This window comes from Marmota flaviventris, chromosome 8 (assembly GCF_047511675.1).
Source record: "Marmota flaviventris isolate mMarFla1 chromosome 8, mMarFla1.hap1, whole genome shotgun sequence".
In the NCBI taxonomy this organism is placed as follows: domain Eukaryota; kingdom Metazoa; phylum Chordata; class Mammalia; order Rodentia; family Sciuridae; genus Marmota; species Marmota flaviventris.
This window is the reverse complement of record NC_092505.1, coordinates 54317137-54449055: the sequence shown is the minus strand read 5'-3', so window position 1 is coordinate 54449055 and position 131919 is coordinate 54317137. Positions and strand designations below refer to the sequence as shown.

The window sequence follows — 131919 nt, the reverse complement described above, 5'->3', positions numbered from 1 at the left end:
CCAGGCAGGGAAGGGTCAGAAAGCCAGGTAGAGTTCCCATGGTGGGCAGAAGGACTCGAGTATGCAGCCATCTTTTCATCTAATCAATCAGTCAACAAATAAATAGTCGTTGAGTAAAGGCCAGGCCTTGACTCAGTCACTAGGAATGAGACTGCAAAGGTCCTCTGCTTTTAAAAAAGCAGTGACACCCCTCACACACACCCATACCCCCCCACACACACACCCCATACCCCACAACCCCACTGTGCCCCACCCAACCCAGGTTAACACTCAGAGCCTACCCTCCCTCTAACCCAGACCTTTCCCCAACCCCCTTGCCACCCCTCTCCACCGCACTTGCTTTATAAGCCTGGAGGTTGGCATCTTCCCCACATCCCTCTGGGCCTCCATTCTAGTGAGTTTTCAGTGTCACATTCTGTTTGCAGGTGCCTCGTCTGTGGGCCCCTTTTAATACCTCACCTCTGCTTTTCTCCATGTTGCACTCTGTGTCACCGATTGCCTTCTCCTGTCCCCTTTTCCTCTCCATTTACACCTTCCTTCCAACCAACTCATCTCCCGCTTTTTTTCTCCTTACCTTTTCTGGTTCTTCTCCTTAACTGACTGTTGACACAGAACTAAATTCATTTTTTCCCACTTTTGTGAAATATACCTTCACAGTCTCTGGTTTTAATTTTTAAAATCAGTTGAAGGTTTGTGCTTTTCTCTATTGTCTGAATTTCTTACTAGAGCATGCGTGACTACTTAAAACTCTGTTAGAATCTGATGTCCTTGGAAAATAGTGTGCGTGTATGTGTGAGCCATAAACGTGCCCACGTGCAGAGCCCATGAATTTCACTCCCTGGACATGCCTGTGGCCACATCTCAGACTAAACGATGCTCCACATCCCTACCCACAACTGTCCCTGCCGTACTTCTTTCAGTATAGATTTGTATTTTTCGAAAAAATACCTGGTTTTGCATTTTATGTAACAGGATGCTATCATATAGACTCCATTGTGTCTGCCCTCTGTGGTTCAGCCTTCTGACAGTGAGCTCACTCCAGCTGGTGTGTGGAGTTATACACACCCCATTCATCCTTCTTGCTAGATAGTAGCCATTGTGGGGCCAGCCTGCAAATTAGTTTCCTTCTCTGATTAAGGGGCCTGGGGGTAGTTTCCATTCCCAGCAATTACAAACTGTGTAGCTATTCACATTTGTATATATGTCTTTTGATGGTGTGTTTAATGTTATAATCCAGAAAGTTAAAAAAGAAAACTATTTCCATTTGGAAACATGTAGATAGCCAAGTGGGACCGTTCCAAAATAGCGCTGTGGAGTAGGAGACGGAGCACAGGTCTTTGTCCTGGCTTCTCTATTCTGCAGGTCTACAACTTTGGGCCAATCAGTTAACCTCAGTGAGCCTCGGTTTTCTCATCTACTAAATATGAACAGTCATGCCTGCCACTGTAGTGATTATTACTCACAGGGGACCTATGACGATCTAACGAGATGATGGATATGAGAAAAACTTGGGGGGGGGGAAGTGCTCCAAAAAGATGAAGTATTGTTATTTATCTTAGTTTAAAAAAAAAAAAGCAAAATTGTGAAGCTCTTTATGTTTTATAATTTAGGACCTATGACTTTTCATTAGACAAACATTTTTGCCAACCCTTGACCCAATGTGGACAATAAGAGAGAATCCTAAAATATCCCATCTCCAAAGGTCTACATTTCACATGAGCAAGTGGGAACATGTCGCTGGTAGCATCTTTTACGCCTTCCAAGTGGCCCTTGGCTCATACTGCGGCTCCTGGTCCAGATGAGCAAAGAAAACCCTACTGACTAAGCTATAAGGGAGCCTAGGGGAGGCCCAGGCCCTTGAGAGGAGGGATGTGTCCACAGAAGGCATGCAGAAAGCCAGGACTGGACTCGTCTTCAGATACCAGCCCAGTGCCCCATCTACCACCTTCCACTGTCACCTTCACAAGGAAGGGATCTAACCCGAGGGTGGGACAGGAAACAGGGCTATATGTCTGACTACCATCAGAGCAAGGCTAAGACTCTTCCCTCTCTGCAGCATGGAGTCATTTGTTGGCTTAGGGAAGTTCCTGCTGTTCACACACTAATGAAGACAGGCTGGGTACCTGCCACAAGCTCCCATCCAAGTTCTTCCGCCCTATCCAACCAAAACAGACCTGTACTCTGAGGCCTGTACCCTGAAGAGTTTTGGTTCCCCAGAACTTGCCAGGGTGGTTCCTACAAAGGAAGACCTTAAGCAACCAGCCCATAAATCCTTCATGAGCTCCTCGGCAATGGCAGTCCTGTGCCCTGTGCTCTGGGATGCAAAGCTGCAGGGTCCCTTTCCCCAGACACACTTTGTTGGTGGGAGGGAAGTGTGGACAGAAGGATATAAAGCCATTCAGGAAGGATCTGCAGCAAGAGGGCTCCAAGGATGAGCCACGTGTACTGGAGTGTTTTCACAGAGAGCTCTTGAGAGGCCTCCCAAGGAAATGGAGGAATGAGTGAGAACCTTGAAAACCAGATCTAAGACCAATGATTCTCAGCCCTGGCTTAACAGAAGAATTGCTGGAGTCTTTATAAAATGCCAAAGTCTGCAACCTGTCTATTAAGAATCCCTGGCTGTGGAGCCTGAGCATCAATATTCTTTGAAAGTTCCACAGATAGTTCTAATATGCAGCTATGGTTAAAATTAGCACCTTTACTTAATGCAAAAGAAAATAGAGACACCATGTAACTTTCAGCAATGCAGGGACATGATCAAAGGAGTTCCTCAGGAAACATTTATTGAGCACCTACTCTGTACCAACAGGCACTGTGCCAGGTTGTTATAAAAAGATGAGGAAGATATATATATATATATTCTACTCTTGATGAGCCAAAAGATTAGGAGAAAGGATACATCCATAAATATGTGCAATGTATTTTACATATGTATAAACCAAGTGCTTCAAAACAGTTCAGACTTGCTGGAAAGCTTTTTTTGAAGAGGTAACTTTAGAACTCTTTCCCAGAGGATGTTTAGGAGTTTCCCAGCAAAGAAAACAGAGAACATTCTAAGTGGAAGAAAGTCTTATAGAAGTGCTGAGACCTACAGGGACACAGTGTGTTCAGCATAACACAGGGAGAGCTGGGAGAGGAGGTTGGAAAGAATGGCAAGGCGAACACAAGAGCCTAATGGCTGGGTGCAGTGGCACACACCTGTAATCCCAACGGCTCAGGAGACTAAGGCGGGAGGATCGAGAGTTCAAAGCCAGCCTCAGCAACTTAGTGAGACCCTAAGCAACTCAGTGAGACCGTGTCTCTAAATAAAATATAAAAAGGACTGGAGACGTGGCTCAGTGGATAAGTGCCCCTGGGTTCAATCCCCAGTACCAAAAGAAAGAAAGAAAATGAGGCAGATGGGCCCAAAAAGAAAAAAGAGGGAAGTAAAGAGACCAGTAAGGAGATATTTGGATGTGAGATGATGAAGGCCTGGACAAGAAACAGCAGTGAGAATGAGGAAGGGAGCAACTCAAGAAAGGTTTCCAAACTAGGCAATGGAATTTGGTGGGAGAACTGGCAATGGTGATGGGGAGGGCAGTCACAAGCTGAGACAGCAAGATAACAGGAAAGCATGGTATTAGCAAAGATGGGGGTGCTGGGCAGGTTCCTTAAATCCCATGAAATGCCAAGGCATCCAGGTGGGAATGTATCCAAGATCTAGCTGGAGGGCAGAAGTTGGATAGTGGGAGGTGAAGAGTGAAAGCCTAAGGAGAGAAAGTGGAATGTTCAGGTACATGGTGAGGGAAGGAAGACAACTGGCACGGCGTCCACAAGTCCAGACACAGGTGTGTATGTGCCAGGACTGACTTGGGATGTGGGTGGCGACAGAAGGAAGAAGGGACTCAGGGGTAGCTGAAGAGCTGGGTCCATGAAGAGCAAAGGCATGGCATGTGACCAAGCAAAAGCCAGTCTTTAGAAAGGACCAGCATTTCTGAATGATGATGTCTGAGAAAACTCATTCCCAGGACCCTGGATCCTTTCGGAAGAGCACTGATCAAAATCTTCTCAGGAAACTTCTTCTATACATGGTGAGATGTAAATATTTTAGGATTTGTGGGCCATATGTGCTCTGTCACAGCAACTACTGAACTTGGCCATTGTATTTTGAGGACAGCCACGGATAATACATAAATGAATGGGCGAGTCATGTTCCACTTAAACTGCATTTTCAGAAACAGGCAGTGATTAAAATAGTTAACCCTATGTTATTTGAATTTCACATCAATTAAAGCAAAAATAGGCTGTGTGCTTGATCTGGCTTATAAGGCTGTAGTTGCCAACACCTGCTCTAGAGAGCTGGGAAGGAGGAGAAGCTGGGAACTTAGAGAAGATAAGTTCTGGGCTGGCTTCCATGGGGACCTTGAACAGTGATCTGTTCATAAAAATGATCTGAGTTCAAATCCAGCTCTAGATATATGACCTTGAGTAAACTTGAGTTGGTCCCCCACACCCACATGTTCTGACAGATCCCGCCAACTGCAGAACAAAAATATTTTAAAAATGTGTACTGAACATGTACAGACTATTTTTCTTGTCATGTTCCCCCCCCCCAAACAATATGGTATAACTATTGATGTAACATCTACATTGTATTAGGTATCGTAAGAAATCTATAGATGATTTAAATTATACAGAAGGATGTGTGTTATATATAAATGCTACACCATTTTAGGGATTCACACAGCTTCAGATTGTGGTATCCTTGGTGTGGGAGAAGTCCTGGAACCAATACCTTGCAGATAATGAGGAATGTCTGTATTTAACTTTTCTGAGCCTCAGTCTCCTCGCCTATAAAATGTGAGAAATAGGGACTAGAGATTTAGCTTGGTAGTAGAGCACTTGCCTAGCATTTTCAAGGTTCCGAGTTTGATGTACCCCCCCCACACACACACATACGCGTGTGCGCACGCGCACAGAAATAATAATACCTACTTCATCGAGTTGTTCTGAGTGTCTAGCCTAAGGCTCAATAAAGATTTTCTTATTTAATTTTAATAGCAGGATCCCAGCTATAGATAGGAGCCAAGACCAGGGAGCCCAGGCAGGATGTGGAACCCTGGTGGCCCAAAAGGTAGAACTGGAAGGAAAGGAGGAGTTGTAGGCTGGGGTAGGAGGTAAGTGGAAGGTCCCTACCCATCAATGGTAGAGAGATAAATAGACCCCACAGGTGCACAGACACAATTGCTGGTACACATGCACACGAAGGTGGTGGGGCCCAACTCCACTGTTCTTAATGGAAGAAGGGTCTGAAGAGCTTTGTCTCTGGCTCACCGAAGAGGACAATGAGGAAGTGCCTTGCTGCAGTGATGGTTCCCAGCGTGGACCAGCGTGCCTCATTAGCAGGTAGCCCACAGGCTCTGGTGTGGGACTGCTGCTTCTCATCACAGCAGATGGAGACAGGTAGTCTCAGACTCAGGGCAGCCCAGTGCCTTTCTACTTGTGTTTCTCATACTTCAGAGAATCACCGGGGTGGAAAGGGAGTGCGTAAAAATGTGTGTCCTTATGTCCCAGCCCAGAAAATCTGATTTAGAAGGTCTTGGAAGGACATCAGAATCTACATTTTAGCAAATATCCCAGGTGATTTTTTTTTTTCCATCAGTGAGCTGAGGACTACACTTTAAGAAATAAGGCTTTAGCCAGTTGTGATATAGCATACTTGTAATCCCAGTGACTTGGGAGGCCGAGGCAGGAGGATCACAAGTTCAAAGCCAGCCTCAGCAAATTAATGAGGCCCTGTCTCAAAATACAAAATGCAAAGGACTGGGGATATAGCTCAGTGGTAAAGCACCACTGAGTTCAATGCCCAGTCTCCCCCCAAAAAAGAAAAGAAACAAGGCTTTAATCCACCTCTGAATGCACCTCTTGCTATTGATGGAGCAATAGCAAGAGACCCCCAAATTCCTTCCTGAAATGGCAGCCACAGAGCAGGGTCTGTCCCTATTACTTCTGTTTCCTCCTCATTGCTTGTGAGGAAAAGACAACCTGAATTGGGCATCTTAGGGTAACTTCAGTATTCTAAAGCAGACATGCTGATTTTCTAAGGTACTGGGTTTACCCAGAAAAATAAAACATCAGTCCTGAGAAAAGTTGGTCCAATATTCTCCAGCCCATCAGAAAAATCTTATGGATAAGTACTCTTCTCAGAATATTTTGGTGGCACCATCTAAGTACAGCCAATTCCAAGCCCGGTTTCCTCTCTTCCTGGCCATCCCAGAAGTCTGTGCCCAATTCCTGCTTTTTCATCCTAGAACACTCTGCTTCCAGCACCTACAAACTGAGCCCCAGGCTACAAAGCAAGCAATTTATATCATCTAGTATCACAGTTTCTGAATCATGTGAAACAACTTTGCACATTTAGACAATTCAATCAATACTTACTGAGTGAATGACTGAATCCATGACAGGTTAGATGGGTTGACAGGGCATTTCAAAAGTACTTAAAAGTATATATTGAGATGATATCTTACTGGAGACATGCCCCTGTTACTGAAGACCTTTTGATTGGGCAAAAAAGGCCTACATGGACCATGAATAAATCACATCATATGAACCAAAATTACAAAGTCACTCACTACACAACACAGAACTTACTAAAAAGCTTATCTAAATAAATATCGTTCCTTCAAAATCAGCACCTAAGGAGACCTCACACAATTTCCCAATGACACTGCCAATTCTTGGAAGGGTGTTGTGTTGGGATCCCTGCCCTGGAATTTGCCTTAGGAAGCAGTGTCCTTTATGGTTGCTACATTTTCCATAAAAAGATGATAATTTTGCCTGATTGATGCCCTTGCTCCCAGAATTGGTTTCAAATGCTTTCTGGTGCTTCCAGAAGTCAAATGAACTCTCAAGGGATAAAAAGTTGTCATTCATTAGAATATAGAGAGGCTCTGAAGAGAGTTCTGAAAATGGAATTCCAAGCAACACTGTTGGTCTAGCATGTGATTTACCACAGACAGAGCTCTCATGGCACAATCCACTTGGGGCAGATCAGGAGACTCTCATTTGCCTTCAACAAGGAACCTAATTCATCTGTTCTTGTCCCATAGCACAATGGCAGGATGGGCCGGATGCCCACCAAACCAGTTCTTCCTCTTCCTGAGTGTCCAGCAGGCCGATCTTTCCCATCCTGTCTTTCAGTCAGAATATATGTGTCTAGCTCTAATCAACTGAATACAGGAGGAGGTGACATGAGCTCTTTCAGTCCTGATCCTAGGACCTCCCTGGGACCTTCTAGGTGTTCTGATCTCTTCTCACCTGCCAGCCAGATGCTGAGAATTCCAGAGGATGACTCTGAAGGCAGAGAAGGTGCTCTAGTTATTATATTGAGGGAGCCTAGGTCCCTGAAAGGCAATGTAGGGCAGAGATCTTCACTCCCTTCTGACCTGTATCAAATTGTAATATGGGCTAGACATAAATTTAGAGTGTCAAGCCGTTGAGCTTTGGGGATTCTTGTTATAGCAGCAAGCCCACCTTGGCCGACATAGACCCACATGGTTAGACAGAGTTGCCGCGTGAGAAACAGTTCAATTAGAAATTGACCCTGCCCCTGGAGCATCTGCCCTTATGACTTTCAGTTTGGGGCTTATATTTGAAACCAGTGTTGTTTTCTTCATCACCAGCTTCTTAATACATATGGTATATGTCACATCTCACGGATCAGCATTCACCAAGCCCTCCTGCCAGTTGCTGGGGGATGACTGCTAATCCTTTGAAATGCCACCTGCTCTCAGGGTTTCCTAAAGTGAATCTGATATATACCACATGGCCCACATTTTGAGTCAGGCTCCACATTTGGTGAGTCTAGGTTTTGAAATATGCTGCTTTCTTTAACAAAAAAAAAAAAAAAAAAAAAAAAAAAAAAAACCAAGCAGAAAAGTACACACATACACACACCACATTTTAGCAAAATAAAACAGAAAGGCTAGCTATTATTTTAGATGCCATTTGTAGAACCACTCTGCCTCTTTTAGAAGGTGGCTATGGCCCCCATTCATTGAGGTGAATGAATGGGAGTGGGGACCCACCATCCTCCACACAGCCCAGGGCATTAGAGCTAGGGAACGGGGAGAGGATGCCAGCCTTGATGCTGTGGGATGGGCTGCATTCCCAGGAACACAGTCAGCTGGGGACCCCTGATGCTCGTGGGTCTTTCTTGCCATCTGCTCTTTTACCTGAATAGGACCTTCTCCCTAAAAAGAGTATCTCATCAAGGGCCGGAGGCTTAAGCCTCAAAAAGACAAACTGGCATCTATTTCTGCTTATGAGCCTTCCTGAAGGAGTCCAGGTAGACCTCCAAGATGCAGGGTGCTGAGCAATGCTTAACGAGTAGACATCTGCAATTCCCCTGCCCACAGAGCAGCACAAACAGTGTAGAAAAGCTGCAGCATGGGCAACCGCCCAGCTGATCCTCGCCTCCTGGGTATCCCTAAGGAAGGAAGGCACAATAAGGACAGGGTGAGGGGACAAGGCACAGGAGTGTGTTGTTGGCTCTAGAGTAGGCCTTGGTTCAAAAGAACTGGAGAGTGGGGTTGATGTTTTGGTGTTTAGGAAACATTCTCCAGGCTCTGGGAGGGCAGGGCAGGGCAGGGAGAAGGCTGAGCCAAAAGTGCTATAGGGAAGTAGTCAGATGAATTTTATAGGCCAAGGGCCTGCCTTGCCGGGAGGGCAGGGGCAAGCTGGCTCTGATTTGGACATGCCGCAGATCTCCTGCTGTTGGCTAGTGAAGGTGTCCTGCTAGTCTGTGGCTCACAAGATGTATCATGGCCTCCTGGAGCAGCAGGACTCTGCTCTGCTCTGAAATGTGCCAAGAAGCGCAGCAGATTTCCTATTCTGTTTTTGTGATTTCCTCTTTCTGTGTTGCCCAAAGAGGCATGGAATAAACAGGGGTGGCTCTTAAAACACTGCCCGCTGCCCCTTCTTTATTTTCTTTAAAAAAGCAGTCTTATTTTACTTAGTACTCACAGCTCCATGCTCTGGCAGGTAGGGATAATAATTCTCATTTTACAGAGAGGAAAATCAAGGCTCAGAAAGGTTAAGAAAGCTGCCCCACTGGGCGTGGTAGCGCACGCCTGTAATCCCAGCGGCTCAGGAGGTGCAAGCAGGCAAGTTCAAAGATGGCAAGTTCAAAGCCAGCCTCAGCAATTTAGCAAGACACTAAGAAACTCAGTGAGACCCTGACTCTAAATAAAATACAAAAAAAAGGGCTGAGGATGTGGCTCAGTGGTTGAGCACCCCTTAGTTTTTCAATCCCCAATGCAAAAATAAAAGAAAGAAAGAAAGAAACTTGCCCCAGGTCACAGAGCTAGTAAGTGGAAGAGCTATTTTCTTCCCAGAATGCCATGAATTTGCAACATTAACCTTCTTCTCAAGTAAGCCCACTTAAAAGCAAGAGGTAGGAAAAAGGGTTGGTAGGCTGAGGGCGAGCCTGCGCTCTCTGGTATGGCTCCTTCTGCTTCCTTTGTCTTTGTTGGATTAATTCCCTTGGTTCCACATCTTCTAACCAAGCTGGTTCTGAACTCACTTCCTCCAGGAAGACTTCCTCACCTGTCTCCTGGGCACCTGTGAATTCATCTTGCAGAGTGCAGCTTGGCTGTGTGCTGAATGCTCTGATCTTATGCTCCCACCATTTCTTGTGTGCAGCTCCACAGTCTCCCGCCAGCTCAGCCCCCAAGGCCGGTGTGGCAGGCAGAATAGTCCTCCCTCAAAGGTGGCTGGGTCTTCATCTCCAGAACCTTCAAATATGCAACTGATATGGCAAAGGGACTGTTCAGACGTGATTAAGGATTTTGAGATGGAGAGATTGCGTTGAATTACCAGTTGGGCCCAATCTAACCACAAGGGCCCCTAAAAGCAACAGAAGAAGACAGGTGAGTCGGAAGAGGAGCTATGATGGAGGAGCAGAGGTGGTACTGAATGTGATTGCTGGCTTTGAAGATGGACAGGCCATGACCAACAAATACAGGTGGGCTCTAGAAGCTGGAAAAATCAAGGAGATGGATCCTCTCCTAGAGCCTCCAGAAGGTACACAGCCCTGCGGATGCCTTGATTTTGACTCAGTAAGAAATATTTTGGACTTTTGGCCTCCGAACTATAAGAGTATATATTGTATTGTTTTAAGGCACTGGATTTCTGATAATTTGTTACAGCAGTAATATAAAAGTAATATTTTAGGACTGTGTGTACTATTCCTGTCCTTCCTAGCTTCATATCCCTGCCCACAATCCACTGCCACAAGCTACTGGTACCGCTGGTGCTCGGCAGACAGTGGGGTTTTGAGAACTTCAAATGACTGACCCCTGACCCTCCAGAGGTTTGGGCTGCCCCTTAGCCTCTCCCACTACTGTCTTATCTCAACAGTAGAAAGTTCCCTGCTGGCCCACTTTCCACCCTCCCCAGTGTAGCAAGGAGGAGCAGAAACAGCCATGCATGTATTGGGAAAAGTACACCGGAAGCTGGACTTTGCTGGAGCCTAGATCATGAAGATTTTTTTTTTTTAATGGAGGAAGCCAATCTGGCCAGAATTTAAGCCAAATTTATAGGTGGACAGGGTCCTGAGTTGAAAGGTAATGCATGTGTGTCACCACATGATCTCTGTCCATCTGTTACTAGGTGACAAGGCAGGCTGGTCATTCTCTCTTGGTTCCAGCTCCTTATCTAAGGGATTTGGGGGAAGTGGATTCTTAGATTCAAGAGGAAGAATGTTAGACACTAGAGTCTTATTTCAACCTGCTGACTCCAATTGCCTTCTATACTAAAGCTCTTAATAAGTTTTCCTGTTATTAATACATAAACTGGAACCTTCTTTCCCATCCTTAAATACACTCCCTCAATCAGAAACCTGGACAGAAGTAAGAATAATGAAATCCTGAACCTTAAACTCCACACTGACTTAATAACAGTTTGTGCAGGATACACCAAATTGTATAGGTTACAGAACTTGTTAGCATGACTTCCAGAGACATTTGAGAAAATGACACCTGTTCTGATTCCCAGTTTTTTGCAAGGTGGGGATTTGGGCTTTGCTCACCCTGAAAGACTGAGGGTGAGGGTTAGGGAGTACATTTATACCTAAGTGGCCTGTGATCACATTTTTTACATAATAAAACTCTGAGATTGATGAGAATGTACCTGGTTCAGGTGAGGTGGTTTCAGGTACCTACTCATGAAGTTATGTATACAGTTGTTCCAGACATGAATAGATTGATCGGTGAACTGACAGATGGATGGATGAATTAATAGGTCAATGTGTGAGTGGAGGGGGAGTAAATGGGTGGATCAATGGGTGAGCGAGCAGGTAGGTAGATGGATCACTGATGGATCACTCAATAGATGACTTGGCTGGAAGGGAGACATTGATGGTCCCAGAAGAAGATCTGATACAATCCTCTCTTATTCAAATATTATTACCCACAGTAGTAGACTTCTTGGTGAAACTCTATTTTTAGTACTGGGGATTGAACCCAGAAGAAATTTGCCACTGAGCAAATTTCACTTATTTTTTATTTCGAGACAGGGTCTTTCTAAGTTGCCCAAGCTGGTTCTTAAACTTGCCATCTTCCTGCCTCAGCCACTCAGGTTCACCCAGCTTCTTGGTGAAACTTTGAGGCCAGGAGTCTGCCCCTCTGCCTCTTAGAAAACAATGCTGGTCTCACTGGCCTATAGACTGTGTTGACATTTTCTTTTTAGGCATCCTTTAGATGTATAAACCCTGTCTGCATGACCCAGTGACATGAATGCTTTGTTTTTCTGATGACCTGAACTTACTATTGACCTTTGTAAATACCAAGTCCTGTCTGCCCCACTTGTCTCTGGGGCTGAAGCTACTTGTTCCATCTCAGCTGCCACCATGACAACTCATTCTGAGTGACTTCTAGCCAGTTTCTGCTTGCTGCAGAATGGCTAGGCACTCTCATGTGTACCAATCCCAAGTGCAATCCCAATGCCCTCAGGGATAACCTTTGATTATGGAAAACAGGACCAGTAAATTGTGACCCCTTCCTAACTCTGGAAGAGGTCTTGAGACAGGTGTTCCTATAGTCTCTCAGAAGGGTCTTCAAGAGTAAGCACATGATCCTACATTGCATCATTCCCTACCTTGATTCTCTTTTTAGTCACTCTTGCTTCCCTAGATGCACTCTGCAACAAAGTGGTAGCTAATAAACATCTGTCTTCTGAGGCACTCAGGCCAAGATCAGATTAATATTACTATTTACACAATCCAGTTTCGATTATGCACAAGATGCTTGGACCTCTTTAAAGGTTTAGCCTATTGATCATTGCCCTATACACAACTAGGCTGTGAGCTATTCATTTTGGTATCCTCAACACTGAGTATCAGGTTTGAATTTTTTACCACATCCCCATTCTTCTCTTATTGTTTTTCATAAAATTAACCATGTTGGACAGGTGCTCTTCATGGGTACTTGAATCTTCTGCTGTGTGTTCAGCTTTGATAGCACCTTTTTCAAATTCTCCTGGTGTTCAAACTCAGTAGCATCTTTTTTCAGAAGGGTGACTTTTTAAGTTGGTGGTGCAGCATTCAAAAAGGCAAAGAGAAGATTCAGTAATGTCTTCTGTGGTACACTGAAAATAGTCCCCAAAGATACCCAATGTAGAGTTCTCTGGACTCTGTGAATGTTTTCTCATTTGGCAAAGATATGGTTAACTTAAAGGTCTGGAGATGAGGACTGGCCTGGATTCTTTGATGGTTCTTAATACAATCACACACATCCATATAAGACAGAGGCGAGGCAGACTTCACAAACACAGAGAAGTCAATGCAACCATGGAGCAGAGAGACATTTGAAGATGTTAGCAGTGAAGATTGGAGTGATGTGGCCACAAATTCAGGAATGCTGGCATCAACCACCAGAAGCTGGAAGGGCCAAAGAACAAATCCCCCCAGATGCCCTAGAGGCAGCTCAGCCTTGCTCAATATGTGACTTCAGCTCAGTGAGACGGATTTCAGGGAAAGAGGACCAGGAGATAAATTCTGATCACTTCCTATCTGGAAGCAGGTCTCAGGACAGGTGTTCCTACAATCTCTTCTGAGTCCTTAAGAATAAGCATTCAGATACATTCCCCAGCAAAATGGTAGCTTATAAAAATCCTTGCTGGGGAACTCAGGCCAAGACCTGATTCACATTACTATTTACACAGTCTAGTTTGATTTTAGACATCTGTCCTCTAGAGCTGCAAGAGAACACATTTCTGTTGCTTGTAGGCTACCTCATCTGTGTAATCAAAGTCTGCTTTCTTTAAATTGTTTCTAATTGTGATCAGGAATCTGACATTTTACCAAAGATATATTTTGTGAACAAAAACATAAACAAAAGCCTATCTTTCAGAGAGAAGGTTAAGATCTAGCTGGCCCCTCACCATGATCCTTCTAACCCTCACCCACTCTAAGCCCTTCCATCCAACACATCAGTGTGTTTCTTTTCCTTTTTTCCCTTCATAGGTTTTTATTGGTGCATTATAATTATACGTAATGTGAGATTCATTGTTATATATTCATACATGCATAGGACATAACAATATAATTTGGTCAATGTCATTCTCCAGTATTTCTCCTTTTCCTCTTCTCCTCCCCCTCGCCCCCCCCATCCCTTTCTTCTACTCTACTGATCTCACCTCTATTTTCATGAGATTTCTGCCCTACACACACACACACACACACACACACACACACACACCTCTTTTTCTTCTCTAGCTTCCACATATAAGAAATCCACAATCCTTGAAATTCTTAGTTTGACTTATTTCGCTTCACATAATGGTCTCTAATTCCACCCATTTTCCTGCAAATGACATAATTTTATTTTTCTTTATGGGTGATAAAACTATTGTATATTTTATCACCCATAAAGAAAAATAAATGTGTTCTCTTACAGCTCTAGAGGACAGATGTCTAAAATCAAACTAGACTGTGTAACTTTTCTTTATCCATTCATCCACTGATGGACACCTAGGCTGGTTCCGTAACTTGGCTATTGTCAACTGTGCTGCTATAAACACGGGTATGCATGTATCACTACAGTATACTGATTTTAATTCTTTAGGATGAATACCAAGGAATGATATAGCTGGGTAATATGGTTGGTCCATTCCTAATCTTTTGAGAAACCTCCATAATGAATGTCAGTGTTTTCCAAAATGTGGTCCAAAGACTGCCCACACTGAATCACCTGTAGCACTTTGTTAAAGATGTAAAGCCCATGAAACCACCCCAAATGATAAAAGGCCTAAGGTGAGGTACAGGCATCTGTTGCCTGAACAAGCAAACCAGGTAATACTTAGCACACCAATTTTTGAGAAGCTCCAATATCAAAGAACCAGAAGTGAGCCAACAGTTCTTCCCTCCGTGGCTCAGTGTTGAAACCACTGATCCTGGGCCAGGTCCGAACTTATCAGGGGAAGCCACTGCTGGGCTCCCAGAGCTAGATGCTTGTGATGAATGCCAGGCTGAGCTTTTAAAGCATCCATGAGTCCTGTCCCCTCTGCCATTCATTCCACAAAGACAATTGCATAGGCGCTCAGGGAGTCAGGGACTATAAATATTTTTGAGGACAGGAGTTGACATTAGGCAACTCATAGAAATTTAATTTTTAACTAAAAAGACCTTCATCAAACAATAATAGCTTATAAATACTCTGTGATTCTACTTTTGGGAACGTATCCTACAAATTGCTTTATGATGGTATATATGTAGAGGATTATTCACTGCAGAACTCACTGTAACAGCAAAAGATCAGGCAGAGTGAAAATGCCCATCACTGTGGAGTTGGTGAAATAAATTATGGAAAATCCACACAATGAAAAATAATGAGGAAACTGTAAGTATTGATATGGAAATGTCTCCGAGTTAGATTGTTAAGGGGAAAAAAAAGCAAGGTGCAGAACATGTGTATAATAAGATACCTTGTGTACAGAAAGGGAATGATAAAAATCTACATTCCTATTTGCTTGAATATTTATAAAGAATTGCTGGAGATGTGTATGAGAACTGCAGTTACCTCAGTGCCAGGGGATGGGAACCGAGCAGACAGGAAACAATGATGGGAGGAGAACTTTCACTCTCTATATGATTATACTTTGGGATTCAGAACCATGTGAGTGTATTAAGTATTCAAAAAATTAATACAATAAATTTAAAATATGCATTTATTGTGGCCCTGGAAACAAGCAATCTCGTTTTGTTCTCCACACTTGCTCATCTTGCTATCACCTGAAAGTCCTGGTGTCCCAGTAGAGCTCTCCAGGTTGGGTACCACACAGTGGAGGGCACTGCCATTCCTACTGTTCCTGTGGGTTAGGCTGGTACTCCAGACCAGAATGCAATCCAAAGTAGCAGCGGGAGGTCAGGCAGGCCTTGGGTCTCCTATCAGGAAGAAGCAGCTCCATGAGTTTCTCTTTGGGTCCACTGAGCCCAGCGAAGCTCTAGGAGAGGAAGGGTCCCAGCGCGGCTCCTAGTACAGAGGCATCAGCTGTTCCTGACTCATGAGGGAGGAGTGGTGGTAGCGATCTCGAGTGGCAAAGTCTGTGTTCTCCTGGGTGAGCTGAGTCATCTCCATGTCAACCCTAGCCAGGGACGGTGCCAAAATGATCTGCTCCTGGGACCGCAAGCTCCTTCAGTGAGAGACACAGAGGACAGTAAGGAGGATGGAGAAGCAGAGAGGGAATAGCAGAGACAACTCTACTCTGGACAGATGTATTTGTAAACTGAAGCAGGAGGATTGCAAGTTCAAAACCAGCCTCCAGCTGGGCACAGTGGCACAAGCCTGTAATCCCAGCAGCTTGGGAGGCTGAGACAGGAGAATCGCGAGTTCAAAGCCAGCCTCAGCAATGGCGAGGCACTAAGCAACTCAGTGAGACCCCGTCTCTAAATAAAAACACACACAAACACATACACACACACAAAATAGGGCTGATGATGTAGCTCAGTGGCCAAGTGCCTTTGAGTTCAGTCCCCAGTATATCCGCCCCGCAAAAAGATATATATATATATATATTAAACAGTCTCAGGAACTTAGAGAGGTTCTGAGCAACTCAGAAATACCCTGTCTCTAAATAAAATATAAAAAAGGGCTGGCTCACAATAGGCACTGGGGGAGGTAGCAGGGGAAGTTCACTGATTGGACCAGAGAGAGAAGTGGGAAAGGAGGGAGGATGGGAACAGGAAAGACAGTAGAATAAATCAGATATAACTTTCCCATGTTCATATATGAATTCACAACCAGTGTAACTCCACATGGCATACAACCACAAAAATGGGAAGTTACTCCCTGTATGTATGTTATGTCAAAATACATTCTACTGTCACACATAACTAAGAAGAACAAACATAAAATTAAAAAAGGTCAACTCAAAGTGGATCAAAGACTTAGAAATTAAACCAGAGACCCTGCATCTAATAGAAGAAAAAGTAGGCACTAATCTTCATTATGTCATCATGTCGAATTAGGCCCCACTTCCTTAATAAGACTCCTGTAGTGCAAGAATTAAAATCAAGAATCAATAAATGGGATGAACTCAAACTAAAAAGTTTCTTCTCAGCAAAAGAAACCATCTGGGAGGTGAATAGAGAGCCTACATCTTGGGAGCAAATTTTTATCCCTCACACATCAGATAGAGCACTAATCTCTAGGGTATATAAAGAACTCAAAAAGCTAAACACCAAAAAAAAAAAAAAAACAACAAATAACCCAATCAATAAATGAGCCAAGGACCTGAACAGACACTTCTCAGAAGAGGATATACAATCAATCAACAAATATATGAAAAAATGTTCATCATCACTAGCAATTAGAGAAATGCAAATCAAAACTAAGATATCATCTCACTCCAGTCAGAATGCAGCTATTATACATACAAACAACAATAAGTGTTGGCGAGGATATGTGGAAAAAGGTATACTCATACACTGCTGGTGGGACTGCAAATTGGTGCAGCAGCCAATATGGAAAGCAGTATGGAGATTCCTTGGAAAACCTAAAATGGAACCACCATTTGACCCAGTTATCCCTTATTTTAAGGACTTAAAAACAGCATAGTACAGGGACACAGCCACAATTCACAATAGCTAAACTGTGCAACCAACCTAGATGCCCTTCAGTAGATGAATGGATTAAAAAATGTGGCATATATACACAATGGAATATGACTCAGCAATAGAAGAGAATAAAATCATGGCATTTGCAGGTAAATGGATGGAGTTAGAGAAGATAATGCTAAGTGAAGTTAGCCAATCCCCCCCAAAAAATGCCGAATGTTTTCTCTGATATAAGGAGGCTGATTCATAGTGGGGTAGAGAGGGGGAGCATGGGAGGAATAGATGAACTCTAGATAGGGCAGAGGGGTGGGAGGAGAAGGGAGGGGGCAAGGGATTAGAAATGATGGTGGAATGTGATGGACATCATTATCAAAAGTACATGCATGAAGACACGAATTGATGTGAATATTCTTTGTATACAACCAAAAAAAAAAAAAAATAAGTGGATGATGAGTTGGAGCCCAGAAAGGTCATGTGTAAGACAGTGGCTAATACAAAGAGACTTCTTGGTACTTAAATAGACCGGGAGTTGGGGGCAGACTGTATGCTTGCATTTCTCTCACTAGTTATTTTTGTGTACAGTGGGTTAGATTCAGCAAAATAATTCAAGCTGTTATGTTAAAATCATCATGTAATTTGGATTTTGTTCATATTGAAGTTTTGTCCATATTTAATTTTTATAAGCTTGGTTTTTCTACCTAACTATAATCTGCACATATTAAATAAATTGAGTCAGTAATGGGAAAAAAAGTAAAATAAAATTTGAAAAGTGGGGGACTGGGGATGTAACTTAATGGTGAAGTACCTCCTGGGTTCAATCCTTGGTACAATAGATAGATAGATAGATAGATAGATAGATAGATAGATAAAATCGGTTGTGCTAATGTTTAGCATGTATTTAAATGTTTAAAACACAATTGTGCTCTTTTTGTTTGTTATTGTAGTGCTGGGGATTAAACCCAGGGCCTTGTGCAGGCTAGCCAAGTGCTCCCTCTGAGCTACACCCCAGCCCAAAGTATTGACAGCTATATGTACAACAGTTTGTGAACTCAAAGTATGAGAAATAGTCTACCCAAGGAGAGAGAGAGGAAGATTGATTTACCCTTCTTAAGTAGAAAAGCATAAAACCTGAAGGGAGACAACCCATAAAGAGAGTTTTCCCCTTACAAACTGTGTTGTGTTGGGCCTCTATAGCTTTTCTTTGCTCTCTTTTTTTTTTTTTTTAATCAAATGAAATAATGGAATGGAGAATTGAGAAGAGTGTGAAGAAATACCTTCTCTTTGATTTACTGGATGGAAAGTTGAATGAGGAATGATTTCCAGAGAGCTAAGGTTTACATAGCTAACAGCTAAGAGGTAAACTGCAGAAGCTTTTGACACCAAGTGCCCTCCAAACAAAGACAAGTCCAATATAGATTCCATTGTCACTACAGTCTCTGCATACCGTTACAGTTGGAATAAACCCGTAAAGAAAAAGTTAGAGATACCCAAGGAAAGTGCTAGAATCAGAAGGAAATTAAGGAAAGCCCAGACTGGCAGCCAGCACAGTTGCAGAAGGCAGATCTGGTCTCAATTCCCTCCCTAATCAGCTCAGTGGTCACAGGAAGCCTCTTTATGTCCACATACCTCCATTTTCTTACCTTTCCAGAAAGGTTGATATTGAAGTTTTGTCCATATTTAATTTTTATAAGCTTTGTTTTTCTACCTAAAATCTGCAGTTCCTACAGATCTTAAGTCTTCACTGAGAGCCAGCTACTTTACTATTAGTAAGGTTCAATTGTTTAAATCAGGAATATATTTGAAAGTTGTAAAAAGATAGAAATCTAGTGTCATCAATCTATGGAACTTAAGCAATAACTTCTACTGACTCTGTAAAATGCCCAATTATAAGAAGATCAGATCACATGACTACGGCAATATTTGTAGAGAACATATTTGAATAACATAGATTGAGAGCTCCTGAAAGCTGGATTAACATCTACAAAGGTTGAATCCTCAAAAAGTAAGATCAGTGGGTCTGGGGTTGTGGCTCAGAGGTAGAGCGCTCACCCAGCTCATGCGAAGTATGAGCACCACATAAAAATAAATAAAATAAAAGGTGCTTTGTCTACCTGCAATTTAAAAATATTTTTTAAAAAAGTAAGATTAAGAAGTGACAAAATGCCACACCAGTCATTCATCACAAGGGGTTTTGCTGATGCACTTTTTTTTTTTTTTTTTTTGGCTAACATTCTTTTAATCTTTTCTTTCTTTTACTTTTTTTAATAGATGAAGCCATTGTACTCTTTTGAGTCCATGGAAATAATATACAATACTTTGCTCTTTAGAATGGCTTAAGTATCCCCATCTGGACAGCTGCTAAGGCTTCAGGAAAGAAAGTTTTCTGGAGGCCAGGCTAACTTCACCTAGTAATGGGAGCTCTAGGTGTAACAGAGACATTACACTCAAATCCTTCTACTCGAACACTTGACTACATTATTTTTCTTCTTCTTTGACCTTGAAGGACATTTGGGGATATAGTGGGGAGGCCTCAAAACCACAAAACAGAAAACTCAGCTACCAATTTCTATTTTAAATGAGTCACCATTTCTTGGTCCTTTCCCCTCCTGAATAACCACAATATATGGCCCAGCATCTTCCATGAGCCCAGCAGCTCTGACGCTGACTTAGCTGAGGCTCACCGCCCACTTCACTAGCCCTGGCACCAAGACGGCTATGAATCCTGAGAACTGTCCTTTTCTAGATCAATCTCTTTCTAATACATCATTCTTCCTACACAGGACTACAGTGACCTTCAAGGTAAAATCCCAAGAATTTGGGGTACCACCAACCAGTGGTGACCTCCCATGGCCATCCTTAGGCTTTAAAACTGGAAATGACCTAAAATATTCTTGTAAATCAGACCACATCAAAATGTCATCACCCACACACCAACCACAGCTCAAGAACGTGTAGGCCACTTCCACACAGAATCCATTTCCACTTCTACTCTACTTGTCCTCAGGACCAGGTTGCAGAGATCAGTATGGGTATGCATGAGCTGAGTCACCCAGCCTTGTGCCTCAGACTGGATGAGAGGAAGACAGGCCGCCCACCCTTCCTGGAGCCCCACACAGGACATAGACACCCATGCAGATGACGGGGCGTCTCCTCAACACACTCCACCCTTTGTTCCTCCCTCAGTGTGTGACCCCCTCCCTGTTGGTTTCTAAAGTGCTGCTCCTTTTTCTTTATCCAAGCTCCAGCATCAAGGTTTCATTTCCTCTGCCAACGTGAACAGATCGGTAGTGTTGGCCAAGAGCTGTCCTGGGAGGGATTCTGGGAAATGAGGAGTGATGGTATAATGGGTATGTGTGTCAGTTTATGAAGATAAAAAAATTCTGGAGTTGTGTTGTGATGGTGGTTACATGACAACGTGAGTGAACTTAACACCACTGAATGGTACATTTAAAAATGGTTAAGAAGGTAAAGTCTTTCTTATGTGTATTTTACCACAATAAAAACAGGAAGTTGGGAAATTCTAAAGTTACACATCATTGGGCATGGAAGGTGGGAATCCTGGCAAATGCAAACCATATATCAAGAGCTTTCAAAAACAAACAAACTAACCCACGCCAGGTGTGGTGGCACAAACCTGTAATCCCAGCAGCTTAGGAGACTGAGGCAGGAAGATTGTGAGTTCAAAGCCAGCCTCAGTAATTTAGCAAGACCTTAAGTAACTTAGTGAGACTCTGACTCAAAATAAAACATAAAAAGGGCTGTGGATGTGGCTCAGTGGTTAAGCACTCTAGCTCAATCCCTGGTACCAAAAACCAAACCAAACCAAACCAAAAAACCACAAAATGAAACCTAGTAAACACTTGGTTGGATGGGTTCTGCCTAGATTTTCCCAGTCTGCAGCTTTGGCCCCTCACTGATATTGAAAGAGGATGGAACAGTGGGATGATTCCCCAGAATCCTGAGGTTTTAAAAGGTGAGGAAGTGTCGGCACTACAGAGTGGAGGGGAAGGAGAAAGATTAGGGCCAAGGGACAGTGCACTCTCAACCTTGTGCATGTTAGACAGCATTCTGACACTGATCTACACTGATCAGGGCCATGTGGAACCTTACCTTCTCTCTGAAGCCTTCTCATGTGTCTCAGGAAAGTTGATTCCCTTCCCTGGGTATCTCTATCTGAATGTGGAGCAATTCTCCAGGATCCCTACTTTATTTCTGAGGTTGTTTTCTGCACTGTCACCAACACAGTGACATGAGCTATCTCTGCCTGGAGAGAGAGGAATAGGAGTTCTACTTTCACATTTCCTTTGGCTTTAATCTTCTATATGCTTAGGTGCTGATGCTAATGTCCTAGACCATGAACTCACTGAGAGTAGCTCTCCTGAGTTGCCATCCCAGCAATCAGAATCTAGACAACCCTCCTGTGCATAATGACTGAGGATAAGAAGGGAAGCGGACATGAACTGGGGAAAGCTTCTGATGAGCTGAAGCTGGGGACTGGTGTGGTGCAGGGCAGTGAGGAGAAAGGTGAGCCTCCTGGAGGCTCTCAGGGATCAGGTTTCCACATTGCAGTTCAGTCCAGCCAGGAATGGGATCACTTAGCACTTCCCAGGACCCAGGGACACTCATCCATCCTGGTACCAGTCCCAAAATTGGCACAGACCTGTAGGAGGGCATCAGAAGAGATCGTATCCATCGGAAAAAACTGAAGTTGGAGGCTAATCCTGCAGGGAAGACAGACATATAAATATTTATGAAGCTTCTACATAGGCATCTAGAGTCGCATTTTAATCAGGTGAATGTGCACCTCAACACGCACACACACACACACACACACACACCATAAGCACAATTTTCCCCTCTTTGTTGTAATACTGCCTGAGGCAGCCTATTAAGGACTTTGTACCGATATGTAGCTTCCAAAATTTTTTTTCTAAATTATACTTCTGTCTTAGGAGTTCAACATTTTGTATGATGCTTTTAATATTATCCATATTATTAATTTTTAATAATATTTTTAGATTCACACCAACATGTGTTGAATGCATGCTATGAAATCTCCCCACTAGACCACACACTCTTTGAGAGTAGGGAACATGTTTCTTTCATCCTTGCAACACTCAGAGGATCTGGCCCTTGGGAAGTTTTCAGCAGGCATTAAGTGAATCACACAGCTCAACATGTAAAAATGTTAGAACTAAGGCAGGAAGTGAGACTGCTATTGATACTGGCCAAATAATTCTGATATTAAATACACTGATTTGAATAGGAGTTCTTGATTCATTTTTTTACTACTAGAACTTTATACCTCTATACTTGTACATTGTAGTTGAGTTCATCCCAAAAAAACTCATACATACATGGAAATCAATTTCAGTTCATCATCCCCCCTTTTTCCTTCCCATTCACCCCATCCCCCATTCTCCTTCCTCTATTAGACTTCCTTTTGCTTGTCTATTTATTTCTATATGGTTATCAATCTTTTTAAAAAACCCATCCTTTCTTTGGTGTAGGTTTACAAAAAATATCTCACATAATAACTTTAAATAACTTTGGAAAAACAAATAAACCATAATTTTAGAAAATGTTTTTTTAAATTATATATAGATACATAGTGGGAAATTGATTAATTAGATCATGTGCATTATAGGATCAGGAAGTTAGCATTATTTTAAGAGGCTTACATTAGAATCTTGGTTAATGTCAACAGTATGCAGTTGATAATATGTTTACTCTGTATCATTTAGTGTTCTTAAGATTAAAGGAAGCATAAATTTTATATTTATGCTAAAATCAGAAATAGCAAAGAGAAGATTCCTAATATACTTAGCAAGTCAGTACATATTGTCAGAAGTCAGAAAGTAAAAATTACCAAGGTGAAGCCCTGGACTGGCGTGGCCGATGTAGAGGTACACGATGGCAGCCACACCAACGTTAGCCAGGGTATAGACCCACTGGATCACAAACACGATGAGAAGGGACCCAATTGCCTACAGGAACAGTTGGAAGACAAGTTACCTAACAGTTTTCCATATGGTAAGCAAGTCAAGGGCTTGAGAAACATTAGTCTCTCTCATCAACTGATCACTGCCAAAGTCTGAACAACTGAAGTTCACTCATAATTCAAGAAACCTCACTTAAGTACATATTTGGGATAACAAATACCTCTGAAATTATTTAATCAAAATTATTCACAAACAGGTATCCTATCCTAGTTCCTTGTCCCATTCCTCCTCACAAGCAACATGTTTGTATGAACCCAATGTAACCCAGAGGTTATCAAGTATAATTATTTAGTAAGTAAATAATTGATTAAATAAATGATCCATTAAATGTAAATCTTGCCAAATGTAGTCTCATCTAAATTTCAATACAGAAAGCAATTAAATCACTTTGCTCCTAATTAGCCCTTTTCCTCCTCAAATCACACATCCTCCTCCTGAATTATTTTTCAAGATAATTGAGATCAAGATGAAGTTACTCACCCCTAACAGGGAGACCCAGGGGTTGCACATGCGGGTATAGAAAGTAGTTGGTCTCCTCTGGATTTCTTGTTCCTGAAGTCTGGGCTTCAGGGAGAAGTCTAATAAATAAATTAGCCAAATCCTTGATTACAAATTTGCTACCCAACATTATTATACTCTGCTGTATTTATATATAAGCAAATATGCCTAAATTCCTCTACCCCAATGTTATAACTCAGCCTGAAGACAACTCCTATCACTTGCTCTTGGAAAAGGGAATAAGAAAGGGTTAGTGGCCTCCTATCCACCAAGGATCTGATAGGAAAGGGAAGGGAGGGGCGGAGTAGAAATGGAAGCTTCCCTGAAACCCACTGCACATCCATTTAGATTTGCCATCTGGGGAAATGGAAGTTCAGATCTCCCCTGGTATTCTTAGCCCTTAGATGTGACCACCTGCACAGATGGGTTGGGTTGGCTTTTGTCTACTGCAAGAGTGTTTTTGCTATCTGCTGACTCTGAAGGTAAGCTCAGGTCAGCCTCATCTCAGGTTTAGACCAGAAGATGAAGAAGGAGAAAGAGGAAGGGAGAATGGCTCCTTTGATTCCCTCTTCTGGTGGTTGAGGGGACTGAAGGGGAAAAGGGTCTGGTCATAAATGCATGTATGGTCCCACTTCATCCTCCAAGGAGTTCAGGCACATTGGGGTTTCTCAAAAACATGCCATGTATTATGTGGTTCTGTCTTCCTCATATACCTGGTTCTAGAAATGACCAATTTAATCATGAAAATGCATATAGATTGTTTAGCAAGATGGTCTAACTACCATGAATGCTGCAATGGTGATTTCAAACAAATGGTATGTTGGATTAACTTTGCTGTATATTTATACTGTGAGAAATAGAAAGTCTAGTGGTCCATTTTCAGAATATAGTCTTCAGTCTTAATTGGGATAGAAGAGTCAATTGTAGCCATTTTAACTACAGCCCTTCCCTGTGCCCACCCCAATTTTCAAATTAGCCAATTGCATAGATTGTAGCCCTGAGCTCCTCCTATCAGAGCAAGGGGAAGTGCTGTGTTAGGGATAAAAACAGGCAGACTTCCTGCCCAAGTGTGTTTGTTTGCCAGACTTGTTTTGTAGCACACCCTCCTGCAGAAGTAAAGTTGGCCTTGCTGAGCTACTTCTGAGTATGTGTTTGATTCCTTGTGGCTCCCGGGTATTTTTAACAATACTCATTTCAACACTAAACCTTCATAGTTTGTTGCTCAGGAAATATGGTTGTCAGCTCCCTAACTCTCCATTCTCCAGTCCCAATTCCTGATGCAGCAAAAATGCTTTGAGTATGCCATCTCTTCTGCCCAGCCCCTCCCCGCTGTGTATCCTGACCCTGTCTCAAGCAGCAGTCTTCTTCTGCATCTCAGCTGCTTCTGAGGGGTTGGCCCTAGGAATCCAGCTGTGACCCATTTTGCATGGATCCCCTAACTCCCAACTTGTCTAACTCCTATTCATCCCTCAGATCTCAGCTCAATATCACTTCCTCCCAGAAATTGGTCCCCAACACAGAAATCTAAATTTGTTCCTTCATACCATTAATATTTCCTTATGATCCATTTTCTTTCCTTCATAGAACACACCATTATTTGTAGTTGTATGGTTATTTATATACTTCTAGGTCCATTGGATTACAGGGTCCGTGTCTGTCTTAAGTGCAGTCCTTGGCACGTAGCTGGCATTCATTAAGTATTCCTATTACAAATCTTCCTTCCTCTCTAGTTACTGCGACTTTCTGACCTAGCCCCCTGAAGCACATTCCGTCAGATTATTTCACTCCCTGCCCTTTATCTTCGCTGATCTTTCCCAACTTCCTGGTTACTCCCCCTTCTCTTGGTCCAGGTTTCAGCCCCTGACTCAGCATCTTTCTGTCTCTACTGTGATGGATGACAAACCAGCCCTGGATGGAAGGAACACTGCCAAGAAAACTAGTGCCTGGGAAAGGGAGAGTTCCCCTGGCCTTTAGTCAGGCCTTCTTCAGGAAACCTAATCAACCCCATAGACCACTACCTTTTGGATTATAAGTAACTACATCTAGGAATCTATTCCTCTTCAAAGTGTAAATGCCCCTGTTGAGGCTTTGTGAGAGGAGCCAGTTTCCCCTTATTGCACTGTAGCCGTGGTTCCTGCTAGAACCCCATGCGCACAGCCTTCTATGGTGTACACTAGAAATGTTCTGGCACCAGATGACCTATAAATGCTGTGAGAAACTGGAGATGGGGGCTCAGAATTTGGTGTCTGGTCTCCCCTGGGCCCACCACTGTAAAATAAAGTTTGAGTTCTCCCACATTCTGAGTGCCGTTTGCCATTTCTTGACTGGTCTGATTCCCGCAATGCTACTACATAATCATTCTGGGTGACTTCATGGTGCTCTCTACATAAACAACTTAATGCCCTGTTTTCTGAGTTCCTTCAAGTCCTCCTCTAACAATCTTTTTAAAGTTTTTATCTTGGCAGGGATCAAATTCTCATACCCACTAGGAATCTCATACCACATCCACAATCCCCCAATCCTTCACTTGTCTCAACTATCAACTCCCCTTAGCCACACTTGAGGCTCATCATCACCAGTAACTTTAGACTTCTTATACGCAGTTTTTGGTTTGTTGTACAGTTTTCCTTGAAACACAATTCTTCTGAACAGATTTACTATATCAGGGCAATTATACAATTTTATATTTCTTGTTTATTCTTGAAATATCACTCTTCAGAAAGAATATACCGAAGGACTTCCAGTTATGGTAGTGTGAAGAGGCCAGTAAATTTTCTTCCCCCCAAATAAGTACAAAATGAAACAAAGTAGTCAAACACAACCACTTCAGGGCTCTAGAAATGAAGACCAAATGAAGACATCAAACTGAAAAGCATTTATTTGTCAAAAATTGCTGAAACTAAGGGTAAGAACAGTGAGAGTCTCTGACCTTCCTGCCCAAGCGGCTCCCTTTCCTGTCCCATTTCTTTCCAGTATGGAGCTGGTCAGACACCAGCAGTTTTGCTGCCAAAGGGAATAAATAACTTGGATCAGGGGTGGGGGAAAGCTACCCTTGTAAGTTGAATAGTATAAGTACAGTAGAAAAATGGACAGGGAAAGTCCTTAGATTTGCAAGAATGAGGGTACAGACCCAGCTAGGATGATCAATAGACCAGCCAGAAATGTAATGGAGAGAGCCTGGAGGTGAAAAAGCCATGAAGGGACCAAATAACTTCCCATATTTTCCTGAATGTCAGGAAAACAATGTCCATGACTGGGAAGACCTGAGAGAGCCTGGCAAAAAGTAAAAGCCAGGGGAGACAAGAACTGGCTGAAACTTCGTGCTTCCCAGCCCACACACAGATGGACTAGTAGAGAGTGGAAGCTTTATGAATTATACAGACACAGGGGCAACCTCCTAGGAAGCTCGTTAAAATGAGAATAAAAAACTGACTAAAGACATCAGCAGCCACATACCACAGGGAGATGGATTCCACAGTTCAAATCCAGGCAATTTACAAAAACACACAAATGAAACCGATATATAAAAACTCAGAAATAAACATCAGAATCAAGAACTGCTGCAATTTACCCACACTGTCCAGTTTTCAACCAAAGATTTTATAAGACACGCGATGAAACAGGAAACTGTGACCCATTCTCAAGACCAAAAATAAAAATTAAAAATTAAAAAAAAGAAAAACATGAGATGCTGACTGTGCATTAGGCCTACATGTTAGATTTGGCACACAAAGACCTCAAAGCAGTCATTTTTAAATATGTTCAAAGAATTAAAGAAAAATACAATGTCAATGATCCAAAGCAGATATGATGACAATGACTTTAAAAATAGGGAATATCAATACACAAATGTAAACTATTAAAAATAACCAGAGGAAAAGTAAAGAGTTAAAAACCACAATATCAGAGATGAAAAATTTACTAAATGGGCTCCTCAGCTGATTTGAGAAGGAGAAAGGATCAGCAAACTTGAAAACAGAGCAATAGGAATGATCCAAAGTGAAGAACAGAGGGGAAAGTAGGAAGGAAAAGGAACAGAGCCTCAGAGACCTACAGGACAATGTGTACTAACAAATGTACAATGGGGCCCCATGGGGCAGCAGAGAAAGGGCAGGAAAAAAATATTTGAAGAAACAAATTGGCCAAAATTTCCCAAATTGAAGAGAAACTTTAATCAATAGTTCTAGGAAGAGCATATCAGTTTTTTCCAGCAAAGTGTACATATACCTGATTTCCACAGACCTACCATTTTTAATCTAAATTTTGGTAACTTAATATATATGCAATGATATCATAAAAGTGATTTGTGTTCATTTCATCAATGAACACGTGGCCTAATTCATAAGAAACACAGCAAGTGTTATAAACTTTGTACAGAAGTTAAGAGAACAGGTTTAAAGCCAGATAAATCTGGGTTCGTATTCTGTCTTGAACAAGTGCCCAACTTCTCAAAGTGTTTTATTAAAAAATAATAATAAGGGCTGGGGATGTGGCTCAAGCGGTAGCGCGCTCGCCTGGCATGCGTGCGGCCCGGGTTCGATCCTCAGCACCACATACAAACAAAGATGTTGTGTCCGCCGAAAAGTAAAAAAATAAAAATATTAAAAAAAAAAAATAATAATGCCCAACTCTGAGCTTAGGAATGAAATAATCCTTATCAAGCGCTTACTTGGTAGTAAGTCAGATAGGACATACTTGGTAAATGATGGCTATTTCTAGTTCCTAACAATATTTAGTTTGTTGAATGAACATGAATGAATCTGTGGACTGATTTTTTTTTTTTCAAATGTAAACGTGTATTCATCTCTCCTGACCCCTTTTTAGAATCTGGATTTTGACTTTCCTATGCTTTTTAAAGAATATGCTTTGGAAGTTGTGCTTTTATCAGTTGTGATTGTCAAAATAATCGTTTCCTTCTGTGACACTGTGTTATTCAAATGTTTTTTATTTCTATTTAATCAGATCCATTTTGTTTTTGATGATGTCCACAATAGTCAGAAATATCTCTCTTGCTCAGCTGTTATAAATAAGGAATCCATGCATATATAAGGTATAGTCCCAAGCTATTTTTTAATCCATTTACTCTCAAGAATGATTTATTCAACTGTGATTTGATGACATCTGGGTTGTCAAAGATTAGGTTCTTATAACAGTTTAACTCTTTTTTTAAAATATATTTTTTTAAGTTATAGCTGGACACAATACCTTTATTTTATTTATTTTTATGTGGTGCTAAGGATCAAACCCAGTGCCTCATACATGCTAGACGAGTGCTCTACCACTGAGCCACAACCCCAGCCCCAGTTTAACTCTTCCTAGTCTATTTTACTGATTGACAGTTCGATTTTTTAGCTGTATCTGTTTAGTTGCCCATCATTTACCAAGTATGTCCTGACTTACTACCAAGTAAGCCCTTGATAAGGATTATTTCATTCCTAAGTTCAGAGTTGGGCATTATTATTATTATTATTATTATTATTATTATTTTTAATAAAACACTTTGAGAAGTTGGGTACTTGTTCAAGACAGAATACAAACCCAGATTTATCTGGCTTTAAACCTGTTCTCTTAACTTCTATACAAAGTTTATGACACTTGCTGTGTTTCTTATGAATTAGGCCATGTGTTCATTGATGAAATGAATACTGGGATGAAGGCAGATGTGCAAAGACATGGTTTGTGACCAAGGGACGCTCAAGTCTAGTGGCAAAGACATTCAATAAAACTAATATTTATTGTCCTTAAGATACACAGATAATAGGCTTGCAGACAAATGTGATGTAAATGTAATGTAAAAATAGTTGATACTACTAGCAGGAATCAAATGTTACACAGTGGAGGAAATCAGAGAACATTTCTCAGAAGAGGTGAAAGTCTTAAAAAAGTTTAAAGTCAGACTTTTCCAAATTGAGAAAGAAAGAAGAGCTAAAGCAATTTGAACAGGATATGCAAAAGCAGGAAGCACAGAATGTGATGTGTTTAGGGCACTAGTTTGGGTGCAGCTGAAACTTACAGTGCATGGGTTGTCATGATAAAAGCAGCCAGGATGTTAGGGCAGGGCAGGATGTGAGAAATCATGCAAATCACAAAGGATCTAGGATTTTAGTGTAGATATTAGATTCCAGCAAAGGTTTTTTTTTTTTTTTTTGTTTTGTTTTGTACCAGGGATTGAATCCAGGGGTGCTTTACCACTGGGCTATACTGCCTGCCCTTTTTTAATTTTTAGACAGGGTCTCACTGAGTTGCTTAGGGGCTTGCTAAGTTGCTGAGGCTGGCTTTGAATCTGAGATCCTCCTGCCTCAGCCTCCCAAGCCACTGGGATTACAGGCATGCACCACTATGCCCAGCAAAAGATTTTAGGAAAGAGCAAAAGATCACTTAGTGGGCAGAGTAGAAGAGGAATGGGATGTGGGGGAAGAGCCCAGAGGCAGGAGACAAATTTTGAGACTTAGCAAAAGACCAGGTGCAAGATGATGAGGGAAAAGGTAGCAAAGAGAGAGGCAGAGAGAATGGTCAGGAAGAGCGCAAATACCAAAACCTGGGCAGCTGGGTAGTGACCATTTCATTCATTCAGTGTTGTAAACTGACAACATGTCTCTCCTGAAAAGCCACTGAGGAGACAGAAAAGGCATAAAATAGGCATAAACTTACATACAAAGGGAAAGAGAGAGGAAAGAGAAACAAGGCTTGGAAGATGGAAAGGTGACAGTGGTGACAATCTGAGCAGAGCAGAGGAGCACCAGCCCCAGGCCCTATGGAGGGTGCTTACAGGGAGCCTCCCACTCCCTGTAAGCACCCAGCAAAGTTCAGGACCAGGAAGCACCATGTCCCTTAAGCGGCCAGGTGCAGACAGCCAGTGGCCAGTCTCCATCTGTTGTACTCTAAGATCCTCCCCTCTGCCCATATAACCAAGCAACAATCCCTTCTCCTGCCCAACACCTGCCCCAGGGGGCTTTCCTCTGAAGAAACCCAGCCAGAGTGCCAGGCTTGGTGCAGCAGGCATAGCAAAGAGTGGGGAATGAATGTCCATCTCCTAAACAACAGAATCCCCCTCTCCATTATCTCACCCTGCCCCCAGAATGTAAGCAGCCATTGGCGTGTCCCCCAGGAAAGAGATGAAAGGACTCTGGAGAAATAAAAGAGCCCCAGAGAAAAACCTCTAGATATTCACATCTGGGTTCATCCAATGAAGAGGTCAGGGACTCCTATTATTCTACAGTGAGGTGCTCCAACCAATAAACCCTGCCATGAAGAGAGCTTTTGAGCACGCTCATCCATCCCTTAGTGACCATGGGGACATGGGTTTCAGGATCCCCACAGATACTGAAATCTACAGATGTTCAAGTGCCATATATAAATGGTAGAGTATTTGCAAATAACCTATATACATCCTCCCATATATTAAATCCTATCTAGATTACTTATAGTACCTAATACAATGTAAATGCTATGTAAATTCTTGTTAAGCTACATTGCTAAAGGAATAATAAGAAAAAAAAAAGAATTTGCATGTTCTTCACAGACACAACCACCACAGGCCTAACTATATAGTACATGGAAGCAACTATGAGAACTTTTTTTGTCAACTATTTTCCATCCACAGTTGATTGAACTGGGCAGATGTGGATCCCATAGTACATACGGCTACTTGCACTCTACCTGTAAGTCTAAAAAGAAATCAAAAGATCAACAGATATTTTAATAAAGCTCCAAAACAATAGAGAGCAAGAAGAAAACCAAAGAGAAAAGAGGAACAATGATAGGAACAGAAAGAGACTTTAAAAGTGGGGAGCTAAGCAATAACATCAGAGATAAGAGAAGTCCTTGCACTCTCAAAACAAGAATGGGTGATGTTCAAATTAGGGGGGAAAGATTTAGACAATAAAACAAATAAAAACAAGATAAATGTGGCATAGACTATGTGTTGCTACCCTGTTTCCCCTTCTTTCTTAAGGAAAAACAAAAAACCAAAAATATACAATTTTATATGAAGTAGCAGGATGACCAGGTAAAAAGACACTCCCCAGCCTCCCTTGAGCTCGTTACCATCATTTGACTCAATGCCAACCACTGAATCCCAGGAGCCTGGGACAGGACTACTAAGAAAGGCTTCCCCAGATGCCTCTGCTTGCAGGTTTGCTCCTTTGTGCATCTTCCCTTCCTTTTAACTATTGCTTGGAATATGAAGGTGATGCCAAGCCTCCAACAGCTACATTGTGGATCATGGAATAATGTGCTAAGAATGGTAAAGAAAAAAGACAGAAGGAGCTCGAGTCACTTAGGACCATGAAGTGGCCATGGCAGCCCTGAACTGCCCACCTCTGGCTCCTTTTGTATGAGTTAGATGAAGCCACTATTATTTTGAGATTTTGTTATTTGTGATCAAACGTAATTGTGACAGATACAACCACCAACATTAATCATTGGAAGAGTTGGGAGATAAATTCAGGGACTATTCCAGGAAGAACAAAATGACTGATAAATGAACAAGGGGAGAGAGCAAAGGGAAGAAAATTAGAGAATCACTTCAGATAATTCAAAATAGGGATAATAGAGTGGGGGCAGCAGAGAATCATCAAGGGAGAACCATGCAAAAGCCCAAATTTGGTGAATAAGCAGGAACAATAACAGAACAACAACAACAAAATCATGAGAAGCGCCAGATGCTGCTGAGACTGACCCAGCCAGGCCAGGCTGTGCCGTGGTACCCTGTGATGGGGTAACAATAAGGCAACTGATGCACATATGACCTATATAACCCTCACACTGTGGAGGGGAAAAAAAGTACAGGTGACTAAATACAAAAGAAAGCTGGACAATGTAGTGCCTAAAAAACAAGATAGCAAAAAAGAAAAAAATATAAATAGCATCAACATGATGGATGATGAGAGGAGAGAGGCCCCCAAAGATATAAAGGTCTTGTTCTTAGGGAACCAGAGGTATTAAGAAATCAAAGAAGTGCCTTTTGAACAAATGATGACGACGTGCCGTGAACTGAGTTGTGTGGTCTTGTCAACCTTCTACACCTGAGGTCAACACCAAACCCCAGGACTGAAGGACACGAGGAGCTCTAGAATGGAAGGACTTACTAAGTGGCCAGTACAATGGTTGTGAAATGAAAAGATCCTAAAAACTTGCAGAGAGGGAAAAGCAGGGTCAGGCATCATGCAAAGGCTCTAAGGTTAAGAGATCAGTGTGGCAAATTTCTCAACAGTGAAAAGAAAGTTCACTGAAAGTGGACAGACGATAAAAACAGGCCCTCCACAACGCGTGGGGGAAATTGCTTTCAATTTCAGAGTTTTATGCTCATCCAAACTGTACATCAAGTATGAAGCCAGAAAATTTTAGATCTATAAGGACTCAAAAGAATGTATTTTTCATTCATCCTTTCTTAAGAAGATACTGGAGTATGTATCTCAGCAGCCGGATACCATGGCCATACCTATGGCTAAGGCAGGAAGATTGCAAGTTCAATGCCAGCCTAGGCCACTTAGCAAAGACCTGCCTCAAAAAGAAGGTGAAGGAGGAGGAGGAGGAGGAGGAGGAGGAGGAGGAGGAGGATATCTCAGCCGGACCTACCCCTTTGGCTAAATTAATCACTATGGGATTTAACAAGTAAATATTGGGCCCTGTTGGAAGAAACGTAAAATGGTTCAGCCACTGTGGAAAACAATGTAGCAGTTCAAAAAAAAAAAAAAGTTAGAAAGTAGTATTATATTGTGATTCAGCAATTGCACTTCTGGTTATACACTGAAAAGTATTGACAGCAGGGTGTCAGAGAGATATTTATACACCGATGTTCATAGCACCATTATTCATAAGAGCCAAAGAGTAGAAGCAACCATCTGATGAATAGAGAAGCAGGATGTGGTATATTCATACAATGGGATATTTTTGAGCCTTAAAAAAGAAAGTGATTCTAACACATGCTACAACAGGGGTGAACCTTAGGGACATTATACTAGATGAAACAGACCAGTACAAAGACACATGCTGTATGATTCTACTTATATGCGAATAGAGTGGTCAAAAGCATAGAGACAGTAGGATGGTGGAGGCCAAGGGCTGGAGGGTGGGAGAAGGGGAATTATTGTTTAATGGATCCAGGAGTTTCAGTTATACAAGAGTTACCAGATAGATATGGTGATGATTGTACAACATCATAAATATATTTAATAACACTAAATTGTACTCTAAATTGGTAAATTATACATTGAGTATATTTTACTACAATTTTAAAAAAGGATATTGATCCTCAGACAATAGCTGCGCCAGGTGCGATGGAACATGCCTCTGCTCCCAGCAACCCAGGAGCCTGAGGCAGAAGGACTGCAATTTGAGACCTACCTTGAAACTTAGCAAGACCCTTAGCAATTTAACAAGGCCCTGTCTCAAAATAAAAAAAATAAAAAGGGCTGGGGATGTAGCTCAGTGGTAAAGTGGCCCTGGGTTCAATCCCCAGTACCAAAAACTTAAAAAGAGAATAGTTGGAAAGACCAGGGAGTCAGGTCAGGGCTATGTAGCCAAGGAAACTCAAAATCATATGTTACAGCCTACCGGGGGCACCACTGCTGCAAGCACCACTGACCTGGAAGTCCTGGACACTGGAGCCAGTAATGTACTTGTCCTGCAGCTACCCTCATGTTTCTAGAAAGTTCCTTAGAGTTCTCCATTTCTTCAAGTTTCTAGTTCCCAATTCTAAGTCTAGAGAGGACTCATCTGATTAGCAGAGCCTTGGTTTTGTGCCTAAACTCTGGCTGCAGGAGAAACCAGAGAACTGAGTATCTGATATTTTCAGTTTTGAGTGTGAAAGGCTTGCTTTGCTTTCCACCAAGGTTCATAACACTGGAAATTCCTCCAACACAGGTCCAATGCTGGGCAGAACAACAACAAAAGACACAAGTCCACCACAGTATTGGACCCAAGAAATTTCTTGTTCCCTGGATCTGATACAGAGGAGTGGTAAAGAGACGACTTCTAGGACAACAGTTTGGTAGCAGGCCTTAAGAACAGACTAGAGTGCGCCAGGAAAGTGGGAGCCACAGAACAGAGGGGAACAAAAGAAATGGACATGGTAGACTTCTGAAGAATGGGAGCATTGAGAGGCACTTGAAGGGATAGAAAGAACCTATCTCAACATCATAAAGGCTGTATATGAAAAACCCAAAGCCAACCTCATAGTAAATGGGGGAAAAACTGAAAACATTTCCTTTAAAATCTGGAACAAGACAAGGATGTCCACTTTCACCATTCCTATTCCTATAGTGCTTGAAATTCTAGCCAGAGCAATTAGGCAAGAGAAGGAAATAAAAGAGATAACAATAAGAAAGGAAGAAGTCAAATTATCACTGTTTGCAGATGATATGATATCATACCTAGAAGATTCAAAAAACTTCACCAAAAGATTAAAGAGCTGATAAATTTGGCAATAGCAGTTTACAAAATCAACAGAAAAATTTAATAGCTTTCGTATATGTCAACAATTAATCTGCTGAGAAAGAAATCAGAAAAACAGTTTCATTCACAATAGACTAAAAACAAACAGAACAAACAAACAAACAAACAAACCTAGGAATAAGTCTAACTAAGGAGGTGAAAGACTCTACAATGAAAACTATAGAACACAGAAGGAAAAATTTGAAGAAGACCTCAGAAGATGAAAAAAGACCTCCTGTGTTTATGGATACACAGAATTAATATTGTTAAAATGGCCCTAATACCAAAGCAGTATACACATTCAATGCAATCCTCATTAAAATATCAATGACATTCTTCAAAGAACTAGCAAAAATAGCCCTAAGATTCATTTAGAAAAATAAAATATCCAGAATAACCAAAGCAATTCTGAGCCAAAAAAGAAATGCTGGAGGCATTATAATACCTCACTTGAAATTACACTATAGAGCTATAGTAACAAAAACTGGATAGTATTGACATAAAAACAGACACACAGATCAATTTTATACAAAATAGAAGACACAGAGACAAACCCACACAGATACAGTCATCTGATCCTTGACAAAAGTGCCAAAAACATAATTAGAGAAAAGATAAGACTTTTTAAGCAAATGGTACTGGGAAAACTGGCTCTCCATACATAGAAGAATGAGACTAGACCCTTATCTCTCACCCTGCACAAAAATCAACTCAAAATGGACCAAAGACCTAGGAATCAGATGAGAAACTATGCAACTCCTAAAAGAAAACATGGGGTCAAACACTCCAGCCTACAGGCACAGGCAACAACTTTCTCAATAGGACCCTTAAAGCTTAGGAAGTCATGCCAAGAGTTCATAAATGGGATGGAGTCAAATTTAAAAACTTTTTCACAGCAGTGGAAACAAAGAGAGAGCCTACAGAATGGGAGAAAATCTTTGCTAGCTACTCATCTCACAGAGGATTGACTAGAATACATAAAGAACTCAAAAAGCTAAACACCAAAAAATCAAATGACTCAATTATTAAATGGGAAAATGAATTAAATAGACACTTCTCAAAAGAAGAAATACAAATACATGAAAAAGTGTTAAATATCATTAGCAATTAGGGAAATCAAATCAAAACTACTCTGAAATTTCATCTCACACATGTCAGGATAGCAGTCATCAAGAATACAATTAATGCAGCTGGGGTTGTAGCTCAATGGTAGAACACGCGCCTAGCACATGCAAGGCCCTGGATTCAATCCTCAGCACCACATAAAAATAAATAACTAAAATACAGGCATTATGTCCAACTACACCTAAAAGATAAATGTTTTTTTTTTTTTTTAAAGAGAGAGTGAGAGAGAGGTAGAGAGAGAGAGAGAATTTCAACATTTATTTTTTAGTATTTGGCGGACGCAACATCTTTGTATGTGGTGCTGAGAATCGAACCCGGGCCGCACGCATGCCAGGCGAGTGCGCTACCGCTTGAGCCACATCCCCAGCCCATAAATGTTTTTTTTTGTTGTTGTTGTTGTTTTTTAAAGAATACAATTAATAGGGGTTGGGGCTGTGGCTCAGTGGTACAGCGCTTGCGCTGCACAGGTGAAGCATTTAAAAAATCTACAAGAGCATTTAGAGAACAATGATGACAGAAAACCAAAATTTAAAAAGACAGATAATTATAAACCCCAGGAAACAGAAAGAGTCACATAAAAAAGGAAACGTGATCACAATACAATATATGGCTCAGAATTAAACAATATTTATTTAGTCATGATAATGTGAATGCTAGCACTTAATTTAAAATACAACTATGGTACAGCTAAATTGCAGGCATTAGATGAGAAGTCAAAGTGGCATGAAAAAGACCTTGGTTACATCACAGGAAGTCAGTCCAAAGATGATGTCTGAAATTGTCACAGGTTAAAGTAGCAATACAAATATATTATTTAGTAATAGGAAAGTTAACAGAGGAGGCCACTTTTTGGTTGAGTTCCAAGTTTTTTGGTCTGGGAGTGGGGTTTTACCCTAGTGAAGGGTAAAAGGGATGGTATGCAAGAGTGGGAACTACTATTTCTCATTACATCAATTTGTTAGTTTGTTTATTTTTGGTACTAGGGATTGAACCCAGGGACATTTATTAAATGGGAAAAAGAATTAAATAGACACTTCTCAAAAGAAGAAATACAAATACATGAAAAAGTGTTCAATATCATTAGCAATTAGGGAAATGCAAATCAAAACTACTCTGAGATTTCATCTCACACATGTCAGGATAGCATGTTTATTACTCAGTTATATCACCATCCTTTTTATTTTTTTAAATTTTGGGACAGGATCTCACTAAGTTGTTGAGGCTGGCTCCAAATTTGCAATCCTCCTGCCTCAACCCCCTGCCCTAATAGCTAGAATTATGGGCATGCATCACCATACCTGGATGATTATATTAATTTTAATATGATTTACTTATTAATCTATATACTTATTAATTTGATAAAAGTAAAATAACTTAAAAATTTTTAATAATATTCCTACCATGAAAACCTTCTCATCAATTTAGAGGTAAAGAAAGGAAATCAGGTTTATGGAAGAAGACAATGTGTTTTTAGACATATTCTTCTGTCTTTTGCCTCCTCCTCCTTGCTCACACTTGTCTAAACAGATCTCAAGAGATGGTGTACTACAGAAGGAAGAACATAAGCTTCGAACACTGGGAGTGACATTCAGTGTACAAAGAATCAGCTCTGAGACTTTTCTGTGTGAACTCACTAGGACTTACGATCTTCATTTGTAAAACAGAAAATGCTGATATCTATAATATTACATGAAACGATAGGAGTGTGTTCCTCAGTTTTCTATCACTGTAACAAATACTTGAGAAAATTCACTTATAAAGAGAAAATGTTTATTCAGCTCACAGTTTTGGAGGTTCCAATCCATGACTCGTTGGCCCAGTTGCTTTGGGCTTGTGGAGGGTAGCACATTATGGCAGGAGCACATGGTACAGTGAAACGCATGTATACTAGCCAGGGAGCAAAAGAGAACAAAGAGAGGGGACGGGTCCTACAATCACCTTCAAGAGCAAGCCTCCAGTAACCTAAAGACCTCCCATTAGCCCATCCCACTTAAAGGTTCCAACAATGCCTTGCTGGGGATCAAGCCTTTAGCACATGGACCTTTAGAGGATATTCCAGCTCCAAACCATTGCAAGACGTAAAGCACCTAGATTATGGAGGTTCTCCAACATTATGAGTTCTCTCTTACCCATGTCCTCTAAGCTTCTTGAGAATCTCTCTTGGTGTCTCAGTGCTTATAGGTCTGAGACAGCAAAGAAAAACTGTGTTCCTTTATCTGCCTTCTCCCCATCCTGTCATGTCTGGTTTGAAAGATTCATCTTCCAAAGATTCACACTGGGTCCTCGCCAGGGTATTGACTCCAACACATTTCCACTTCTCTTGAAAGGAGAAATTGGTTTCATTCACATTGGCATTATATCTCAGCTGATTTTTGAGTGAAAAGAAATTGCAATTCAATTACTAGCACTGGCTTCCAGCTCTTTACAAACAGGAGTAGATATAAATTTTTGTTTGAAACTAACTACACTATCTGAATTATAGGTAATTCAGCTGGTACCTGAATATAACATTCTAAAGTAAATATCAAACAAATCCACCAAGAGTTATAAAAACTGTGAAAGCTGGGTAGCAAGGCAATCAGTGGTCACTCTCAAATAGGAGGAGGTCCCAGTGTGATTCCAAAGCACTCACCTTCTCCACTCACCCTAGGCTGGTTGCTTGGCTCAGGGACAAATTGTTGCCCATGTGTTTCCCCAGGCAGAATCCCTTCACTCCTGGAAGTCAGCTTGTTCTGGTAGAACTCTTGGTACTCCCCAGAGACAGCAGGCAACCCATCAGAGCCCTCAGTAGGGAAGGAAGTAGGGGACTTGAGGTTCAGGAGGAAGCTATCTTGTAGGTTCTTCTTGATGACCTTCTTGCATTTCCTCTTCTGACTCTCTGGGATCCTGTCACTGTCTCCGGGCCTGGGATGGCTACTCTCCTGCCTCCTGGTTAGCTGGAGGAGCTGATCCATGTCCTTGGTGAATTGTAGTAGAGTGCCCTCAAAGAGGCTTTGGGCAGAGCCCTCAGAGCCATAGCTGGGAGCCTTCTCTAAGAGCAGGTGCTCAGAACAGGGGAGAGCTTCTGAGGTCTCCCTAAGCACAGGCTCAGGCACCTGAGGAAGGCTGCAGAGACCCATAGACAGGGAGAAGTAAGAGTAGTCCACTGCAATGTACGTCAGCATGAAGTTGATGGTGACGATGGGTGCCAGAACATTTACCTGACCCACAAGGACAAAAGCCATGGTCACCAAGCTGGTCAGGCAGATGGCTGCTATAGGTGTCCTATTTGGCCCTTTCTGCAGAAACAAAAATAACATTCAGGACTATGAAATTTCAGATAGAAAGTTTCAAACACTTCAGAATTTATGATAGAAACCAAAATCATAATGGCTCAGTTACTTCTCTCCATGTGACTGTTCATCTATGAACCTGGGATAATAATATCCAACTCATGGTGTGTTTCAGTCAGCTTTCATGCTGCTGTGACCAAAATACCTGACAATAACAACTCAGAGGAAAAGTTTATTTTGGCTCACAGTAACAGAGGTCTCAGTCCACGCACAGTTGACTCCATTGCTCTCAGCCCAAGGTGAAGCAGGACATCGTGGGAGAAGGGTGTGGCAGGGGGAAGCTGTACAACTCATGGTGGCAAGGAAGCAGAGAGAGTGGGAGAGGGGGACAGGCCCCCTGCACTGCTAGCAGTCTGGAAGGTGGGGGCAGGCCTGTAAGCGGTCTCCAGATCTGGCTTATGAGTCTCCCACACATGTTCCTCCAGCCCAGAGGCTACGGTTGAGGATGGCAGGTTACCATCTGCCAGTGTCTGAGGATCAGAGCCCCTGCTGACCTAAACTCCTTGCCCAGACCTTTAGAGTACAATTCTAAATTAATTAATTAAAAAAGTAATAAAGATATACTTTTCCTGTGTTTGAGAATTAAACTTTGGGGTATATTTGTTATAGCTGTTTAGCAGGCTCTACTAGTAAACCTACAAAAAATAAAGTAAATTCTCAGGAACTTAAAGAACTTTAAAAGGAGGGTCTTGGATAAGCTGAAGAAAATGCTAGTGTTCCAGGCCAGGACCTCGATAAGAGTGGATTCTGAATTGATTAAATAGGCCAACATGAACTTCTCTTCACCAAAAGATATTTAAAAAAGAAGAAAAAAGAAAAGAAAAGCCACAGAATGGAAAATATATGTGTAATGCATATAACTGACAAAAGGTATCTAGAACATAGAAAGATAGATGGAAAAACACAGCCCAGTAAACAAAGAAACAAGTAAAAGACTTGAACAAGTACCTTACAAAAAAATGCTCGTTAAACATAGGAAACACCGCTGGGCAAGGTGGTGTACACCCACAGTCCTCTCGCTACTGCGGGGAGAGGGCTGAGGCAGGAGGACTACAAATTGGAAGCCAACCTAGGCAATGTAGTGGGACTGTCTCAAAAAAGAAAAATAATGAAAGGGCTGGGGATGTAGTTCAGTGGCAGAGCACTCCTGGATTTAATCCCCAGTGCTATAAAGAGAGAGGGAGAGAGAAATCAAGCCCCACCTCACTAGTAATTAGAGAAATATAAATTAAAACCACAGTGAGATATCATCTAGATACCACCAGATTGGTAAAAATGTAAAAGTTTCATGATATCAAGTTCTGGCAAAACTACAGAAGAATGGGAACTCTTATCTACTGCTGATAAGGGTGTAAACTACTTCAAAAAAAAAAAAAGAGAGAGAGAGAGAGAGGTGGTATCTAATAAGTAAATATATGCACACCTTGCAATTCCACTAATGGAATACAATTTGGAGGAAGTCTACATTTACAGCTAGTACAAGAGTCTTCATGGCACTGTCCATAATACCCCCAAGTAACAACTAAGCTGCTGCTACAAGCAAACTGAGGATGACTCTCATGATCATAACAGTGAGTGAGGAAACAGCATGCCACAAAACAATACACACACATTCTCTCTCTCTCTCTCTCTCTCTCTCTCTCTCTCTCTCTCTCTCTCTCTCTCTCTCTCTCTCCATTTACAGACTGATCATCCCAAATGCAAAAATTCTATGTCTCTGAAATTTTTTGAGTGCTGTTATGATACTACAAGTGCAAAATTCCATACCATGAAATTTCATCTTGTGCATAAAATTATAACTGCCTCCAGGCTATGTGCACAGATATATATGAAACATAAATGAATTTTGTGTCTACAGGCCCACCCCAAAGCTATCTCATTACATATATGCAAATATTCCAAAGTCCAGAAAAAAAAAATCTGAAACACTTCTGGACCAAAGCATTTAAGATAAGGGACGCTCAACCTGTATTTAAAGTTCAAAAACAGGCAAATTTGTGTTTAGAGATGCATACACAGGAAACAAGACAGGGGTTGCAAACTATGACCCCGAGGCCAAATTTAGCCCTGCCTGTTGATGTATGCTATGAGCTAAGAATGGTTTTACAGTTTTAAACAGTTGGGGGGGAAAAAGTCAAAAGAAGAATAACATTGTGTGATATGCGAGAATTACATGAAATTCAAATTTAGGTCCCTAAATAAAGTATTAGGTATTATCTGTGGCTACTTTTGAGCTACAACAGCACCGCTGATTAGTGGTGACTATGACCACATGTCCTGCAGCACCTCAAGGGCTGCAGAAAAAGTTTGCTGATCCCCAAGAAAAACCCTAAAGGAAGCAAGGAAATTATTATCAACATTGGCCATAGCAGTGAGAGGGAAGGGCTGTGACGAGGGAGGGAGGAACAGTGCTGGCAGGGTTCCTGGGTGGAGGCTACAGGGTGTTCACTTCATAGTTGTTCTAGAAACAGTTTATACTGGGTTTATGCTTTTTTTTTTTTTTTTTTGTATGTTGAATATAGCTCCAAAAATGTAAATTGCTACTCTTCCTCCATTAAAAAAGAAAATAAGCTAATATGATTTAATCCTATATAAAAAAGCTTTTGCAAGGGGCTGGAGGTGTGGCTTGGTGGTACAGCTCTTGCTTAGCATGCACAAGGGCCCAAGTTTGAACCTCAGCTTTGCCAAAAATTAAAAAAAAATATATTAAAAGAAGGAGAACTAGGAGAAACATTTGTAATACATAGCACAGTTAATCTTCCTAACAAAGAAAGACCCCTTAACATTTAAGAAGAAAATGACCAATGAAACACAGAAAAAAAATACAAATAGCTTTTAAACAGAGGAAAGGATATTCAACCTCGCTCAGGTTAAAGGAATGCAAACATCAGTCTCCTAACATACCATTTCTCACTATAAGATTGGCAAAAATGCACATTTGGCAATGAGCTATGGGAAGAATCCTTGTTAAACTGTGTTTTTTGCCCAAGGCAAGAGCGCAAATGGGGTTCTATACACCCAACATCTAAATATTTACAACTCTGAGCCTCACTAACAACCTGTTAAACTAAATATGTTCTAATGTCCCTCCTAAGCAAACATGAGAAGAAAGGTCAGGTTCAAGTTCAGAATTTTTGCATTACTCAGACTTCCTCACTGAAAGATGGCCATGTGTGAACACCAGCTCAGAGCCCACCAGCTTCTCTTCTCAGACCATACCAGGGGAGCCTCACATGTATATGTGGACCCTCTGCCCACACCTTGGGCCCTAGAAAAGAAGAGGCCCTTGCGGATCCTAGAAATTGGCAGGGGGCCATCTGGGCAAGGAATTCTAGGGACACCACACCTGGACATGGTCTAGAACAGGGACATGGGATCCAGGTGGGCAGGTCCCTTTGGCCTTACAAAGAAGCAGAGACTTATAAAAGTCTTATAAAGTAGGATATTTTGGCTTGAGTCTAAGAGCGGTACTGGCTCTCACCCACTGCTGGTGGAAGTACAAAATGAGCTGGTGACACATAGCTGTGATCCCAGTGACTTGGGAGGCTGAGGCAGGAGAATCACAAGTTTGAGGCCAATCTCAGCAACTTAGAGAGACCCTGTCTTAATTTTTTTAAATTAATTAAAAAGGCTAAAGATGCATCTTAGTGATAGAGCATCCCTGGGTTCAATCTCCAGAACTGAAACAAACAAATAAACAAAAAATGCAAAATGATAAACATCCCATGGTAGGTATGTTGGCAAGATCTATTAAAATTAAAAAATGCTTTTACCCTTTGACCCAGCAATTCTACTTATGAAAATTTAACCACATATGCAAAACCACACACACACACACACACACACACACGCAAGAATTATTCATTGCAACACTGTTTACTAGAAGCCACTCAAGTATCAGTCTATAGAGAACTGATTAAACTATGGCATACCCTCATGATGGAAAAAGAAAAAAAAAGTTCTGTGTCTGTATTTTTTTTAAAAAGATTCCTAGGTACATAAAGTGAAAAAAAAAAATAAGCAAGGTACAGAACAATGTGCAAGGTACAGAACAATGTACAGAGAACACTATCTTTTGGAAAAGAAAAAAAATTCATTAAAAAAACTGAGAGGGCTGGGGATGTGGCTCAAGCGGTAGCGTGCTCGCCTTGCATGCGTGCGGCCCGGGTTCGATCCTCAGCACCACATACAAACAAAGATGTTGTGTCCGCCAAAAACTAAAAAATAAATATTAAAAAAAAATTCTCTCTCTCTCTCTCTCTCTCTCTCTTTAAAAAAAAACTGAGAAAAGAAGTTGGGCATGGTGGTTCAGGCCTGTAATACCAGCAACTTGGGAGGTTGAGGCAGAGGGTCACAAGTTCATAAACCAGTCTCAACAACTTAGTGAGGCTCTATGCAACTTAAGGAGACCTGTCTCAAAATATAAAAGGGCTGGGGATGTGGCTCAGTGGTTAGGCACTCCTGAGTTGGATCCCTGCTGCCTCTCCTCCCCCCAAAAATACAAACAATAATAAATGCTGAAGAGGATGTGGAGAAAAAAGAACACTGTTGGTGAGATTGTAAATTAGTACAATCTCTAGGGAAATCAGTATGGAATTTCCTCAAAAAACTAGGCATGGAACTACCATATAACCCAGCTATACCACTCCTTGATATTGATCTTAAAGAATTAAAATCATCATACTATAGTGATACATGTATACCCACGTTTATAGTAGACAATTCACAATAGCCAAATTATGGAACCATCCTGGGTATCCATCAATGGATGATGAATGGATAAGGAAAATGTAGTATACATACACAGTAGTTTTATTCAGCCATAAAGAAAATGAAATTGTGCATTTGCAGGAAGATGGATAGAACTAGAGATCAGTATGTTAAGTGAAATAAGCCAAACTCAGAAGGTCAAGGGTCATATACTTTCTTATGTGGAAGCTAGAAAGGAAAAAGGAAATGAAAGGGGTGGGGGGAATCTCATGAAAATCAAAAGGAGATCATTAGAATAGAGGAAAGGAACCAAGGGGTGTGAGGCAGGAAAGGAAGGGGGAAGTACTGGGGAGTCAAATTAGATTGTTACTTTGCATGCATGTATGATTGTGTAACACCAAATCCCATCATTAGGTGCAACAGCTATGGAAAGCAGTATGGAGATATCTCAGAAGATGTGGAATGGATCCACCATTGACCCAGCTATCCCACTCCTCGGTTTATATCCAAAGGACTTAAAATCAGCATACTAAGGTGACACAGCCACATCAATGTTTATAGCAGCTCAACGCACAATAGCTAAACTATGGATGCCCTTCAACAGATGAATGGATAAAGAAAATGTGGTACATACACACAATGAATATCACTCAGCCTTAAAGAAAAATGAAATCATAGCATTTGCAGGTAAATGGATGGAATTAGAGAATATCATGCTAAGTAAAATAAGCCAATCCCAAAAAAACAAAAGTCAAATTTTTCTCTGATAAGAGGATGCTGATCCATAGTGGGGCCCCAGGGGGATAGGGAAGACTGAAGGAACTTTGGTTTGTATAGAGGGGAGTGGGGGAGGGGTGGGGCTGTGGGGATGGGAAGGACTGTAGAATGAGCAGACATTATCGCCCTATATACATGTATGCTTATACTACTGGAGTGCCAGCGCACCATGTACAGCCAGAGGAATGACAAATGGGCTCCATTTGTATATAATATGTAAAAAAGCAGCCTACTTGAAAATAAATAAAAATAAATAAATAAATAGAACAAATCCCATCATTATGTACAACTATAATATACCAATAAAAAGTGTGGAAAGAGAAAATTAAAAAAAAAACTAAGAAAAGCAGTGACTATAGGATGCGGCTATGGGAAAGAGAAAAACTCAACATAGGAGCAAAAATTCTTAATGTATACTTTCGACTTTAAGTTTTAAACCCTGTGTTCATTTCACCTCATAAAAAGTAAATGAAGTGGAAGAAAAATAAAATAAAAGTCATATCACTATCACACATGGAATGTAGTAGAGACGACAGTTACCTGTCCTCCCGGCCATGCTGACAAGAAGCAGATGAAGGTCAAGGAGGAAATTACAGCTGATTTTCATGTGCCCTCCCAACACAGAGGCTGGGATATCCCCCCAAGACAAAAACAAGCTAAAACTTGCAGATCATGGGGATTCTCCATGTCTATTTTTCTTTTGTCATTCCCCTAGGTTTTAGGAACATCTCTTTTGATCATCCTAACTATGACTCAACCAAACTACTCTGTGTCAGTCAAGGTTTGGGTCATGATAGTAAAGACAGCCCAGAATCCAGAGGTGTGAGAAATTCTCTTCCCTGCTGCTAGGGCCCAAGCTACTATGACTAGTTAGTTAGCTATGTTGGAGTTAAGGAGCCATGTGGCGGTGACATTTAAGATGTTCATCTAATTGGTTCCAGCCGAAGCCAGCCAGAGGACAGAGCTGAGAGAAATGACCTCTGCACTCTCATTTGTCCTACCCTAGAGAACTTGACCAGAGGCTGTAATCAGAAAAACTTAAGCAATTTATGAGTCAACACTGGGTTAACAGAAAAATCTGTTTCTCAATAAAAAGGATCACTCACCCCTTGTCCCAGACAGGCGAGTGCAGGAATCACTTTCTCCTGGGCAATGCACTGCAGGATCCGGGGAGCTCCATAGAGTCCTCCCATACAGGAGGCCAGGGACGAGATGTATAAGCCCAGAAGGAATAGGAAGCCCACTAGGGACACCTGTGTGTGAAAGCAGTTTTGTCATTGCTATAGATATAGAAATTTTGGATACTGAAATTTCTCAAAGGTCCATGTGTTGAAGGTGCAGGACACCAGGGTGGCCCTTTGGGAAGGTAGTGGGACCTTTAAGAGTGGGACCTAGTGGAAAGTCCTTTGGTCATGGGGGCTTACCCTCAAAGGGGATTGTGAAACCCCAGTCCCCTCTTCTCTCTTTTGCTTTTTTAGCTGCAAGCAGTTTTGTTCCACCACATACTCCTTGTCCTCGCCATCTGGCATCCCTACCAGAGGCCCAAAGCAATGGATGGATCCACCAGATGGTGGACTAGAACCTCTAAAACCATATGCCAAAATAAACCTTTTCTCTTCAAAGAATTGTCTCAGATATTTTGTTACAGTAAATGAAAGCTGACTCATATAATCATTCACTGCCAGACCCTGTTTCCCCTGGCACTCGCCCACCCACACTCACCTAATTATACACTATAGATTCAGCCTTTGAGTTAAAATTCCCTTTCCTAGCCCCACTCCACCTCATTCCACTATCTCAAGTGAGTCTACCATCACATCTTATAGGGACGACATAGTGGCTCTCAAATTGAACAGGAGTCACACTTATCCACAGGGCTCATCAAAACACAGATTTCTGTCCCCACCCTTAGAGTTTCTCAATAGGTGTGAAGTGAGCTTGAGAATATGAATTTCCAGCAGGTTCCTAGGTGATACTGATGTTGGTGGACTGGGAATCACATTTTGGAGAAGCACTAGCCACTACAATGCCAGGTGGCCTCCTGACTCTAAAGATTTTCTTTCTAAATCATCCCCTAGGCCTCCACCTAGGGTTAGAGGTTAGAGTTACCTCTCTAACCTCAAATCTGATCCTAATGACCCTGCTGTAAACATATCAATGGCTTGATACACAGGCCCTGCACTGTCTGTGCCCTCTTCCTCCCTACCCTGCACATAAAATCATTGGTCAGCATGGTCCGCCTGCTGGAACCCTCTGTCCGCATCCCTTAATCTATCCAGTCTGTCTATTGAACTCCTAATTGAGCATCAAAACTCAGAACAACCTCCCCCCTTCAAGAGGCCATCCTCAAATCCCCTCACAACAGTGGTTGTTCCTCAGTGCCCCATGGCACCTCAACATAATGATAGAATAGTGTCCATCATTGTCTTCACCAACCTGCAGGCTTCCTTTAGGTAGGGCTTCTGTCTTGTTCACCCTTGTGTTCGTGGTGCCCAACACAGATACACAGATAAATGATGAATGAATGATACCCATGACCAATATGGCCCAAAGGCACCAACAGATAGAACAGGAGACGGCAGAGCTGTTCTCCTTGGCGTCAACTTGCAAAAGATCAGTGCTGCCTGCCCTGCAGCTGTGTCCCACACTATCGTGAACCTCTAACCCTCCTGAGCTGGATTCCTTCATGCCTACAGGGAGCCTCTCAGTTTTCTTAATTATTTGTGATACCCTCTCCATCCTACCTCACTGTAGGCACAGTGGTCGGAACTGTGTATTCAAGTGCCTCTTTGTCAACTGTTATGGATGGGTTAGAGACAATTTTCAGCTTTGTCACTTAGACCCCTCTTGAGGAAGGATCTCCATGCCCTACTTTTTTACTTCCTTGCTTCTGCAGTGCACCAGATCTGTGTTGTCAAATTACACTGCACATAAGCCCTTGGCTAGACTTATTTCCTGGCTCATAAATGATCACTAGAGTAATTTGACTGATGAATTCATCAGTCAGGATTTTTGATTGGAAAAAAGAACTGTAAAAAAAATGAATATATTTGTAGGGCACTGGAGGTTCATAGAATCATCAGGAGGCCAAAAGATCAACCTTGGAGAAAGGCAGGACCCAAGCTTGAAGGCACTCCAGTTCCTCCAACTCCTCACCAGGAAGAGTTTGGCCAGCATGCTACCAGCACCCCTGCCATCCTGCAGATGACCTCTCACCAAGTCTTTATCTTTCTCTCATTGGTACACTTGGAGCATCCAATGCCCAGCCTTGGTCATTTGCCCTACCAGGACTGTCAAGGGACAGGCAAGAGAAAGTCTTGTTCTTTGGGCTTTTGAATGGGGTCTCACACCCTTCAAGACCATGCATAGGTAGAATAACTCCCAAATGGTCATGGAAGTCAGAGGCTTGCCAAATACAACTAAAGTCCACTACAGAGCAACATCCTGTCTTTAATTCAGTTGGATTGCCCTTCCCTAAATGTATTATGTCATTCTTATCCCCAGTGAATCTCACCTCTCTTCTTCAATGTCATGGGTTTCTTGGGTTTTTCTCCCTCTCGTTCATTTACCATTTTATTATTACATGAAATTGATGTCATCTGATGTTTCCCATCACTTTGTGTGCTCTGATGGCATTTTGTTATTTTTTCCCCCTGCAGGATAGGTAATGAGGCTCACGGTTTGCCTTGCCAGTGCACCAGGAGCTCCTTAAGGGTAGAAATGAATCGTGTATCTTTTCCCCCTCTGCTCAGCACCTATCACAGAGTCTGGCAAACAGGGCTCAGCAGCTGAATTAATGAGGCACATGACTTATGTGATCTCTGCCCTTGATACCTTACAAAACTGTTAGATAAACTGGTCCTGTGATTAATCCTCCATCCCCTCTGAGATGTGATCATTCATCTGTGACCTTTGTTTCTGTCTTCTCTACCAAATGCATCCTGTGTTGACTGGTTAAAAAAAAAAAAAAGACTCTATGATGAAATTCTATCAAAAGCATTTTGAAAATTTAACTCAGTATTTCTCCACTCTGGCTTTACATAAGAATCACCCCAGAGGTTCTGATTTAATTAGTATTGAATGGGACATAGTTTGTTGATTTTTAAAAAGCCTTTGAGGTGATTCTGATGTGCAGCCAGTGTGAAGGACCTCTGGGCACAGTACATCATATCTATTGCTTTTGCCTTTATAGACTTTTTCCAGAGAGGCAGGCAGGGTATCTCCTTGAATAAATTTGACTGTTTCTTACCTGAAAGGCTATACAGTTCTCCCTGGTATCCATGGGGATTAGTTACACAACACCTAGGATACTAAAACTTTATGGATGGGCTGGGGTTGTAGCTCAGTGGTAGAGCACTTACCTAGCACATGTGAGGCACTGGGTTCAATCCTCAGCCCCACATAAAAAATAAATAAATAAAATAAAGGTCTTTTGTCCATCTACAACTTTAAAAATATCCATGGATTCTCCAGTGTCTTATATAAAATGGCAGGGTATTTACATAAACCTACACACATTCTCCCACCTACTTTAATAAAATGTGAAAGATTAATATGATCCAATACACTGCCTAAATGCAGTGTAAGTGCTAGGTAAATAGACGTTATCCTATATTGTTTAGAGAAATATCTGTCCATCTTCAGGACAGATGCAATGCTTTTTCTAATGTTTTTTGATCCAGGCTAGTTAATACATGGGCATGGGACCTGGGAACATAGAGGGCTGAATACATATTTATGTTATGTTATTTATTTATTTTCATTTAAAGCCTGTATATATACAGGGGATATAGCTCAGTTGGTATAGTGTTTGCCTCACACGCACAAAGCCCTAGGTTCCATCCCCAGCACCACCAAAAAAAGAAAAAAAAAAAAAAAGCCTGTCCTCTTACTTCGAATGGGAATGAGACTCCCCAGTCGGCATCCTTCTATGTTGGGTTGACCTCAGAAAGTCTCTGAGTCTCCAACTCTGCGAGTGCGTGACACTGGTGACTTCATCTTTGGCTAGTCATCCAGAGACACACCCTGGGATTCCTCCAGAACCCTTGGGGCTGGGGAAAGATGGGGGAGTGTCCAAATACATTGTGTTTTTTATGTTCAGTTTGTCAATTGTGTTTAGAATGGCCTGTTCACTGACCACTTTTAGATATAAAACTATTATTCAGTCTCTTTCCTGAAAAATACGTGAAATATTAGTCCACACACACATAGAGAAATTATTTTTTAAAAATCCATTCTATCTCTCTCCCACCAGAATCCAATTCTGCTATTCTGTCATCCATCCATTTAGGAAGAATTTTATGAGGATGGTTATATTCCTGGCATGGTGTCAGGCACAAGGACCAGGCATTAGAGCTACAGTAGTAAGTCATGCGGCTTTGCTCTCAGCCCTTGCTGAACTTAATCATTTTCTCTTCATATTGTACTGAAAGTTTGCTAAAAACGCTAGTAGAGGTTGAAGTGAAAATTTATTTGAGTAGATGTGTGTCAATAGTTTTTTTTTTAATGATGTTCTTGTGTCATATGCCTGTTTGCATTGTCAGAAAAAGCTATCTTTTCAAAATAGTACACAGGTGTGAACTACCCTAAATTCTTTGTTCAGTTAACTACTCATGAAAATAAATAATTATATCTTTCTGCTGTTGTTTTTTTTTTTTTATTTCAGGTCCCATTCTGAGTTTCAGCCACTGAAGGATTCTACCAATTCACTGCTGCTCTCTTCTCTTGGTTTAAAGTCATTTGCAAGGGACTTGTTCTGCTTCATCTTGTCCCTGGGCCCCTTGATGTTGCTGAGGGTGAGTGACATCCTGAAACCCTTACAAGCCCAAATGCATTAATAAGGCAATGTCTTAATAGCCCCTGGGTTTTCTCCCATATCATGTTCCCACAGAGTCATGAGTTTTCTGATTCTCTCCTTACTCCACAGATTAACCCAATGCTGCAACTTTCAGTCCAGTTTTATCTCTCACTTGAGAGCCATTTTTCCATTAAGAGGCAAAGTCCGCTTCACTTCCTGAGAGGCAGCACTGTGTCCATGATGAGAACAGAGGACAGTCAGGCTGAGCTGGTGGCAGATACTGAGCAGAGGACTCGGACCACTCACCATCCACCAGCTCTGTCCCAGCCCCACCTTCCCATGGGCTTTCAAGGTCCCTCTTGAGCCTGTGAAGCCATGACTGCCAAATCTAGAACGGTTAGAGTTCACTGGGGGATTCCAATCTTTACAAAGATACTTTGGGGGTATTATTCCTACTTAATTTGCTCTTATTCTGCTAGTTAGCATGTCCAAGGGTTCCTAAGATACTTAGGCTTTTTAATTTGTAATAAACATCCATTTCCTGGACTATATTTAGGTTTATTTGGAAACATTGATTATTTAATTCTAAAACTGTTCTTTATAAAATTTCTTTCTCTATCACTGAATAATATTGGTATTGACTATTTTAGCTTTTTCTATTCAATTAAACATGGTGAATTTATTGAGGAGAGAGAGGAAGTCTCCCTAAAATAAATATCTCTATCTGTAAAGATATCCCCAAAAGGAGTGTGGAGAGGAGTTAAAGTTCATAAGAAACCATGACGTTACTGAGACTTGACACCCAGGAGCAGGGAAAGAGTTCCTCTGGGGTGGGGATAAAGAGTAAAAAGACTTGGAGAAATTGGGTTTCTTTTGGGTGGGACGCCAAATAATTAGAAATAGATCCCAGCTGGGCGTGGTGGTACACGCCTGTAATCCCAGCGGCTCTGGAGGCTGAGGCAGGAGAATCACGAGTTCAGAGCCAGCCTCAACAATTTAGTGAGGTCTGAGAAACTCAGTGAGACACTGTCTCTAAATAAAACATGAAAAGGGCTTGGTGGTTAAGTGCCCCTGGGTTCAATCGCTGGTATTAAAAAAAAAAAAAAAAAAGGAAGGAAGGAAGGAAGAGGTTGGAGGAGAGATCTGAAAAGTTTTAAGAAACCCAGGAAGGATCAGATTATCTGACCAGCTGCAGATCAGTGGAAAGGAATCCAGGCAGCCTGCAGCCATTGAATAGAGGTGTTCTGGCAAAAAAACACCCAAGAGAAAGAGACAGACATGCATGGAGGAGATTCATGTGAACCAGCACCAGGGGCAGTGTGTTGAGGCTGGCAAGTGTCCATGACTGAAGGTGATACAGCACCAGACAGATGCAGTCTTCCTTCTTCAGGGCTCAGGAAAACTCAGGGATGCTGGCTCAGAACCTAGGCCATAGCTAAATGTGAACCTGAGCCGAGCAGTTATTAAAACTGCATCAGGGCACTGGGTTGTGTCTAGTAAAGCAACTACCCCTGCACCTCTGCAGGTTTCACACTCTCATCTACAGGCTCTGCCCTCCAGGGACTGTTAGTAAAGTCATCTGTGGCCCAGCTTCCTGTCGGAGTGTAGGACCTGCCACTGCAGAGCCAACGAGGGACACCGGAGAACAGGAAAGGAGAAATGTAATCCTCATGTGGAGTGGCTGGCGGAGCAGCAGAGCACCCGTGTGTGGCTGTTTGGAGTTGTCCTGGTTGTTCTATTACTGTTCACTTTCTTGCTGCATCAATCCCTGTTCATGACTGAGAAGCAAGAATAGTCACTTTTTTTCATCACAGTTTTTACAGTCACCTATTCCAGGAAATGGTCTTTCTTCCTCTCCAGGACTTAAATCTCCACTGTCCACCTCAGCTTATGCTTAATAGATACAGTCCTATGGATTATGGCAGGGCCCAGTGTAGCAGGTACTGCCAACCAGCTAAGGGGTGCCCACCTGTCTCACCCATTGGGACAGTTGACATTCCAAAGAAAGTTCCCTCAGTTCGAGTGTCTATTATAGGGTGTGGGTTTCTGCCCACAAAGGCTCTAACATGCTCTCTTTGGAGATGCTTTTGTTCTATTCCTCTCATGGCCTTCCTTGGATAGGAAGCTGCCCACCCTCACACATACATTCTGAGCTTTCCCTGCAAAGATGGGGAAGGAATGTCAAACCAGATGAAAATTCATCTCTTTCTATCCAGATCCGAGTCACTAATAGTTGAAAGGAGCTCTGTGAAGGAATCCACTAGAAAGGAACAAGCTTTAGAAGCCGGCAGGGCTAGCCAGCCACTGTCAAGTTGCAGATGAACAGCAAGCAGTTCTCCCTGGTCAAACAATCCCTCCCCTTCAGCTGTTCCCTTCAATTCCTTAATGCAGGCCATGCTTTTCATTTTACCAGTGGAGAAAAGGCCTTTGGAGGTGAAACTCCAGATGGAAGGTGCATCAGATAAACATAATTGACACAGATTCTTTCCCTCAGAGCAAATCTTGTATGCAGGGGGCCTGAGGCCTTGGGTGCTACAAGGTGGGTGTCAGCTCTTCCTCTGCCTGAACTGCTTCCCCTTTCAAAACCTGCTTTCATACTAAGGTCAAGATCCCTGAAAACAAATATCACCTTTACTTCAACGTCTACATGCTCTAAAAAGAAACCTGTGCTAAGGTGGAAACTAAGCCCAAGTGCAGTTCTAAAAAGTCAGTTCAGAGTCTCCTGGCCCTCTCTGAAGATCAGCTGCTTTGCAAAGCTTCACACCAAGAAAGGAAGGTACTCTCTTCTCAAACATAAGTGGCAACACTCAAGAGTTAACCACGAGAAAAACTCCCTGACTATACTTCTGGGAAAATGATGGGAATCTCAGGATCCATAGATCCTCCAGGAACTTGAGGAGAAGTAGGAATTTCAGGGGAATTTTCAGGAATATGTCTGGAAATCTTATTCTCGTGGGTTTTAATGATGCCAAATAAATGTCCTTGATGTCACATGAGCATCAGCATGCAAACAAGGCTATGGAACACAAGGAATTTGCTAATCTTCTCCTGGCAGAGTGTGTGCCCCAGAAACAAAGACATTGCATCCAAATCAACCCAGACTTCTGAGATTCTAGGGAAAGTCCGAAGGGTGAGGGTCCTGCCCTGCTTCCCTGTCAGGCCCTCCTAGCACTGGGCTCCTCATCTCCTCGGCCTCCCTTCTGTCCCTGTCCCTCAGCACCCACCTTGCTGCTTGTGAGCAGCTTTCTATTCATGATGGAAGGTGAAACTCTTAGCAAAAAAGAGCTCAGTGCAGCTTGCTGAGCTGGGGATTTGGAGCAACCAGATTCTTCTATTTCCGTCCTGATTTTCTTTTCTTTCTTTTTAATTTTTTTTTTTTTTTGTAGTTGCAAATGACAGAATGCCTTTATTTTACTTGTTTATTTTTATGTGGTGCTGAGGATCGAACCCAGTGCCTCATGCATACAAGGCCAGCGCTCTGCTGCTGAGCTACAGCCCCAGCCCTCTGTCCTGATTTTCAACATGAAGAAATGTCTCCGTTATCTAGCCATGTGCACTTGTGTGTCTCTCTGGGTACTATGATCTGTTTCATGGGATCTATGAGCAGAACCTGCACCTTCTCCATCATTTCCGACTCCCCAACACTTCAGCCCTGGAGTCAAGTCTACATGAATTCCCAAGATAGAATTGCAAGGGAGAGGCCACGATTTGTTGATGGGAACAAATAAATGACCCAACAGACCAAGGCCTTTGGGTAGGACTCACCCACCTTTTCAGCTATCAGGAAGTTATAGCGAAGGGCCTCTCGGGTGCAGATGGCGCCCAGCAGGAAGGTGAAGACGATGTACAGAAACCACCTGTGAAACCCGAGAGCAGAGGGGAGCTGCCATCCGACCTGCCCAGCCCCATCCCAACACCACCCCCACCCCTCACCCCTGCCAAACTGCTCAACCTTTGCTTCCTATGGGAATCTGTCTTGAAATGAAAGAGAAAGGGCAGTCACGAAGTTGGCCTGGTGGGGCCTTTTTGTGCTGTTTCTTCTCTAGCACATTTCTTATATATATATATATATATAAAAAAAGTGTCAATGTTTTGTTTCTTTCTTACATTAAAGAAGAAAAACAAAAGGGGTATTGAGGATGTAGAGGTGGGAGGCCCAGCTGGCCTCTAGGCTGCCTGAATGCAGGTCAGGGTTGACCCAAGGCCCCACACCCCGTCCTCCTGGGCAGAGGACATTGAGGTCTGCTGGTCTCTGGTCACAAATAACAGGCTGGGAAGCCAAGTGTGAAAATGCAGAACGTAGCCTGGCCCTGCCCCAAGACACCCTGTAACCCTGAATAGGTCACACAGTCCCTGAGGGTTCCTCACGCATCTGGGCACTGAGAGGACAGGCCAAAGGTTCCTCCTGGGCCTCCTAGCTGTGACCAAAACCAAGACAGCGTTCTCATGTAGAATCCTATTTCTTTTCTCCCCATCATCAACTTTCTCCCTAGTGTCATGATTATCTTCCCAATGTTGTTGCCTTATTTTGCATTATGGTCTGATACCCTGTGCCTGGCCGGTAGAAACAGTGCTACAGCAATAAGCTAAGAGCAGATTTGGTGTTTCTGAAATAGATATATAAATATTATTTAAGTATCATAGTTAAAGTAATAAAAGTGTTCTCAAGTCATGGTCATGTCTATGATCTCATTGTTTGTTTATTTGTTTGTTTTTACATCTCCCCAGTGAAGTTTCCTTCTTGGTCCTGAGAGAAAAAGGAGATTCTGGAAGATCAGAAACAGACTCAAGGTCATCCAGCCTGCTAGTGTGGGTGGCACAATGAAAACTAAAACTCCAGAAGCCCACAACCGAGCTGATCTCTGAGCTTCTACTAGGTGGCTTTCAATATGGTATCTCCTCCTCAGTTCATAAGGCACAAATTTATCATTATCCTTGTCTTATAGAAAAGGAAATGGAAGCTCAGGGAGCGAAGTGAATTGTCCAAAGTCTTACAGCAAATTGGCCACAGAAAACTGGGATACAAGCCCTAATCTGTCTGATTGTGAAGCTCTTCATGTGTATGTTCCTGCCAATGGTCTGAAAATTCAATGGTTTAAAAAAAAAAAAAAAAAAAAAAAACCCAAGTTCAAAATGAGGGTGAGGAAGGGGCAGGGGCAAGGGCGAGAAGCTGAGGAAAAAGGAATGAAAGGCTTTGTCCTGTGCTCTGCATTAATGACCCCCCTCCTCCCAGCATTCCCAGGCGGGTTGGATATGCAAGGGCAGTGTCTGAGCCCACCAGACGTGAATTTTCCAGCCCAGCGAGTATTAAAAGGAGGATCGGCATACGAAATAGATTGGTCACAGTTGGGGCACTCCCAGAACAAAAGGGGCAATCCCCCCTTTTGCCTGGGGTTTTCTCTCCCACTCTCCAGCTTAGACTGATTGCCAGGAGGGAAACTTACGAGATGCCAACAGCTGCTAGGGAGCCCAGGGGGACACTGGCAGCCGGATCCCTGAGGTCGCCTCCCATGTTGAAGCCGGCCATGACTCCTAAAAGACACCCAGACAGGGGTGGGCCCCCTGGTGATGCAGTGCATTCCACGAATCACCTTCCCCAGGGCTGCCCTTCCTCTCCTCCAGGGCCCTGTCCTGGAGGCTCCCCCACATCAAGCCTTCCCTATTTGTGCAGCTTCACAAATAGGCCTCTTCTCAATCTCCCCTGGCAACTGGGGAGGCATCTGCGTGGCCATGAAAGAGACCTTTGTGGTTGAGTGACACTCAGGAGGAAATCTCCTCCAGCTACAAAGGCATCTCATTGCCCAGTACAAAGGATTGAGGGTGAGGGAGGTGTCTTGCAAGTCACACAAAGGTCCTTGTACTGCATGCTGAGCCCTGCCTTTCCAGCTGGGACAATGCCCTGGAGTGGCTCAGCAGCAGCAAAAGGCCTGGCAGACCTCTGTCTGGCAGATTTCCTTGCCTCGGATGCCTACTGATTACACTAGGGATTCAAGCATCCTTGGGGTCAGATACCTCTAATAGTTAGGACCAGAGACCATGTTCAAAGCTCCTGAGCTACCAGAGGGCTCTAAACAAACTCCAAAAACCAATCCTGATGCTGCCAACATGGTACCATCTTTTCCTTATCACCTATAGACCCCAAGAACACTGATGAAAATGAATTGATCCATTACAGTGAAGGACCAACAGCTGAGTCGGCAGTCAAGGATGTTGTCTCTTCACCTATGTGAAAACAACAAAATGGTGTGTTCTGAACATGGAATGAGGGCCCAGGCAATAGCACTCGGAAACTCAATGAAGTGGGCCAGGAAACCTCACAGGGGTGGAGGGTGCACCTCCAGTGTGACCTAAAAAGAGGGGTTGAATGGGCTTAGGGTCAATAAGGATCCCACACTGTCATTCTGGATTTATGAACACTCCCAACCTGACAGGGCCTGTGATAAGTGCCTTACATGTATTTTTGTCTTGTGTAATCCTCAAAACAATCACTTCGGAAAGGTCAAGAATTATTTCCTCATTTTATAGAAAAGTCCTCGAATGGGGTCATTAAAAAAGACTAGGTCACGTTTACTAAGTGGCAAGAGTAGGATTCGGTCACCGTCTAACTCTGAAAATTAAGCTTTCACTTGCTTCTGCTGAAATGCTTCATGGAATCCAAGTGAAGCAGAGTGAAGTCAAAGCTTAGGGTAGAGAGTTACAGTGGAGCTATGTCAAAGAGAACCCTATATGTTGGACCAAGGCTGGGGCCTGCATATACTTTGACCCAGGATCAGTACCACTAGGATTTTATCCAAAGTAAATTAGTCGAGGATATGAGTAAAGCTTTAGTACAAAATTTATAAACACGTGTTTGGAGTGAAGATTAGAAACAACCTAACGTCTAAAAATAAAAGGTTGCCTAAATAAATGTCTCAACAAATACCAGGTCTGGAATATTGTCGGGGATATGCTGTGACATGCAAAGATATTTAAAGCTATTGTTTAGTTTTAAGAGGCATGTTAGAGAGAAAACATATGTTAGGGTCCCATTGCTGTGAAGGAACAGAGAGAAGCATAGAAGGAGCTAGAATGTGTTTCTCAATGTCAACAATGTTATTTCTGGGTGATGGAAGAAGAGATTTTTTTTTTATTGGATTGTTTATATTTTTTCTTAAATTTCTACAGTGATCTTTTTGAAGTGTGTGGAAAAGGATGCTTAAAAGGTTCATTTGTCTAAAATGGCCTGGTAAGTGCATTTTCTTTCCATTCATTCCCCTCTCGCATGATCCTATTAACAGGGTAGTGAAGGGGGACAAGGAATAAATGCCCATATGCAAAGAGAATGGCATCCATGCAGATGAAAGGCCTCCATAAACTTCTTGGACACAGAAGATGACAGAGTGAAAGGGACGGAAAAGAGTGCCTGGCAAGGCTTCTCTTGGGGCTCTCAATACACTGCCTGAAGACAACCAGGGCTGCCAGGTAGATGTCGCATCCTAGACGGGGCCTGCTCAGGAATCTGTCTTCCCCACCCCAGCAGGGAAACAGACCTAAACACCCTGTGGCAGGGGAATCCGTGCCAACCACCAAGGATGGCCAGATGTGTGATGAAAACCAGCAACCAATAAACAAATACCTGCAAAAATAGGGAAGAAACAACTTAAATCAGGATACGGAGAGAATTTTGAAGAAAACCCTGATTAATAACTCCAGATACATCCCAGGAAATATTCTACCTGTAAAATAAGATGCAATGAGGAAGCTGGGCATGGTGGGGCACATCTGTAATCCCAGCAACTCAGGAGCCTGAGGCAGGAGGATCACAGGTTGAAAGCCAGCCTCAGAAACTTTGTAAGGCCCTAAGCAACTTAGCAAGGGCCTGCCTTAAAATAAAAAATAAAAAAGGCTGGGGGTGTAGCTCAGTGGCTAAGCACCCCTGGGTTCAATCCCCAATGCTTCCTCACCAAAAAAAAAAAAAATGCTATAAAAAAAATCCCACTAGAAAAAAACATTTAGAAATTAAAAATATTAAAAAATATAAAAAATATGAAGGATAAAATTAAGTAAGATGAAGAAAGTAGAAAATTTGAGTGAATTCAGACAGAAATCTTACAGTCACAATAGCCAACTAATATGAGATTCAGAAAACAAATACAAATAACCAGGTAGGTGACAGATGTAAATGTCCCTAAACCAAAGAAGACACAAGTCTTCAGACTGAAATATCCCACTGAGCACCCTGCACAAAGAACTAAATAAAAAAAAAAAAAAAAAATCACACCTATATGTTATCACTGTGAAATTTCAGGAGAAATCCTAAAGGCTGCCAGATGTAACAACTGAACACTCATACAGTGTTATGGCTTGGATCTTAAGAATTAAAGGCTTGGTCTCCAGTTGATGTCACTAGTAAGAGTTGGTAGAACCCTTTACCATGTGGAGCTTGGTGAGAGGAAGTGAGGTCACTGGGGGTGTGTCCTTAGAGACCCTGCCTCTCATTTCCTAGCTGCCATAATGTAAGCAGCTTTGCCTCACCACACACCACCTGCCATGATGTGCTACCCACCACAGGACCACAGTGCTAGGACCAAGTGACCATGGACCAAAACCTCTGAAGCCATGAGCCAAATAAATCTTTCCTCTTTTTGTTTCTCTCAGGTGTCTTCCTACCACGACTGAAGGCTCTCTGACACACATAAAATCTAACCCTGCACTGGCATCGGACTTCTCCTCTGCAACACTGAATGCTGGAAAACACAGGAGCACCAACTTAAAAATTTTGAGGGAAATTTTTTTTTTTTGAATTTTGAATTATGGCCAGATTACCAAATAAGTGAAAGTTAAGCATATAAGAGTCCAGAAACTTTATCTCCCCCATATCTTTCCTGAAGAAGCTACAGAAGTGCATACTCGAGCAAAATGAAGACAGAAACCATGAGAAGAGAAAACACAACATTCAGAAATAGTGGTGATAACTCAGTGCTGAAGTAAAATCCCAGAATGACAGCTGGACAGCAGAAAAAGAAGCAGGGGTTGGAGCAAAATGATGGACACCTCGGGAGGGAGGCTTCCGGATAGGAAATGTACTCAACAAAAGAGGCCATCCATTAACACACTGAATGATTTTAAGGGATACACTGACTACTTGTTTTAGCAACAAGAAAAAAGAAAACTTATTAAAACCCCAGGAAGCCAGGTGCTAGAGTGCATGCCAAAACCCCAGTGATTTCAGAGGCTGAGGCAGAATGATCACAAGTTTGAGGACAGCCTTGGAAAGTTAGTGAGACCCTGTCTAAAAATATAAGGTGGGGGATAGGGATATAGTTCAGTAATAGGGCACCCATGGGTCCAATCTCCAGTACCTCAAAAAATAAAATAAAAAGAAAAAGAAATTATAGGAAAAGTGAACAAGAAAGTTAAGTCAAGGTCTAAATATAAAGCAAACTAGAACATGAGATGATCCTAACTCATAAAAGCTAACAAACATTAACCCATTTGGCCATGATATTGGAAACATTCTCCCTAAATGGCATAAGGACCACATCAAAATCACAGGGAGGAATGGAATTCTTTACCTTATTACTTTTTTTTTTTTTTTTTTGGATTAAACCCAGGGTCACTTAACTACTGAGCCACATCCCTAACCCTTTTTAAAAATATTTTATTTAGAGACAGGGTTTCACTGAGTTGCTTAGGGCCTCACTAAATTGCTGAGGCTGGCTTTGAACTTGCAATCCTCTTGCCTCAGCCTCCAGAGCCACTGAAATCACAGGTGTGTGCCACCACACCCTGCTTTCCCCACTACTTGGCTCCTCAGTGAACAGGGTCATAAAGTACGTGTTAATTGGTTTTAACTTCAGAAATTGACCTATAGACAGTATAGAGGACATGACTATAGTTATAAAGCAGAATTTGAATATTAGCTACATTGACTTTGTAAAAATCAGGATATAGTTAACTGATATTAGGAAGTGAAAAGAAGCAAATGAAGTAGAAGGAATTAAAAACAAACCTAAAATCTTTCACAGAGCAATGTGAGGGAAAATAACGCCCCATGATGGTCTCTCAGAAAGATTTAATGGCTGTTATGTCACAAACTGAAATTAATCCAATAAGAAAACCTGAAAGTGCTTCAAGCAACGCCTTGGACTAGCCATTAAATTTGTTAGGTAGACAAGGAAAACACTAACGAACATTTATATACCTGTTACAATGAATTTAAACTGAACTCTGTACTTATGATGTATCTTGTCATCATGAATTTGAGTTTCTAAGTGTTTACTAAGGAGAGCAAAGACATTTCCAATATTTCATAGTTCCAAAGACTTAACTTACAACCTTAAGACAAAATGGTTAATAGGTGGAGGGTGGGAAGTGGGTGTATAACTGTGTGTGTTCACTTAAAGTTGTAAATAACATTTTTCACAATTTTGGACCACTTACTTGAGAACAATCAAACTTGTTGTTTTCCTGATATTGCTCTAAAAGCTCAAATATGAAAAGATGATGCAGATTCCCTTAAAATGAGGACAGTAACTAAAGCATTCCTTAAATATAAAAATATTGTACAAATAAGATAAAATGACTATTATCAGTCTTAAAATACAAGACAGAATCTCTCCTTCCCAACAATAAGGAGTGGAGGAATGAAGCCTAGAATTAATAAAATAACAGAGATTTAAATATGTTATTTAAAGTTATCAGGGTAACCAACAAAATAACTAAGAACAAAGATGTAACTGTCAAAAATTGGGGAGTGGATGGGGAGCATGTAAGTAAGCTAAACTCCACACTTCCTAGTACGGGGTCAATGTACAATGTCTGGCTTTGACTAATCAATCAGGTGACAGGTATAATTGTATTGTTCTGTGATATACAATTAACTCTTTTTAAATTTTTTTAAATATTTATTTTAGTTGTAGTTAGACATAATAGGTTTATTTTATTTATTTATATGTGGTACTGAGGATCGAACCCAGGGCCTCACATGTGCTAGGCAAGTGCTCTACCACTGAGCCACAACCCCAGCCCACAATTAACCCTTAAAGTACTGAAGTGGTTGCCGCTCAACCTAGGTGCCCTTCAACAGATGAATAGATAAAGAAATTGTGGTATATATACACAATGGAATATTACCCAGCCTTAAAGAAGAATGAAATTATGCCATTTGCCAGTAAATGGATGAATTTGGAGGGAAATAAGTCAATCCCAAAGCCAAATGTTTTCTCTGATATGCAGATGCTAATTCACAATGAGGGGGTGGTGAAGAATAGAGGTACTTTGGATTAGACAGAAGGGAGTGATGGGAAGGGAGGGAATAAGGGGGTATGAATGCTAGTAGAATGAATTGGACATTATTACCCTATATACACATATAATTACATGACCAATGTAACTCTACATCATGTACAACCAGACGAATAAGTCATACCCCACTTACGTATGATGTGTCAAAATGCATTCTACTCTCATGTATAACTGATTAGAACAAATTTTTAAATTAAAAAAATTAAAATAAAAACAAACAAACAAAAATGGGTTGCCCTTATGGATGGATATTTCAGGTGTAAGAGGCAGGTATGAGGCCTGGAGTTGTAGCTCAGTGGTAGAGCAGTTGCCTAGCAAGCATGAGGCACTGGGCTCAATCCTCTGTACCACATAAAAAATAAATAAATAAAGGCATTGTGTCCGTCTACAACTAAAAAAAAAAGAGAGACAGATATGAGAATACTGTCTTGTACTATAGCTCCTATACTGAGATATATATTAATAGATAGATCGGTAGATGGATATACACACACACATATAGGGAGAGATTTTTTGGTGTGGTTTTTTTTTTTTTTTTTTTTTTTTTCAGTCATGTATAGGTTTGGATCCAAAAACAAGGAATGCTATGCCCAGGACCTGCCCTAGTCTCACCAGAGCTCTGGGGCCAGGTCCTATTGCCTATGCTCTGCTCAAGGTTAGGAGCCCCACACTTCGCTGCCAAATAAACCTGATGTCCAGGGTTTCCCAAGCTTCAGCTCCATCCACTGCCACCACCCCTTCCTGGACCTCCCAAATTCTGATACCCTGCAAGGGACCCATAGCACCAGGTTGACTGGGTGCTGTGTCTCCCCCGGCAGGCCACATTGCCTCCCACCCCTTCCAGGGACTCATCCTGCCCCCAGACCCTGGCAAATGTTTATCCATTGATCCAGCTTTGTATGATTACATACCACTCTTTATTTCTTGCCATTTTAGTACATCCTGCAGTTTTTCATGTTCTTTTGGTAATTTCTTGTTTGTTTGTGATACTAGGCATTGAACCCAGGGGCACTCTACAACAGAGCTACGTCCCAGCCATGACATGTCATTTTGTACACTTTCCTTCAGAGCGTTTGTGAAAGTTAATTCATGAAGACCATGAGGGAAAGAAAAAAAAAAAAAAAAAAGAAAGTGAACCCAGGGGCTCCTGCTGACACAGGTCAGAATGGAGGTCAGGCACCCTGCTCTCTAGAGGACCAGATGTGAAAGTGTGAGGCAAGTGCTCTGCTTCTGACATCACAGCCCTTTTTATTTTTTATTTTGAGAAAGGCTCTTGCTACATCACCCAGGCTGGCCTTGAACTTACGGTCCTCCTGCCTCAGCCTCCCTCGTAGCTGATGATTATAGGAGTGCACCACCTGGCCGGGTTATATATATATATATACACTTCTACCAAGGAAAGTGACTGATTCACCCTAATTGCTTCCTGCTTCTAAACAGGCTCTGTATTCATAACAAACGCCCTTTCCTCCTCCCCCACATCCTTCCCACAGGCCCTCCGGGCTGGCCCAAGTAGAATACTAGCTGGAATCCTGGGCAGTGGGAGGAGAAAGGACTGACACCTACACAGGAATGAGCCAACCCAAATAGGACCACAAAGTGACCGTTGAGACAAAGCAGAGAAGCCAGAAAGTAGATAATGAGAATCACAGACACAGAGACCCAGAGACAAGGAGATGGAGGCAGCTCAGACTCCAGAAGGGAAGCTTTCTGGGTGTGTCCTGGGGGGCCAAGGAGGGTAACTGTGTCTCTGCTGGCAAAGTGCACACGTGGTAGGGGGGCTTGCAACTGGCGGCTGTCACTTCCAGAATTCTACCCTTGTACTACTCCACAATTCTTGAGCAGATGTTCTCTAGTTCCAGTGAATTATAAATGTCTTGCCAGCTAGATCTAGAAAAATTATTTTGATTTAGTGTGTGTTTGCCTGTCCTTGCTAAGTGTTTCAGAGATGCTTTGCTTTCTTTCAGCTTCCGGTGCAATTTTAAAATATCATCAATGACGTTAGAACTAGATTTAGACGTGGTGCGTAGAACAAAACAGATACCCGAGCATTAGTGTCCAGATGTCTTACAAAGATTTTATTTTTTAAAAGTTTCCCAACTGCTAGGTCTGGTGGTGCTGTAATTCCAGCAACTCAGGAGGCTGAGGCAGGAGGATTGCAAGTTTGAGGCCAGCCTCAGCAACTTAGTTAAACCCTGTCAAAATAAAATTTAAAAAGACTGGGGAGGGGCTGGGATTGTGGCTTAGTGGTACAGCGCCTGCCTAGCACATGCGTGGCCCTGGGTTCGATCCTCAGCACCACATAAAAATAAATTAATTAAATAAAGGTATTAAAAAGTTAAAAAAAAAAAAAATGGACTAGGGAAGTTGCTCAGTGGTAGACTGCTTGCCTTGCATGAATGAGTTCCTGAGTTCAAGTAACAATAATCATTATTATAGGTATTTAGAATAAATACGTATAACTTAAAATTATAAGTTAATTCTATAAATAAAATTACAAAAACAAGCATTATGATAATTATGAAGCTTCCTTCCTTTCTCCAGCTCCTGCTTACAAATCCATCAGAATGAAGTGAAGCTTGCCCCATCCTCAGGTTGTCCTTTCTTGGTCTATTTCTTAAACCAGGGATCCCCATTCTGGTTCAACAGGTTCTCGTCCTCTTGCTGACAAGACATATAACTTGTGAGGAGACCCAGGGGATGGCTTGGGAGGACAGGAGTAGGGGACTACGTGGGGTCAGCACTATGGCCTGGGGGGTGGAGGGGAGTGACCTCTGGGCACCTGACCCAGAGCAAGGGGCCATGGGGCTGAGGGTGCTGCAGACAGCAATCTGAGATGCCCAGCAGAGCTTCCCAGGGTGTGTATGTGAGCAGGAGGGGAGCCAGGCTTAAAAGATCAAAGGGCATCACAGAAATCACAGGAATCTTGACAAGGAAAGGTGGCTAGGGACACTCTGGCAAAAGCTGTTGGTTTCTCATCACATTTTTGTTGTTGTTGTTGTTGGGTGTGGTCAACCACAGACCCATGTGCTTGCTGCCTGTGGCCAAAGAGGCTCTGATCCCTTCCAGTAAGAGTTTGGGATCTGGGGACAAGGGTTATGTGACTTCACACAACTGGTATTTTTCTCAGTGAATTTCCATTTCCTAGTTCCTCCATGGACCAGGTCCTGGTCCCCTGGAGTGGCTGCAGTTGTAAGGGTGTGTTTGTGAAAATCCTGTAGGGAGAGAGATGTTTGTTTTCCAGTGAAAGTTTGGTGGTGTAGCTTGGAGAAGGAAAGTGCTTTGAGAAACAAAGCAAAGGCAGTCGAGGCCAAAGTCCCACCCCTACCCCTGAAGCCACCACACAGTGTGGTAGAGCCCAGCGCAGTGAGGACAAGAGGTTGTTCTGCATCAACCCAGAGCGGCCACCAGCACCTAATCTTCAGCTGCTCTTCGGAAGTCTCCTGCCTTTGGGATAAAATGTCTGAAGTAACTTAAGTCATATGTCCTGGGGTGGCGGGGGCAGAAGTGTCTGTTCTTCAAAACCTCTCTCCCCTCTCCACTGCCTGGAGGTTCTCTTGTTCCAGAAGAGGATGGCGTTGGAGGAAGCCCCAGCCATGACTCACTCACAGCTAATCCTAGGCGAATCTATCACCATGGAAACTGCCAATCATCCATGCTTTTCATAGCTCAACCAAACATCTGCCAGGGGGAAACAAGTGGTACAAATCATCCATCCTGCCTACCATGTTTACATTGGGGTCCTGGTAAACAGAGAGAACCAGGGGAGGGCAACCCCCACAGCAGACAATAGCCCAACTCCACTCACTAATTAGCTGGTGACCTTTATCAAGTCCTCCTAAGCCGCTCTGTGCCCCTCCTTCCCCAGTTGGTAAAGGGAAGGATCAGTGATTCTCAACCTGATTGGGCTGACAGGGAATGGGAGGACAGGAAAACCCATCCCTTAAGAGGAGCGAGCTGAAGAAGACTGTGTAGTGACAGCCTATTCAGTATTATAATATTTGGAATATTACAAAATAAAACTTTCATAACTTAAACCACACACACAAAAAATAAATCTTGACTAGTATTCTTAGGTAGCAATTATTCTCAAACGCACCCATCCCTGGGGCAGAATCTTCGGTGTCTCTGAGGTTTCTGATAATGATTACCAATAAGGAATATGGGTCGGGGGGTGTGGTGGAGCACGGCCGTAATCCCAGCAACAGGGGAGGCTGAGGCAGGAGGATCACAAGTTCAAAGCCAGCCTCAGTAGCAAGGTCCTAAGCAACTTAGCAAGACTCTGTCTCAAAATATAAAATAGAAAGGGCTGGGGATGTGGCTCAATAATTAAACACCCCTGGGTTCAATCCCCAGTACAAAAAAAAAAAAAAGAAGAAGAAGGAGGAGGAGGAGTATGGGCTTAAAAGGCAATAAATTGAAGAGGCTGGAGGTGTGGTTCAGTAGTAGACAGCTTGCCTAGCATGCATGAGGTCCTGGGTTTTATCCCTGATACCACAAAAAAAAAAAAGCAAATTGAGAGTTGCTGAACTAGCTGATTTTATCTCTCCAACTCTGGATTGCTGGGGGCATCCTCAAACCTCAGGCCACTGCTAATTCCTGTCTGAAAGAAGTGTTGGAAAGGAGGTTCTACACCCTGGCCCCCAACTCACATCAGGCTTCCTCTCTTTTAACAGGACTAGGGGCCCTCAGAGGCAAAGGAGGATATGCAAACTATGGGAAAATCAGGGCTCTCCTGGGGTGCCCAAGGACACGCTGAGATGACTGCCTCTGGAGCATGATCAGCCAAGAAGTCCCCACAGTCCCAGTCCCAGGTGTAACTGTTAACCTGTATCTTGACCCAGCCTTCACCTGGAAGGGACTCCCTGCCAGACCCCAGGGAACTTCCCTAGGGGAGTCCCATGAATATGTGCTCAATTAGAGTGTGGGAGGGGAGGGGTTGGAAGGGGGCTAGAATGTGTCAGATGTGAAATTTTCTTATTCCTTCTCTTTTCTCCCTTTCCTCTTCTGTCCATTGAAGAGGAAACTGACCTAGATTCGATGGCCTTGGGGAAGATGTGCAGCAGAGAAGAATCAGAATTCATCTGCATACTGTTTTGACTTGACTCCATAGCCTGGGCCCTTAGATTTTAAAAGATTGAAGAAGTAGAAAAGAACCAGGCAAATGGCTGGGACAGCGTGGGAGACAAGAACAGGAATTTCCACATGGTATATGGGGCTCAGCCAAAACAAAAATTCCAGGATCCCTTGATAAAAAAACAAAACAAAAAACAGCACTTGCAAAGCCTTAAACATGGGGCCCAGTGTGACTGCATCAATCAATTCCCATGTAGCTGTCCCTGGGCAGACGTGTCCCTGGACAAGGAAAGAGAAGCCCAGAGGTTCTGAAGAAATGGGGACTTTGTTCCCATTCCCTGGCAGCACTGGGGGAGATTTAGCAAGACCTCAGAAAGGTCAGTCTGGGAAGTACCTAGAGGACAGGGTCCCCAAGGTCAGCAGATTTCTGGTTCCCAAAAGTGGTGCAGAGGCAGCATCAACCTGAAGGCCTGGCACACAGGACAACAGGAGGGCCTGGCTCTGTACACAGATGGGGAAGAGCCAGAGATTCCAATATCCCTTGGTACAGTGTAGGACCCCAAGACCCTGAATGGATGCAAACAAGGCAAGGCCAGGAGAAGGTGTCATGAAGGACTGACATTAGTTTTAAGTCTTCCTGGCAGGATAAAGGTTTACAGTCACTCTATCCAGCAAATGTGGGTTTGTGCACCAGGACCTGTCACTACTGAGCCTTAGTTTCAGGCTCATTTCCATGAACAAGGAATGTCAAGCAACGATCCAAGTGAGAGATGAAGCTTGGACCAGACTGGTCAGATGGCAGAGAGGAAGAGAAGAGAAAATCCATGATATTTAGGAGGTAAAATTGACAGTATTGGAGAATACTGGGAGAAAGAGGGAAGAATCACCAAGAACTCCCCTTACTCTCATGAGCAATCAACTACACAGAGACACCATTCACTGAGACCAGAAATACGGGTAAAGAGTCACTTGGAGGCAGGTGGGATGAGTTTCGTTTTGAACTTGTTGGGTCCAAGATAGCCAAAAGAAGATGTCACATATAATAAATAATGAGTAAATAATGGGAACCTGAATAAATAATGAGAACTCTCACACATAATAAACAATGAATAAATAATGGGAACCTTCAAGGACAAGTCTAGGCTAGAGATGTGAATGTGGGAGTCATCAGCGCTGGGGCTGATCACTGAATAATGGGCAGGGATGAGATTCCAAGGAAAACAGTAGAGAAAGAAAAGAATGAATCTCAGTAGCATTTAATGGGCAGGCAAAAGAGGATGAACTCACACAGGCAGTAAACAGTAGGAAATATAAGGCAAGAGAAAGGAACAGGAAGTGGATTACTCCTCAGGAGTCAAATAAAGCGAGAAATCAAGAATGTCCACTAAAGATTCTAACAGGGAATTCAGTGGTGGGAAAAGACCCATCTCTCTGGAGAGACAGACCTGGAATTCCAAAAGGAGAGAGTGAGGGAGTAGAGGAGAGGTTAGGAAAAGGGAAGCAGGCTGTAAAAAGGAGAGAAAAGGGCTTTGGAAAAGTGAAATTTAGAAAAGGTGAATAAAGTCATTTTTTTTCATTTTAACATCTTTATTGAGGAATAATTAACATGCAATAAACCGCATATGTGATTTTGTTTTGTTTGTTTGTTTTTGTGGTACTAGGGATTGAACCTAGGGGTGCTCTACCAATGAACTACATTCGCAACCCTTTTTTTTTTTTTCTTTTTGAGACAGAGCCTTGCTAAGTTGCCCTGACTGGACTAGAACTTGTGAACCTCCTGCCTCAGCCTCCTGAGTGGCTGGGATTACAAGTGTGCACCACGGTGCTTGGGTACATATGTTTTAAATTTAACAATTTGAAAAGTTTTGTTTAACTGTTAATCTATTGATGAATATTCCCATTTGGGGAGACCTGTGAAACCATCATCTAAACAGAAATGCATTTTTCATCCCCTGAAATTTCTTCCTGCCCCTTAATAATCCTTCCCTCTTGCTCCCTAAATCTCATTCCCAGGCACCTACTGATCGGCTTGCTGTTACTAGAGCTTGCATTTTCTAGAATTTGATCATCTAATTTTATCTTTTTAGGTATTTTTTGAGGGGTCTGACTTCTTTCACTCATCATAATGGTTTTGGACTCATATATTTGTTGTGTGCATAAGTAATTCATTCATTTTTATTGTTAAATAGTTTCCTGCTGTGTGGCTGTACCGAGACTTAACTGTTCATCTGTTGATGAATATTCAAGCTGCTCTCATTTGGGGACTATTACAAATTGAACTGCTTTGAACTTTCACAGACAAGTCTTCATATGAACACATGCTTTCTCAGTCCTCTGCAGTACATAAGCAGGGGTGACATGCTGGGTGTGTGTGTGTGTGTGTCTACTTGTTAAGAAACTGTCACTGTTTTCCAAAGTGGTAGCACCATTTGCATCCTATGAGTGGTGGATGAGGGTTCCAGTGTCTCCACATTTTTGACATATGTACTGCCTTTTTCATCTTAAACATTCTAGTAGCTTCTTCTTTCTATTTGGGGAGAGGGTAATGAGCAGGGATATGGCACCCGTAGGAAGGTAGAGGGAGACAGGGCAGAAGACAAGGAGAAAGCCGCAGCCACACTCCAGCTCACAACACTAGCTAGATAGGGAGTGACATGTTCCTCTGAGTCTGTGCCCTGGGGACAAGCCCAGTCCCTGAACATATCTCCTGTGGGTCACCTGTCAACGTGTTAGTTTACTGCCTTCCAGGCCAGGGATGCAAAGCACAAGACAAGCGATCTCCAGGGACCTTCAAATTAGAACGCTGCTCCATGGCTACTGAAGAGTAGGAAAGTGGGGATCGGTCCAAGTGACGAGATTCATTCACTGCCTGCGGGATCTTACACACCCAGGCCCCCTGGAAGAATCTGCAATGGGAAAGGAGGGGGTGGGAAGAGCTTCTAAACCAAGTATGCACTCCTTCCAGGTATGAGGAGGGGAGCCTGTCATGCTGAGGAATCCATCCTACTCAGCCCTAAGATAAATAGAGGCTCTCTGTTAATTTGGCCAAGAGTTATCAATATATGAGTATAAGGGCTAAGGAGGATAAAATCATGCTGAGTCCTTCAGAAATTATGAGCAAGTAAATGAATTGTTATAATAATAGATTCTTAGTCAAAGCCAATGCCATCTCTAAAGTCAGATATACATCTTAAGAGCATGTGCAGGCAGGACAGTTCTGACACTGAATTTTGGGAACCAAGAATATACGCTCCTAATGTGTGAGTGAAAAAGAATCCAAATGGTAATACCTGTAGCTGCTGGGAAGAACACCCCAAACACAGTGAAAAAGGTCTCCCCGGGACTGTAATCTGGCAGAGTGTTGTTCTGTAGTAGTTCTGGTGAGTATCCAACAAAACCATGCTCTGAAATAACACAAAGGAACACAAAATGAACCGCGTGACAAGACACATATACCCTTTGGTTACAGTAGTATTTTATATAAAGGTTAAATATTAAGTAGGGTTTTGTGTGTGAAAGAGAAAGGAGAGGAAGAAATGGGGGAATTTGGAGAAGGTCTGATAGTTCCATCTCCCTTCCTGTCACAGGGTTGGCTTTTGTGTACTTATATCTATAGATACACAGGGTGAAATGACATCCTAAGTCAGAACAGTGGTTACCTCTGGGGAGGAGGAATTTTCATCTCTTGCTTCATAGACTTCGGTATAGCTGGAATATCTTTCTTTCTTTTTTTTAAAGTATTTTTTAGCTGTCAATGAACCTTTATTTATTTTATTTATTTATATGTGGTGCTGAGAATTGAACCCAGTGCCTCACACATGCTAGGCAAGTGCTCTACCACTGAGTCACAACCAGAGCCCATAGCTGGAGTAACTTTCAATGAACGTATATTTATGAGTTTGCTTTTCACTGAAAAAAAATCACTTGATGTTTACAAGTTACCTCCCTGCTCATAAAGCTCCCGTGGGTCATTATGAGCTACACAAAGTCCACACTCCTTAAGATGAATATCAAAGTTCTCAATCACCTGGCAACAGCCCACCATATCCTCTCCATCCTCTGCCTTTTCAGTTCCCCAACAATCCATCTTCCCAGGGGCACTACTGGTACCATCCTATGCCTCTGCTCAGGCCACGTCCCCTGCCTTCCAGACCCTTCTCTGTGAACATCACTATTGTGTTCGTTCTTCAAGTGCAGCTCAGGCATTACTTTATGGCCTTGCCCTGATCAGAATGGATTCTCGCCCTCACCTGCTCTTCGCACTAAGACTATAGGTGAAAAATCCAGTCTTTGCATCCCCTTCCCCCAGAGCCCAGTGCTGTGCCAGGTGCACAGTAGGTAGGTTGCCAACAGGCAGCACATAAAAAAGAACTTTTCACTCTGAGCTCTCAGCTATGGGCCCAAGCTTTCTGTTAGACTTGCTCAGAGACTACTTTATAGCAGGAACATCTCAAATATGAATTCTTTAAAGTGTTTTAAATATGTTTGCCCAGTGACCTTAACAAAGTTTTTCAAGTGACTTCAATCCTATGGGTGCTTTGCTTCTTTGTCAAAGGAGGTCACTTTGAACAGCCTCTATGAATGCACTAGCAGGCTTTGGAATTTCAAGCTACAAGTCAAGTGATCTTGGCTCAGGAACACCCAGGATATTCAGCTCTGCCTTTGAATCTCGTCTCTGAGAATGAGACGGTTTGTTCCTATTGACTGATGCCCAGGGAAGGCAATTTCTGCTCCTTTTCCTTCAGCCCCTACAATCACAGAGGACAGGTATTCGGCCACCTGACAGCCCTGGTCACAGAACCCCCTATGAACCCGGTCCTCCACCCACTCAGAGCTTGGCTAGACCTGAGCTTCCCACCATGAGATCTCCCGCAACTCTGACCAGTCCAATGAGGTCGCCTGTGCTTCCCCCAGCTTCCAAGAGTCATAACTTCATTGGAAAAATATTTTTCAAAAAAATAATAAAATGAAAGCTCAGTGAAGCACAAGGGACTCAAGGGAGCCCAGTCAGGACTTAAAATCATTGTCAATTGCTTTCTTTTGCCTGAATACAGGATTTGCTCTGACATATTAAATCTCAAGCTCTGCACAACGTTTCTGAATGATTTGGCATCTTCGCAGCTGGCCCGCCCCTCATTAACAAAACGCAATAAGAGCTAAGTTAACTTTAGCTTATCCGCTGGCTGACCCCACCGACTAGTCTTTCTGAGGAGAAAACCAGCCCAGCCTGTCCTGGGATTCAGCTCCGTCCCAGCGCATCTGAGCAGAGCCTGTGCAGCTGGGCAGGCCGGCCAGCCTGCAGCACATAAACACTGCATCAGGCGCCACTCACCTCTGCCGTCCCACAGGGGCCCTGATGCAGGGGAATATCTGATCACAGGCCTGAGGGCTTTGCTCTGCTCTACCTGAAGGTTCAGAGGGATTTTAGACCCAGGTGTTTCTACTCCAACAAGATCCACAGGCTGAGAAAATGGGTTGGGGAGAAGGCCTGCCTCAGTTGCCCTCTCCTGCAGGGTCAACCAGGAATGCAGCTCTGACATACTCACAAGCACACACTCACAAACATACACTGACACCCGAGCATATACAGACACACACTCAGAAGGACACACCCAAACACACGCATACTGACACTCAAAAGCACGCACACTCTTACTGGCCCAGCCCTCTCTGAACTGGATCCAGGTTTAGTTCTCTGCTTACTTGGGAAATAATCTTAACTTGGAAAAGAAATCTGTGGACAAGGATCTGTGTCAGTGTTTTATTTATGATAATGTAAAATTGGGGGAGGGTCTAAATGTCTAACTATGGAAGACTGAGGTATTTTAGATATTTATAAAGAGATTTTAGTACCGAAGAGAACTATCTATGTTAAAAGAAAACTGTATACCAGTTATGGTATAAATACAAAAAAAAAAAAGTTTTAATTTATACATGTAAGAAAAGTCTCAAAGGAAACATGCTTAAATACTGTGATTATACAAATAATTGAGGGAAATTCTTTTTTTTTCGTATCTTATTTCTACAAAATTTCCACATTTTTAAAATGCTTACTTTAATTATCAAAAATAATGATCTTTTAGGAAAACAAACAAAAGAATCATTAAAAGTTGTTTCACAACTGAGAGTCTGCTGTCTCCAGGGAACCATCTGATATACAACTAGCTTTCTTTTTTTCCCCCCTTCCTTTCAATTTGTACTCTTCCTGCTTCCCAAAATAATTTGAGTGATTTATGAGAAAAACATAAGCAATAGCCAGGCACAATGATGCCCAGGGGGTCAGGAGGCTGAGGCAGGAGGAGTATGAGTTCAAAGTTAGCCTCAGCAACTTAGTGAAGCCCTAAGCAACTCCGTGAGACCTTGTCTCAAAAAATAAAAAGGGCTGGGGATGTAGCTCAGTCATTGAGCACCTCTAGGTTCAATCCTCGGTACCAAAAGAAAAAGAAAAACATAAGCAAGAAAGGACAAATAAAATTAAAAAGAAAGAAGAAAAGGAACGCACAGTCATAACTCCAAGACAGTCTGAGGCCTCTGAATAAGGATTTGAGGGGAACTCTGCAGGGAACTCTTGAGACCAGAATTTGGGATTTGTGTTTTGACTAAGCGCCCCAGGGCAAGGCATTAGACCTGATGGTCCATCTCTCCCATGGATGAGAAGGAGCCCCTGCGGCTGGCCTCCTTTCCTCTGCCCTCATCTTCTCAGGTCTTTAGGATTTTCACCCACCCCCATCACTATTCTACCTCAAGACCCCCAGTCCTGAGCTAAGCCCCATGGAGGCTTGCCCTACTGATCCCCATTCCACCTGCTGGGCCCAAGTCTGTCTCCCATACCCCAAGCCTGGTGGTCCCACCAGACCTGGAGCTCAGGCAGAGCATGTGCCCAGGCAGGGCACTTTTGCTGTTACTGGCTGGTAGTGGCCAGCGGATGGATGGTGTGAGGGCGACGGTTCACCCCCAGTGCCAGGGTGTAGGACTGAGGCACACCTCATTTGCCGTGCCCTCCCACAAGAGCTCTGAATGTCTGACTTGTTGACATCCAGACCAAAGTTCCTAATTATTTTCCTCATGGCCCCCTTTGAGAGTCTGAAAGCTGTGGCCCCTGTCTCCATCTACACTACCTTTGGCATACAGTCTGGAGAGGCCTAGATCCCTGAACCTTCTGGGTTCATCCCTGCTACTCCAGGGCCTCTCCTTCTACCTGGGACTGTCCTGACAGGCCCTCTTGGCATCTACAACTTCCCAAGCCCTGCCTGCCAATGAGCCCCACCTCAGAGTGGACAGCAGCCCAGGAGTGATGTTTCATACTATAGTCCCTGCCAGGCAATGAGGAGAGTCTTGAGCACCGAGATGGTACAGGTGATCCCAAGGACATCACAGGGCAATCTTGCTTTTGAAAATAATGCTGCCCAGCCATTTATGGAACACTTCCTGTTGGCCAGTCACTAGGCACTAAGTACTGACATCATCATCTCAATCTTCACAACTGCGCTGCAAGATTGAAAAGGTCAGAAAACCAAGGCTCAGGAAGGGGAAGACTCCTACAAGGGTACAGAGTCAGATCTGCCTGTACGTCACCCACTACCTCTCCCTGGTCTGAGGACCAGGCATTTCTCTCCAGGAGATGAACCCTAGGCCCTGGCACTCACCTCCCTCAGGGAGAGATGAATGTCAGACAGGTTCCCCTTCAGCCCCTGGAAATGCCCCCAGAGCTTAGGGCCTCTCCCTCTGTGCCATCTCGGGGGGGGGGGGGGGGGTAGGCAGAGCCCTATCCTGTAGAACACCACAAGCTCAAGAGTGGGTGATGGGCTGGGGCTTGTGCAGCTTGGAGGAGGCACAGCCTCCCCTGGACTCCAGGTCTGTCTGAATTTAAAGCTTTCCACCACCATACAGTCTGTAATTTATTGCAGAGTTGTTTCCCTGAGATTCTAAAACTTGTTCTTTTCTTTTTCTTTCTCTTTTTTTTTTTTTTCAGTACTAGGGATTGAACTCAGAGACTCATACATGATAGGCAAGCACTCTTACCACCAAGTTCCACCCCCAGCTCCTTTTTAAAAATATAATTTTGAGACAGAGTCTCATTAAATACCCCCAAACTGACCTCAAACTTGCCACTCTTCTGCCTCAGCCTCCTGAGCAGCTGGGATTACAGGCACGTGCCACTGCACCCAACCAAAGCTTGTTTCTTGACCTCAAAGTATCTCTGCCTCAGTGGGCCTTTACGTTCCTCTGCTAGAGAAACCAGGTCACTGGGCTGGGGTCCTGCAGCAGACATCCTTCAGCTCTGAAAGGCCTGGGATGCCCAGAACCTGCAGCTGCTGCATATGAATGTATCTGGGCTTAACCTGAACATCTGCTTCTGTATCCACAGAATAAAAATACCCTGGTCCCATTTGAGCTGTGTGCTTTTAGGCAGAACAAAAACAGAACAGGCAGAGAGAGAGAAAATCACCACAACACCCAGGCAGGAACAGGCAGAGGGAAAGCCTGGCAGGTCTGCACGCAGGGAGATTTGACCTCTACCTCCTAGAATTCCCGTCACTTCAGCTTCTTATGATGCTGTCAGTGGGCTGCAGTTCTTGGGGATCACCCTCGGCTCCCAGGAGCACCCCACTCTGGGCAAAAGAGATCAGCTCTGGTCACAACTGATGACAAAGAGTAGCTCTGGCAGGGCTAAGTGGGGTCCCAAGGCCTCCAAAGATCAGAGACCTGGCCACCCTGCTAAAGTGGCTACTGGGAAACTCCCTGCAGCACCTGTGGTCTGCACACCGTGTCCCCTCCCCACTGTGGGGGCGGAGAAGCTGCTGAAATTAGTAGAGACAGTGAGAAAGTCCACCCCCATTGTGGGTGTGGGGTTGCTACTATTGACTAACTTAGAAAGCAAGATTTCTAAAAATGATGCTGGCACTGTGGGCTGCGGCTGAGGGCAGGGGCTTCCGGCAGCGCTGGCTTTCTTCTGGGCTCAGCTCCCCCCACAGCCCCCATGACCACTGACCAGCCAGACAGCCCTTTCCTGGGAACAGACAATGGGAGAGGCTGGTCCAACCAGGAATAGAAAGAGTGGAGGAAGGGCCCGGAGAGAGGAAGGGAGGGAGGGGGCCTGGCCCAGACTGAAGTGAGGGTGGGGCCTGGGAGATCACAGGAAGAGCAACTATGCAAGGAAAAGGAAAGGAGAGGCCGAGGTTCTGGGAAGGGACACAGGCACCAAAACAACGCCTTAGGGGAGGGGAGCCAGGGCACTGTCAGGGCAGGGGAAGGCCACAGAGCGAGCTGCCTGCAGATCCTCAAAGGAGCAGGAAGTACAGTACAGCGTGGGCTCCTGGAACAGAGACAGGGCCTTCCACAATGGCCAGGCACTGGGCCTCACGTGGACTCCTCCTGAGGCCCCCCTCGTGGTAGAGCTGGACGGGAATCTGGGAGGGCCTGCCAGCATCTTTTACTACCTGGACCACTCTGAGATACTGCAGCATAGGAACAGAGATCTGCAGCAAATCTGAAATAGCCTGACAGAGCAGGACCAGGGTAGACGGGGAGAGAGCCATGTAAGCCACCCACAAGAGTTCTGCCCAAGCAGCTGACACTTACTCAGCTACTGCCCAACCTTAGAAGACGAAGATGAACAGAGAGGGGCAAGTGAACCTGCATACCCCGTCTGCCTAGACTCGCAGGTGGAGTTTTTCCTATGGGCTTTGGCGTTGGTTCCTGGAGGTGCAAAGTGTGAGATAGTCAGAGGTTATCAGGAAGGAGCCCAGCAGAAAGAGAGTCCATGGATTTGGGAGAAGTCTCAGTTACGCTTCTCCTCTCTGGGTATAGGGCACGGTGACCTCTACTCAGCACAAGATCCCTGAAGATCTCTGAGAAGAAGGAAAGAACCATGGCAAGACCAGAAGTTAGGACCCCTGGGTTGGGGCCCTGGTCTTACCACAGACTTACAGTGGGTGCCCTTTCCTCTTGACACTCTGCATTCCTAAGGAGCTCCCAGGTGGTGCCAGACTCATACTCTCAGTGGCAGATGTTTTTAGAATCCACTACTACTACTACTACTACTTCTTCTTCTTCTTCTTCTTCTTCTTCTTCTTCTTCTTCTTCTTCTTCTTCTTCTTCTTCTTTTGGCAGTACTAGGGATTGAACCCAGGGGCATTCTACCACTGAGCTATACCTCCAGCCCTTATTATTCTTTTTAATTTTGATATAGGGTCTCCCTAAATTACTCAGGCTAGTCTCAAATTTGCAATCGTCCTGCCTTAGTCTCTCAAATCGCTGGGATTATAGGCATATGCCCCAGTGACCAACTAGAATCCTTCTATTTCTGAGAGCTGCCTAATCAGATGCCCATTATTAAGACTCAGGACACATCATTCAAAAGCACAAACAATTTCCAATGGCAAATGTAAAAACCCAAACCAGATTCCAGACCATGTCTGCTTCCCCTCCTCTATTCTGTTAATATAATACCTGTTTCAGAACCATGAAACAAGCTTACATCCACGTTTTCATATATTAATGAAAAAAACAATTAGAGTCACTGCCATCAGGCCTTACATGTTTTCATTTTCTGGTGTTTTAGAAAATCAAAGTCTACGGAGTCTTCCATTAGTGCAGACAATGAGAGATTAAAGAGAGGGGAGGGAGCGAAGGCACCTATGGTCTAGTTTGTTGGGCCATTTTAACAACTGAGAAAACTGGAGCGCAGAGTTGGCAGTCAGTTGTTCAAAAGGCATGGGGAAGTCAAAAGTGGAAGAATGACCCCAATTTAGAGTCCAGTGTGGAGTACAGATAGTACGAAATCCAATTTGCAGGACTCTCCCCTTGAACTGGGTTATAATAATCCTGGTACAACTATAAATGATTGATAAAAGTGTTTTGAGATGGAGCTGAATCTGGTTGTATTGATTTAAACTGTACTGATCGTGGCCTGGAGAGAAGGAAGACGAAATCATGACAGGTTTGGAAGAAGCCCCCAAAGAGTCCTGGGCAGTTGGAGTTTCTACCAGACTACAATCTCCTCTCTGACTTCAGCCCTGGCGACTCTGGTCTTCCAAACAGAGGGTGGGGAGAGGATGTGAGCAGGGTTTCCAGGCCTGAACCCCCACCCAAAGAGAAAATACGCAGAGGGCTGGGCCCTCCAGCAGTGGCCAGCAGGGAAATGTGAAGTGGGGCCAGGCTGCCCAGAGGTCCTGGAAGTTCCACCCAGACCGCCCAGGGAGGAGCAGCCTGGAGCCTCGCCTGGCTCTGGGGAAGGCCTCCACCCTGTGGGAGGGTAGGCTGTCAGGAAACAGCTAGAAAAGCCCCCAGTGCTGGACAGCCAGGGTAGGGGGATGTCAGGACAGCCCCTCTGGCTTGGGAGGGAAGCGGCTGTCCAGCAAAAGAAGGGGCTCCTGCCAACCCTTCCAGCCCAGGAGGGCAGCTCTGGGGTTCTTTCTGAGCAGAGGACTTCTTGGTTGTGGAGAGGAAGGTAAGCCATTGCCTCATGGAGAATGGCTTCTAATATCCCATCAACAATTTCCTCTGCTAACATGGGCTCTATTTTGAACGCTTGATGAACCTCTCTTACCATGGCCTTGAGATCAGTAAGTTGAGATGAGGAGAGAGTTCTACCTAGAAAGGTCTACCATAGAAAGAAGTGACTTGGGAAAAAAGCCTGACTTGGGTGGGCACCCAGGGTTCACCCTGGCCCCAGGCATCTCGGAGTGAGGATAATGATGGTCACTTAGGCTGAAAAAGATTATGCCAGATATTGTCCTGAAAGCTGTCCCCAGAATCAGCACATACAAACCTCAAATCCCTACAAAACAGCTGCTTTTTTTTTTTTTTTTTTCAGGTAAAGAAACTGAGGCATGAGAGGTGACAAGGATTGGAACCTTGTGAGATCACTGCTGGTTTGGTGCTTGCCCAGGGATACAAGGAGTCTTGGGGGCAGGTGGCAGGAGCTTTGAAGCGGTGGTGGTGGTGGGGGGGGGGGTGTGCACAGGGGACTAGAGAGGCCTCACCTTGCCCAGGACCAGAGGCCCCCACAGGCCTCCTCTGCACAACTCTCAGCTCAAAGGAACCCTGAGGAAGGGAAATCTGGCCTTCTTATCTCCTAGGGGAAAGGAATGCACTCTCCCGCCAGGATAAGGGGCTGTTTTGACAGGAAGTCTCCACCCTGACTGTGGGTTCCTCCCAGCCACCACTTACTCCTTCTGGCTGTCCCTGCCTCTGGCATCCCTCTTCCCATGCTTAAACTCCTGACCCTGACACCCCCCCCAACTTGTCTCCCCCTCCCAAATTGGCTGCCCCTGCACCACTCCACACTAGCCAGGAGTTCTGACCTGGGAGCCCACTCCCCTGCCCCATCCTTGCCTGGCAGACAGCTGAGGAAGGGGCAGATGGAGGAGGCAGCATCAACACCCTCCTGCCAAGCACCCTCCTGCCAAGCACCCTTCTGGCAAGCACCCAGCTGAAAATACTCAAATGCCTCACTACCACCACTCAGTTCTACAGCCATGAGAAGCTCTCCCTCCAAACCAAGTTCTACCCAAGTGTGCTCAGGAGTTGAGGTGGAAAGCAGAAGCTGTATTGGAATCCCACGGCTGGGGCTTGAGGTATAGCTCATTGGTAGAGTAATAGCATGCACAGGGCCGACATTCCATCCCCAGCAACACACACACACACACACACACACACACACACACACACACACGTGCCGAAGAGCTATAGCTAAAGATCCAGTGCCATAGAGCCCTAGAACGTTAGCCTCAAATTCATTGTACAGATGGAAAGGTTGAGGCCCAAGAAAGGAGACCCCTACACCACAAAATTAGCAGTTGGTCATTGCAAGTGCAGAACTCAGTGAGCACAAGCCCACATCCAACATGTTCTGTGAGTCCCCACAGGCCTTCAGATGCCACTCATCTCTGTTGTAACTGCCTGGCAACTGGCCTGTTTTTCTACCAGACTATGAGCCACATGAGTGCAGGGACTTTGCTGTCTATTTCCTGGGGTGTCTCCAGTGCCTAGCCCCAAGAGATTTGCAAAAATAAAACATTTTTACTAATAAACAATGAGAAACTCATGTCCATCAATAATGAAGGAATATGCAGAAATGTGCCTCATTTAGACAATGAAATATGATTCAGCCATAAAAAGGAATGACGCTCTGACATATGCTACAACACAGATGAACTTTGAAAATATTATGCTAACTAAAGAGCCAGATGTAAAACGACAAATATTGTATAATTTTGTTTATATGAACGATCTAGAATAGACAAATTCACAGGACAGAAAGTAGAAGAGAGGTTGCAGGGCAGGGAGAGGAATGAGGAGTTATTGCTTAATACAGAGTTTTTGTAAGAGAAAGCTTTTGGAAGCCTGTGATGGTAATGGTTACACAATAGTGTGGATGTGATTAGTCCCACTGAATTGTACAGTTAGGTTAAAACGGCAAACTAGATGTTGCAGTTTTGATTACAATTAACAATAAATAAACAAGCTATTTATTTCTTTGAATAATGCTCCCTCAGGAGCCCCATCCTGCAGCCTGACTCCTCCTTGCTTCACAGATGTGGAAAGAGGGAATGGAGGCACTTCCTAGCCAAGGCCTTTGGGAAAGTGAAGGGCAGAACCACAGCCTCCAGATGCTTCTCTCCACCACAGACTGGGGCTTGCTCCTGCTCCGTGGGAGCAGCTGGAGCTACTCCAGCTCTAGGCAGGACTGTGAGCCACTTGACCAGAGGCTGCTCAGGGCAGATTAGAACAGAGGGCATGTGTGCTCAGAAGTTTAAGCAAAAGGCAAGGAAGACTCCCTTTGCTAATGTCCTTTTTTAAAAATTTTTTATTTGTTCTTTTTAGTTATACATGACAGTAGAATCTATTTTGACATATCATACAGACATAAGTATAACTTCCCATTCTTGGGGTTGTACATGATGTGGAGTTACACTGATCGTGTATTCATATATGAACATAGGAAAGTCACGTCCGATTCATTCTATTGTCTTTCCTATTCCATCCCTGCTCCCTTCCCTTTATTCCCATTTGGCTAGTCCAATGAACTTCTATTCTTCCCTCCCCTGCCCTCACACCCCGATTGTGTGTTAGCATCTGCATATCAGAGAGAAAATTCTTTGGCTTATATTCCCATGGGGTTTTATTCAGGGGTGAAGGTGAGAGGACTTGCAGGAAAGCAGTCAAGAAGCACAGATTTGGGTGTCTCTCTCTAAACCACGCCCAACTCCCACAAAAAATGTCAGCCAAGTCGCCCAGTCCCTCTTGGAGTACATGTTCCCACTTTTAAAACGTTCATGGCTATTAGGACCTGAGGCCTGAGAGCAGCATTTGACAGGGGGTTCCAGTAAGTGGGACCTGGCCTTGAAGGAGCATGCCTTTAACCTGGGCTGCCCTGGGCCAGTACTGGCCCTACTGGCTCTGATTTCACCACGCCTCTGGTTCTCAAAGGAGGAAACCAGAGATACACCTGTCTGTGCCCTGTTATTCCTTTACAAGCCTCCCTGTGGCTTTGCTGCAGGTGCTCAAGGGAGTGAGGAGATGTCTCCCATCAGATGAGGACTCTCAAGGTCAGAAACAAGTTCCCTCCTCCTCCTGGATTTCTGGATCTCCTCCTCATCCCAAAATGAGTGCCATCGCTGGGGTGCTCCAAGGGCAAGGAGACCATAAATCCTGGTGGGACCGTTCCAGCTCACACCAGTTGTCCTGGAATACTTGCTAAAATAGCAGGAAGTGTTCTGATGACCCTGCCCTGGAGAGCATCAGGAGGGGAACACGAAGGGAGAAGGAAGGAGGATGCGCCTTTCCCTGGCCTGGAACCTTCATTGTAATGCAAAGTCTGGTCCTGGGACCAGCAGCATCAGCAACACCTGAAAGCTTGCTAGATATGCAGAATCTCAGCTCTCTCCTCTCCCTCCTTTGCCCACCTGCAGAATTGGAATTTTCATTTTAACAAGATCCCAGATCTTGAAGCTTAAAACATCTTTTTTTTTTTTTTGTACCAAGGATTAAACCCAGAGGCACTTAACCATTGATCACATTCCCAGCCCTTTTTTGTATCTTATTAGAGACAAGGTCTTGCTGAGTTGCTTAGGGCCTTGCTAAGTTGCTGAGGATGGCTTTGAACTCGCCATCCTCCTACCTTACCTCTGAGCTGCTGGGATTATAGGCATGTATCACTGCACCCGGCTTGAAACACTATCTGAAAAGTATAAACCAGGGACCTCCAGAGACCTATCTTTCAGGACAAACAATGCTAACAACAACAATAATCATTTATTAAGCACTTACTTTGTGCCAGCCATGACCTTTTTTTTCTTTTACAACCTTTTTTTTTTCTTTTAGTTTAATGCTTTGACAACATAGCAAGGTAGGCATTATTACTTGCTTTTTTAGAAAAGAGGAAAGCAGGAAGAGAGGTTGATTAAGTCCAGACAAAAAAGTTGTAGCGAAGCTGGAATTTGATCCCAAGGGTCTGACTCCAAAGCCACGACTCTGACAACCATAGTAAATATGATGCAATCTTTCAAAGTAGACCAGCAGTTACAGCCACTTGCCAACTCTCTGTGGCCCACAAGTTTACCCGTAGATGCACACCCCAGGGAGGTGTTCCAGAGGCTGCCCTGTTGCCTAGCACTGGCCTGGCTGTGGGTACGTGGGCACTGTTATTAGGCTAACCCTGAGGCAATGCCTCGGTGTCTCCAGAATGCATCTCTGAAGATGAGTCTATGTGTTGCAGTCTGCAAAGAGCATGAAGGTCCACAACTAGAGTGACATATAAGTTGGATGATGAGCAGGCCTGGGGAACCCCTTCTGCCACAAGCTCAGGCATCTCTAATACTGGCCTCATCTTGGTCCTAGATTGAGGGTACAGGGGAGAAAAGTAGGCTGGTCCTTGTTACTTTATTCACCTTTCAAATGTATGACTTGGACATCATCTGCTGCCAACCCTCAGGAGGCAGCACTCTCTCACCAGCTCCACCTGTGATAAACCCCACGCCCCACCTGGCCAGCATCCCCAGGCTCCTGTGCTACAGAGCTGGCCTCAGCTGGGGTCTCTGCCCCACCCACTCATGGCCCAGGGTTGCGCCGTGGTTCCCTGGGTGTGCAGCTGGCTGCCCTCATTCCCCATTCAAATGTGAGTGATGTAAGGGCACATCTCCCCTGGCCCTGTGCCCCACAAGACCCACCAAGTATCCTAATTCGGTATGTATCCCCAAAATGCCTGAAAGTGTCACCATTTGCCCTTCCGTGGTCACCCAGGGAGCACTCTGCAAACTCTCAGACCCAGAGGACACCTTCCAGGTGCAAAGAGAGGAAGGCTGGGCAGCTGGTGGGGAGTACTGGCAGGATATGGCAGTCCATCCCTCAGGGTGTCACCCTCACCTCCCTGGGAACTCCCAGCTGCTCAGGGTTTAGCGATGTGAAACAGCCCTCCCAAGACAGTGACTTCATTCACCAGGCATCCATCCCTGGAGCACTGGCCAGGGAGCCAATCTCCTCCTGCCCACAGAGCTGGAGCAGATGCAGGGACAGAAACTGGGCAGTTCTCACTTCCTCTGCAGCCTCCTCAGCCTGTGGTTCCTATCTCTGGTCTCCAGAGCCAAATCCAGCAAATGAAAATAATCCAATGGAGACGGCCCAGTTGTGGGGTAGATGTGGGGACTTGGGGTCAGGGGTCTAAGATTCTATAGGCCATTCTTTCTTCATCAAAATCAAACTCAGGACAAGAGGGAGGCTTGAGGCACACCCACTCCTGGCTGCTTCCCCAGGCAGGGATGAGTGGAGACCCCTGCCTGCAGAAAACCTTCTAACAGGGGCCAGATCCAAAAAGCCAGGAAATTCAGGACGCTTAAAATATTTCCTCCCTTGACCAGAGAAAAATTAAATGTTCAACTCATCTAATTAAAAAAAAATAAACCAGCAACATAAAGTGTTATTCCATAGGCAGAAAAGATAGAATCATGCTTTTTTTCCTGACTCAATAAGGGGGAAGTGGATGGTGGATGGTGAGGAAGATTACAAGATGGTGAGATAGGGACAAAGAAGAAAAAGACCAGAAAGAGAGAGCCATAAAGCAGGAGAGAGAGAGGCAGAAAGAGACGAGCAGAGAAGGCAGGTTTGTTTTTGAGGAATGCAGGAGATCACCAGATCACAGTTTGTCCTTCCCTCAGAAGTTCAGGAATCCTTACCCAGACCTGAACCTTTGTTTATGATTCTTCACTGCTCTAATCTTTAAAAATTCCTCTCTTCGAATCCTTAATCTTTCCCCTTTCATGGTCAAGGATGGCTTTGAAAATCTGGCAATAGTTCTGGAGCTTCTCCTAGAAAAATACACTTATCCATGTAAAATCTTGAATGCAATTTCTGGGGCTTATCGACTCTTAAAAAATTACTTACTCTAGAAGCTTCTCTCTGATTGGGAGACCCACAACAGCCAAAGCAAAAATACCCCAATTGCCAGATTAAACTAAGGGTGGGAATCATATGTGTACTCAAGCTTAGTAACAACATTTGCTTCATTGATAGAATTTTGGGGCACAAGTACCTATCCCTAGCTACACCCCCACCAGATGGGGAAGCTGCTGCTCAGACAGGCTATTTCCCCAAGGTCATGGAATGAGCCAGAACTAAAATCCCAGTTTTGGTATTTCTTCTTTGACACTGACTGAGCAGATTTGTTTGTGCTGTAGGAATTCAGAACAGCAGAGTTCTGAAGGGACCCAAAGTCTCTGGAGCAGAGAAAATAAAAAGTGATTTTCCTTTTGTTTCGTGCAGAAATTTGAAAAAAAAAAAAACAACATAGAAATGTATATTGAGTTTTTTTTTTTTATTTTAGGCCATAACTAAAGCCCCTTTATTGCTTGAGGAACTTAAGAATGTTCTGTGCAGAAGGAGTCATACCATGATCACAAAAGGCATGTGTAGGTTTAAAATACTGTTCATTCAGGCAGCAATTACAGATTTACAGTTCAAGTTTATTATTTTATTTACTTTTAAATGTTTTTTAATCTCTTTATATTGGGATCATAAAATATCATACCTTAAGAAGTGTAGCATTAGTCAGGCATGGTGGCATAGACTTGTAATCCCAGCCACTTGCGAGGCTGAGGCTGAAAGATCAAAAGTTTGAGAACAGTCTAAGCAACTTAGACTCTGTCTCAAAATAAAAAAGGACTGGGAATGCAGCTTGGTGGTGGAATGCTTGCCTCCCATATGTGAGACCCTGAGTTTGATCTCCAGTACCACCAAAAAAAAAAAAAAAAAGAAAGAAAGAAAAGAAACTTAACAGTTGGGTTTCTGCCAGTCTAATGAGAGCCAGAAAGAGGCAGGAGAAATCTCATTGAAATAATAAAACCAAGAACTTGTTCTCTACAATATCCAGTGAGTGTTCATTTTCTGGAAAGCAGCTAGAGAGAAAGGGGGCGGGAAAGAGGGGGGCGGAGAACCTTCCTAAAACTTGGGGGGAAAAAATAGCTGCATTTGACTTGTTTATTTATTTATTTATTTAGCAGTACTGGGGGATTGAACCCAAGGGCACTCTGAGTTTAAAGTAATGTTCAACTCATCTAATTTAAAAAAAAAAAAAACAAGAACCAACAACATAAAATGTTATTCCATAGGCAGGAAAGATAAAAGTCATGCTTTTTTGTTTATTTTGAGACAAGGTCTAAGTTGCTAAGACTAACCTTAAGTTTGCAAAATTCCTGCCTCAGCTTCCTGAATAGTTGGGATTACAGGTGCCTGGCAGACATTATTTCTAATCCTTACAAAATGCCCTGGAAGGTACATTTTCCATTAGACAAAAGAGCCCACTCAGTTTCAGTGACTTGCTCACATGGAACAAGGAGCATGTGTTTCGACAGGGCTGATCACAAAGCACATGTGACTGTCTCTGGTCTTCCTACTCAGCCTACCATTTCATGAGGGCCGGGACTATGACCATCTTACTCCCACAGCATCCTGGAGCCTACTCCGGGCACCCCAAGGCCAAGGCTTCAGTGACTACATCTTAGTGGGTGGATGGAAAGAAAGGCAGGAACAGGTGCCTGTGTGGTCACGCTCCCTGCACAGCCGCCACCCCATGTCGGTGACCACTGCACTCAGACCCTTGGTGTTGGCTCCATTCTCTGCAGCGCCTATCACACCTACACAGGCCGCGCAGACTGTCTTCTAGGACTGCGTCCATCTGCCTCAACGATCCTCATCCACTCTGGTTCATTTCCCAGTCACTCAGCGAAGTGTAACCAGGCCAGCCTCGTGCCAGGTGCTTTCTAAGACGCCAGATACAAAGGCAATAAGGGGTGAGTCCTGTGCTTGAGGCATGGTGACCCAGAAAACAATGACCTTGTTGCTTGGTCAGCTCTGTGTGCCTCACCATCCCAGGCTGCAGAGTCTCTTAGTTGCCTACCCAGCCCTTTAACTGCCACATGTTCCTTTCCACCGTCCCCTGTGCTATCTTTGGTTATGTTCAGAGATTCCGAAAGATGGCCCGATTGAGGTACTCTCCTCAAAGAGGATGTCCTAGTGTTTTTCACTTGGAGCACATCTCCTGTGTTGGGAAGCACAAGTTCGAGGAGTGAAGCAGGGGTGTCATATGAAGCTCTGCCCCGAGCTGTGCAATGGACACAGGAGCTAGAAGAGGGCTCCTGTCTCACAGGTGAGGAAACAGAAGGTGAAGTCCCCCGACATCACCCGTGGAGCTGGTGCAGAACCACCTCTCGCGATGCAGAACACTGTGTCTACAGGACCCCTTTCCAACACTACTTAGCAACTTCTCAAAAGTGTGTTTTAAATGCCACTTGCTACCTGCCCTGCTTGTATTGTAATTCAGCCAATAAATTGCACTGGGGCTGTCACAGTTAGCAACCATGTGAGCTTGATGGAAAGATGGACAGAGACCCCAAGGTCAGACAGGGTTCAAATTCTGGAACCCTGCCCAGAGCAATGGCACACACCTGTAATCCCAGAGGCTCGGGAGGCTGAGGCAAGAGGATCGTGAGTTCAAAGCCAGCCTCAGCCACTTAGGGAGACCCTAAGCAACTAAGTAAGACTCTGTCTCAAAATAAATAAATAATAAAGAAAGAAAGAACTGGGGATGTGGCTCAGTGGTTAAGCACCCCTGGGTTCGATCCCAATCCCTGGTACCAAAAAAATAAAATAAAATTCTGGCAGCCTGATTTATTAGCTATGTGATCTTGGGTAAGGTAGCCTCTCTGGACTCTTTTTCTAATCTTTAACAAAGGAGCAATAACTGCATAGGGACCCTATGGGTATTGTAAAGATAAAATGAGATGTATGATACTTAGCACAGGGCCTGGCACATTGAGAATGTCAATAAACATTAGCTATTGTTACCTTCTTTAGTCTCTATACAACCTTCAAATCTTTAATTTAAGACATGTATAGCAATGTGACTTGACCCACAACTTTTTTCTCCTCCTAATTATTCCACTTTACTTTTTTTTCTACTTACAAGCAGAAATATGCAGTATTTAGAGTTTCAAAAAGTAATACATTTTATCTGGGCCATTTGGTAAAGAATTTCTGACAAGGGCACTGTGAGATTCTTACCTAGCAGCAGACCTGGACATCTGACATAAACACCTGATAGCCTCTTACAAGTAAGTTTGAAAATAGTAAGAGCAGGGTAACAGCTCATGAACCACTTTTCTAAATCATTATGCTTATGTTTACTCCCGGGGGTGGAAGGAGAAAAAAACTTCATATGTTTTCAGAAAAGTAACACAAATTCTCAGAGAAGCAGGAGAAATTTCCCTTCATATCCCTAGACTCAGTATTCAGGGTGAAAGAGACTGTTGTTTGGGCGGAAGACTTGTGAGCAGACATTATTTTCACATGCAAATGATGGCCACATCAGGGATGATGCAGGCCCCAGGCCAGGCAGAGACCCCAGCTGTCCAGTCCCATTCTTACAATGCAGGCACGTGTGGCCGAGCTCCAGTCCCAAGATTAGGAACCCCCTGCCCAGCAATGGGAAAGGATGTGTGTGATAAAGATTAAAAACACAAAGCAGGCTGGAAACTGTGCAAATGAATTTCACTCAAAGAAGGCATTAGTCCTGGATCACAGACGAGGCTGGCCGGGATTTAACAGAGAAAGTGAAACGTTCAAGTTCATGTGCCAGATACTGTGCCAGGTGCTTTCTTCACAGCATCTCAGGTGGCCAGGCCATCAGTGCCTGCGACCACACAGGGGTTGACATGTGTGTCTACCCACAGAGACAGTAGTACTAGAAACACAAAGATTTACAAGAGTATCTTGGAATATTTTAATATCATTATTTTGGATCATAAACTAACGAGAAAAATCAAATTAAGGATCTTACTGGTGAAAATAAATTTTGTTTGCTAGTGTTTAAGGAGTGTATATGTTCCTGATGGTGGTGGTGGACAGTAGTCAGGGTGGGAGGAAGGCTGATAAGGGAGGAAATAGAAAAATCAAAAAGGTGTTTAAAAACAAATTAATAGCAGGACACAACAAGGCATGCCTGTAATCCCAGAGGCTCGGAAGGCTGAGGCAGGAGGATCACAAGTTCAAAGCCAGCCTCAGCAACTTAGCAAGTTCCTAAAGCAACTTAGTGAGACCCTGTCTCTAAATAAAATTTCAAAGAGGGGTGGGGATGTGGCTTAGTGGTTAAGAGCCCCTGGGTTCAATCCCTGGTACAATAATAAATAAATAAAACAAATTAAGAGAACAAGATCACAAAAATGGTTCCCAAATTGCATCTGGTCCCTTCTCTCTCCCATCCCCCACTACATCAGTCCAGGCTTTGTCTTCTCTTCCCTGTGAATGACCTCTCTGCTTTGGTCTTTTTGCATTTCTGCCCACACTAACCCCAGGCAGGGTTTCTCAGAGAAAATCTCATTCAACCACTTCCTTACTTAAAAGAAAAAATTACTGACCTTTTGCTCAGCTTTTATGACTTATGCATTCATGTTTCTTTTGTTTATTTGTTGATTTTCTAACTATAAAGACTAAGAAAATCCTCAGGATAAGATATGTCATCAAGCCTCTGTTCATATCACAGGTCATCTGGGACTTCTGAATGTTGCCACATCAGTTTTCTGGGGTGTTTTGTTTGTTTTTTGGGGGATACTGGGGACTAAACTCAGGGGCACTCAAACACTGAGCCACACACCCAGCCCTATTTTGTATTTTAGAGACAAGGTCTCATTGAGTTGCTTAGCACCTTGCTGTTGCTGAGGCTAACTTTGAACTGGAGATCCTCCTGTCTCAGCATCCCCAGCCACCATGGCATGTACTATCATGCTCAGCTTACATCAGTTTTAACTTTAAGAATACTATATACTACAGAGCTCAATTATGTTAAAAAAAAATTTTAAAGGGATGGAGGCTGGATGTGGTTGGGCACTTGCCCGGCATGCACAAAGCTCTGGGTTCTATTTCCAGAACTGCAATTTTTTTTTTATTAAAAAACATGAAAAGGGCTGGGGACATGGATTAGTGGTAGAGCACCCTGGGTTTCCCCTGGGTGTAATCTCTAGGATAGAAAAAAAAAGGCTATAATATTATAGCCTTTCTAAATTCATATTTTAAAATTCAACATGTGTGATAGAGGTTGTAACTCAGTGGTAGATCCCTTGCCTAACATGCATGAGTCCCTGGGTTTGATACCCAGAACTGAAAAAAAAATTTTTAAATGTATATTATTCTTGGTAAAAATTAATGAAAATTATAATTTAGATAAACTATCTAATAACAAATATGAATAAAAATATTCAAGCCAAAAACACTGGAAGGAAATATGCTAATTATCTTCTAATTTTCTCTGAATGATAGTACTCTGAATGACTTTTTGTTTTCTTTCTTTTGCTTTCCTTTATTTTTCAGGCTTTCTGGGATGAGCATGTATTGTTTTTGGAAAAAGCAAACTTTGCTTCATTCTTCAAGTTGACTAACTCCGCCTGGCCACAGGCTGAACCCAGCCCTGTCTGTACTGTCCGATGCAATCAGAGACCTTTGACACCTGTCATGCTTACAATGATTTTTGGGGATGCGGGCCATGAGAATTTGTTTCTACCCCAAGATCTCCTCATGCCCTATGACCTTCTTCCCTGGACACAGTCTCTGGACCAGAGATGGAGCCTGAGCCTAAGGTGACCACACAGAGGCTGATCCCAGGAGAGCCCACTGTCCAGGAGGTTTCTCATCAGACCTAGTCCAACCAGGTCTCTCTCTGGAAGAGAATGATGGCAAGACCCTTAAGGGAGGCAGCAGAGGGCCGCAAGTGCCAGCTGTGGATGTGATCTGATGGCAACAAGCTAACCTTCCATCCTCACCAGGGCCTGTGCTTCAAGCCCTAGGGGCTACACAACTGCTGGTTTCCACAGCTCTCCTCATCTCCTCACGTGAAACTACCATTGCAGCAGGACCGAAAGAGCTTCACTTCCTTACAGTCCCCTCTCATTCCCACCCCATCCCAGAAGGCTAAGCTGCACACACGCTTCCTAAAATTTTCCATGTTCTTTCTCCACCTGAGTCTTCACACACAATTCATTTCCTTGGTATGGTCCTCCCCAGTCCACCATCAGGTGATTGAGGGACTCCAAAATGCACACTGTCTTTAAAGACCTCTCTGACATCCTAAGGTCAAGGTCCATCCACCCTCCTCCACCAAAAATATGCATATTCTCCTTATAACATTTAACCAGAGTATGATGATTATTTTGGTTAAGGGAGAGACTGTGCCTTATTCTTGCATCTTAAATGTCCAGTAAAAGTCTGAATATAGCAATATTCAAGGAAGTCTTTGGTTAATTGATTAGAGTGGAAGAGAGAGGAAGTAAAGGTGGTGTGGAAATAACAGAGACAAAGGGACCAAGGAAGGACAAGGTAGAAATGTAAGAGTCAGGAAAAGGATGTTGGTAAGGCAGAACCTTAAAAGGCAGCAAGAAAAATCTTTTCAGGAATAAATGCATTTTCCTAAGTAGACCATTTCTCTGTTTATATTCAGTCCTAGCGAGCCCTGATGCTCAATGGGCTATTCTAATTTTTTTTTTTTTTTAGAAATGCTTCTAATATTATAGAAGTCTCATTGGACAACTTATGATTTTTTCTTTGATACTATTCCCCTGTATTTCAAGAATGGAATCAGTGTTTTCCCCAGAGCAACACCTGAAACTTGTTTCTGTATGCCTGCAAACACTCCAAATATGGAAGGAAAGTTCTTACAATAATTTTTCAGAAGGTTTTTCCATACTAATTCACAGTTTCTGACTGCTGAGATTAAGCACCAACCCATGAAGTTGTATCCAATGATAATAACAAAGACTCCCAAATATTTTTTATGACATATACATAAATCATACTGCAGCAGTCCACCAAGAGAAAAATACCTTCTTTTCCTACAATATCCCAAAAAAAACTTCTAAAAAAGTTCAGAGACCTTCTGTTGACAAAGTATGTTATGTGTTTTTACAAATAGTCCCCAGAATCAGAAGTATAATCCACATAGTGATGGCAGCCCTGAATACAGGGCTTTTAACTTTTCCAGAGCAAAAAAGACAATGATCCCTCATAGAAAGATATATTAATCTTTACTTTAGAGGTAGAAAAGTGCCACTTTTTGTGTATGTGGTTTGGGGGATTGAACCCAGGGCTCGTGCATGCTAGGTAACCAGAACTCTACCACTGCGCTACACTCTCAGCATTTTAAAAATTTTTTCTTTGAGACAGGGTCTTGCTAAGTTGCCCAGACTGGATTTAAACTTGTGATCCCTCTGCCTCAGTCTCTCAAGTAGCTGGGATTTTAGGTATGTATCACCATGCCTGGTAAGAAATGCTACTTTCTGAGGGGAAAAAGTAAATGAAATTTTCTAATTTACAAAAAAATTAAACATAGTTTGTTATCTAAAAATATTAATAGCAGATTGCTGTGTTGAGATGAAAGACTGAATACCTGTACCTGACTTTGTTCCCTCTCCAAATCCCACTAACACACAGCAAAGAGTATTTATTTTCATTTTATAAATATCATAGTTTTATACAAATGTAAAGCTGTGCACCTTCCAAACTATTACTCCAACACAGGCATTTGTTCAACTAGACAAAACATTTTTAAAATTTATTTTGAAGATGTACAAATACATTGAAAACCTAACTCCAACAAAGTTTAACTCCTACAACAGAATTTACAGATGACTACAATTTATATTGTAGATTGGTTCAGTTTACAGTTACATATATTGCCTTGTTTTAAGAAATATCATTAATCCTGGATGGATGTCTGACTTTGGATTTTCTTGGTGTGTTAGTTGTCTCTTTTTGTTGTTGTTGTTGTTTGTACCAGGGATTGAACCCAGGGTTGCTTAACCACTGAGCCACAATCCCCAGCCCTTTTTATTTTTTATTTTGAGACAGGGTCTCACTGAGTTGCTTAAAGCCTTGCCAAATTGCTGAGGTTGGCTTTGTACTTGTGATTTTCCTGCCTCAGCTTCGCCAGTCGCTGGCATTACAGGTGTGCGCCACCACGACGGGCAATTGTCTCTTATTCTGCGTCAATGGAACATATTCAGTGTTATCTTTGCCATCCTGCAGCCACATGGTGGCCCTGCACTTCCAGGAGCCACATCAGAGCAGGACTGCCAGGCATGGCCTCTCCACCACCACCCAGGAGGAACCAAGGTATAGTCCTCGCCTGGCTTCGCTTCCCTGATACACCCAGAAAAGAGGTTTTAAAAAGGATTTAAATCCACAAGATTGTGGAAAACAAAAGAGTTACAACAGACTGAAAGCCATAAAGTAAATGATTTCATGGTGCTGACATCAGGCCCAAGAAAACTGAATGTCAAGTCAGTAAAGGAAAAAAAACAAGACTGTGATTCACCCCACATAATTCTCTAAGGCCTCAGGAACTGGCAATGCCTAGTGTCTCTGGAAGTCGGGTCTGAGAGACAGTGTGTTTAAACAAGGAAGTCCAGGGTGGAAAGTCTCCAAGAAATTAATGGTGCTACCAGGCACCTGAGGCAAATCGACTCAGCCAAAGCAGAGACTCCCCCAGCCCTCTTCCCCTATGCAGCTCCCACAGCAAAGGCCACCAGACTCTCACCCTCCAGGTAGAGTGGAAGATTCCTCTCAGGAGAAAGTGAAACAACTTGAGAAGTATCTAAAAGCTATAGGGGCAGGGGTATAAGGGGTATAGGTACAGCACTGCTTAGCATGCCTGAGGCCCTGGGTTCAAGCCTCAACAACACACACACACACACACACATATACACACACAAACACACACACGTCTCAACATTCGCACTTAAGAGCAGGTCCCCAACTATTTGTTCACTGAGGTCCTCTAGCTTGTTACAGTAGGGGGCTCCAAGGAGATCCCCAGGAGCAGAAAAGACCTTTCTCAGATTTTGACCTCCCTACATCAAGAATTAAAGGATACATGAGTAGCACAGCAGGAGATTTATTATAAAGCAGAAAGTACACACTCCAGAATGGGAGTGCAGGGATCTTGGAGTCAGCCCATTTTCATCTGGGCTTTTAACATTTCTGCAGGGACAATAGCTGGGGGCTGAACTAGAGGTGGAGTAAGGGTAGGGTTATGGAATTTCACCCCAGTTTTCCTTGCTCTTGCGCATTGCCCTCACACGTTCTGATCATGCTGCTTCCTGCACTGCATGTCTCAATAGCATCCGAAGTCTCTGCTTAGGAGGGCGCCTCTAAATATTACAAAGAGGTGAGAGTCATTTCTCAGTCACCAAAGTCTCTATGCACACACTCTCTAAAGGAGCAGCTCTTCCAAGTACCCTGTGGTTATCTCAAAGTTCTGTTGCTTTTGTTGTTGCAAGGGCCCGGGCTGGGCTGCTCACAAGTTGTTTGTTCTGCTTATGGACATTACTTCCCAGAGACTCGCTGTTCTCTCTGAATCCCTAAATTCCTATCTCACCCTCACAGAGCTCAAAACTGATGAGATCCAGCTGTGCTCAGTCCTTCCAATCAGCTACCTAGCCTTCCTCCTAATTTTGAGCAGAAATCTAGGATCTGATAAATTCCTCTCAAACAATAAAGAAAAGGCAATTTAGAGGAAGCAGAAACTATGCAAAAATCAGAAAAACTTTTAAATATGTACATTAATAAATCCTTTGAGAGAGAAAAGAAGATTTCATCAATGAAGGGGCATGTTACTAAACTAATAAAAAGAAACTTTCAGGAAACTAAAAGGAAGTCTTAATTACTAAAAATACAATTGCTAAAATGACGAAATTAATATAAGTAGAATATCAAATTCAGGAAATCTCTCAAATAGGTAAGACATAATTTTTAAAATTATTTTAAAATAATTTGAAAGGACCAGTCTCAGGCACCCAATATCCAAATAAACAGAAGTGCTGGAAAGAGAGAACAAAAATGGAAAAAATAATCATCATTGAAATAATTCAAGAAAATTTCTCAGAACTGAAGGCTGAGTTCCTAGACCAGAAAGGGTTCATGAATGCCCAGCATAATATCAACAGACTGTCATTTTAGATACAATTTTGAAATTTCAGAAAACTAGGAGACTCCTAAAGCAAAAGAAATAAAATCAATAAATGGGGTGAAATCAAACTAAAAAGTTTCTTCACAGCAAAGGAAACAATCAATAACATGAAGAGAGAGCCTATAGAATGGTAAAAAGTCTTTACCACATGCATCTCAGATAGAGCATTAATCTCCAGGGTATATAAAGAACTCAAAAAACTTAACAACGACAATAAAAAAAAAAAAAAAAAAACCAATCAATGGGAAAAGGAACTGAACAGGCACTTCACAGAAGAAGAAATACAATCAATTAACAAAAATATGTAAAAATGTTCAACATCTCTAGCAATTAGAGAGGGGGAGGAATGATAGTAGAATGAATTGCACATTATTACCTTATGTGCATGTATGATTACATGACCTGTGTAACTCTACATCATGTACTACCAGAGGAATGAGAAGTTATACTCCATTTATGTATAATGTGTCAAAATGTATTCTACTATCATGTATAACTAATTAGAACAAATAAAATAAGATGTTTTTTAAAAAGAATAACAACAACAACAAAATTTCATACTAGCTTACAGTTATATATAAAGGATCATGAATCAGAATGGCTTTGGACTTCTCAACAGCCATATTAGAAGCAAGGAGACAAGTAATCAAAAATCTAAGTCCGGTGTGGTGACACACACCTGTAATCCCAGCATTTTGGGAGGCTGGGGCAGGAGGATTACAAGTTCAAAGCCAACCTCAGCGACTTAGTGAGGCCCTAAGCAACTTAGTGAGACCCTGTTTCTAGATTAAATATTTTAAAAGGCTTTATTTTATTTTTTTAAAATATTGTTTAGTTGTCAATGGACCTTTATTTTATTTATTTATATGCAGTGCTGAGAATCGAATCCAGTGCCTCACACCTGCAAGGCAAGTGCTCTACCACTGAGCCACAGCTCCAGCCCCTAAAAGGGCTTTATTTTTACATAAAAAAATAAAAGTGGTTCAGTGGTTAAGCGCCCCTGGATTCAATCCCTGGTACCAAAAAAAAAAAAAAAAAAATTAAAGAAAAATAATTTTCAACCTAGAATTTGATGTCCAGAAAAACTATCAGTTGATTGTGAAGATAGAATAAAGATTTTCAGATCTTTATTCAGTCATAGGATTCAAAAACAGGGAAATCCAAGAGTCAGAGAAAGGGGTGGGAGAATGGAGAGCAGAGATCCTGGGATGACTATGGTGAAGACAAATGCAAGGTTACTACCCACACTGGAGCAGTGTGACTAAGCACTCGCTGAGAGCTTCCATCACCAAGATCCCTGTAGCCACTGCACCCAGTTTTTAACCTGAGGTCAGAACACTCAGGCGACTCTATCTGGGATTCTGATCTGTTCTCAGTTTATCTTGATATGAGCTGATGAAACTGCTGCTCCCCCTTCTCACCTTGCTTCACCTCAGGATGTGTTGCACTCTGATCCACTTCCTGTGGGCCAGAGCTTAGAGGCAGAAATGCAGAGCAGCTCACTCCCCTAACATATCCTCTCCACACCTATGGAACCAACACTTTCTACAGCCCTTCCTGCTATGCTAACCCTGCAGAGATGGAGACTCATATGGGTCCTCAACAATTCAGAGTTGGTGAGGCTACAAGGAAAGGCAAGTTCAAAAACAACTAAAAGTCACACAGTGACTACTTCTGGTGGAGAAGCAATTGGGAAGGAACAACAGTTCTGGTCATGTTCTATGTCATTTTTAACCAGTACACGTTTTATACACACTCCTATGTTGAAGATATGTTGTGTGATAAACTAGCTTGGATTAATTCTAAATTTTAGAAGGACTAATGTTTTCCTCCAGGTTTAGGGATGAATCTCATCCTAACTTCTCTTTCTGCAAAAGTGCTGTACTTTAGAGACAAAAACCTTTATGGAGTAATATATCCATTCTATAAGACTTGAGAATACCATCAGTAAAGACTTTGTGAATCTCTGAATTTTTGCAATTTTAAACATAAATGGTGTTATGATTTGAATATGAGGTGTCCCCCCAAAGCTCCCATGTTCATGCAAGAATGTTCAAAGGTGAAACAAGTAGATTGTGAGAGATATAGTCCAGCCTACTCTGAATGGACTAACTGTAGGCAGGTGGGGTATAGCTAGAGGGGGTGTGTCACTGGGGGCTGCCCTAGAGGGATTCATCTCCCCTTGGCCCCTGCCCCCGCCCGCCCCTGCTTCCTGGCTGCCACAAGGTGAGCAGCACTGTTTCGCTACGTCTTTCCGCCATGATATTCTACCTCACCTTGGGCCCAGAGCAATGGAATCAGCCCACCATGGACTAAACCTCTGACACCGTGAGCCAAAAATAACCTTTTCCTTCTCTAAGTTGTTCTTGTTGGGTATTTTGTTCACAGAGATGAAAAGCTGACTAACACAAATTATATCATTTCATATAAACTGACGTCCTGTCTAAAGATTAAAATAAGTCAAATCCAGAAGTTCCAAATCTCTGGCTTTAGGCACAGTGTAGGGCCATCAGATCCTCAAGAGATTATAAAATCAAGAGCTGAGGCTACTTGATTCTCATCTCTACCATGACTTACCTCTCACCATCTCAGTTTCCCCATTTGTAAGATGGAATAATCATAGTATGTACTTCTCTTTGTAAGAATTAAATGAACGAATACATGGAAATAAGAAAAACAATGCTTGGCATATAGTACAGATTAGCTGTGGAGCTGGGTTTATGGCTCAGTGGTAGAGCACTTGCCTAGCATGTGTGAGGCCCTGGGTTCGATTCTCGGTAATGCATAAAAGTAAATAAAATAAAGGTCCATTGACAACTAAAAAAAAATATTGAAAAAAAAGGAAAGATTAGCTGTTATTAATATCATTATTACAGATAAGCAATTGCCTGACCATACATGATGACTATCTTTTTACAAAAATTCTTTCTATCCAAAGTTCCATGAACACGGGGTCTTGCTGTGCTCAATCCTCCTGTGGCTACCTGGTGTCTACAGTTTTTATGATCTTTCAACCAGCCACTAACTGCAGAGTGTGGAGAAGCAGGTGGTGTTTGTTACTACTTATCTTAGTCTTTTCACACTCGGGATAAGATATGGATCCCTGAAAGGTGCCAACTTAGTTTTGCCTCTGCCACTCATCAGGCCCCCCTTATAGGAAGTAGAGTCTGAGGTGTGTGACAGCTCACTGTAAACACAGGTGGAACTCAGGGCTGCATGGTGGCACAGGGCAAAGGGCACTGGATTAGGGGTCGGGAGAACTGTGTTCCAACAGTGGCTCTGTGTGACCCAACTAATGTCACTTGACCTCCCTGTGCTCCCACATAGAATCAGGCACATCATCCAGATTCCCAGATTCTTGGACTCGTAAGTGCGTATTGGTTCCCCCTTAAATCACATATAATTAATGCAGGGGAAGGGAGGTCAGCCGCAGGGCAGCGAGTCTCCTGAAAACACAACTAATCATCCAAATCTGACTTCAGGGCTAGCGCTGGCCTGCTCGGGTTTCCCATCCCCTTGTCTAGGCAGAGCCCACAACAATGTTATCACTTTTTAAAACATATGCCTAAACTCATTCCTATTCCAGACAATTGGCAGGTGCCCAGTTAATAGATTATTCCACCAGACAGTTGAATGTGTTGGCCATTGATCAAAAATGAGATCACCATAATCCTATGTGCTAAAACTGGAAAAGCCTGATGAGAAACAATTGTCTATTTTTTTTTTAATGAATAGAAATCTATATTCCCATACCATATCCCTCAATTTGCCTTGCCTGGTGCCTGATTCAGGACTTTGTTCAAGGTCGCTTGGTTTTGTTCTTTGGCCCCATATGCTAGGAGTGTGACAGTTCATGTGGGTTTCACATCAACAAATCCCCAACCAGATTCCAGCTGATCTTCAAGAATTTCTGACCAACATCACCAGATCCCTGGTCTTTCTCTCAAACCTGCATAGTTGGAAGGAGCAGGTCAGGAAGGTCCTTGTTCCAGCTATCTGGATTCTCATTTAATTTAATTTACACACATATGTTCAGGGGATACAAGTAAAAGAAAGCTCAGGTACTGAGAGGAAAGGAAGGTTCTAGGGTATGCAGAGCTGTTGTTAGCAGAGGCTGTGGCGCCTTTCCAGCACACAGGCATTCACAGGCAAAATTCACCCCTGACCTGCGTTAGGTAAGACACCTACAGATTTTACCAGTGACTCATCCACGCTCTTTCATCAAGTCTTTGATGCCTCCCTAAACATCTCCACTCCTTCTAAAAGGATAAGAGAAAGAAAGAAATCCCAGGAGGAAAACTTTTCAAAGCTGCAGTTTCTTCTCAGCTACAACCCTTCCTTCCTTCCTTCTTCCCAAGAAGGTCTGACTGAACTTGCAATTGGACCCCACCCTGGGCCAGGCCCTCCACTCAGGCATTGTGCGATCCGCTGCCAGCTGCCACATGTGCAGACAGAATACCTGAGAACCACTGCCAAAACAGGAAGGTTGGCGCCTCTCTGGAAGGAGGCCTGGGGAGCATCCGTTGCCCAGTGACTGCAGATAAGAGGCCAAGGGGCTAGCACACCACACCTCTGCTGGGGCTCCAGAGCTCTTCCCTGGTACTTTCTTCATCCTATGGGATTCATTTTTTTATTCACTCACTCAACAAATGCAGAAGGCACCTACTGTTGTGCTGGTATTGGGGGGACAGAGAAATGACAGATATATCTCTGCCCCCTAGGGCACTCATGTAGCTGTGACAGGCCACTCAAGGGACAATTGTGATACCTCAGACTCCTCTGAAGCCCAAAGGAACCACCTCTCTGCCATCCCAGTGGTGAACCCTGCAGATTGTCATCACAAACAAAGCAAATGGGGGTAGAAGCAAGGGGGACAGGTAGAGGGTCATCCCCATCTCCCTAGTTTCCCTCAGCACCAGCAAGCCTCCCCAGATTCACATCCAGTTTCTGGTCTCAAGAACTTGTCTTGGGGCTGGGGTTGTAGCTCAGTGGTGGAGCATTTGCCTAGCACATGTGGGGCACTGGACTCGATCCTCATCATAAAGAGGAGTAAATAAAATAAAGGTATTTGTCCATCTACAACTCAAAAAAAAAAAGGAAGGAAGGAAGGGAGGGAGGGAGGGAGGGAGGGAGGGAGGGAGGAAGGGGTACAGACGAACTTGTCTTATTGCAGCCAATTGGCAGGCTGGCCATAGGAATTGATGTATGTTGAACCCCAATTTAGTGGATAAAGACACCCACAGATTTTATCAGTGGAAGGCAAAACCTTCCATGCTTCCCACCTCTGGATCCTCCAAAAGCCTGCCCATTACCAGTGTCTATAACAAAACAAGTCTTCAGCAAGATGATAAGTAACTTTCATACTTAATAGTACAATTTTTGCTTTACAAAGATGAATTAGGACAGTAACAGGAAGGTTGGGAAGAAACCCCCACACAGTAGCTAACTCCAAGGATCCAGCCACAGATAGGAGCTGAAGGAAAGAGATCAGAGGAGGAAACCAGGAAATGAGAAAGGCAAAAAGGAGTCCCGGAGGCTGGAGAGGAAGGGGGAAGGAATAAAAGACAGGAGCAGCGTACAACAGGGCTAGAGATGCCACTTGTTCCCGTCTAAAGTATTCTCCAGCTTCTTCGAGGATTTGCTCCTCTCTGCTGTTCCAAGAAGGGGCTGGACACTGTGGCCTCTGCTGTTATTCCCCACTCCAAGGCACTGCTCCTGATCTCTGAGGCAGGGAGAGCAGCCCTGCTCGGCCCCTGCACAGTCATTTGCGAGGGTCACTGTGTTCGTGTGAAAGTCTTTACTGCACACACCACCCGCCCCACAGCCCAGGAGTAAAATGTAAAGGCCAGGACACCACAGACTTCTTACACACAGGAGCTCACCTTTCCTCCTAGGACCTCCTTGGGCAGAGGAAGGGCTGAGCAAGCTTCCCCAAGAACAAGGCTCTCCAGCCCTCAGGTCAGAAAACAGTCAGAATCACAACTCCACACAGAGGCCATCGTAGGCACTGCAGGGCCCTTCCAGGCAGGCCTGGCCACAGCCTGGGAAGCCCTTCCTGGCAAAGCCGGAAGGCTGCCCTCCCTCCACAGGGGGCAAGGAGCTGGCCTGGATGATGATGGGACCCAGCCATTGCGGTAACTCAGCAGGCTCCTCTTAGGAGGAGAGCAGAGCTCCAGGGAAGGCAAGACAGGGCTGAACCAGAGGCCTGGCATGGCCATCTTTCACTTAGTAGGTCATTCCTTGAACAAACATTTACCAAGTCTCTCCAGTTGCCAAAGGACCCAAGCCTTTGCTCTGCACAAGTTCCAGGGGAGCTGGTGTTCACTGTACCTGCGCGGAAGAGCCACCCGAGGAGCTTCCACGGCCTGCTCTAGGGGGAGGAATCTTACTCTTTAGCTACCACTGTGTATGTTTATTTTCATCAGAGAGTTTGTTCTGTTTTGTTTTTAAAATACAGAATAGTGCAAAATGCCTCTTCCTGGGAACTAAATTCCATCTTCCTAAATATGTCTGTTTCCCCATCAGAATCAGCACTTTCCCCAACAATTCCAGTCCTCCGGTTACTCTACCTACCACACTGCCTACAACTGTATCCCCAGCCCCAGCCACACCTCAAGCTCACATCACTAGCCTATCGGTCACCTCCATGTGGCCTTGCTGAAACTCTAAGGCGGACCTGGCCATCTCCCCTACACCTACTCCTGCCGCCCTGTTTCCCCCACCCCCATCCAGTGCCTGAGGCCCCAGCCAGCCAGCCCCAGAGTCAGTGCTGTCTCTTGCCCTGCTCCACCCCACACCCACAGGTCTCATCTCTTGCCACCCGCCCTCCTTTCCCAGCCCCAGAGGCTCCCCAGGACTATCTCAACAGCCTCCTTCCTGCCTCTGCTCTTGGTCCCTATCCCACATCATTTTCCACACTGAGGCCAGAGAAATCTAAAATCCAAAACTGGCACCCACTTCCTACTGTCCTGAGAGAAAGCTCAAGGCCCTCAGTGCAGTGGACCGGGCCTTCCCTGAACTGGCTCTGGGGCCTTTCTATCTGCCTCTCACCACCAGCCCTCCCTGTTCCCCCGGCACAGCTGGCCCTCCTGCTGCATAAGCTGCCCTCCCTGTAGGCCAAGCTTTCTTCTTCTCCTCTGGTTAAACTCTGACTCCCTAAACACTCGGCTCAGAGAGAACCTCTAGAAAGACTTTCTTGACTCTCCAGCTATGGTAGGAGTCCCAGGGATACCCAGGTCCCTGTGCAAATCTGTCACAGCACTCCCCACTACCACTAACATGTCTGGGTCTCCCAAGACAGCATGAGCAGTTAAAATGAATGAAAGGCCACAGCGTGTGGTAACATGGAGACATCCCCAAGTCATGTTGGGTGAGAAAAGTAATTTGCAGAATCATTCATTCACCATTCAGTATTTTATCAAACAAATCCATGCAGTATAATTAAAATGTATATGAATTCTTTAACTGCTAAACAAAAGTAGTAATTGCTTGGGGCCATCTACATGTGGAAGAAAAATGAAAGGGGGGGGGTGCATGAGCCTCACTGTCAGTGGCTGCCTCGAGGAAAGGAGGGGTGGGTAAAAGTAGGGCTGAAATAGTATCTGTGATGTTTTATTTAGTTTCATTTTTTAATACAGCTCTCAAGCAAAACTGGCAAATAACTATTAAATTTGGATGGTAAATAATGGCTATTTGTTATATTATTTCCAACATACTTGAAATATTTTATCAGTACATTTTTTAAAAATTTAACAAGAAATCTGAGTGGCAAATGTTCTCATTAATGTCCCAGGGGCCTGGGCAGACTCCTGCAGCTGCTGACCCCAACAGGTCTGCATGGGCATAGCTGCCACTCTGAGATGGGCAGAAATACAACATAAAAAAGTAAATCTGATGTGTGTGTGTTTGTGTGTGTACTGTGTGTGCTGGTGGGGATTAAACCCAGGGTCTCATGCATGGTAGGCCAGTGTTCTGCCACTAAGCTACCTTCCCAGCCTTTTTTATTTTTTGTTTTATGAAAAGGTCTCACTAAGTTTCCCAGGCTGGCCTTGAACTTGTGATCCTCCTGCCTCAGCCTCCCGAGTAGCTGGGCCTGCACCACTGGGCTGGGTGCTCACTGTGCACATAGGTGGATAGGAGAGTAAGTAAAGGGAGGAGGGAGAAACAGAGGGTGTAAACTTACTTGTGTTTAATTCAAGATGGTGCTCAGATACCCAAGCAGAGATCCAGTAGGAGCTGGTCACATGGGAGCGGAGTTTGAGAAAGCTGAAGAAGCAGGTGGACCAGGGCAGTAGTGGTTGAGAAAGGTCCCCTCAGATGAGAGAGAGCAAAGGGGAACACAGGGATATCAGAGGACTGCGCCCTGTGCTCTCCCTGCCCACATGAGAGGACAGGACCACCAAGAAGAGAGGTAAGAAATGGGAAGAGAATTTCAAATCAGCATGGGTGGTCAATGGTGCAGAAGAGGCGAAGAATCAGAAATGAGCACAAGTCCTGGATTTGGAGATCAAGAGTCCCAGGAGCCTCAGATAGAGAAATTTCAGCAGCAACGAGAGGCAGGCATGCTTGCTTACCCCCTTTACAGTTCCCAGCACTGACACTGACCTGCATGAGCCAAGCGCAAGCAGAAGCACTTCCCACCTGCTGGATGCAGCCTTAGATGAACTTGGCCCTGCTGAGCTCTGTCCCACTAACCCTTCTCATAGCAAGTGACAGAGCCACAGCAGAGCAATGTGCTGGGTGGACGTGCAGAGAAGGACACCACAGAGAGAGGCTAGGCGGCTGCCTTCCTAGATAACCAAAAAAGTAAGCTCAGAGACGCACGATTTCATTTTCAAATGCAGAACACAGAATTAAAATGGGCCACATGTCACTTTATTTTCTAAAATGTATTTTCTCTATATTTGCCTGACTTTTATGGCAATAAGATCATTTTGGCATAACACTCATCTTACATAAATGAAAATATGAGCCAAAAAATGGCATTTTAGGAGCATTAAGCCCAACAAATGCGTCTTGTTTAAATTGTCAAGCTCTTGAGCTTTTTATAGTAATGAAGCTCTGCGTCTTCACGGAGTCTTGTGCCGTGGGCTGTGGTGCTTGTTTTGAAAAAGACAAGAAAGGAGGTGGAGAAAGGAAAAGGGGCCCGTGCTGCCAGTCTGCGGGGAAAGGAGTTGGGAGGAGAAGAAATAGTGGTGATGAGGAAGACCCGCAGTCATGAGACCTGGAGATGAAACGAGAGGCGAGACACTAAGAGGATGGCATAGAGAGAGAGCTTGAGATGGAAGGACGCAGTGGAGGAGAAGATGCGGCAGATGACAAACATTGGACTAAATAAAAGTCTACAGCCTAACTATGAGGCCTCCAGCCTCTCCTCCTACCTTTTCCTGTTCCCAGAACTGTGGCAGCCACCCACATCCCCGGAAGGAGATTAGAGAATTCCTCTTTGGAAAACACTAACTGCACCAGAGGTAAGACCTACAGAAACTGACTGTATTAGTCTATTTTCTTTTACTATAATAAAATACCCGAGGCTGGGTACTTATAAAGAAAAGAGGTTTATTTAGATTATGGTTTTGAGGGCTGAAAATACAAAATTGGGTGGCCTCATCTATTCGGCCTCTGGTAAGGGGCCCCCTTGTTGGATCACAACATGGCAGAAAAATGGAAAGGGAACTGGCTGCATACAGAAGGGGCCAAGTACATGAGCTGGTTGGTTAGTTGGATGAATGAAAGGATTTATTTGATTATTCATTCATCCATTTATATGCTGCTGGGCATTGAACACAGGGCCTCACTAGGCAAGTATTCTACCACTGAGCTGCACCCCAAGCCCTGATCTTACTTTAAACAATCCACTGTCATGACAGCTAAATCCTTTTGGAGGACTAAGCCCCTTGTGACCTAACTACTCTTCACTAAGTTCCACCTCGAACATGTTCCACCACCTTTCAATATCACTATACTGGGCACTAAACTTCCAGCATGGGGACCTTTGGGGGACAATCACATCCACACCATAGTGCTGACACCTGGGAGTCTTCCCAGCAAACAGCCCAGTGTGCACAGGATCACCCACTTGCCAACTGCCCTGCAAGCAGGGTGTGCACACGGCTCCCCATGTGCTTTTAGTGCCTCATTATTAAAAAAGAATCAACAACCAAGGACTATCACACATCTGAAGAAAGTTGGCAGCAATTAACAGGGAGAATAAAAGAACAGAACAGAAGAATCTGGATGGGGACCGGGGGACAAGAGATTCACATAAAACTCTTGTATTTTATAGTCTAAAGGAGTCAGAAAGAAATATTATATCCATGAAACAAGAACAGGTTGTGATTTTAAAAATAACCATCAGAGAACAAGGATCTCTTAGCAATTAATGATAGACAAAAAATGAAGTAGAAAGGTAGAAAGCAAAGTCGAGGAAAACTCCCATAAAGTAAGGAGGAGGGAAAATATATAAGCTACACAAAAAAGAAGATTTAAAAAATAATAATAATAATAAAAGAAGGTTCAAACCAAGAGTTCCAACATGTAACTATGGTAGCAGTCCCCTCTTATCCACAGGGGACTCTTCAAGGATCCCCGTGGACACCTGAAACTGCAGATACTGGTGAACCCTATGGATATTATGTTTTTCAATACACACATGTTATGGTTTGGATATGAGTGTCCCCCCAAAAGCTACTGTGTTATTGCAGGAGATGAAATGATTGGATTGTGAGAGTATAACCTATCAGTCACCCTAGTTTGAATGGTCTCACTAGGTGGTAACTGTGTGCAGGTAAGGGGTGACTGGAGGAGATCACTGGGGGTGGCTGGAAGGCATACTCCCTTTTGCTCCCCATCCCCCTGTCTTTCCTGAGTATCATGAAGTAGGCAGTGCTTCTCTTCCATGCCCTTCTGCCATATGTTCTGTCTCATCTTGGGCCCAGAGCCATGCATGGAGTTGGCCAACCATGGAATGACCCTCTGAAATCTTGAGTCGAAATAAACCTTAGTTCCTCTAAGTTGTTCTTGTTGAGTATTTTAGTCACAATAATAAAAATCTGACTAATACAACATATCTATGATAAAGTTTAATTTATGAATTGCAAAATGAGATATTAACAAAAAAATCATAAAATCGAACATTTTTTCATTTATGAACACTTATGAGCTGGAATTATTTCTGGAATTTTACATTTTTCCACCCAAATTGTGGAAAGCAAAACTGGTTATGAAGGGACTAGTAGGGGCTGGGGCTGTAATTCAGGGGTAGAGTGCTCACCTAGCACATGTGAGGCCCTGGGTTCAATCCTCAGCACCACATAAAAATAAATAAATAAAATAAAGGTCTGGTGTCCAACTACAACTAAAAAATAAATAAAATAAAATAAAAAAGGACTACTACAGTCAGAATTCAAGGGGGAAAAAGTAGAAAAACAAAACAAAGGGGAAGAAATTATCCAAGAAATAACCAAAAATCCCAGATTGAAAGTGCCCAGGGCAATGAATCAAATTTTTGACATGAAATTTTAGAATATTGTGGGTAAAGGGAATACCAGGACTACTTGGAGGAAAAGAAACAGGTTACCTGTCAAGAACAGAAATCAGAATAACACCGAACTCCTGATGCCACTGAATCAGTGCTAGAAGATGAAGTGAGAATGATTCCAAAATTCTATGGGAAACTATTTTCTACCTAGATTTTTATATCTCCTGTCAATTAAATTGAAGGTAGAAAAGCAGTATTTCTACCGTAGGCAGAGAGGATGATCTGCGATCCAGAGAACAGGGAGCAACCCCCGGGAGCAGTGAGGGTGAAGACCCAGACTCTGAGATCATCCGTCCATGAGAAGCAATGCTGAGGAGAGACTCTCCCACAAGGAGACCCTAACAGAGGGATCACTGCAGAAAATGCCTGTAAGTCTTTGAAAGCCCTATGGAACATCTTTTAAAATGGTAATAAAATTCTAGAAAATAAAGCAAGTAAAAAACAATGGAATGTAGTGGTTTAAGTGGTGACCCCTAAAAAATGTCCACCCCTAGGAAACTACAAATGAGACCATATTTGGAAAAAGGGTCTGCAGTTTGCAGATGAATTTAGGGACCTTTAGGTGAGATTAGCCTGGATTACCTAAATCGGACCTGTTTCCAGTGACGAGTTGTCCTTACACAGCACACACAGGTGGGAGGAGAAGGTCACGTGGAGCAGAGGCTGAGGAAGGAGTACCAGGAGTACCTCTAGGGCCTTCCAGGGAGACTGGCCCTGCCTGACACCTTAGATTTCAGACTTCCAGCTCCAGAACTGAGAGAGAATAAATTTCTGCCGTTTTAAGCTCCTACGGTTGTGGTAGTTGTTGGGGCCGCCTTAGGAAACTATTACATGAAGTGTTCAATTGCTTTCTCTCTCTCTCTCTCTCTCTCTCTCTCTCTCTCTCTCTCTCTCTCTTTCTTACTGTTTTTCTGTCTTTCTTTCTTTTTTCTTTTTTCCTTTTTTTTTTTTTTGTGGTGCTGGGGATCAAACCCAGAGCCTTGTGCATGTGAGGCAAGCACTGTGCCAACTGAGCTACATCCCCAGCCCCTGAAGCATTTAACTTCAAGAAAATCCAGAAAATATATAAGAAAACAAGCAATCAGAGTACCCAATTTGGCTCAAAAATGAATACTTTTATGTACATATATTACTTTCATTACCTACTAAGTCAATTTTAAAAGGACATGTTAGGGAAAAAATTCAACATATATAACAAACATCATCTGTCACTTATGAAAACTAAACAAATATTTGTTCTGTGTGGATTAATGGTTAAGGTAGAAGAGCTTCTGTAAATCATTAAAGAATAAGATAACCTGATGGAAAAATAGGGAAAGAGTATAGACAATTCAAAGAAAAAGAAGCATAAGTGGCAGTAAAAATATGAAAAAATTATCCTTATTAATGATTGAAAACAAATTTAAAAGATCACCTTTTTCCCCCCCACCTATCACAAGACAGAAATCTAAAAGATTAAACCTACCTAATAGTTTCCAAGATATGGGGAATCAATAACGGTTTATGTACTATTAAAGTTCAAAATGAAACAACCTTATTGAAAAGCCATTTGGCAGAATCTAACAAAATTGAAAATGTGCTTGACCTTTGTTCTATGAATTCTATTTATAAGACTTAATCCTGCAAAAATAAGCTCCAACTTTGGTACAGCATGTTCACATCAACATTTGAAGCGACCACACTAGAAAAATATAAATAACTACCAATGAATGAGCCTTTAATTATATAGAATTTTAAATTTGTAAAGTGGAATACCTTGCAGGGGTTGAAAAAGGATGAGTATCCTAAACATACGGACATTGATATCCACGATATGGAACAGAATGTGGGGGAGGGGGCAGTAGCAAAACAATGTGGAATTTAATTACATTTTTATAAAGAACTGTGCTGTATGTGTTTATGTGCGTGCACATCTGTGTATGTGTTCATGCATGTGTAAAGAACAGATTATAAAGACTTGTGTTCAGAAACGCCTGCCAGAGTGTAAGAGTAGGAGAATGGAATGAGAGGAGGAAACTTTTACTCTTCACCTTTATCCATTTCAGAATTTTTTTTTTTTTTTTTGGTACTGGGGATTGAACTCAAGGGCACTAAAACCACTGCATCACATCCCCAGCCCTATTTTGTGTTTTATTTAGAGACAGGGTCTCACTGAGTTGCTTAGCACCTCGCTATTGTTGAGGCTGGCTTTGAACTCAGGATCCTCCTGCCTCAGCCTCCCCACCTGCTGGGATTACAGGCATGAGCCACTGGACCCAGCCATTTTAGGATTTGTTGGTTTTTATAAAACAAGAAAACATTCATTCCCTTTAAACTACACATGCAGAGGAAAATGTAGTGTTCATGTATTAAAAGACAATTTTGTTCTGATTTTAAAATTAGTTACCTTGGCTTAAAAGTGTGCCTGCAAATTCACTGAAACTTATCCATTCGAAAGGTGGAAACTAATTTTCCTCCCTTGAAAGAAGACTCCGGGACTCACTCTAACACATAGGTCATGGGGGCAGTGCCACTAAGTGGCTTCTGAGGCTAGATCATAAAAAGGAGCTTTCGGCTGTGCTTTCTCTCTGATTGTTTACTCTGGGGGAAGTCAGTCAGCCCTTGTCTTGAGGACACTCAAGCAGCTCTCGAGAAGAACCACAGAGAAAGGCACTGAGGTCTCCCATCAGCCACCAACCACCACCTGCCAGCAAGACCTCCAGCCCCAGCTGCACCTTCAAATGACCGCAGCCTGGCTGACACTCAGCCACCAGCTAAGTCACACCCACATTCCTGGATCACAGGGAAGGCCAGAGATAAATAAATGTTTACTGATGTTTTATGCCACTAAATTTTCAAAAAATTTGTTTGATAGCAATAGATTATACACACACCAACCCCCCTCTGGAGAAAAGTGGGGAAAAAAAAGAACAGCAGAAGGTAACTTCCATCTTTTACCATACTTTCTACATTTTTTTTAAATTTAATATTTGTTTTTAGTTGTAGCTGAACAAAATTTATTTATTTATTTATTTATTTACTTACTTACTTACTTATTTTTATGTGGTGCTGAGGATCAAACACAGTGCCCAACACTGCCAGGCGAGTGCTCTACCACTAAGCCACAACCCCAGCCCCTACTTTCTACATTTTTACATTATATATTTCAGGATTTTTTGTTGTTGTTTTTGTTGACATTTTAAGAAAGAAAAAGAAATAAAGTTCAGCTTAATTGTATTTAGATTTTTTTTTCTGATTTAAAAAGCAACACTAGGGGCTGGGATTGTGGCTCAGTGGTAGAGCGCTTGCCTAGCACATGTGAGGCACTGGGTTCGATCATCAGAACCACATAAAAAGGAAAAGTAAACTAATAAAATAAAGTTAAAAAAAAAGAGCAACACTTGTGAAAAAAAAAAGAAGACGGAGTTGGAGGACAGGCACAAGCCAGCTGTAAGACATAGTATAAGGCTGTGATAATTCAAGTGGTGTAGAATAGAGAAAGAATGCACATACATCAATGGGACATAACAAAGCCAGACACAGACCCACATAAATACAGCTGACTGACCTTCTACCTAAGAGCAAAGGCAATTCAATGGAGACAGAATAGTTTTTTCAGCCTATGGTACTTGAACAACCAGACATTCACATGCAAATAATCTAGATATACCTTTCACAAAAAAAAAAAAAAAATCACTCAAAGTTGATCATAGACTTAAATGTAAAACATAAAACTTCTACACATCAACAACAAATTGCTAAGAAAGAAATCATCAAAGCAATTCTATTCACAATGTCTACAAAAATAAAATAAAATACCTAAGAATAAATTAACCAAGGAAGTGAAAGACTACAACGAAAACCACAAAACACTGATGAAAGAAACTAAAGAGGACACAAAAAGATAAAGAATTCCTATCTTCATGGAGTGAAACATTATTATAAACACACGACACAAAAAAATCTACAGATTTAATGCAATCTCCATCAAAAAACCAATTATATTCTTCACAGACTAGAAAATACAATCCTAAAATTCACATAGAAGCCATGTGTGATGGTGCACACCTATAATCCCAGAAAATCAGGAGGTTGAGGCAGGAGGATCACAAATTCAAGGCCAGCCTCAGCAACTTAGTGAGACCCTGTCTCAAAAATAAAAAATGTCTGGGGTATAGCTCAGTGTGAGAGTATCCTGGGTTAAATTCCTAGTACCTCATGTACATGGAAAACAATTCATTTCGAAAGACCCCCAAATAGGCAAAGGAATCTTGAGCAAAAAGAACAAAACTGTAGGTACCATACTATCTAACCTCAAAACATGCTAAAAAGCTATAGTAATCAAACTACATGGAACTGAATGCCATATAAAACAGACACATAAAACAATGGAACAGAATAAACATTCAGAAAAAAATCCACACATCTTCAGCCAACTGACTCTTAACAAGGGCACCAAAAATATCTGTTAGACATGAAGACCAATGGTACAGAATAGAGAACATGGACAAACCCACATAAAAACAGTTTTCTCATACTAGACAAAAGTGTCATAAACATACATTGGAGAAAAGATAGCCTCTTCAACAAATGGTGCTGGGAAAATTGGAAATCCATACGTAGCAAGATGAAATTAAACCCCTATCTCTCACCCTGCAGAAAACCCAATTCAAAGTAGATCAAGGACATAGACATTAGACCAGAGACTATGCGCCTACTAGAAGAAAAAGTAGACCCTAATCTCCACTAGTTGGCTTAGGAACTGACTTCCTTAATAAGACTCCTAAAGTAAAAGAAGTAAAATCAAGAATCAATAAATGGGATGGATTCAAACTAAGAAGCTTCTTCACAGCAAAGGAAACAATCTAGAATGGGAATAGAGAGCCTACAGAATGGGAGAAAATCTTTGCTACCTGAACCTCATATAGAGCATTAATCTCCAGGATATATAAAGAATTCAAAAACCTTAACACCCAAAAAACAAATAACTCAATCATAAATGGGCTAAGGAACTGAACAGGCACTTCACAGAAGAAATTGTATGTTTGATCAATAAATATAAGAAGGGCTGGGGCTGTAGCTCAGTGGCAGAGCGCTTGTCTAGCATGTTTGAGGCACTCGGTTCTATCCTTAGCACCGGATATAAAGTAAATTAATAAACAAAGAGGTTGTGTGTCCATCTACAATTAAAAAATATTTTTAAACAATAAATAAATATAAGAAAAAAATGTTTAACATATCTAGCAATTAGAGAAATGCAAATCAAAATTACACTGAGATGCCATGTCTCTCCAATAAGAATGGCAATTATCAAGAACGCAAGTAACAATAAATGTTAGCAAGGAAGAGGGGAGAAAGGCACATTCATACATTGCTGGTGAGAATGCAAATTGGTGCAACCACTCTGGGGGCAGTATGGAGATTCCTCAGGAAACTTGGAATGGAACCACCACTTGACCTAGTTATCCCACTCCTCGATACATATATCCGAAAGACTTAAAATCAGCATACTAGGGCTGGGGTTGTGGCTCAGTGGTAGAGCGCTCACCTAGCTTACATGAGGCACTGGGTTTGATCCTCAACACCACATAAAGTAAAATAAAGACATTCTGTCCTCCTATAACTAAAAAAATGAATTTTTTTTAAAAAAAAATCAGCATACTGTAGTGATACAGACACATCAATGTTTATAGAAGCTCAGTTCAGAATCGCTAAGCTATGGAACCAATATAGGTGCCTTTCAATGGATGAATGGATAAAGAAAATGTAGATTATATAAACAGTGGAATATTACTTAGCTAAAAAGAAAAATGAAATTTACGGCATTTGCCAGCAAATGGATGGAACTGGAGACTATCGTTCTAAGTGAAATAAGCCAATCCCCCCTCAAAACCAAAGGCTGGATGTTCTGATATGTGGATGCTAACACACAATAAGGGGGATTAGGAGAGAATAGAAGTGCATTGGATTAGTCAAGGGGAAATGAAGGGAGATGGGAAGAGGAAAAAACGGTAGAATGAATTGGACATAACCTTCCTATGTTCACACATGAATACTCTGCCAGTGAAACTCCACATCGTGTACAACCACACAAATGGGAAGTTATACTCCACGTATGTATGATATGTCAAAATACACTCTACTGTCAAGTATATCTAAAAAGAACAACAACCACAACATCTGTTAGAGAAAATAACAGCCTCTTCAATAAATAGTGCTGGGATATCTGATATCCACATGCAGAAGACTAAAACTTGAGTGCTACCTCTCACCCTGTGCAGGAAGCAACTCGAAATGGAATGAAGACCTAAACATAAGAGCAGAGACACTGAAACTAACAGGAAAACATAGGGGAACACTTCAAGACATTGGTGTAGGCGATAATCTTCTGGTTAGGACCCGAAAAACACAGGAAACAAAAGCAAAAATTGACAAATGATATTGCATCAACTAAAAAGCATCTGCACAGCAAAGGAAATGATATATCAACAGAGCAAAGAGACAATCTGCAGAATGGGAGGGAATATTTGCCAACTATTCATCTGGCAGAGGGTTAATATCAAGAATACATAAAGAACCCAGAAAAAAATAACAAAGCCTCAAGCAATCCTGCTTAAATATGGACAAATGGGGCTGTGAGTGTAGCTCAGTGGTGGGCACTTGCCTAGCATGTGTAAGGCCCTGGGTTCAATTCCCAGCACTGCAGGGAAGAAAGAAATGGGTTATGATCTAAATAGACATTTCTAGAAAGAAGAAATATAAATGGCCAACAAATATATGAAAAAATGCTCAATGTCATTAGCCATCAAGGAAATGAAAATTAAAACTACAAGGAGATACCATCTCACCCCACTTAGGATGGCTATTACAAAACTAATAAATCCTGGCAAGGATATGGGGAAAGAGGAATTCTTAGATACTGTTGGTAGGAATGTAAATCAGTACAGCCATTATACAGAACAGTATTGAGGTTCCTCAATAAACTAAGAACAAATCTAATACATGATGCAGCTATCCCACTTCTGGGTGTACAGCCAAAGGAAGTGAAATCAGCATACTAAAGAGACACCTGCATCATCATGTTTTATTGTGGTACTATTCACAATAGCTAAGGTATGAATCAGCCTAGTACCCACAGATGAATGGGATCAACAGATGAATAGATAAAGAAATACACACACACACACACACACACACACACACACAATGGAGTATTTTTCAGCCACAAAGAAGAATTAAATCCTGTCAGCTGCAGCAAAATGGCTGTAACTGGAGTATATTATAGTAAGTGAAATAAGCCAGACACAGAAGAATAGGTTCTCCCTCCTACCTCTCTTTCATATGTGGAAAGAGAGAGAGAGAGAAGAGAAGAGAAGAGAAGAGAAAAGAAGAGAAGAGAAGAAAAGAAAAGAAAGTCAATCTAGCTGGGGGCAGTGGTGCATATCTGTAATCCCAGTTATTTGGGAGATTGAGACAGGAGGATCGTAAATTCAAGGCCAGCCAGGGCAATTAGCAAGACCCTGTCTCAAAATAAAAAATAAGAAGGGCTAGGGATATATTTCAGTGGTAGAGCACGCTTGGATTCAATCCTCAGTACTGAAAAAAAAAAACTGAAATAGAATAGTGATTACTAGAGATTGGGAAGGGTATAAGGGAGATAGGTAGAAAAGGGAGGCTGTATTGATTAGTACATGCTATGTGAATATAGGAAACTATACACTGGACTCCATTAACATATACAGTTAATATGCATTAATAAGCAAAATATTTTTAAAAAACAAAACTTCTAGAAGAGAACACAGGAGAAAAATTTAGGTGACATCCGATTCATGATCCACTAAAGAAAAAATGAATATGCTAAGCTTCATTACAATTAAAAACTTCTGCTCTACCAAAGACATAATTAAGGGAATGAAAAGACAAACCACAGACTGGAAAAAAAAATATTTATAAAACACATATCTGTCAAAGGGCTTATATCCAAAATATGCAAAGAACCCTTAAAACTCAACAGGAAGAAAACAAACAATCCAAGTTTTAAAAGGGCACAGTATCTAGACAGTTCACCAAAGATGAAAGATGATACACAGATGGAAAATATAAGCATATGAAAATATGCTCAATATCAGATGTCATCAAGGAACTGCAAATTAAAGTGATGAGATACCACCACACACCTATCAGAACAGCCCAAATCCAGAACACGGACTGACATGCCAACTGCCAATCAGGACAGGAGCTGCAGAAACTCATTCAAAACGCAAACTCTTAACGGCCACTTTGGGACACAGTTTGGTAGTTTCTTTCAAAAAGAAACACGGTCTTACCCTATGATCCAGCCATCATGCTCCTTTGTATTTATCCAAGGGAGTTGAAACAAATATCGTCACAAAAACCTGAACAAGGATGTCTATAACTGTCTTGTTCATAATTGCCAAAAAAACTGGAAGTAACCAATGTCCTTCAACAGGTGAATGGAGAGATAACCTAGGGTCCATTCAGACAACTGAATAGTATTCAGAGGTAAAAAGAAATGTGCTATCAAGCCACAAAAGGACATGGAGGAATCCTAGGTGCATATTAGTAAATGAAAGAAGCCAATTTGGAAAAGCTACATATTGTCTGATTCCAAGTATATGACATTCTGGAAAAGGCTGAAACTGTGGAGGCAATAAAAAGATGAATGGTGGCCAGGAGTGTGCAGTGGGGTGGGATTAACAGGTAGAGCACAGGGGGTTTGCATACTCCTCTCTGTGATACTGTTATGGTGCGCACACAGCACTGCACCCTTCCAAAACCCTTAGAATATGCAACACCAAGCGTGAGCCCTAAACTACGGACGTTAAAAATCATATGTCAGAACTGGTTCATCAACTATTAACAAATGTACCCCACACTAATGCAAATGTTAACAGGGGAAGCTGTGGTGGGGAGGGAGACAGGAAGCAGGGAAGCAGGTGGGACTCTCTGTACTATCTGTTCAATTCTCCATTGACTGAAACCTGCTCTACGAACATCTATTAATTAATAAATTAACTATTATTAGTTAATTAATATCTACTATTAATAAATTAACATCTATTAATTTTTTTAAAGATATTTTATTAGTTGTTGGTGGCCCTTTATTTATTTTTATGTGGTGCTGAGACTCAAATCCAGTGCCTCACACATGCTAGGCAAGTGCTCTACCACTGAGCCATAACCCTAGCCCATAACATCTATTAATTTTTTTTAAAACAAGTAACACTGATCAATTGAAGGAAAAGAAATACAGCCACATGTAATCTCAGTAGATGACAATCATCATTAACACTTAGGCATAGTTCCTTCCAGTCTTTTTTCAAATCTCTATGTATAGGTTTTGTTTTGTTTTTTAATAGCTGAAACCATTCTGCTAAACCCATTCTGAAGGTCTGGTTTCAGTTTGAATTTTTAACCGCAAAGAAAACAGCCCCTATAAAACATCAGAGATACCAAAAGCAGATTCTAGAAGGGCCAGTTGCTATGGGAATAATTGAAAATAAATTCCAGTTCACACTACACCCTGCTAATGTACTGACCAGAAGGAAGGAGAAATATTTGGAGTAACTTATAAAAGCAGCCAAGAAAACTTCTAATCAAAAAGAAGGAAAACACATTAGTCTAGTAGGATTTCAGAGAGGCCAGCGGGATTGCCCTGCAATTTAACTGTGCTCTTTCAGCCATGTATTTATGAAGGGGAAAGCACTCAGGAATTGGGGACTACAGTGGGCACTTTCTCCCCTAACCTGGCAGGTTGGCAGCCAAAGGCCAGTAAGTCTCCCTCAGTATGGAGGCCGTCTCTGTAAGATGGTGCAAGGTCCACGGAGGCGGGGGGTGTCACCCTTTCCCTCCAATGGAGATGTTCCAAACAGCAGGCCACAAGAGATACCTGTGTGGATACCTGTGGCCCTTAGCATGGCAGTGGGCCCTGGGGACTCCTTCTGTACAGGAGCTGACCCTTAGGTGCTGGATCATGGGGCAGTCTGGGGATTCTGAGGAAGGACCCAGGATGCCAGAAGGTAGGGACATTCAAGGAATTTAGGGGAGCTACAATTTTCCAACAGAACAACTGCAGCATATGAAGAAGTGATGAAGCCAGACAGCGTATGCGAACAGAATTCTAACCTTTCCGCACCAACACTGTGAGAAAAGACAAGACTGTTTAGGACACACACCAGGCGCAGCCTAGAAGGGGAAAAGCAGGGTTGCTATCATGGAGTGTGAAAACAGGCTTGCTTCCCATCTCAGGAATCAGCTCAGTTGTCGGGACGAAGAAATCTAGTTTCAAACCCCAGCTCTGCCATGCATTTCCACCAATAGCATCTTTGAGCCTCGGTTTCCTCATCTGCAAAATGAGTATAGCTGTTCTTAAGATGTTCTGATAAGAATTCAACAAGATAAGCACATAAAGTGCCAAGTACAATGCAAGTGTTGTCCAATGCAGCCGCTATCGTGACCTGTACAGGTCACGGTCTGTGCTGTGTGCGTGTGTGTGTGTGTGTGTGTGTGTGTGTGTGTGAAACACAGCAAGGGGCTTCATCCTTCTTTCCCCATCCATAGTCCAGATAGTCCAGTTAGGCTGCTTGGTCATACTGTTATATAAAGACAGGGTCCCTGCAGTGGAAAACATCAAGCAGTGACCTTTTTTTCCAGTGTTCTAGGAATAGATCCACAATCTGGAGAGAAGCAAAGTTGGCCTTAATGCCAAACCAGAGCAAATCAGAAAGCTACAGAGTTATGACACTCTGGGTAAGAGCTGTTCACTCAAGGCCTAAAGCTTTAGGATTGAGTGGCCAAGCATCCTCAAGGCTGAGGAAAATCCAGGGTTAGATTAAATAGTGACAGACTGCTTAAACAGATGTGATATCATCTCCAAAGGGGGCAAAACTATACCTGGTTGGTAGTTTTCTTTAAGCTTATTAGTTAATGGATGCATATTTTTATTTTGAAAAAAAATAATTTAGCACATAAAACTATAAATAATCAAGCACATATCTGTCTCTGTCCCCCAGAAATAGTTAGTATTTGTCCTCCGTTCACAGTGCTAAAGATGGAACCTAGAGCTTCACACACTCTAAGCAAGCAAAGTTCTTTTAAAAAAAAAAATCCAGATGTGATGGAGCATACCTGTAATCCCAGCAGCTCAGGAGGCTGAGAAAGGAGGATCTCAAGTTCAAAGACAGCCTCAGCAACCTCACAAGCCCCTAAGCAACTCAGTGAGACTCTGTCTCTAAATAAAATACCAAAAAAAAGGGGGGGGGGGCTGGGATGTGGCTCAGTGGTTAAGCACCCCTGGATTCAATCCCCAGTCAAAAAAAAAAAATCAATGACAGAAAAAATTAAGGTCTGTTTATCTTCCCTACATGCATATTTATTTCTTGCCCAGTCTTCCAATCACTGTTATCAATTTAATCTCTGTGTATTTCTGCTCTCTTTTAATCTAAATTTTCTGAGTTTTGTTTTAAGAAGAAAAGGAAACAGAAAAAGCATGAAGTGAAAAATTGTGTGTGAAGAGAGACTTCGTGAAGTCACACCAAGACGTACCAACTCACCTGATCAGGAACGGCCACACTAAATTGTAGGTACAACCCATGACGGGAGGGTCATCTCCAAATTCACATCTATCAGCATTCACAAAGCAGTGCAGATCCCCAGGGTAGGCCACATACTGAATCCTGAAGGGCTTACCTGGGTCCAGGTGGGTGAATGAGCCCACCACAAAGTCCAGCGTAGACACGGCCAGCAGGAACAGCAGCAGCAGCTGGAATCGAATGATCCATTTGACGCCCGCTAGGTTGATCCCCAGCAAGGCCAGAAGCACGGCAACTGAAATTCCTCGCACAGCCCAGATGTTCCGGAGGCCCAGCAAATCCGAGATGGACTCAGCAAAGCCAGTGATGTACATGGCACCTGCAACACACTGCCCGGACGTTCCAGACAGGAAGAGCCAGCAAGACAGAGAAGCATCAGGAGCCTTGGGCAGGACCACCCACCCCGAGCACCCTGCTTGCCCCGACAAACACTTGCACCAGCCCAGGCTCAGCAGCGAGGAACCAGCACCATTACCCTGCTCTTTTCACCTGGGAATCTGCCCCAGGCCCCATTTCTGCTCGACTATGTCTTGAGCGAGGGGAGAATGAGCACTGAGCCCAAGCTGAGAGCCGACTGCCAGAGGTGACGAAGATGAAAAGAGTATGAGAGGAAGGCAGGGACCTGGGGGGTGCTGGGTCGAAGAGGCCTTCCGATTTCTCTGTCTGCACTATTCAAGAACTAAATCTAGAACAAGAGCAAGCAGGGGGTCCCATCTTCAGAGCCACAGAAGGGCACTGTGGCCAATTTCTTTGTAGGTTAATATTATTTCTGAAATTATCTAAAACTTGGAAATAGAGGAAAAAAGTAGATGGCACAGCTTTTCAAGGTCATATGTTACAAAAGCTACCCAAGGACATCTAGGCAAATGTACTCTGTTCAATTCACTATTTGCTATTAATATCTCAGACTAAGTAAAATTACGTGTTAACTTACAGATTTTTTTTTTTCTAGTAAAAATACAAGTAACTTTTATCCAGGGAAACAGAAAGCCCAAAAGATTAAAAGTTTGTTGTCCTGTAAGACATCGACTAGCTTTGTATCTAACCCAGCAACCTTGTCTTTGTATGTATTTGGTAAATTGCCCAGAACTCTGTAGGTTGATCTCCATCCATCTAACATCCACACCTAGCTTCTCACTGCTCTTTAACATCCTATTGGCTCCTCCACTGATTGATGAATTCAATAAAAGCTTTGGCACAAGCTCATTTTATATTTGCCATGATTTTACATCTGAGCCATAATTTTACTTTGGGGGGGGATATTTGAAAGATAAATCAATAGTTAAAAATAACACCCACCTCACTTTACCTAATCCTCAGCCTCAGCTCCCTTTGCTCCTCAGGTTTGTCCCTTCTCTGCCCCACAAGGTCAGCTGTCACTCTCATCCCTGTTGCCCTGTTCTTGCCAATCCCCCAGGGAACAAACCCTGTTAGGGCCTCACTGGAGATATTCTTTTTCCATTAAGTCTTTTCTCATCTCCATCTTCTGAATACACATTCAGCTCACTGCCGGTTTCATACATTTCGTTATCTGCATCCACCTCCCACATATATCACGTATAGAAGTGATATATAGTGATATTCAGTGAACCACTACCAGGAATGCAAACATCTTTTAAAAAACAAACATAAAAAAATTTAGCTGATTTACATCTCTTCAAATACCCTGATTTGCTAAGTATACCACAAGCATCCAAGAAATATTTTGTGATAACTTGATTGTATAAAAAGTGCTTTGGGAAGCAATCACTGCTAAGCCATAGCCCTTTCATGCAAAGGCCAGAGGGTAACACAAGTTCTGTATTTGAGGGGAGCTCACACGCACAGCCCCATTCTTCACTGTGGCACACCACATTTTTCTAAATGTTCTCCAAAATGTACACACTTAGCTTAAACGGTCATTCCAGCCCTCTCAGTATCCCATAATTATAGGAATCTCTGTCCATATTAGAAATGTGGAGGAAATATAATTATCTCTGAGAGAGAGAGAGAGAGAGAGAGAGAGAGAGAGAGAGATTGAGATTTGTGTTTTCCTATATTTACTTCAGAACTTAAACTGTCTCTTGACTTAACCCCAAGAGTGTGGTGGTGCTAATGATACTATGTGATCAGTATTTGGCCAGGTCAACAGGACTCCTCATGGTCAGATTTATCTGAATTTAAAAAAAAAGAGAGAGATAAGAATGGAGTAATAAAGATCATTTATATGGGCTTCAACTTCCCAGGTGTCCCATGTCACCCACATGCCACATGCAGAAGATGATGCCAGAACTTGAATGTGACCATTTGCATCTGGAGCCTCCAAGAAATTCTTTTATATATATTTTTTCCTAGCAGCTGAACAGTACTTGCTTACATGAGGAGGGCCAAGCTGTACGCACCACTTCTGTTTCCAGTAATTCCAGGAGAGCCCCTCTTTGGGGTTTGCACCTATATGTCTTTTAACTCAAGTTGCCACAACAGGGGAAAAAATTCTCTGGGATGCTTGAAAGACCTCTTTGGTGGTTAGAAGCATGGACTGTGAAGCCAGGTAAGGCCAAACCCTGTGTGACTTGGGAAAGTGTCTCATTTTCTCACCTGTGAAACACAGATAATAGCAATACTGACTTCAGAAGGTTATTGGGATGATTAAATGCCCTTGACCAATATCTGACTCATAGTTGAAGTTATAGAAATAATGATTATTGGCATTATCATTATGATTTTATTATTAGCTACCAAAGAAGAAGAAACAGGAACTAGCTGCAAATACCATAAAACACTTTGCTAATGCTAAACAGTTGATGGTAAAGCCACTGGGAAGTTGCAATATAAGTCATAAATAAGGATTCTTGAAGTCAAAGAGATTGACTTTAAGGAAAAGCAGTAATAGTCCAAAATCATATCATCCTCTCAAAATTTAAGAGTTTGGGAAAGGAGAAAGGGTATTTATAGAGATTTCATATTTGGTCAGGGATGAGATAGTAAACAACATTTTATCTGGGAGGAATATAAAAAGTAAAAGAAATAAGAAATAGGAAAAAGAAAAGTATGTTTAATTATAGCTTCTAAGGGTTGTCCGCTACCACAAGAACTAAAAACATAATAAAATGCCAAATCAATTAGGGCGAAAATGCAATGCAAATAAATTTGACCCCTGTTGGCAAAGCCAGAAGTAGTAAAAAATAAAATTTAAAATTATCTATACAGCAATGAACAGGAGAATTCTAAAAACCCAAGAGACTCAACCAAACTTGCCTCTAGAGGAGGAAAAAAAAGAGAAGAAAAAAAGAATTTAGTCCTAAATGTTTTTATTAGTTAAAAGAGAAAGAAAAATAAAGGAACAAAGTATTAACTGAAAAGTCACAAGAAGGTGAACATAAATAAATGAGAGTGTAAAAGGAAGTATTTAATATAAAGAAATATAAAATTGAAGAAAAACAAGAGAAATGACACAAAAATCAAAATATAACCCTTTAAGAAAAATCAATAAAATGGATAACCCCTGGTAACCTGATTAAAAAGAAAAGAGAGAATGCAAAAACATAGACTATTAGGAATGAAAAAGGAATAAAACTACTGTGAGCACTGAAGGACCCGGCTGGACGAAAACTTCACGGATCATCTGAGCCTTTTGTTCAGGAACGGGATAAGGCCCACAGGAATGGACCCGCTCTCCTGGTGGAAAATGAGCCCCTGGCCAAAGCGGGAATTGGGGCTTATACTGGCTATACTCAGAGCGTGTCAGTTTGGGCACTCAGGAATTTGGGTCTTTGTGCTGGGGGTCAGTGGCCAGCACCTGGAGAGGATTTATCTTGGAAGAGATTAGTGTCTCCTAGAGACTATCATTCTAGGTTTGATGAAACACTTTCTCCCCGCCAGTGGCCAGCATCTGAAAAGGATTTATCTTGAGAGAGAAGAAAGCTATCCATGTATGGTTTTCTTTTTCACTCCCTTTTCCCAGGCCACATTATCTTAGGGTTTTTCATTTTCCATGTCTAACAACGACTAATAAAGAAAAATGAAATGGAGAACAAAAATGTGCCATAAATTAGGTATGCTCATATTATTCAATATTCAGTAAGTACTATGCTCATAAAGTAAAAACACTGACCTAGGGGAATATCTGTGACTTCAGGTTAAGTGAGACCCCCATGATGTGGAATAGAGTATGAACTTTGTTTATAAAAATAAGCAAGTCCTTCAAATCCCCACCCGTGTGTGACTAGAGTGGTGGAAGACAATATAAGCTGTGGACACTGGCTACCTTGGGTGGGGACAGCTCACTTTTCATTACGTTACATTATGGCTGATGCACTAACTGACTACAGTGAAGATCATTTTGCCCTTTTATATCAATTTATAAAGGAAAAAAATAAAAATAAACATACTGAGAGTACCATTATATTTATGCAAAACTACATTGGGGTATGTTGTAGTCCTGTGTTCAGGGAAGCAGCCCAGGATCAAGGCCTTCATCACCCCTGGCTCACAACAGCCATCTCAATGCTGGTCTGAGCTCGGCACAAGGCATGGACTATCAGTGATTGCCCCTTCCCCACAGCAAGGAAACTACCTTAAGGTCTACCTTCCAACCTACACCACTCTTTCTTGGAAAGCATTCCTGGTGATTTGTGTAAATATCTCCAGCGGTTGTTTTTAGTTTTTAATTTTCTGGCAGTATCAGGAGTTAAACCCAGAGGCATTTTACCCTGGAACCACATCCTAGGCCTTTTGATTTTTTATTTTGAGACAGGGTCTCACTAAGTTGCTTAAGGCCTTGCTAAATCACTGAAGTTAGCCTCAAACCTATGAACTTTCCTCCTCAATCTCCCAAGTCACTGGGATTACAGGCATGCACCACTGCACCCAGCATCAAGTATTTGTTATATTTTTAAAGTATTTTCATTTCCTCCTGAAGTTTATAACCATAGGTATTCCTATTTCTTTTCCATTTTCTTTTTTTTATTTATTTATTTTTTGGCGGACACAACATCTTTGTTTTTATGTGGGGCTGAGGATCGAACCCGGGCTGCACGCATGCCAGGCGAGCGCACTACCGCTTGAGCCACATCCCCAGCCCTTCTTTTCCATTTTCTAAGAGAAATTTCTCTAACTCCCTGCCATAAGACACAGGGAGTGTCACTGACCATTTTAAAGAGACAATGTGGACTATACCTCCATTCGAAGGTATTTGTTTTAGAAGAACTGCACATGCACAGTCATAGGCATTTCCCCTCCACCTTCAGGTACCCAGTTAGAGGACTAGAGCTGTCCCTCCACCCACCTTCTTCTGTCACAAACCCCTGAGTTTGGTTGAAGCTGGTAACAGTTTTGCACATGTGCTAATCCCATGAGGAAAACTCCAGGCCTCTGTCAAGTCTATAAAAGATTTCCAGTTCCCCACTGTTTTTGTACAGAGCACAGTAGCCATTATAAATGCTTATAGACAGGTCAGTATGCTGAAGACAGACATTCTGGTGTCTAGTTAAGAAGCCTTCAGACTGATATGGGCGGGTGAGTGGGGCAGGGAGTGAGGAGGGTCTCTAACCATCTTCCCCTCTTAGCCAAGGGAGTCTGGTCCCACAGGGAAGCTTGTTACATGGGTCTCAGAAGTGAGGGAAGAAGGGCTTGGGATCATTATGGTTTAGATATGAAGTGTTTCCCAAAGACTCGTGGTAAAGGCTTGGTCCCCAAAGCACCAACGTTCAGAAATGGGGCTCTGGGGGGGGGGATTGGGTGGTGAGAGCTCTGACTAGTCTATTGATGAATTCTTAGCTGCTAGCATCATGGGGAGGTGGGGAAAACTGTAGGAGGTGGGTCCTTCTTGCAGAAGCAGCTCACTGAGGGCAGGCTCCAATGGTGTCTATCTTGTCCCCAACCTCTCCTATCCTCTGTCCGTCTGCTTCCCAGCTGCAGTGAGGTGAGCAGCTTTATTCTACCACACCTTCCACTGTGATGTGCTGCCTTCCCACAGATCCAGACACAGGAGCCAGCCAGCCAGGGATTGAACCCTCTGAAACCAAAATAAGTCTGTCCTCTTTTAAGTTGTTCATATTGATTATTTTGTTAGAGTGAGAAAAAGCTGACTAAAACAGGGAGAACAAAGGACGTCCACAAGATTTTTGCAAGCTTTTAAAATAATTATTCTCGTGTTTGCATCTCTTAAGTTTTGATGCTGTAGGACAGGGGCTGGCAAACTGGCTCACTGGCCAAATCTTGATTGCTGCCTGTTTTGAGACAGAGAGCAATGTCTTTTTTTTTTTTTTTTTTTTTTTTGGTACTAGGGATTGAACCCAGAGGCACTTTGCTATCACACTTCATCCCTAGCCCTTTTTATTTTTTATTTTGACACAATATCTTTATTTTATTTATTTATTTTTATGTAGTGTTGAGGATCGAACCCAGGGCCTCACACATGCTAGGCAAGCGCTCTACCACTGAGCCACAACTCCAGTAAAAAATATGTCAATACGATAACTTAGATGAAACAGAAACATCCTTAAAAAGATGCAAGCTTACGAAGCTGGCTCCAAAAGGAACAGAAACGTGGAACAAGCCCACGTAAATAGAGACTGAATTAGAATCAAAACTTTCTACAAAGAAAATGCCATAGTCTCACTGCTGAATTTCACCAAACATTTAAAGAATTAACATCAAACACTTCCAAAAAACTAGAAGAGAAGGGAACACCTCCCAACGCACTCTGTGAGGCCAGCAGTAGCCTCACACCAAAACCAGACAAAGACGTCACACCCCAAAAAACTACAGGCCAACAGACCTCATGAATATGCACAAAAGGTCCTCAACATACTAGAAAAAAAGCCAGTAACACATACAGGATTAAACAGAAACCACACCCTGCTCAGAGACTGCAGCCTGGGGTAGCTTCAGACAAAGCAGAGGCGTGACGAAGACACTGATCAGAGGCACTTGGAGATATCTGACCAAGGCCCAAGTGGAAAGAAGGCAGAACAGAAGAGCTGCTGACACAGAGGCTTCTCTCAGACGCCAGGGCTGAGAAAACATCTTTCTCATATTTCCTTCCAAATAAGCCCACTGAAGGGAGACTAGGTAAACCAGCTTCTTCTCTTTATCCTGGGTATTCAGAGCTGGCACCTGCTTCTAGAAGCTGGCTTGTCCCTGCCCAGGGAGTGGGGAGAGCAAGGACTTCTGTGTCCACCCTGCAGCCCATTTGGCTCCACAATAGTAGAGCTAGGCACAAATCCTCAGGGGAATAAAGTATACCAGCCACTCATTATTCACCTTGCAGACAATAGTTTGAACATCTTTTACCCAAAAGGCATGGATAATCAGAAATGTTACAGATTTCAGAACTTTTCTGATTTTGGTATATGTGCATAGACTTTGTGGGCTGAGCATCCTAATGTGAAAATCTGAAGTCAGAAATGTTTCAAAATACGAAACTTTTGAGCACCATTCAATATAAGGTTATAAAAAAATTTAGATTTTGGAACATTTTAGATTATGGATTTTCAGATTAGGGATGGTTGACCTATACTATTCTTAAAGAACTTTCTTTGGTAAAAGCACATGCTCTTAAACAGTCAGTGACAACCCATCTGCCTTCCCTGCAGACAGACAGACAGACACTCTCTCTCTCTCTCTCTCTCTCTCTCTCTCTCTCTCTCTCTTTCTACTTTATGCTGTTAGAGAATCAGATGTATTTCTTATGAAATCCCTTACCTGTGCTACCTAAAAATAAAAGAAACAAAACCAATGTCTTCCTTGAGGAGACTCTTGGACTCTTCTTTATACAAATTCTTTAAGCTGTTTTGAAAACCACCCTTTGTGGGTACCGTAGAATCTTTTTCAATCCAAGAAATGCTTACAAAGAACTGCTTCTTAGTGTCTGTAGTTTGTTTCCTCAGCATTAAGTCACCGCCTTGTGTTTTAGCTAAATAAGCCTTAGAACTGCTCCCTGCTGACTGGTTTTCTATATGCCTTCATCCAGCCTGATGAGGTGGTCTCCTCGTCGCCATCCTCTTTCTCAGATACAGAGTCCACACAAGGGCTTTCAGCCTCCCTATTAAGGTCACCTGAGTCATCAAATGTGTGTGAGAGCTCCAGCTCAGTTGACAAGGGCCTCCTTCCAAGAAAGTCCCTTGGCACAGGCAGAATGCCTTCTCTTCAGCACAAAAATGCCCTGGTCCCAGGCCACATGGCTGCCACCTGGGCTCCAGCTGCTATGGTGCACACCCTTCCTAGCCAGGCAGCAAGAATGGTGCTGGGCCAAGCCCCTTGTCAAATCAGGAATCCATGAGGCAGGAATGGTGGGAGCAGGAGCTCTGGACTAAGGGGTCAGGGATCTGGACCAGAGCCAGGTAGAAAGAGGAAGGGGAGAGAAGATGGTGAGAAGAGAAGAAGCAGAGCGCAGGCGGGGGGTGGGGTGGGGTGCTGGGGTCGTCCGCTGTTGGCAGCCTCACCTGTCCAAACACATAGAGCAGCCCGATGGTGCCTCCCATCTGCCCGCCGAGGACGGAGGAGATCATGGAGTAGACGCCGCCACTGCCCATGCCAACCTGCTCCCCAACGCCGATGCCAGACAGCACAGTAACAAGGGCCACGAGGATGACAAAGGACACCAGAAGCATGCCCATGAGCACACCCGTGTTTCCCTGTAGAACAGCAAGGATCAAGATGAGGGTGAGCAGCGGAGGTCCTGCCAGAGTGGTCCCCAATGGGAGCACTAACCACTTCCCCTCACCCTGGGACCCACTGCCTTAGAATGGGGGTGGGGGCGCCGCAAGTAGGGCAACCGGAAACAGTTGAAAGACACCACCAGAGCTAAGGCCTATGAGGAGTACTTTAAATCCTCCAATGACTTCCCATCACCTAAGTAGTAAAGTTGAAGCACTCAGTATAGTCATGAGGCACCTTCTAATCTGTTACTCTGTGCCCTACCATGCAGGGACATGCTTTGTCCCACCACCTGCTTACCTACATGACTGGAATGCCTTTACTGTTCATTCTATGCGTTTGCCATGTTAAAGCCAATGCATCCTTAAAGACTCCGTGTTTAGGATTTCCTCCCTCAGGAGCCATCCCTATAATGCTTCGGGGCTCCTCCAGGATCCAGGGTTTAGTACTTATTGCAATACTTGCCATACTTGCCAGGGGTTTTCCTCCCTGGCAAAATTCCTTTCTACTACAACATTGCCACATAGTAGACCTAGGAGAAGAAAGCCCTCTGCCTGCTACTCTTTCACAGGCCACTGGGGAAGGAAGTTCTGGGGACATACTGTTCATCTAGCTTTGGAACTACCTGCAAGCAAGACCTGGCTGATTGGAAGAGTGCAGGGGACATGTGCAGGCACCAGAAGGAATCGCTGCAGTAAACTTTCCCATTCATTTGTGCTTTCTCTCGCATGAGTTTTTCACATGTTTTTTAGCTTGAAGTACTGTGGGGTTTTTTATTATTATTGTTGTTGTTGTTGACTACCTCAAATTTCCTATGGGAATAAGCAGAATAGAAAAAAAAATGTGGGACTGGGAATGTAGCTCAGTGGTAAACTATCTGCCTAGCATGCCTGAAGAACTGGATTCTATGCCCAGAATTAAAAGAAAAGACTGAAAAAGAAAAGACAGGTAAATCTGAGATGTTAAGTGTTGCATCAGGGTGCAATAAGATAGCTGTAGCAACGCACTAGCCATTAGTCTTTGAAAAAGGGATGAGCCTCTGACCATCTGACCTAGCGTGGAACTGAGGAGCAAGGAGAGGGTCTCCTAGGGGACACTCAGGTCAAGAAAGGAATGTGCATCTGCATAGGTAGGGCTCTGAATGCAAACTGCATATTGAGCACAAGTAGACAGGGTGTCTCCTCAACTGTGGCTACTGGGACTTTACCTCTGCTCAGTTTGCTCTTTTGTAAAATTGAGATAATATTTATCTCAGGGTTGTCAGGAAATAACAAATCTTAGGGGGATTAAATACATATAGTGTACTTAGAATGCCATCCAGGATATAAGGGCTTGATAAACTTTATTTGCTATATTCTTATTTTGCTATAAATTTTATGTCACCATTATTACTATTGTTCATTATTGTTATGCAGTTTATACGTATTCTACCCACTCACTCTCCTTCTCCTTAGTGGCTAGACTGGAGCATGAGGATATCTGTGGCTCCCTCTGGGAACAAGACATCAACAGTTGTGTGGGTATGTGTACAAAAACCCAGCCACAGCCACACAGTTCACATCGCTGTTGGGATTTCTAGGGTTGGCAGTGTTAAATGATTCCAGAGGTGAGACAGGGGCAAAAGAAGAACTGACAGGAGCCAATCATAATGCCTACTTGCCCACCCCAATGCCCCAGCACCAGATGCCCCCAGGCAGATGGCCTTAAACTATATGTGAGTATGACATCTCAACATGCTGGGGACTCATTTTGCTGATTTTATACTTATAAGGAAATTACATAGGATCATGTTCATACCTATAAATTGTCTGCATGTAAAAATAAAATATCCAATAACATATTTAAATTTTCATACTAGAATGACCACTTCACCATTTTTCAGATTATAAGTATGCCTCCAAATTATTCCATACAGTTAAAATCTTCCATTTAAAAACTAATAATTTTGTCATGATCTCTACCATTTTCATTTTATGCCATTCCCTAGAAGCTCTATATTTAGAATTCTATATTATTTTTGGCATTTCATGTTTGCCTTTGTTTTCATGATCAAATATGATTTTTCAGGTAAAACTAATGTCAGAGCTGAAAACTACAGATCATTTTAAGACAAAAGGATGTATTTGTGTGGTAGACAAACTTAAAGATAGCCCCAGTGATCCCTGTCCCTTGGTATTTCTGTCCTTGTGTAATACCCAGCCTTTTGGGTTTAGGCTGCACCAAATGACTCACTCTTTTAAAGTATGCAAATATTTTGTCAGTCACTCAAAATGATCACATTAGTTGAAATTTATTTCATAGTTTTTGAAGTGCAAATTTAAACATGCACAAACTTCTATTTTAGGCTATTTGTTTTTATCCATGTAGTGACTTGCTTTTAATAATTAGAATACAGAAGTGACAGAATCTGTGATTAGGATAGTAAAAAGACTATGGCTTCTGTCTCATGCTCTTGCTCTCTCCTCCTCTCTTAGATTGCTCCCCCTTGTAGAAGTCTGCTGCCTTTTCATGAGGCAACCCTAGCAGACATCCACATGATGAGGACCCAGGCCTGGGTCAATAACCACTTCCCGGCACCCCAGCTGAGGCTTCAGAGGAGACTGCAGCCTGACCAACAGCTTGACCAAAACCCTCAAGCAAGAGGCACCCAGCTAAAATAGTACCTGGATCCCCAAATCACAGAAACTGTAAGAGAAAACATATCTATTGCTTTAATATTAGGGTAATTTGATATGCAATAATAATAACTAATGTAACTTATACCTTCGCTTTGGGGATGGAACTAATAGTTCTTGACAGCCCTTAAAAAAAAAGGGGTGGTGGAGCTAAAGGACTAAGAGTCTGTTCTCCATCCACCTTTCCATAACCATCCTTACAGGAACAGAGCTCAGGAATCCCAGGCTGACACTGATCAGGCCTCCTCTGCCTTAGAGGTCAGGTTGATGGGCCTTGGTTGGACATAGGCTGGAGAGTTACTAAGCAGTGAGGTGACCACCACAGGAAGAAGAAGAACGAGGTCAGGTCCCAAAAGCCTCAGCCTACCTGCCAAGATGAACAGTCTGGGCTTGCGGCTATGTTTTTGTAAGTCTGGGGCCCCCATAAATTTAGAGGGCTTATGAGAGGCATAAATTCTTAGCATAAACACTAATTTATTGACACCAATCTAAGCTTCCTATGCATTAAAAATAAAAAATTTCAGACTCACCCAGGTACAGTAAAGGCTGAACCCTGAGGTAAGGACTGGGATGTGACTGAACAAGAGCTTAGGAAAATTTGGCCTTATCCAGGCCTCTTGATGGGGAAATCCAAGAACTCTGCACATCCCACCACCATGGAGCTGTAATCCCCTGGAATATGCCCATGGAATGGTTAATTTTATGTGTCCACTGTAGTGACCAGTGGTTTAGTCAGACACTAGTCTAAATATTGCTGTAAAGGTATTTTAAAGTTGTGATTAAAATAATCAGTTGTCATAAAGTAAAGAGGTTACCCTCCATAATGTGGGTGGGCCTCTTCGGATCAGTAGAAGGCCCTATGAGCAAAGACTAAGGTTTCCCAAAGAAGGATTCTGCCTCTAAGCTGCAATGTAGAAATTCTGCATGAGCTTTCCACCTTCAAACTCAAAACTTACCTGATAATATATACCTTGTATGTGTGTATCTCCTCTGGCATCGGCTCTGTTACTTTAGGAATATTCTATACCTTCAACAGCCCTCTCTTCCACCTGTCTGGTCCAACTCACCCTTCAAGGCCTTCCAAACTGCACCTCTCCCCAGGAAGCTTTCCTGGACACTTCCGTGAATGCAGCATCCTCAGCCTGTTCCACCCCTGAGGTGTTTCCCGCTGCTCTGACGACATGACTCTGCCCACTATGGGAAGGAGGAGGTGTTGGGTTTTGCAATTCCATTGGCACTAGTAGTGCTAGCACACAACAGGTATTCACCTTTTCTTCTGGGCCTATTTGGTATACTGAAGTCCCACCATGGGAGAAGGCACAATATGAAGGGCTGAGGACCCTGCTCAGGGTGCACACCTGTATGGAAGAATGCTTTTGCATAAAACAAAGGAAAGGACTTTTGTTCTCTGTGCAGAGAAAGACAAACTAACCCCGTAGGACCTTGTGCAGGGCAATCTATCCCCCAGAGGTAAGGAGCCTACACCTCTGACTAAGGGCCCCCATGTATGGTCACACACAGAGTCAGAGAGAGTGGGAGAAGGCAACCATGTGGGTGAGGAGCTGGTGCATTAGCAGGACACAGGAAAGATAAGAAGGCCAGAGAGGGTCACAAGCTGGAAGCAAAACTGCCACCCATCTGATCTCTCTGCTCATCTCTAGTCCCACCCATGATGACCCGTGACTCTTTGGGTAATCAAATCCATGGGGAAGCTTCTATTGGAACCTGTGAGTCCCGGGCTCACAGACTCTCATTTAAAGAGCAATGCCATGTGGGGCACAGTGGCACACACCTGTGATTCCAGCAACTCAGAAGGCTCAGGCAGAAGGATCATAAGTTCAACACCAGCCTCACAATTTAGTGAGGCCCTAAACAACTTAGCGAGATCCTGTCTCAAAATAAAAAAAATAAAATAAAATATAAAAGGCTGGGGATTTAGCCCAGTGGTTAAGCACCCCCAGGTTCAATTCCCAGAACCAAAAAATAAATAAATAAACAATGCCAAGGAGCTGGGGATGTTTCTCATTGATGGAGCGCTAGCCTCACACTTATAAGGCCTTGGGTTTGATTCCCCAGCACCACAGAAAAAGAAAAAAGATTTTTAAAAAAACAATGCCAATTAATACTTACAACTACTAATAAAATAGAACAATTATAACAATAAAAATTGTAAATCAGGCATACAACTACTAATAAAAATAGAACAATCATAACAATAAAAAGCCATGCCAGCTCGCCACTTACTTGTGTCCTATTTCATGTTTCAGGAGCACCTGTGCTTCAGGAAACTATTGCCTGCACTGAAGGATGCCAAGCAGGACAGCTTTCCAGATTGTGGACCCACAAGAGGCACCAGGGCCACCAGCTCATCACTTACCACCAGCCAGCCGGTCCTCAAGAACAGGACAACCCCAAAAATGTTGATCATGCAGGACGTGAACACACCATCCCAGGTCCCAAACAGCACTGGCTCCCACATGAACAGCTGGATCTTCCACCAGGGCTGGGGCTGGGCCAGGGCCCCCTGCCAAGAGAGCACACTGATGTCATCTGAGCCACCACCAGGAGGGCCAGGGAAGGCAGGAGAAGGAGGAGTGGACCAGGAAGAGGCAGGAATCCTCCTGGGCAATCATGTGTTTTCAAAAGTGTGCACACACTCTCACAAACACACACTCTGAGGGGTTTTGTGTTTTTGTTTTTGTTTTGGGGGGGGAGGCATTGGGAGATGAACTCAGGGACACTTTGCCACTGAGCTACACTCCTGGGTCTTTTTATTTTGAAATGGTCTTGCTAAGTTGCTAAGGCTGGCCTAGAGCTTTCGATCCTCCTGCC

The 131919-nt window shown here is 42.9% G+C and overlaps 1 protein-coding gene and 1 long non-coding RNA gene across 2 annotated transcripts; one reads left to right on the top strand and one right to left on the bottom strand.

The window, feature by feature from the left end:
* Positions 1-15189: 15189 nt before the first annotated feature.
* Positions 15190-131566, bottom strand: Slc12a8 (solute carrier family 12 member 8). Its single transcript, XM_027936002.2, has 11 exons — positions 131465-131566; positions 126199-126390; positions 117870-118101; positions 70425-70538; positions 56217-56304; positions 54542-54629; positions 38789-39434; positions 23578-23675; positions 22965-23082; positions 21756-21816; positions 15190-15672 (listed from the first exon to the last, which is right to left on the bottom strand). The coding sequence occupies exons 1-11, from the start codon at positions 131564-131566 to the stop codon at positions 15513-15515; spliced, it is 1899 nt and encodes a 632-aa protein (XP_027791803.2). The 3' UTR covers positions 15190-15512.
* On the top strand, positions 103384-106587 carry LOC139706778 (uncharacterized). The gene is made up of 3 exons (XR_011708428.1): positions 103384-103447; positions 104039-104112; positions 106390-106587. It is a non-coding gene; the product is annotated as an uncharacterized lncRNA (long non-coding RNA).
* Positions 131567-131919: the final 353 nt, after the last annotated feature.

Excerpts from the sequence above, each read along its gene's own strand:
- Slc12a8 (XM_027936002.2), bottom strand. The coding sequence starts at position 131,566 with ATGTGGGAGCCAGTGCTGTTTGGGACCTGGGATGGTGTGTTCACGTCC. Across the intron at positions 21,817-22,964 it reads CAGTCCAGGGCTTCACCTTG|GATTAGCCTCCAACTTCAGT; the intron begins GTAATTTTTACT and ends TCTTCCCTGCAG. Across the intron at positions 15,673-21,755 it reads CTTCTGATGCCCTCCTACAG|GAGCTTGCGGTCCCAGGAGC; the intron begins GTCTGTGCCAAT and ends CTCTCACTGAAG.